Here is a 144,179-nt window from a genome sequence, read left to right on the forward strand (position 1 = left end):
GATCACGACGGGTTTCATCCAGATGGATTAATTCCAAGAAACACGCTTCTTCTTCAGAAGTGTCAGGTAACAGTTCAATCTCGAGTTTGAGCAATGATCTTTCACATTGCATTGGTAAGATTGCTTCCAAACCATACACCAACTGAAAGGGTGTAAATCCAGTTGCATTTCTCACTGAGGTTCGATATGCCCACAAGGTAGAGTACAGGATTAAGTGCTAGTTTCTTCTATGAACCCCTATCATTCTTTGCAACATCCGCTTGAGGACCTTGTTGATGGCCTCAACTTGTCCATTCGCTTGTGGGTAATATGGGGTAGAACTATCATGTGACAGTCCTAACTTACCAGTCAATTCAGCCATCATGTGATTGCGAAAATGCGACCGATGATCTGTAACTATGGCTTTTGGTACACCAAACTGGGCAACCACATGGTTAAAAAAGAAAACAACAGTCGTTTCGCCACTGTTGTTCAATGTTGGCATTGCCTTGGGGCCCATTTGGTAAAATAGTCAATGGCGACTATAATATACCCATGTCCCCCGGCTGAGGTGGGGTTACATGTCATAAAGTCAATGCCCAATTTGGCGAATGGGCCAACAACAACAACTGGATGCAATGGTGCAGGTGGTAATCTTATTTTTCGGTCATATATATGGCATGCATGACAACTTTTGACAACAAATACAATCTTTAAATAAAGTTGGCCAGAAGTAACCAACATGAAGAATCCATTGTGCGGTTGCATATCCAGATAAGTGTCCACCATAAGCACCTGAATGGAAATAATTCAATGCTTTCTCAACCTCCTTGTGTGTGAGGCACCTCCGTAAAACCGTATCAATACCACGATGGTAAAGTTTGTCGCCAATGATCAGATAATCTTTGGCTTGCTAACGAATACGTCACTATTGCGAGCAAGAGGTATTTTTTTCTGGAAAGTTAGGGTTTGGAGATAGATTAGTATATCTCCATACCAAGTGTTAGATGATGAAATTAGAAATAGAGACTCATCCAAAATTGATGGCTCAGATGTTGATTTGATGGAGGTCGAGGGAAGGTCACCTAGTAACTCAGCGAAAACTAGAGATTTCTTTGACTTAGACTTGATGAATTCTAAATCAAATTCCTGTAAAATAACTATCCATTTCGAATATTTGCCCCCCAGCAATTGACGTGACATAATGTATGTCAAAGGGTTGCAATCTGAAATGACAGTTGTTTTCCATAATAGGATATAGTGGCGAAATCTTTGAACATCTTGCACAGCTGCCAAAGCTAGTTTTTCGACGTATGAGTGCTTACTTTTTGTATCGTTGAGATTATGACTCAAGTAATAAATAGGATTCTCAATCCTGTTTTCTTCTTGGACTAAAACCATGCCAATGGTTGTATCTGCAGTGGCGAGATACAGGTAATAGTCATTTTGGTAATTTGGAGAATACATTAATGAAGCTCTAATCAGGTATCTTTAAGAGCGTCAAAGGAAGCTTGCGCAACCTGATCCCAATGAAAGGGTATCTCCTTTTTCAAAAGACGTGTAAAACCTTTAGCCATTTCAATGTAATTAGGAATGAACCTCCTCAGAAAGTTGGCTTTCCCTTGGAGTCTCTGTAACTGTAAAATATTTGAAGGTGGAGGCAAATCCAAAATTGCCTGAACCTTTAATGGATCCAGTTGAATCCCCTCTCGAGACACTACAAATCTAAGCAAGCGACCAGAACCAACACAAAACACACATTTGTGTGGATTGAGTCAAATCTTGTAGTGTCGGCACCATAAAAATATTGCTCTCAAATGTTGCGGGTGATCAGTCTGCTTTCGTGAATGAGTAGGTAAATCATCAAGGTAAGGTTGAACAATGTGATTGATGTCATGGAAGGCATAATTCACAGCCCTCTGAAATGTGGCCCTGATGTTCTTCAAACCAAATGGGAGTTTCCTATAGGCCAATGTGCCCCATGGACAAATAAAAGTTGTTTTCGATTGGTCCTGTGGGCGTATGTTGATTTGATTATAGGTGGAAAATACATCCATGAATGAGAATATTTCGCATCCATCACATTCATCAATAATCTAGTCGATAAAAGGTGTTGGATAATTGTCCTTTCGACATGCTTGATTTACATCCCTATAAGCAACACACACTCGTATTGTTCCTTGTTTCTTCATGACAGGAATAATGTTGGAAACCCAGTCAGTAAGAGGAGAAGGGTAAATGAAACCAGCCCGCAAAAGTTTCTCAACTTTTGCTTTAATTGCAATGGCTTTCTTTGGATGAACAGGTCGAAGTCACTGTCGAACTAGCTTGACATCAAGGTACATTTTAATTTCGTTTTCAACAATACTAGAGTTAATTCCTGGCATCTCCTCGTAAGACCATGCAAAAATATCTATAAATTCATGAAAAAGGGCACGACAATTATCAAGTTCCAATGGAGAACAAGATTTGCTGACATGAATGTTCTCTACAATATTATGCTTGGTCAAAATATTAATAGAAATCATTTCTTCAATATTTGATAGATTTCGCTCAGATTCGATTGTGTCTATGAAAACTGAATTCAATAGGAAATCAATGACTGATGGGTGGTGTAGTTCATTTGAATAATATTCGATGTAATTTGGAAGATGGGAAAGATGATGATAATCTTCCCATGGTTCCTCGCCTATCATCATTGATTGGATGATTCCATCATCCGTAGAATGTATACGTGAAAAAGGATCCGAAGAGGTACCATATTCTAACGACCTATCTACCCATACAATTGTTGAGTGTGGATTTGGGTTTGCCACACAAGCCTGAAAGATTGATTGCTATGATGATTCAATGGGGCTTAACGAAATCACCTCAATATTAATATCAACTTCAACTTTGTTGGTAATCCTCATTAAATCAGATGAGGTGGAGGAAATCATGTAGAAAGTACTACTCTTGCCACTTACGCCAAATCAGATGGTGACGAGAGGGTAAAAGTACCCATTAGGGAAGGATCTTTAAAGAGACCTACTCCAACACTTTGAAGTGACAACGAGGGTATGTGTACCAATGGAATGCTTCCCATAGCTTGTGAACTATTGGCAAAGAAGGCTAGCTGATCAATGACTGTGATTCCACCCTTAAAAAGGAATGAAATAGTACGAAATTATGTGGAAACCACAACAGCCATAGCTTATACCCAAGGTCCTCCCAGTAAAATGTTGTAATCGAGAGGTCCGTCAACTACCTCAACTTCAACAGTAACTGTTTTGCCCCCTAGTTCGATTTGCTGGTTACTCAAAATCCCACATGGAGTATTTGTTCTTCCATCAAAATCTTTCAACGTGGTTGGTGATCATGACAATGGCGGTGAACCAAGTGTTTTATAGCAGCTCATGGACATAATGCAAGTAGATACCCCTTCATTAATAATAGTTTGGTGAACATTTTTATTGAGAGCTTTTACTTGGATTAGGAAATCTAATTGCGCCGATAACTATGGTGCAAATCCCGCATGGTTAAAAACCACAAGATTTGAATCCGTAGGATCTATTCCGCCTATTGATGACAGTAAAGCTTGCCTCTGGGAGGGACAGTTTTGCAACACCTCGAGTGTCGACATAGCAGAAAGTGATTGAGCAAGATCTTCTACTATGTTATAATTTTGAGCTGCTTGAGCCCGAGGGTTGAATGTCAATATGTGCACAAATCCCTTTGGTGGTTTTATTGTCAATTCAGGTACAATGTGTGGAACAACATTAGATGAAGTCAAATTTGAAGGATTAGGTTGATTAGTGGCTTGACTATTTGACGATGATAACGGATTTCCATAATCTTAGTTTCTCGTTGACACTAAAACTTCGTTTTGTGGCTTTGTGATGGATAACATGAATACTTGGGATGTGGAAGCATGGTTTGTTGCAACCAAATATGTCTCTGGGGTTGGAAATGGATCTTTCAACACTACTGATGTGATTGAAGTCTTTATAAGTTTAGAGACCTCAGAGCGGTGTGGACAATCTCTTGTAAAATTCTCGTCATTACATATCAGACATGGATAATGAGGTTTCCTTGCTGAGGTAGAGAAATCAGATGATTTCTCTGGAGGGGAATTTTCTTGTTTCTTTTTGTTTTCCCCTTTTTCTTGCTCCCTGGTTGCTTTTGATTTTTTCGTTTATTAGATGACACGGCATTAATTTTGGAGGCAAGAGTATTTTTTGATGCATTGGTAGTTTGATTGAAAACAATAAGAGTTTGACCAGATGGTCTTCCTACTATTTGTGTGCTTGACGAATTGATCACACCATCGCCGACATGAGTGTCCTTACTCGATTGTGGAGGAGGGGGAACAATGAAAGCTATTCGAGGTGCATTGGGAATTTTATCATAAAGCATGCTAGATTGTGTGTAAATCAAATCCAAGTATTGGGCACGAGCAATAACTTGCTCTTTTGTGACAACTCCACCTTTTGCAACATCCTCGATGATTAATGGTGTTATAGACATTTTTGGGCACTACAACCCCAAGCATGAAATGTCCATAAACCAAGGGCTCCTAAGTCCCTAAAAGTGTTGTTCTAACCCCTAAAGGAACAAGGTCAACAGATTACAGCTTCTCCCAGAAGTTCTCCATGAAAAACTGCTCAGAATTGGTCAAAACATGATCATTTCAGCTGCTCTACGGGCTAGGTGCATTGCATCTCACCTAAATACACTGTATGGGTGCATTTCATTTCAAAAATCCATTCTATGGGGTGCGATGGGCGAGAAATGACAAATGGCAGTGTCATTCTGCGAGGTGGAGAGGCAATGGAAGCTTCCAGAAACTTCTCCTGTGACACTTGCCTCTCTGAATTCGACCAAGGATGAGTAAGAGATCATCAATCTCCAAGTGGAAGCAAGAACTATCAGAAGGAAGACACTAATCAAATCATAAGCTGACTCATCTCCATTACAGATATCTAGATATGGATCCCTCATCCCAGAGATCCAGAGGCTGGAATTTTGCATATTGTAAGGAATTGTTGTTGGTTTCTTGAGACAAACATCAAATTGTTGGGTGATCTAAGATTTGTATGAGGTGAAGAGGGGCTTCCTTGCTGAGAGGTTGATGCTGGGTCAGAACAATTGGTTGTAACTCCTCTTGGCTCTTTCTTGTTTATCAATAAAAGCTATTCAAGTTTTCCTCCATACTCTTGTGTCATTGATGTTTGCTGCATTTGTATGGTCAATTTACATCTGATCCTAGATTGTTTATGATTATAGATCCATGTCTTTTATAGTGCTATGCTACTGTAATCTTACAGGTACTTTATGAAGCTGGGTGTGCAAGGGAACAAGTAGCGAAAGACTATCAAGGAAGAGAGGAATCAAATCAGGAGATTAGCGCAAGACAGAGGTTGGTCTTTTTGTTCCTCTCTATCTATAATTCATAAAGGAAAAATGAAAGTAGCTTTACTCTGTTTGTTTCTAAGGCAGTTGTCACACCTTAGTGGGATAAGCAGCTCTGAGTAGACACTTTTCCTTGTAATAAAATGGCAACTCCGTTGGGGACGAATTAGTTTGTTTGTTTATCTTCCTTGTTGTCTATTTCATAAACTTACAAGTAGCATTCGAACTGCATTTGCCATAGCAAATGCAAAGTAGATAAATGCCACTTCAGTCCATCTATGGGATATGTTTATGATTTAAACGACTGATTCACAAACTCTCTGATTGCCCTTGTGATAGCTCTTAGATCCTCCTTAGATCTACCCCTGATTGTTGCATTACTGATTACCTTTTTCTCGGCCAAAACCCATGAACTGAATTGCAAACTGTGACCTGGAACCCAAGCAAAGTTTCGTTTCTGGCCTAGTGCAGGTACTGTTCTAGGAATCTGAAATTCAGCGCACTTCCCGAGTGTAGAAGGTGCGCTGCATTTCAAAATCCCTGTGTTGCAGGTGCACTGATCAGGCTAGGCTTTGTGCAGTTTTGGTTTCTCTGATTCATTCTTTCCAGTTCTATTCCTGAATTTTGCTGCCAGTGATCAGTATATGTCTGCTTGAAACCCCTTTTCCTTACTGTTATTCCGCCTCCTTTGTACAAAAGAACTGTAAATGTTTTTGTGTGTTTGTTGAGTCATTTTCAGTTCTCCTTTGCAAAAGTAGCATAATTGTACTATCGTCCTTTGATTTGAAACTGTCGCAAGTGTCGATTTCAATCGTAGGAAAGAGTTTGATTGCTATTGATAGTCGATTATCCTGTTACTATTGTTTTTGGTCTGAATTTGTAATTTTTCTAGTGTCAAAACAAGTACTCATTTCAAAATCGTAAGGTGGTGTGATCATCTCCATTTTTGATTTCGAAAAGAAACTTGTTGATATTTGTCGCTTGAAAAGAAATTCAGATTTGTGCATCAACTTTCTTTTTATCATCCATATACTAAGAAAGTCGAAAACAAATACATGCATGTGCATTTGCATCTAGACAGTCTGATTGGTTTGATTTAGGAAAGTGCATTTAGAGAGTGCTCTTTGCTCTTTGTGAAAGGATTCTGTCTTTCTTTCCTTAGTAGCTAGGATTTTCATTGCACAAAGAAGATAAAAAGATTGTTTATCATCTTAGATTGCATTTTAGGAATTACATCTACATCTCGCGGTGACCCTGAAAGGCAAACTTCATAAACAAGATCAACTATAAAATAAACTCAATGAATCTAACAACGCTTTGGAACTTAACGCACAACATTTAGAAGTCTAGGCTAGAGACGTATTCCGGCGTCGTAAAGCCTGGTAACTGTTGTTCTCACTGATGGTTGGGTGATTCCTCCACTTTGAGACGATAAGTGCCAGTACAGACTTGTGCTCCCACGTACCGTCGAGTATATTTTGGGAGACCCCAATAGGCTTAATCCTTTATCCATAGGAAGCCGTGTCTGCCGCCCTATCGATCGCAATGCACTGAACACAGCATTCGGGAAGATTGACTGCCGTACAGTAAAAAGTATTCTGCAGTTTTGCGATTGGTTTGGTAATCCCTCTACCAAGATTTCCAGAGCATTCCCTTTTGTTCCTTTTTAGACTCTTTAACAGAAAAGGTCCATCTGAGAACTTGTCACTTCAGGCTCATTAAAAATCGAAGGAGACTAGAGTCATCTTTTGTTTTTTCTCGACTCTTAAAAATTGAAAAAACAAGTTGTGTCAAAGCGTCTAAAATTTATTTTAAACGGAATATTCATTACCCTTTCTTACGTTGATCTTGGGTTGAGAAAATGGAATCCACCAACCAAGGAATTCCCCTTGGAGGAAATCCTAGTCCCTTCTCCTCTTGGGGAGATGTTGGTGCACCCCATATGGCCACATTGTCGCTTCCAGGACTGACAATCGGCTTGCCTGTATGGCTCTTCTCAACCTCTGTCGTTCAGAACACCGCAATTCTTGAACAATCGAATCAGCAACTAGACGAGTCCAGAATTACCCACCAACCTTCTACTTCCTCTAATTCTTCCTCTCCTCCTTCCTCTTCGCTTGATGGGGCTGGTAAAGCCAAAATTCAAGTACCTGAGAAGAAGAAGGAAAAGAAGAAGAAAGAGAAGAAGAAGAAGGAGCCAAAAGTGAATGGGGGCAAACGAGTGTTGTCTAGTGAAAATCCACACACTGCACCGACCATGCCTAAATCACCATGTGTCATTTGCAAAGGAGACCACTATCATAGAGATTGTCCTTGCATCCCTCAGATCTTAAGGGACTGGTCTCCTCATTTGCACAACCCAGTGTCGTCAACCTCTGGTGATCATGTTGAAAACACATCGTCGACTAGTGAAAGTGAAGCCCCAGGACAAAAAGGAAAATATAGATTTCCTTGTAAACTGCGCGAAGGCGATCATGCCATCCACCGTTGTCCCTTCTTAGACGAGGCTAAAAGAGTTTTGGACGATCGTCTGGTTTCACTGTTACGACTTCCTCTTGGATATAAAAAACTCTTGCCGAGTCCGTCACTAGTTGAAAATCCGGCCGGCCCACTCAGGTGGTCGGCTGAAGCATCTATCATTGAAGACAAACCATCTGAACCCGTACCAGATGAAAGTCAAAAGGTCAAGGCAGCAGTTGACCCGGTCTTGCCTTAAGAGGTTCCATCTTCAGATGATACAGTCACCGAAGAGAACAAGGATGACACCGTCCGAATTCTTTTCATAAGCACAGACTCCAATGAACATGGGGGCAATTTACCCATTCCTTTACTGTAGGAAGGAAGTTCGTCAGAGTCATACCCAGCCGTCTATTCGGTCCCACCTCCAAGCAACCTAGTTGTCTCCTTTAATTGGAATCAACTAGGCAGACCCCGTTTACCAGCTAGTATACCATTCCGAATCATTGTTCAAATATATAGAATGGTTATGGCTGGTACCATCATAGATGAAGGGGCTTCTGTGAGTATCCTTTCCTCGACTACTTGGAAAGCGCTTGGTTCGCCATCGCTTTTGCCTGAGATGAGAAATCTAACAGGCTTTGACAAAGGAACCAGTCGACCATTAGGGATCCTTCCCAATGTTCCCATAACATTGAAAGCGAAGACTGTTCAAATGAACATAATGTTAGTTCAAGGACCCCTGGATTATAATCTACTCCTTGGATGAGACTTTATTTATTGCATGGGAGCGATTGTCTCCTCACTCTTTAGAGTAATGTGTTTTCCGCACGAAGGAAGAGTGGTCAAGCTCGTAGACCAGCTTTCATTCCCCGGTTCACACATAGCAAATAGTCATATACCATCCCTAAATGGTCTTTTCACGCAAGAAAAGTCTCAATCTCCAATTCGTTCGCTTGATGAGCGTGAGTGATTCAGGGGACATGACTGAAACCCAGGGGGCATGCACCCTGGTCTGCTTTGGCAGGAAAACTTCGGGTATAGGGTAGGTTTCCACGAGAGAATATGACTAGTCTGTACTCCCGTCCGTGATTGGAAGAGGGGGTTATTCTGGAACAAGATTCTCTTGTCAAAGTTACGTGAGTGAAGTAGCCTCCTCCACTCACCTTTGTCTATTTCAGTAGACATCATCGAAGAAGTGTTTTGTTTGCGTTGTGAATAGAACAATATTTGGGTAACCTGAAAGAGGTATATCTTTCCTGATAAAACAAATGTTTTGTCAGTTTGAACAAAAGGTGGACTTGAAATTTTATTTTATACATGGGGGCATGCAAACCTTTTGGCATGCAAGTGAAGAGCGACTATTTATTTTTTAAATTTGTAGGTCCTCTAACCCTTTAAACTCGTAGGATTGGTCGTTTCCTAACTTTCATAAAGAAAGGATGTGGGGCAAAACTCCAAAAATTGTCGTTTTTATATATGAGACATTCTTATCACACAACTGGATTAATCGAGCAGTTTTAGCGCATAGTTCAAGCTCGTTAAAAAATAAACATAAGCCATGAGCAAATGTTTCCCCCCACGTTTAAGCTCATTAAAAAATGAACTATTCCCCGGTAAATAACCATCGTGAATGTAGTACTTCAACATTTAAAAGCCTTGGTCGTGTTTGCACCATCACCTCCACTTTTGCATTGGCCGATCATTCACCTCCATTTGATTGTTTACCCATTTGATTGTTTAGCCATCCTTGTAACACTGATGTGATTGGAAAATTCCAAACCTTACCTGGAATCAGTTTCTACCCATTTTATCACTCGTTCCTCAAAAGACGAGTCTCCTTTAAGCTCTTTTCAAATGAATCGTAAAATATGAAAAGATTGCCAAGCCATTGGCCTCTCTAGCTCGTTAAAGGGACCGGAAGTGCTATCCCTCCTCTAAATTTTAATCTTTTTGGACCTGAGGGATTATTACACAAAAAGATCGAGCGCTTGTTTTGTTCGGCTCGTTAAAATATCGAAAATTCATCCCTTCTGTATTGTTTTATACTTTTTCAGACTTAAGGGATTAGATGACGAAAAAGGAATTTTGGAGTCTCCTTTACGTTCCTTTTTAGACTCTATAAAATTGAAAAGGACCGAGTTATCTTTGTCGTTAAACTCGTTAAAATTTTAATAGCGAAAAACTTGTCTATAGACGAGAACGAGTTTCACTATCGCTAGGCTCGTTAAAACATAGCGATGGGTTTGCCCGAAGGGCAAATTACAGAACAAGCATATGTTATCCTCCTCAAGCTTGATAAAAATAAAGAGGTACTGGTCAGCAATGACTGGGTAAAAATTGGGAAGAAAAATTGAAGAAACTTTGTTGGTAGCAAGTCGCTCTTGAACATGACACTTTCACTCCGCATCCAAGTTGGGTTGGGTTGTTTCATTCATCGGTCACATCACCATGGTCCCATCATACCATCTGCATTTGGGGTTAATGCTACCAATCCATCACGTTAGTGTCACCGATATGTTCAAGAGAAGCCATTCAGAGAATTCACCTGTGTCCCACCCACTACAATACAGTTATACTCCATTCATTCATGACCGCCACCCTGAACCTTATATCACCAGATCATTTTCACCTCCATTACCGTTCCGTGTCATTGATGTGGGATTCATTAAGGCCCTCCTGTGACGGATCACTTCTTGTCGACATCAACTCATTATCCAAGAAGTTGATCTAGGGACACCCAATTCAGTACTTTGAAGCTTGCATGCCTCAATGGCAAGTTTCTCACTTCCGGCGACGGGTTTACATCAATGACCTTCGACCGAAAGATTTTGCGTGGTGTTCGATGCCAAGTCCTTTATTCACACCACGTGAATTGTACTGCAGTACCTTGAGGGTCATTATCATTATCGGTGATTCCTCTCGCGCTTGTTAACAACTTATATCATTCGCTGGTAATCAAGTGATGTCTTTCCATGTTCGACTTCAGAACATTTCTCACATGGATAGACTTGTACTTCGAGTGAAGATCGAACGAGATTGAAGACCCCGGATCTAGTTTCATCCATCCGAGCTGCGATATATATTCAGGAAAATAAAGATATCAAATGTACATAATTGCTGCAAAGATAATCATCCAATCAAAGGGATGATGGCTTTATCAGAATCATCAGTCTACACTCAGACGATTGTCTGTCCTATGTACATGAAAATGAATTTATGAAGCTGAGCATGGGAATGCCCGCCTCAGCTAGATCATGAAAATATTATGAAGATAATATATTGTATTGTATCTTATTACAGGTCTCCTCCCAGCTTGAAAGAACTTCGGATCCTCATAATAAAGCATTTCACCCGACATCAAAAGATTAATGACCTCATGCTTTAGGGGGCAACTGTTATAGACATTTTTGGGCACTACAACCCCAAGCATGAAATGTCCATAAACCAAGGGCTCCTAAGTCCCTAAAAGTGTTATTCTAACCCCTAAAGGAACAAGGTCAACAGATTACAGCTTCTCCCAAAATTTCTCCATGAAAAACTGCTCAGAATTGGTCAAAACAGGATCATTTCAGCTGCTCCACAGTCCAGGTGCATTGCATCTCACCTAAATACACTGTATGGGTGCGTTTCATTTCAAAAATCCCTTCTATGGGGTGCGATGGGCGAGAAATGACAAATGGCAGTGTCATTCCGCGAGGTGGAGAGGCAATGGAAGCTTCCAAAAACTTCTCCTGTGACACTTGCCTCTCTGAATTCGACCAAGGATGAGTAAGAGATCATCAATCTCCAAGTGGAAGCAAGAACTATCAGAAGGAAGACACTAATCAAATCATAAGCTGACTCATCTCCATTACAGATATCTATATATGGATCCCTCATCCCAGAGATCCAGAGGCTGGAATTTTGCATATTGTAAGGAATTGCTATTGGTTTCTTGAGACAAACATCAGATTGTTGGGTGATCTAAGATTTGTATGAGGTGAAGAGGGGCTTCCTTGCTGAGAGGTTGATGCTGGGTCAAAACAACTGGTTGTAACTCCTCTTGGCTCTTTCTTGTTTATCAATAAAATCTATTCAAGTTTTCCTCCATACTCTTGTGTCATTGATGTTTGCTACATTTGTATGGTCAGTTTACATCTGATCCTAGATTGTTTATGATTATAGATCCATGTCTTTGTATAGTGCTATGCTACTGTGATCTTACAGGTACTTTGTGAAGCTGGGCGTGCAAGGGAACAAGTAGCGAAAGACTATCAAGGAAGAGAGGAATCAAATCAAGAGATTAGCGCAAGATAGAGGTTGGTCTTTTTGTTCCTCTCTATCTATAATTCATAAAGGAAAAACGAAAGTAGCTTTACTCTGTTTGTTTCTAAGGCAGCTATCACACCTTAGTGGGATAAGCAGCTCTGAGTAGACACTTTTCCCTGTAACAAATGGCAACAAGGATTTTATGAACCACTCAGCTAAAAGATTATCGGGAACATATGTCTTAACCATTCGACGACGACGCCACCACTCATGAATATGATCTAATATTTGGGTAGCGGTATCTATTTAAATTTGGTTAAGATTTCCATTCCAGTATCGTATCTGATAGGTAATTGGAAGTGGGTCAAAAATGTAGTGGCTAAAATGGTGAAATTATCGAAAGAAGCTCTTGGTAATTCAATGTACCATTTAGCAGCTGGACTAGTAAGTATTCTTTGGAAAAGACGAAGTCTGACTGAATCATCATTTAAGGAGTTTTATGAACACCACAAATGAAAGGTCATGACATGATTTGATGGGTTTTCTCTATGATTTTTGTTAAATTTTAGAATGTCAGATGGCAACTTATGTGGAATTACCGGTCACCAAGGTGCATATAAGATTGGATCATTAGTGAGCTGATTTAAACCTGGTAATTCTAAAGTTGCTACAAATGGCAACTGTCGATTCAAGTCAGGTTGAGCATACCAAGGATATGATGGAATTGCATGAGAAATAGGTCTTTCCATACCGACATAGGGCATCTGCATTTGGTAACCTTGGTATGGTTGTTGAACAAAACTAGTATAACGTGGTTGTTGATAACTAGGTTGAATGTGTGGTTATCCATAACCTGCAAAGCCTTGTTGCCAGGACCTTGGTAAGCTTGAGATTGACCAAAACTAGGTTGAGCTTGTGTAACAAGTCCAAACTGGGGTTGGTTGCTATAATTGGGGTTGTTGAAATTGAGGCTGCCATGGTCGTTGAATCAACTGTTTTTGTTGTTGGTACAACTATTGTTGATTTAATGGTTGTTGATTTCCAGCAATGAAATATTGGCCAGGTTGTGAATAAACTATACGGTGTAAGCCTGGGTCAGTCCAAATGAGGGTATACTAACCTGAGGTTGTTGCTGAACTCAAGGAACAAGTGGTTGTACAAAAACTTGAGGAACTTGAACTTCTTGACTTGAAACTTGTGGTTGCAAGGTAGAAGGATCAATTTGTACCAGGTGAGATACAACAATTTGAACTTGTGATTGTGGTACAATAGTAACAACAAGTGTAGTAGGAATAGCTGACATAGTTTGCATTGGTTGTGTTGGATGCACAAGCCTCAGTTGAACTGGAATTGTTGTTTGCCATTGAAAAACTCTAATTCTAGATTGACCTAAATACTGCGGGATATTACCATATGGTAGTCCTCCAGAATAGGCAGGATACGACGAATAAGCATATTGCTCTCCATATGGTGGAAATCAAGTATTTAATGGATACATAGGTCTTTGTTGACCAGATTGCCCAACTTGATACTGATATGCAGGACCAAATTGTTGAGTTCCCATTAGAGAAGAACCAGGTAAAATTTTTGTTGAGGACATGGGTGATGACCATGGTGTAGAAGCAACCCTTGAGTGGGTTCTAGACAATGATTGGTAACCAAACGAGATGGACGATTCACCATATAGTTGTGACTCAGGTGTGGTAGAAAACATCGAAGAGGTTACAATAGAAGATTCTGCTATAGCTGCATCAGATGATACAGTCTAAGATGTTGACAGTTGTTCAGCCATAGTTATCTGACCCAAAAGTTGTCCTAAAGAATTGATGGGTACTTGAAAAGAAGCTGGATCCAATGAAGCGAAAAAATCAGGAGTATTAGGGTAAAGATAAAGCTCAGTTCCAAAGTGAAATGGGGTTCCAGGTGTGGAATATTCTTCCAATTCCTCCTCTATAGCAATTAAACCTAGTGGAAGAACTTCACCGTCAAGTCCATAAAAGATTTCTGGTGTTGATGAATTTGAAGTTTCAATAGTTATTGATGTCTGAGGGGTAATTGGTTGAGTTTTCCGATAAAGTAACAGCTTCTGAATGTTCAAATTTAAAGTGTAGATGTTAAGGTAAATGGAAAACAATTTCAGAAAGAGGTTCCTGAAAAACTTCAAGTTCATATGTAACTTCTGTTTGAACTGGGATAGATTCTAGATTAACTTTTGGTTGAACTGATTCAAGTTCAGAAGTACTTTCCTGTTGAGCAACTTCAAGTTGAGGATCAACTTGTTGTTGAACAACCTCGGTTACTGTTCCACTAGGATCAATGCTAATGCCCTCAGGTAATTGTGAAACTTCTTCTTTAGAAACAGATGGGCCAGAAATAGTTGGAGTAACTGGAGTCTCTATACTTACCAAAATAGATGGTTCAGGTAACTCAAATGAAGAACTAGGAGTTCTTGATGTACTAGACTCAGTTAAGCGAGACCGCTTTGCCCGAATTGGTGTCGCTTCGGGAGGAAAAGACGGTTTGATCACTGTTCTTCATGAACGACGGGGTACGGGTTGATGTTCCTCCATGATTTTTGATTAATTTTATTATAAAAAAATAAATAAACAAAAAACGGGTATACTAGGAAAAGGTTTACCAAGCAATTGTGAACTGTAGAATACCTCCTGGCGAACCAAGAAGTACGGGCAGGAAATCTCCCTGAATGTTGTGTTTGGTGTATCACAGTTTACAAGGTGGCCAAATCACTTACTTAAGGATGGATAGCAACCTAGGGTTGTCCTCCCATATATACTCAAAGGTACGTGGAGGTCCAGTCCATATAAGCACTGTCTAATGCAAAACCGCATAGTGAGAGCATTCCCATATACTTTACGTATTGTAAGATCGCCCTATATACTCAAAGGTATGTGGATGAGCTATGATATAATCACGTACGTGGAGGTCTAGTCCATATAAGCACTATGTAATGCAAAACCACATAGTGAGAGCATTCCCATATACTTTACGTACTGTAAGATCGCCCTATATACTCAAAGGTATGTGGATGAGCTATGATATACTCACGTACGTGGAATGAGGTATCACACTCGGGATGTATTGCAAACAAGTTAGCGACAACTGCTTTGTTTTATGAGGTCAGAACACGTCTCTAGCCTAGAACCACTAAATGTTCTCGTTAATGACAATGCTCCATTAGGTAAATTGATGTTTATTTTAAGTTGATATTTCTTAGGAATTTGCCTTTCAAGTTCACCACGTGATGTATTCTAAAATTCTTAGGAATGCAACTATCATGATAAGAATTCTTTCCATTCAATTTAATGATGAAAATCTTAGCTATTTAGGGATAGAGCAATCAGATTTCTTTTGATCAAATAGCAAAGAGCACAATCTAAATGCAATTTCCCTACACTATTTCTATCAGCACACACAAACTTTTTCAATGCAACACGCATGTATTTATTTTTGATTCCCTTAATGTGAATATGAACAAAAATGAAATATGCACATACAATCAATCAATCTTTCATATGAATGAAGACTTTTACGACAGTTCAGGTTCGAAGTAAGAGAAGACTTTACGACACTTTCTTTTGAATGAAGATTAATCAATTATACCCTAACTTTGACTATTGATCGATAATGACAAAGAAAACATGAAGAAACATTAATCAATCCAATCCAAGTCGGGCTAGACTAGGAGATAAACACTCATTTTCAGAGACATAACATTCATTGATCAATCAACAAATAATCAAACAGAGAAAACTTGGTAAAAACTCTTTCCAAAGGTGGGAAACTGATCCTAAGAGGATTAGCACAACCTAGAGTGGGAGACAGTGCGCTTCAGAGCATTGTCCCTAAGCCAGGTGTGCTCTGCAGCGCACTGTGTCCCTCACAAGCCTGCGATGGTGATAGTGAGCCATTTCAAAAGGCAATTTGACATAGTTTTGACCAATTTTTCAATGTAAATAGCTGAATTACAATCTACAAACACAAATAGAGTCTACAAGGATGTCTTAGGAGGTGGATAAGCTACTAGGAAAGAGGATTCTTCCCCAGTGGAGTCACCAATTTGTTTTGGAGAATTTAGCATCTATGGATAAATACTAATTCACTAGACAAGTAGCTATGCCTAGAACAACAGTTTAAAGTGTTTTAGACTTTCCGTATAAGCAATATATAAGAAGAGAGGATAAAAGGCCTACTTTTAGTTCCGCTTTCCTCTCGACTCCCTTGTATCGATTTCGTCGCTCCTTCCCGTACTTAAACTGTTTGAAAAGTACCCTATCAACACAACGGAAGATGAAAACTGATCAAAGCATATGATCCATTAAATATAAATGAAAGGAATCAAAAGCAATTCATACATAAAAGAATTATGAAAGAACACAAATATGGAAAAAGGTTCAAAAAATTTATTAGATAGAAGAAGGAATTACAACCATCAGTGTCTGATTCAAAGTCATTCCTCCAGCTTGGATCCCATCCACATCACATCAAAATCAAGACAAGCTTGTGGCATCACATCATTTGCTCCAAATTCAAGTCTCATAGCAGCATTATCTCCTTACAATTCAACATAGTCCAACCCCTGATCACTTAGATGAGTGGTCAATTTATAAGAATATGAAGGAGGTTTTGTCATTAATGGTGACATTGAATGGCTACTTAGAATTAGTTCCATGGAGGAAGGAATGAGAGGATAGGATGATCCTTAATTCATTCCTCATCCATTTACGAGCTCATAGGAGTTGATAAGACAACGAAACTTCTAGATGACTCCACAAGATAAGAATATTCCCAAACCCTATGTGAATTTTGCTCATTCTCGCCTAGCACAGGTGAAAGGAAGCCTAAGTGCTCTACAGTGCACCCTGACAGTGGACTTAGCTGCTCTGTAGTGCACCTTCATAAGGGCTTACTTGTGTTGGTCCTTCTAGAGGCAATTTATGGATGTCTCAAGTCATGAAACTGTCTGGGAAGGAGGCATTCAAAGGGTTGACTTGTTTAGGGGATGAAACAACTGATTTTAGGGTTTGATGAGTCCTAAATTACTGATCTGAATGTTGGGATTTGATGTGCCCAAAAGGATCTGTAACACCTAGTCTTCAAATGGGACTTATCATAGTGCACGACCTTCATATTTCACCTACAACAGGTAAACTCTCACTCTCTAGCTCTGATACCTATTTGCAAAGTTCATATATTAAGAACTGATATCTCCTTAACCTCTATCACATCTCGGGCCAAGTGATCTAAGTTTTGTGCAAGGAAAACAGACTGATAATTGACATAATTAACCATTCTTGTTTGCTCACTTGGTTTAGGCTCAACAATAGTATGGTAGTGTAGAAATTGTAGGTCACATTGAACAGTTCCATTTCGTAACTTGGGAGTATTATTACCAGGCTCTAGAGTTCTTTCTGGGAGTATAGGCTTACTGTTCGATTTTTCTCAGGACAAGCTATACATCTTAATATTTGGAGCAAGAATCATAATATAGTCTGGACATTTAGAGTGTTGACCATGGTGTGACCGAGAACTAGATGGAACACCATATAATGGTACTTCTTGTATTATCTTGACAATACATACAGGAATGTGAAGGAAAAAACTTTTGTGTCTATGCACAACTATGGAAACTCGTTGTAGGAATGGAGGAAATTGACAGCCTGGGTACAATAGGGATTTTATCAAGTTTGGTCAATAGGCTACGACTCAATGGATTCATATATTGAGATTTCATACTAGTTCTACCATCGTTTGTGGAAACAACTCTTAACTAATGGAAGGTGCCAGCCAATTAGGGATATTTTTGGGCCAAGGGATGATATGCACTTGATCATTCATCAAGAAGAGTTATTTCACTGAACCCTATCTGGAGTGGGGTTGTGTTACCGGGGCTGATTACAACACTTTCCTTGAGTGCACGTTTGTCCAATTTTGGGTTTTTGGGTGGCGTAATAGATGTAACAAAACGGATACACACAGTAGAGTGTAGTTGGGCTATCTGTGTTTAAGGGGTGAAATGGAAGCCATGGAATTGAATAAAGGCTTGTAAAAACTCATTCATGTAAGGGTCTGTCAGTGATAATTGATACCTAGGGATCACAGAGGACCAAACAAGACCATTATTCAGAGGGATTTGGAATCCACCAAGCAAAGAATCATTAAAATCATTAGCTCTGGAGTCGAGGATGCAAGTCAAATAGGAAGTATTTAATCTTGGTCGCACCAAGGGATTAATACCAAACTGTATAAGGCCAATATGGATATACTGGAATCCATTCTCAAGACCCCATTCTATATCTTCTCTATTGATTAAAGGAACTTGACACACTTGTTGCGGTAGAGATATTGGAATGCTAACATAAGTAAAACGAAAAAAACTGGCAGCTTTGAACTTAAACACATGCATATTATAAATATTATCTACATCAATATCTGGAAGTGTGTAGTTTGGTTGGGGATCAAACTCTTGAGTAATGACACGATTGTTATATAGAAGATCCTTAATATCTTTATTCAAAAGTTTGGACAACCATGACCATAATCTATCATGTGTGACTTTGCGTGATTCAGAAAAATCATAAGTTTTCCTAGAGTCCATACTGATATAAGTGAAAGAATAAGAGGAACCTGAAAAATTACAAAACTGGTTACAATCCTTGATCTACCTCCTTCACTCCCAAATAAGACCTTCCCTGGTCTTCAAATGGGACTTATCATAGTGCACGACCTTCAACTTTCGCCTACAACAGGTAAACTCTCGCTCTTTGGCTCTGATACCAATTTACAGAGTTCAAATATTAAGAACTGATATCTCCTTGACCTCTATCACATCTCGGGCCAAGTCATCTAAGTTTTGTGCAAGGAAAATAGACTGAAATTGACATAATTAAGAATTCTTGTTTACTCACTTGGTTCAGGCTCAATAGTAGTACAATAGTGTAGCAATTGTAGGTCATATTGCACAGTTCCATTTTAGAACTTGGGAGTATTGTTCCCAGGCTTTATATTTCTTTATGGGAGTATAGGCTTACTGTTCAATTTTTCTTAGGGTAGGCTATACATATTAATATCTATAGCAGGAATCATAATACAATGTAGATGATTAGAGTGTTGACAATGGTGTGACCGAGAAATGGATGGAACACCGATACACTAGTACTTCTTTTTTGGAATTTTTGTATTATCTTGACAATACATACAAGAGTGTGAAGGACAAAACTTATGCATCTATACATGACTGTGAAAACTCATGGTAGGAATGGAGGAAATTGACAACCTGGGTGAAATAGGGATTTTATCGAGTTTGGTCGATAAGCTATGACTCAATGGATTCATATATTGAAATTTCAGACTAGTTCTGCCATCGTTTGTGGAAACAACTCTTAACTGATGGGAGGTGCTGGCCAGTTGGGGATAATTCTGGGCTAAGGGTTGACATGTACTTGACCATTCATCAGGAAGAGTTATTTCATTGAAACCTATCTAGAGTGGGGTTGCATTACCAGGGCCGATTACAACACCTTCCTTGAGTGCACGTTTGTGCAATTTTGGGTTTATGGGTGGCATAATATATGTAACAAAACAGATACACACAATAGAGTGTATTTGGGCTATCTGTGTTTGAGGAGCTAAATTGAAGCCATGAAATTGAATAAAGGCTTGTAAAAACTCATTGATGTAAGGGTCTGTCAGTGATACTTGATACCTAAGGATCATAGAGGACCAAAAATTACCATTTTTCAAAGGGATTTGGAATCCACCAAGCAAAGCATTATTAAAATCATTAGCTCCAGAGTCAAGGATGCAAGTAAAACAATAAGTATTTAATCCTAGTCGCACCAAGGGATTAATACCAAACTGTATAAGGCCAATATGGATATACCATAAGCCGTTCTCAAGACCCAATTATATATATTCTCTATTTATTAAAAGAAATTGACACACTTGTTATGATAGAGAGATTGGAATGTTGAAAAAACTAAAACAAAAAAGGCTGGTAGCTCTGAACTTAAACACAGGCATATTATAAATCTTATTTGCATCAATATCTGGAAGTGTCCTATTTGGTTGGGGATCAAACTCCTGAGTAATGACATGAGTGTTATATAGAAGATCCTTACTATCTTTATTCAAAAGTTTGGACAACCATGACCATCATCTATCATGTGTGGCTTTTTGCGATTAAGAAAAATCATAAGTTTGCCTAGAGTCCATACCGATATAAGAGAAAGAATAAGAGGAACTTGAAAAACCGCAAAACTGGTTGCAATCCTTGGACTACCGCCTTCATGCCCAAACACGACCTTCCTTGGTATTCAAACAAGACTTATCACAACGTACGACCTTCAACTTTCACCTACAATAGGTAAAATCTCGCTCTCTAGCTCTGATAGCAATTTACAAAGTACGCAAGCTCGCAAAGATAGATATATGATGAACACTTAAAGACAATTCTCATAAAAACAAAGCACACAAACACGTGTTCTATTATAGAAATTCTCCCAAAAATTACAAATTCTTAGGGAAGAGTCCTCTTTCCCTTATATAGAGAGGTTACAAAAGTTTCGGGTCCATATCTGTTTATATGAGGAATCCTTTATAGATCTAAAAAGCTAGATATGGTATCCAACCTTTGTATGTGAATCTTATATAGATCTAAAAAGCTAGAGATGATTTCCAACCTTTGTACCCATAATAATTTGCATATATGAAAAGCTAGATCTGGTATCCTACATTTGTACTTGTAATATCTCAAAAGGTATATTTTATTTGTACTAGGAATATTTACACAGTGGATGTTTTCATGGAAAACCCACGAAACCTATTTTTTACATAGTGGATGTTTTCACCAAAAACCCATGAAACCATTATATTACACAACGGATGTTTTTAGGAAAACCCATGAAACGATGCATGATTTATACTTTTTTTTTTTAAACAAAGAGGATGTTCAATTATGGAGAACCCTCGAAAGTCTGAAAAAATAAAGATTATTATCCTGTGAAAATCTACCAACCCGATCCTTCAGGACTCCTATCAAAATATTAATCAGAATCATAGATTTCTTCATCATGGTCTTGATTGTGCAGTCCTAGATCAATACATGGGATGATGTAATGTAAAAAGGGTGGTTCATGTCCAAAGCAAGCATAGAAAGGCGAGAACGACATGTGAGGATCAAGCTTGTCTGGCGGAAGTCCCACTTCTCCAAAGTATTCTATGCTAAGAGTAAAACTGTGGCTGACTGGAGAGTTATTAATTTCAACCATTGTTCCTCTCTATAGTAGATCAAACTCAAAAATTTCATATCTGAGACCCCTTTCTTCCATTTCTTGGTGTAGAGTTGATAATGTTCCTAATGGGCTTCTGCAATCAAAATCATCATTTCTGAGGGTATATGAAACCATCAAAAGATTCATCCACTTGCTCCAATGTATGAAAGGAGACATGGTATCTTCACAATACATAATAATAGAAATTATTTCAAATGCTCTGGCATACTGGTGTATTCCATAATATTCCATCCAAGTGATGCTTGGATAAAAAATGTAGACAATTCTAGAATAAGAAGCTAGAGCTTGGCCGAAAAAAACATGATGGTTATTTATGAGATTCCAGTTAATGTTATAACTATATCTTCCTTCTAATGAATTAAACCATTTTTCTAATATTATCTTATGTATCTCAATTGGAAAGGATTTGATTCTTTGAGTGATACATTCCCAACAATATGTATAATGACATGAGGAGCATAAATTAACAACACTTTTTTCTCTGGATGAAGAGCTTTCACCAATCTCAAAATTTCTCAACTCAAGAGGATTATTAGAGATTTCTCCTTCTTTGGTGAGCAGGTCTACTAAATAATTCTCTTTTCCAGCCTTGTAGACAATGTCAAAGTCAAAACCTTCCACCATAATGCCCATCTGATAATTCTTGATTTTCCTTGTTCAAGTAATCTTTTATTTCTCAACATTCCTTTCATGTGTTTTAGATCAGTCTTAATAGTGAAATGAACACTTTTAACAAAGAGTCTAAGGCGTTTTATTCCCTTTTTGACTATAAGAATTTCTTTATGTGAGGAAGGGTATTTGAGCTAAGGATCTGAAAATGTACCTAATGCATAAGCACACAATTCCTCTTTCCTGGGATGTTTTTGTAGAAGTATTGCAACCCAACATGTGTCAGAAGCATCTGTCTCAAGAATAAATGGAAGATTTGGTTAGGGTAGTGATAGTGGCATCAACTGCTGTATTTTTTGCTTAATTATCTGGACAACTATAGTCATTGCAAAGTCCATGAAGCTCCTGATTTGAGACGTTGTTGTAGAATTCTAGTGTCGAAAGCTTGCTTGGCATAAAGATATTGGATGTAATTTAGTGCACCTAAGAATCTTTACACTGTTCGGATATCTGGAAGTTGGTCAGGAAAATTTAAGAGAGCAAGCAATATGTGAGGCTTGAGTTCAATCTTACCTTGTGCAATTATTAGACCAAGATAATCAAGCTTTGTTTGTCCGATAATGAACTTATGAGGAGAGTTGGACAAAACTAAACCATGCTAATATATAGATTGGTATAATATTTCTAAATGTTGTCTATGTTGCTGAATATCTCTACTAAAAATCAACAAATCATCTATGTACACAATGACAAATGGTAAATCCCGAAAAATATCTTCCATCCTTTTTTGGAATTCAGATGGGGCATTTTTCAACCCAAAAGGAATCACCGTCCACTGGTATTGTCCTCCTGGCACCACAAAGGTTGTTTTAAACCTATCTTCTGGAGCAATGAGAATCAGCCAAAATCCACTTTTCAAATCAAATGTGTTGAAGATATTGGCTTTATCAATCTTAGAGAGAGAAATCTCCTTATTTGGCAATGGATATATAATTGGGAGTAATGCATCATTTAGAACTTTATAATTGATTACCAACCTCTTCTTATCTATTTTTTGCTCTGAATGTTTATTCACATAGAATGCGGGACAAGCCCATGGGCTTTTGCAGGGTTCAATGAGCTTTCTCTCATGCAACTATTTTATTTCATTCTTGTAAATTTTATGTTCAGAGGGACTCATGTGATTAGTGGATGCTTTCTACGCTTGGTGGGTCTAAGCATCTTTGAAAGGAAAATTTACAAAATATTTTTCCCTAAACCAGAAGGCGTCAATATGTTCTGAAATGCAGTCCTTCTAGAGTTTGGAGACAATATCTTTTAACAATTCTTGGCCATGTAGGTTAGTATGCTTGATTATCTTTTGAAAATTTTCCAAGTCTTGAATAGATTCTTCAATGGTGTATGGAGTATCTGGCTTAATTCATGTTGCATATTTGCTTTTAACTAGGACTGCTATCTTGGCTTGATAACCAGTGAATGTAATTACATCTTTGTCAACTAGATAGACATATATTTTTTCACAAAATCCCGTCCCAATAGCATATCACAACAAATATAATAGTTATAAAGGGTGACATATACAATAGTAGATGAATTCAATATGGGAAAATCAGGGGAAAAATAAGAAATCTTCATGAGATGTTTATTAACAACTTTAAAATGTAACTGTGTGTGTTGCCAAAAATAGGATGGAATGACTTTATACTTGCAACAAATGCACATAGCTCCCGTGTCTATATGTGCATCCAATTCATAATTCCTATAGCCATTAGTTTTGATTCCAATGGGGATGACCATCCGATCTCCTATAGAACTGATATCAAGAATGGGTTTAGGAGATGTTTCTTCTGTTTTAACTGCTGGTATGTCTGCATGAGTTAGGACTAGAGTTGTAAACTTTGAATCCATTTCATCAAGTTTCTGAATTTTCTATTGAATTTGATTAATACCAAACTATATAAGGCCAATATGGATATACTAGAAGACGTTCTCAAGACCCCATTCTATATATTCTCTATTAAGTAAAGGAACTTGATACACTTGTTGCGATAGAGAGATTGGAATGTTAATAGAAGTAAAATGAAAAAGGCTCACAGCTCTGAACTTAAACACATGCATATTATAAATCTTATCTGCGTCAATACCTGAAAGTTTCTAGTTTGGTTGGGGATCAAACTCCTGAGTAATGACATGAGTGTTATATATAAGATCCTTACTATGTTCATTCAAAAGTTTGGAAAACCATGACCATCGTCTATCATGTGCGGCTTTGCGTGATTCAGAAAAATCAAAAGTTTTCCTAGAGTCCATACTGATATAAGAGAAAGAATAAAAGGAAACTGAAAAATCACAAAACTGGTTGCAATCCTTGGTCTACCACCTTCATGCCCAAACATGACCTTCCCTAGTCTTCAAACAAGACTTATCACAATGCACAACCTTTAGTTTTCACCTACAATAGGTAAACTCTCTCTCTCTCTCTCTGGCTCTGATACCAATTTACGGAGTACACAAGCTCGCAAAGATAGATAGATCACAAACACTTAAAGACAATTCTCACAAAAAAAGCACACAGACAAGTTTTCTATTATAGAAATTCTCCCAAAAATTACAAGTGCTTAGGGAAGAGTCCTCTTTCCCTTCTATAGAGAGGTTACAAAAGTTCTGGGTCCTTCTCCTTTTGTACTAGGAATCCTTTATAGATATAAAAAGCTAGATATGGTATCCAACCTTTGCACCATGAATCTTATACAGATCTAAAAAACTAGATATGATATCCAACCTTTGTACCCAGAATATTTTGCAGATCTGAAAAGCTAGATCTGGTATCCTACATTTGTACCTATAATATCTCAAAAGGTAGATTTGATTTGTAATAGGAATATTTACACAGTGGATGTTTTCATGGAAAACCTACGAAACCTATTTTTTACACAGTGGATGTTTTTGCGGAAAACCCACGAAACCATTATATTACACAACATATGTTTTTAGGAAGATGCATGAAACCATGCATAATTATACTTTTTTTTAAACAAAGATGATGTTAAATTATGGAGAACCCTCGAAAGTCTGAAAAAAAATATTATTATCCTATGAAAATCTACCAATCCGATCCTTTAGGACTCCTATAGGAACCGTAATCAAAATCATAGATTTCTTCATTACGGTCTTGATTGTGCAGTCCTAGATCAATACTCGGGATGATGTATTGTAACTAGGGTGGTTCATGTCCAAAGCAAGCATAGAAAGGAGAGAACAACATGTGAGGATCAAGCTTGTCTAGCAGAAGTCCCACTTCTTCAAATTATTCTATGCTAAGATTAATTTCAACTATTGTTCCTTTGTATAGTAGATCAAACTCAAAAATGTCATATCTGAGACCCCCTTCTTCCATTTCTTGGTGTAGAGCTGATAATGTTCCTAAGACCGCAGCTCCTGCCCAGGGGCCCGAGGAGTGCGACTGTGGACGGGCGAAGTTGCGTGTAGCTCCACCGTTCCACGACTGAACCCCCTAAGCGAGAACTGAGCTCCAATTTTTTATTTTTTAACGTATTGTTAATAATTTTTTTTATTTTTTTTAAAGATTTTAGTTTCGTTTTTAATTAATTATGTTTTTCTTTAATATGATTTTTGTTTTGTTTTATGTTTAATATAATTTTTTTTTATTTTTGTTTTTAATAGTTTTTAATTTTTTGTTTATTTGTTTTTAAATTATTTAAAATGGTTTTAAGTTTTTTGGTTAGATTTTTAGTTTTTTGTTTGTTTGCTTTTTGAATCAAGTTTGTTTTTATTTTTATTTTTAATTTTTTTAGATTTTTTTAATAATTTTTTAAAATTTGTGTATTTTTATTTATTTATTTTGATAGTTTTTAAAATTTTTTGTTTTATTTTTTCAATTTTTTATCGTTTACAATTTTTTTTTTTTTTTTTTTTTAAGTAATAAACATTTAGAAAAAGAGAAAAAAAAAAACTAGAAAATTTGTTAAGTAATCAACATTTAAAAAACAATTCGACATAAAAAAATTTAAAGTGTAAAAAAAATGTAACATTTAAAAAAAATATCCACACTTAATACATTAAAAAATTTAAAGTGTCAAAAATAAGCCCTCTAAAACAAGGGGTTGATGCTGCATCAACACCTTTGAAAATCAACATGAAAATCACTAACATTAAAAAAAAAATTATATTTGATACATAAGAAATTTAAAGTGTCAAAAATATGCTCTGAAAAAAAAGTGTACTCTGAATTAGGGTTTTTCAAAATCGGATGATTTTTTTGCTACCTCAACAAAACAGGTAATCATATCAATTCCTGTTTCAAAGTTTACATTGTTTTTGTCTTTGTGTATATGAGTTGTTATAACTATTTAAATATCTGTCACACCCATACACAAAGTCTTGAGCATTTTCGCACAAGTGTCATCACGTCGTCCCAAAGTCTATCTTAAGTGTCACACTTGTTGTATCTTGTCGTAAGGTAGTCACAATGAGGGAAATGTTCATGTGTTTGGATGATCTATATTGTCATGTTGTCAAATTATTCTAAGTGTGTGATCACAGTAAAGGTTCATCACAGTTCATCACCTATCTCACCAATCCCACACTTAGCCATTTTCAGAAAAACTTCCCGACTAAAAAACCTATCTTCTCCAGGCCTCTCTTAAGTTGCGCAGTATGCAATCTCATCTTGTTTATGGGAAAAATAGTGTCTTTTCGATTGAATAGCCATCTAGGTTTGGCAGCTATCCTAGAAACAACAGTTTAAAGCAATTCATGATTTCTTCTATGCATAATAGATAAGAGAAGGACAAAGGAACCAACCTAGATCTTTCGCTCAATTCCTTGCTTGATCTTTCTCCCCCTTGACAGAACTTGCAACTCCTATCCGTACTTATCCTGCTTGGAGAGTACCTGTAGAAACACAATAACAAAGAATCGTCAAAGCATCTTGATCTATTATATCATAATCATTACGGAATCAGAAATATGATGAACATACAATGGCATTCACAAATAATAACATTCACAATTGCATAGTTATATGGAAGAAAACTCGAAGAACTTTATTAAATAGAAGGGAGAACTATAACCCAGTTGTCTGATCCAGCATCATCCTCCCAGCATCAAAGCCCTCTTCACCTCATGAAATAGCAAGATCACCCAACAATACAATGCTATTTCTCAAATCCAAACTATCAGCACCTACTTGAAATTCACAAATATTCCAGCCTCTAGATCTCTTAGATGAGGGATCCATTTATAGATGTGTGCAAGGGTGTGAGTCATCTCTCGGATTTGATTAGTATCATTCCACTTGTTACATTTGGTTCCACAAGAGGGGAGCTAACTGAAGTTTAGATCTCTTACTCATCTTTCAGGTGAATTCAGAGAGGCAAGTGTCAGAGGGGAAGTTTCTAGAAGATTCTATGAGCATCCACTTAGCAAACTATCCTGGACATTTGTCCATCCTCGCTCATCACACCCTATAGAAGGCATCATCAGCATGCATCACACCTGACTAGTGTAAAAGTTAGTATGCATCACACCCTGACAGTGGAGTAGTGAGTATGGTCCAGTTTAGGCCAATTCTGGATGGTTTTTCAGGTGGAACTTTTGGGGAATGATGTAATCAGATGACCATGCTCTTTTGGGGTATGAAACAACTCTTTTAGGGGTTAAAGAGCCCTAGTTTATCGACATATAAGATTGGGGTTGAAGTGCCCAAATATGTCTATAATAGTTGCCCCCTAAAGCATGAAGTCATAAATCTTTGATGTCGAGTGAAATGATTTATCATGAGGAACCAAGGTTTCGAAACTGGAAGGTGACCTATATAAGATACAATACAATACAACATCATAATATAATTTTTCATGATCTAGTTGAGGCGGGCATTCCCATGCTCAGCTTTATAAATTCATTTCATGTACATAGAACAGATAATCGTATGCAGTTGTAGACTGGTGATTCTTCATAGGTAGAGTCATCCTCCTTGGCTTGGATGACCATCTGTGCAGCTTCTGTGTACATTTGATGTCTTTATATCCCTGAATATATCGTAGCTCGGATGGATGAAAATAGATCTGGGTCTTCAAACATGTTCAATCTTCGCCCGATGTACAAGTCAATCCATGTGAAAGGATGTTTTGAAGTCCAACATGGAAAGACATCGTCTGATTACGAGCCAATAATGTGAGCTGTTAACAGACGCAAGAGGAATCACCGATAATGACGATGACTCTCAAGGTACTATAGTGCAATTCACGTGGTGTGAATATATGATCCGATGTCGAACACCATGCAAAATATTTCGGTCGAAGGCCATTGATGTCAACCTGTCGCCGGAAGTGAGAAACTTTCCATTGAGGCATGCAAGCTTCAAAGTACTGAAAGGGTTGTTTCTAATTCAACTTCTTGGATAATGAGCTGATGTCGACAAGAAGTGACTCATCGTAGGAGGGACTTGATGTATCCCACATCTACGACACGAAATGAAGAAAATGATTTTTTGGAGGTGAAAACGATCTGACGACACAAGGTTCAGGAATGGCGGTCATGAAAAATGGAGGTTGAAGGTATTGCAGTGGATGAGTCATTAACTGGATGGTGAATTCTCAACTGAATGAATTTTCTTGAACATATCGGCAACACTGAGATGTATTGGTAGTGTTAACCCAAAAAATGGATGTTGTGAAAGACTAATGGTGAAGTGACTGGTGAACAGAATAACCCAACCCGACTCAATCATGGTGATGGAGTGAAAGTGTCATGTTCAAGAGCGACCTGCTACCTTAAAGTTTTCAAGTTTTCTTCCCTTTTTCCCCAGTAATTGCTGACCAGTACCTCTTTATTTTTGTCAAGCTTGAGGAGGATAACATATGCTTGTTCTATAATTTTCCCCTCGGGCAAACCCGTCGCTATGTTTTAACGAGTCTAGCGACAGTGAAACTCGTTCTTGTTTGGGTGGACAAGTTTGTCGCTATTGTTTTAATGAGTTTAATGACAAAGATAACTCAGTCCTTTTCATGTTTAGAGAGTTTGAAAAGGGACGAAAATGAAACTCTGTCTTGCCTGGATGAGTTTGTCGTTATTGTTTTAACTAGTTTAACGATAAGGATAACTTGGTCCTTTTCATGTTTAGAGAGTTTGAAAAGGGACGAAAAGGAAACTCCGAAAGTTCTTTTTTGTAGCATAATCCCTTAGGTCCAAAAAATAAAGGGATGAATTTTCGATCACTTTAACGAGCTGGAAAGGCCAATTGCTCAACAATATTTTCATATTTAATGAGTCTGAAAAGGGTTTAAAGAGGACTCGTTTTTTAGGAACGAGTGGTGTCTAGGGTAGCACCTAGTTCTAGGTAAGTTTTGGAACTTCTCAAAACATGGTGATGTGAAGAGGTTGAATAATAAAACCACTCATCGCAGATGTTCCTCAAAATGTTAAACAATCAGGTGGAAGTGCATGATTGGCCAAAAGGATGAAGGTGATGGGCGGTACACAACCAAGGCTCAAAAGGCTGATAACATGGCAATCATAGAGATTATTTACTGGAGGCGGGTTCATTTTTTAATGAGCTTGAACCTTGAAGAAACTATGCTCGGCATGGGTTTCATTGTTTTTACAAGCTTGAAACGAACCAACATATGCTTGGTTTTTCAGTTTTCTAACTATGCAAGCTAAAAACGACGACAACTAAAAGCTAGAAAAGACAAAACTAAAAGTCTTAAAGTCTTTTTGATAGTTAGGAGCATACATTAATGATGATTTTATCAAGGAACCTTTTAAAGCATCAAAGGAAGCTTGCGCAACCTAATCCCAGTGGAAGGGTACTCTTTTTTTCAAAGGACGCGTATAACCTTTAGGGTTTTACAAAACTAAAACTTCAAAAAATAAAAAGCTAAAAATCTAAAAAGTTAGAAAATGAAATTGAAAAAGGGTTGCATGCCCCTAGCATGATGAAAAGGAGAGTCTCTAGTAACCATATGGAAATTACTGTGGTTAAGCAGGATTGTTTCATCCGCAGAGCAGAGGAAACATTTCCTTGGATTTGTCCGCCAAATAGACAAAGGTGAATGGTGTGTCGTACCAATCACTTAACTTATAGGGAAATTCATATGGTAGGAAGGTTCCATCCACAGAGTAGACAAAAAACTTCCTTAGCTTTGTCTGCAGTGCAGACAAAGGTGAATGGTGTCTCAGACCAATCACATAACCTATAGGGAAACCTATCTTTTTAGTTGGGTTCGTCCACCAAATAGACACCAATTTGTTTCTGGGAAAACTAGTGTCTTTTCGATCAACTAGCCCTCTAGGTTTGGCAGCTATCCTAGAAACAACAGTTTAAAGAAATTCGTGATTTCTTCTATGCATAATAGATAAGAGAAGGACAAAGGAACCAACTTGGATCTTCCGCTCAACTCCTTGCTTGATCTTTCTCCCCCTTGAAAGAACTTGCAACTCCTCTCCATACTTATCCCTCTTGGACAGTACTTGTAGAAACACAATAACAAAGAACCGTCAAAGCATCTTGATCTATTATATCATAATCATTACGGAATCAGAAATATAATGAACATACAATGGCATTCACAAATAATAACATTCACAATTGCACAATTATATGGAAGAAAACTCAAAGAACTTTATTAAATATAAGGGAGAACTACAACCCAGTTGTCTGATCCAGCATCATCCTCCCAGCATCAAAGCCATCTTCACCTCATGAAATAGCAAGATCACCCAACAATACAATGCTCTTTCTCAAATACAAACTATCAGCACCTACTTGCAATTCACAAATATTCCAGCCTCTGGATCTCTTAGATGAGGGATCCATTTATAGATGTGTGCAAGGGTGTGAGTCATCATTGGGATTTGATTAGTATCATTCTGCTTGTTACATTTGGTTCCACAAGAAGGGAGATAACTGAAGTTTATATCTCTTACTCATCTTTGGGGTGAATTCAAAGAGGCAAGTGTCAGAGTGGAAGTTTCTAGAAGATTCTATGAGTATCCACTTAGCAAACTTTCCTGGTCATTTGTCCATCCTCGCTCATCACACCCTATAGAAAGCCTCATCAGTATGAATCACACCTCACTAGTGTAAAAGTCAGTATGCATTGCACCCTGACAGTGGAGCAGTCAGTATGGTTCAGTTTAGGCCAATGTTGGATGGTTTTTCAGGTGGAACTTTTGGGGAATGATGTAATCAGATGACCATGTTCTTTTAGGGTATGAAACAACTCTTTTAGGGGTTAAAGAGCCCTAGTTTATCGACATATAAGATTTGGGTTGAAGTGCCCAAATATGTCCATAACAGTTGCCCCCTAAAGCATGAAGTCATAAATCTTTGATGTCGGGTGAAATGCTTTATCATGAGGATCTGAGGTTTCGAAACTGGAAGGTGACCTATATAAGATACAATAAAATACATCATCATAATATAATTTTTCATGATCTAGCTGAGGCGGGCATTCCCATGCTCAACTTTATAAATTCATTTCATGTACATAGAACAGATAATTGTCTATAGTTGCAGACTAGTGATTCTTCATATGTAGAGTCATCCTCCCTGGCTTGGATGACCATTTGTGTAGCTTCTATGTACATTTGATGTCTTTATATCCCTGAATATATCACAAAACGGATGGATGAAACTAGATCCGGGGTCTTCAAACATGTTCAATCTTCGCTCGATGTACAAGTCGATCCATGTGAAAAGATGTTTTGAAGTCGAACATGGAAAGACATCATCTAATTACCAGCCAATAATGTGAGCTGTTAACAGACATGAGATGAATCACCGATAATGATGATGACTCTCAAGGTACTATAGTACAATTCACGTGGTGTGAATATATGATCCGATGTCGAACACCACGCAAAATCTTTCGGTCGAAGGCCATTGATGTCAACCTATTGCTAGAAGTGAGAAACTTGCCATTGAGGCATGCAAGCTTCAAAGTACTAAAATGGTTGTTTCTAAGTAAAATTCTTGGATAATGAGCTGATGTCGACAAGAAGTGACTCCTCGTAGGAGGGCCTTGATGTATCCCACATCTACGACACGAAACAAAGCAAATGATTTTCTGGAGGTGAAAACGATCTAACGACACAAGGTTCAGGAATGGAGGTCATGAAAAATGGAGGTTGAAGGTATTGCAGTGGATGAGTCATTAAATGGATGGTGAATTCTCAACTGAATGACTTCTCTTGAACATATCGGTGACACTGAGATGGATTGGTAGTGTTAACCCCAAAAATGGATGGTGTGAAAGACCAATGGTGAAGTGACCGGTGAACGGAATAACCCAACCCGACTCAATCATGGTGATGGAGTGAAAGTGTCATGTTCAAGAGCGACCTGCTACCATAAAGTTTTCAAGTTTTCTTCCCTTTTTCCCCAATCATTGCTGACTAGTACCTCTTTATTTTTGTCAAGATTGAGGAGGATAACATATTCTTGTTCTATAATTTTCCCCTCGGGCAAACTTGTCGCTATGTTTTAACGAGTCTAGCGACAGTGAAACTCATTCTTGTCTGGGTGGACAAGTTTGTCGCTATTATTTTAACGAGTTTAACGACAAAGATAACTCAGTCCTTTTCATGTTTAGAGAGTTTGAAAAGGGATGAAAATGAAACTCTGTCTCGCCTGGACAATTTTGTCGCTATTGTTTTAACGAGTTTAACGACAAGGATAACTCAGTCCTTTTCATGTTTAGAGAGTTTGAAAAGGGATGAAAAGGAAACTCCGAAAGTTCTTTTTCATAGCATAATCCTTGAGGTCCAAAAAATATTAAAATAATACAAAAGGGATTACTTTTCGATCACTTTAACGAGCTGGAAAGGCCAATTGCTCAACAATCTTTTCATATTTAACGAGTTTGAAAAGGGTTTAAAGAGGACTCGTTTTTGAGGAACGAGTGGTGTCTAGGGTAGAAACTAGTTCCAGGTAAGTTTTGGAACTTCTCAAAGCATGGTGATGTGAAGAGGTTTACTAATAAAACCACTCATCACAGATGTTCCTCAGAAGGGTAAACAACCAGGGGGAAGTGCATGATTGGCCAAAAGGATGGAGGTGATGGGTGGTACACAACCAAGGCTCAAAAGGCTGATAGCATGGCAATCACAAAGGTTATTTACTGGAGGTGGGTTCATTTTTTAATGAGCTTGAACCTTGTGGAAACTATGCTCGGTGTGGGTTTCATTATTTTTACAAGCTTGAAATGAACAAACATATGCTTGGTTTTTCAGTTTTCTAACTATGCAAGCTAAAAACGACAACAACTAAAAGCTAGAAAAGGCAAAACTAAAAGTCTTAAAGTCTTTTTGATAGTCAGGAGCATACATTGATGATGATTTTATCAGGGAAAATTTTAAAGAATCAAAGGAAGCTTGCGCAACTTGATCCTAGCGGAAGGGTACTCCTTTTTTCAAAGGACGCGTATAACCTTTAGGGTTTTACAAAATTAAAACTTAAAAAACTAAAAAGCTAAAAAGCTAAAAAGTTAGAAAAAGAAATTGAAAAAGGGTTGCATGCTCCCAGCATGATGAAAAGGAGAGTCTCCAGTAACCATATGGAAATTACTGTGGTTAAGCAGGATTTTTTCATCCGCAGAGTAGTCAAAACATTTCCTTGGCTTTGTCCGCCAAATAGACAAAGGTGAATGGTGTGTCAGACCAATCACTTAACTCACAGGGAAATTCATATGATAGGAAGGTTCCGTCCACAGAGTAGACAAAAATCTTCCTTGGCATCATCCGCAGTGCAGAAAAAGGTGAATGGTGTCTCAGACCAATCACATAACCTACAGGGAAACCTATCTTTTCAGCTAGGTTCGTCTGCCAAATAGACAAGGGTGCATGCCCCCTAAGCTTTGTTACATTCACCGGACTACTCCTGGCAATCAGGTGGATGGAATGAAGGTTCAAGAGACACTTTTGACATACAAGGACCATTTAGGGATGATGATGGACTTGGACCCATGCTTGAACCGAGAAATGAAAGCTAGTCAACAGTGACAATTTTCCCTTCATGTGGGAAACACATCACTCAGAAGAGTGTTGAAACGATAGACTCCATGTTATAAACATACTCTTGTCCAAGGAGTAGATTGTAATCTAACAGTCTTGGGACTACCATCACGTTTAGGTGAACGATTTTCCTTCCCAAAGTTATCGGTAACTTAGGAAGGATCCCTAACAGTCGGCTAGTTCCTTTGTAAAAGCCTGACAAATTCTATGTAACAGGCATAAGCAATGGCAAACCAAGCGCTTTCCAAGCTGTTACACAAAAATATCATCACCATGACTATTTACAGTTAGTGTGGGTCTATCATCACTTATACTGTCCTCCTAAGCAAGTCTCAGACCTCAGCTCTTCAAGTCAAGCTTTGAAAATGAGAGAAAGACATTAAAAATCAGCAAAACTCTGGTTCTGCACTTTCTCTCACTGTTGCATGTGGTCCCGCACCCCCTGTTCACAAAAACTATGGACCTGCCCACTATGTCCCTAAAGGAGTGGGTGCGGACCCCTGTGAAAGTCAAAAAAGTGCAAGTTTATTCTAAAAAACTCACTTTGGGTTAATTCTAGATGATTCTAGAAGGAATTTTGACGTGAATTGGTCGCTCTCAGGTGGTTCATGCATCCCAAAAGAGAAGGAGCTAATCCCTTGATGAGAGGAGCTATCCTTTTGAATGAGGGCTTTATCCCTTTGAAGGAGGACCTAGTAACTTCCCTCCATTACACTATAAATTAAGGCATTTTGCTAGTTGCTAGAGAGGTTAGAAGCTGAACATTTTTGAGCGTAAATGTTGGTGGAATTGAGACTTCCTAGTTAAGCTTGAGAGGAGAGATCACATACCCTTTTCGCTTCATTGGGAAGAGAGTGAAACTTGTCAAAGTAGAGGAGACTTCTTGTTGGACCCTGGGAGGAGCTTGTACAACATCAAGGCACAAGTTGTAAAGTTCTTCTTTGATTTGAATTAATACAATCAGATTCATTTTTCTCAACAAATTGTCTTATGTCATTTGTTTCATGAATTCCTTGATCATCATGTTAAGTATGCTTTATGATATTGGATTTTCAGGTGCTATTTAGTTTGTTTGCTTGTTTGTGTTTGTAGATTCGCAACAAGGGAGCTCATTTGGGTCAAAGGAGCGAGGCTTCCACAAAATTGCATTGGATCCAAGGTAGGCATAAAACACTTGTTTGCCTTTGTTTATAATTGCATATTTAGAGAAAGATAGTTTTTGATTGGCTTGCTTGTCACTAGATATCGTTAGATTCTAGGAAGGTCTATCTTATCTGCAAGATCGACTCATTCCGTGTGACAAAATGGCGACTCAGCTGGGGACTTGATTTTTTCCTTGTTGTTACTTTGACCTGAGAAATTGTGTTTTTGTTTCTGTTTTTGGCTTGTTGTGTGTGGAATTGGGTAGATTTAGTAGATCTAGGATTATTTTTTGTTTTTCATAACTTTGGGAGAGGATCGCACCCTCAGCTTGGGACACAGTGCGGACCTATCCGCACTTTTGCTTTTAGCACAGAGCGATACCGCACCTGTGTGAACTGTGGGCCTGCGGTCCCTGTCAAAATTTTGGAAAACCTAAGATTTTCTCTATTAGTCAGCTTAGTTTTTGTTTAGATGTTATTATCCCCTACCCAGACCTGCATATAACTTGTCAGAAGCTTTTCTTAGGTTAATTCCATTGGTGTTAGGGTTTTAGGTGAAATTCCTAGAAGTTTTGATTGTTGGGTTTGGCTTTCATTTTGGTCTTGTAGTAGCTCTGATCTTAGAAGCTGTAGAAGCCTCATATCACCTTGGTTTTTACTAGCCTTCTTATGAGTCTGACCATTTGCAAAATCTACCTTTGTTGAGGAATCCACCTTGTGTTTTCTCTTTACGAAACTTCGAAAAGGCTTGTGTTAAAAGTTTGGATTTCATTTTTAGAAAAGAAAACGAAAATTGGTTGCTTTTTGATTGATTTGTGATTCTGGACAAATTAGTCCTTAGTTTGCTTATAGCTAAGTAAAACATCCTTGAAAAAGACATCTTATAAGCTTTGACTTCAAATAGTTTTTTATAGTTTATAGATCTCAAGATTAGTTAGTTCCATAGTTTTGAGTGTTTTATAAAAAATAAAAAATCTCTTTTGGAAAATGTTTGTTTTTGTAGTATTTGAGTGTTTTGAAAGAAAAGGGAAATTTTTGTGAAAATAACTAGTTGTCTCATTTTGAGTGCATTGGAAAAGACAAAAATCTCTTCTTTTATTTTGTTTGTTAAGAAAGATTTGTGTTTACAAGTATTTGCATTCTCAAACTTTTTCCTAGCTAGAAGTTCATTGAAGGGAAAAGATTGCTTAATCATCTTAAGTGAATTTTTTAGTGATTTCGAGTCGAGTCTTCACACCACGAGTTTCATCTCCGCACCTCTTGACTTAAACAAAAACCAATAAAAATAACGCTTAAAGTAAAATCTATCTAGTAATCTTTTTGTTTCTAGGGCTCTGATACACCAACATAGCTTAGGCTAGTGTCTTGGAGTAGGGAGTAATTAACTCTCCAAGACAGTAAAACAAACAAGTAGTTGTATCTTGCGGTAGGAGAGAAATCCAATTGTTGCATTTATGCTATGGGAAAGCTCCTCTTAAAGGAGAAGAACGAGATCGTGTCCGAACCAGTGTGGGAATCAATCCTTCCTCATTGGGAACGACGCCAGATATTCACGTATTAAAAACGGTAAACCTCAGATTAACCATTGTCGAGGAGCCTGGGGTCACTTGTTGGTAAACCTTGGATTATGTCAAGGAGCCTTCAAGGGGATTGAGCTTGTTACTCTGCCCTTGCATGTGTATCGGATCGTAGGATGTTCCCCCAGGTATATTTGTTTTCGTTGGTAACCTTAGTGACCATATTCTATAGGATTCTTCCTAAGATGACAGTGGTGGGAAGATCCCACTGTACCTGGAACAGACGTCGGCTAGACTCACTTGGATTTTCTGGGGGGTTCTCTTCACTCGAGACAGTTTAGTGGAGGAACTTGTGTCAGTCTATTCATTAAGCAGGTTGTCGGGGTAACTGTTCCAACCGCCATTTCTATATTGAACTCTGCGACGTTCGGCTTCATCACCAACTAGTGTTTTCAGTATGGAAAGTTACTGTTTGTGTGTGGTTTGATCTCCTAGATTCTTTAGGCGTGTGATTCAAATCTTCTGGTTCTTTAGAGGCTTTAGGTGGTCTAATTGAGATTTTACTTTGTTTGCGTGTGAAGTAGTTAAAATTTTTAATTGTGGTTGAATTACCGAGGAAGTCCCGTAGACTTCGGGGCCAACCTCCTGAGTTTTCACCGAGCCAGCCTAAAGGGTTAAGAGCCCTCGTAACTCCTAGAGACAATAGAGTTGGGTCACCTGAAGAAGGAGAGTCTTCTTTGGTGGTACATCCTGATTTTCAAGCTTTAGTAGCAGATTATAATCCACAATCAGTGTCTGTTTCCGAAATTACTGGTAGCTTTTCATCTACTAGTGATATAGGTGAGGAACCTGAAATATCCGAACCTGAAAGTGAATTTGCTGCTACTCCAACATCGGGGTTTACCTCTCCAACTTCTAGTGGTCCTGGTTCACCCAGGGTAGAAAGAATAATTACCCAAAATCTTCCTTCTGGACTTATAGCTATCGAAGAACTTGCTACTCCGGAAGAAGAAGTAGGCATCCCTATCCCTAAAAATCAACCTGTTATTGAACTTAGGGAGCGTGAACCAACTTTTTACAGTCCACCTAGGAGCAGTGCTTGGTATCTTTCATTGACTAATTTTTTGGAAAACCCGGGGCTAAGTTTTTCACCACCTCGTATTCCTTATCACCCAACACCTAGAGGTTACTATCCTCCATTAAATATGTCAAGACAGTCGTCCATGTTTTCTCAATCGCCAGAATCCTTTTTGTACGGTGGTCCTTCTGTTCCCTCTGGGTATCAGTCACTTTTTGGTACTTTTGCGGGAGCATCTCCTCAACCCATTGAACAAGGGTTATTAACTGGAAACAATGGTACTAAGTCGTTGAGTGTAGAAGATATTCTCATGATGTCAGGTACTATTCCTAATCCTCAACCTCAAGGTGGCCAGTTATCACCTGGGGGGCAGCCTCAAAATCCTCAATTATCGCCTGGGGGGCAACCTCAAGGTACCCAATTTGCGCCTGGGGGGCAACCTCAAGGAAAGTACATACCTATGGGACAGTACGTTCCTCAAGGTCAACCCCAGACTCAATATGTACCTCAAGGTCAACCCCAGTATCAATATGTACCTCAAGGTCAACCCCCGTATCAGTACATGCCTCAAGGGTATCAACCCCAAGGTCAGTACTCGAACCAAGGTTTCCAACCACCCTCCGGTCAATCATATGTTCAAGGAACGAGAAATGTACCTTTGAATTATCAACCCTACCCTCAACCCGGTTATGGTCCTCAATATTATCAACCTGTTATGGGTCCGTACCCCGGAATGAACTTAGTGTGGGATCCATCGCAAACTCAACAGGTCTTGCAATTGAATGTACAGTTGTCATCTCAAACTGGACAACCCTTAGTTTCTGGTTCACCCCAGCAACCTGTCCAGTCTACTATTCAAATTTCTGTACCTTTGGTAGTTTCTCAGCCTGGGCCTAGTATACCTCGTACTCTGCCTCAAACGGCTGCTGCAACTGTTGCAACATCTGTTCAATCTACCCCACCTACTTCTGGAGTATCAATAGCTCTGGTTTCTACTGTTCCTGTATCAACTCCTCAGACATCTTTGTATGGCCTGGGAATGTGTTCGCCTTGTTCCGGTGCGGGTCCTGAATTCCTGCTGCCCTGTAAGATGTTTTTGTAGGATAGCCCTCCCTTGGGGTGGTGCTGGGCTGCAGCATTTTTCCCCTTATCGGCCCCTGAGGAGCTTGTCTGTCCCTGCGGCAGTGCCCCTCCTCTCAATCTGAAATTTAACGTAATGGTTGATCCTGGCCCAATCTCATAACTCTCCAACGATCTTTCGTCCTGGAGGGACCATCTACCATTGACCAGGTGTTGGATCTGGACTGGGAAACCCAGTTTAGCCCATATTTTTTGTTTCAACTGCAACAGGGAATCTCCTGCATGAACCCAAACTAGGCGTGTTTTCCCCTGAGGGAGATAAATCAGAATTTGAAAACAAGGATTTGTTACCTGCTCTGGCTGAAGGCTGGTTACCAGATGATCCGGGTATGAGCATTCTTCCAGATCTTGCCTCATATTGAGTCGATCTGCCTTTTGCATGTCAGATACTGCGCGCCCTCTGCTCCGTCGCTGCCTATTCCTTCCGATCTGTTGCCTGGATGCTGTATAATCCTGGGTCATGTTCCAAACGGTTAGATCTGGCCAAGATCTATATTGTTTGGGTCTCAGATCTGGTAGATCCGACCCAGATCTGCCGAGATTGGGCCTTACGGTTTTGAGGTGGGTCGGATCTGCAGCCCGCAGTCCCCCAACCTTGCATGCAGAAATCGTGAGGAGGTGGGCAGTATTGGAGGATCCAACCCCTGACATTTTTCCGCCTCCGTGGTGGGTTCTGAACCTAGAAACATTCTCTGCGTGCGGCTCATACCTCTTGACGAGCTTTCCTTCCAGATCTATCTTCATTATCTTTGGCCCATCACGCAGATAGTGTTTTGGGCGAGGGCTTTCTGCAACGCCAGGATCTTCAGATGTTTTCCAGGCTCTGGGCCTCGTAGCCATACCCGTGCCTGCAGTTTTGAAGTCACCATAATGCGCTTTCTTCTGGCCGGTCCAGTGGAGTGGAATGGCTGTGGCCAACCCAGCAAACCCTCCTCCAGCAGCCGCATAGCCTGTAGTTTCGATACCAGAACCGGGGAAAACCCTCGCACACGCCATCGCTCTAACCACTTCGTTAGGATCCGACTTCCTCAACCTTCAACGATGCATGTTTCTATTGTAGTAACTTTGAACCAACTCCTCAGACATCTTTACCTCAGTCTGGATCCACAATTCAAACTTCGGTTCAGATGCCTGTAGGAAAACCTGGTTCAAGTATGGTTGTCACAAGTCAACCACAATTTACTTATCAACCGTATCAGGGACAGTACCAATTTGATCTTGCTGTGCAGCAGCCAGTCTATCAGTATCAACCGTACCCTGGGTATACATATCAACAACCTCAACAACCCTAGTACGGTCCGGTTAATCTTGGTTTTCCGGGAGGATACAATATCCCAATTGCAATTCCAATTCCTAGTTATCCTGTATATCCTCCTCCTGGGGTTGGTCTCATGACCCAGAGTTTTAGGGACCCTAATCACCAGTTACCGTTTATCACAACTTTGGAATTGCCTGACTTGTCGTGCCTAACGAACGATCCCACTAACTATCTTCTGTTTTGGCCGCCAATGCCGAATAAGTTGCCTAGTGATATTCCTAAGTTTGAAGGCAAATCAAGAGAGGATCCGTCAAACCATGTGATGACTTATCACCTCTGGTGTGCGTCTAATTCCATTTCATATGATTAATTCCGTCTAAGGCTTTTCCAGTGCACTCTAATTGGTCTTGCGGCCAAGTGGTACATTGAGTTACCACGAGCCACTTTTTATAACTTTAGTTAGTTAGCTACCTCATTTTTAACTCATTTTCAGTTGCCAGTCAGATATGACAATGGCACGGAATTACTAACTTCATTAAAGCAGTCGACGTCCACTTACATTTTGGATCATATTCATGAATGGAGACGTCGACAGCGTTTAGTGAAGGTTTTTATTCTGGATCAGATCTTAGCTGAATGGTTTGTAAAATATTTATTGCCAAAGATCACTGAGGATGTAGCTAAGGCCGGAGTCATTACTGAGGATAAAATAATTGCTCAAGCACAATACCTTGACTTAGTTTATACTCAGTCAGGTACGTTACGCGAGAAAATCCTCGATCTTCCTAAGCAAAATCAAATCGTTGCAGCTCCTTCAGGGTCTCATGCCGCTGACGGTATGATTGGTACGGTTAATACTAAAAGTAAGAAGAAGTCTTCCAAGAATTCTTCTCCTATCATAACCTTGCCAGATTCCCCGACAGGAGATTCTTCCGCGAATATTTCTGCCGATATTCATGCTGTAGAGTCATCTACAGCCAAATCAAAATTTGGTGGTAAGAAGAAAGGGAAGAAGAAAAATAAAACAGATAAAAATTCAAAAGAGAAACTAGAAAAAGCGGAATCAAATGATGAGAAACGCAAACCTCGTTATCCTTGTCTCATTTGTGACGAAGAGAATTTTGCAAGAGACTGCCCTCATCGTGCAGAGGTTGCGAAGATTGTCAAAGGTTCCCAAACGCCTGCTATTTTGAAGGATCCTTTTCCAAGTCAAGACAGTAAGATGATAGGTTCTTCCTCAAATGTCAATGAAGAACCCATACTGATGATGTCCCATATTAGGATTGCGACTCGATCGCATGATTATGGTAGTAAAAGTCCTGTTGATGGTAAAGAAGTAGAATCTTCTCATTCTAACCCGTCAACCTCAGCTCCCGGTTCTGATCCACTACAGATCGAGAAACCTAATCTAGACTTAGTAATCAAACCACCCACCAAGGGTATACTTCGAAAGTCAGCTTTCAATCCACATGCGGGAGCAGCTCAGAACTATAACATTGTTGAAGATTTAGTTGTTTCACCTTCAGCAATGTCGGCTTTGGAAGTGCTGCAATCATGCCCAGCACAACATAAATTACTTTTGTCGACTATAGGAGCTGTTGACGTTCAAGACTCGAACCTAATAATTTTCGATCTAGAAAATAGTACACCGCGCTTACCTCATCAAATGGCTTTCCAGATCCCAGTAATAGTAAAAAACAGACCTATTCATAGGACTGTGATTGATGAGGGAGCCTCAACGTGTATTATGTCGATACAGTGTTGGAGATCGCTTGGTTCTCCTTCACTAAATCAATCCATGACGATTCTAAAGGCCTTTGATGGCCGTGGGTTTCATCCTTTTGGAATTCTACAGGATTTACCTATAGGGGTTGAAGGTAAAACTGTTAATCTAGATGTGGAGGTGGTTGATGCCCCTCTAGATTACAACCTTCTCTTGGGTCGTAGTTGGTCTTACACTATGACAGCTGTCGTTTCATTGGTCTTTCGGGTTATAAAGTTTCCTCATAATGGAAAGATCGTAACAATAGACCAGCTGGCTTACTTTTCATCCGACCCAGCCTCTTCTGAAAGCATTCAGCATGTCGGTAAAACGACTATCCCATATAAGGATGTTGGAGTAGGACTAGTTAAAGATGTCGGTTTACTGGGAACTTTTCCTTTTCCTTCGATCAACATATCGTCTTCTTTTGCAACCATTTATATGATTTCGTCAGACACCATTGTTTATGATGATCCTTGGATCGTACCTTCTGAATCTAAGATAGACTCATTTGGTGATGTTATGCCTTTGAGTCCATATGAAATTGCGTATTAGGCCGTGCAATCATTTTTCGACCCATCTTCAACCAAAATTGACTTAATGAATGTGGTCCATGAGGAATCACTTTTCACATCAAATTCGGATTCAACAACATTTTCTGAACTTTTTCACTTTGATGAGAAAATTCGTGAAATCCTATGTGTCGATGATTTACCATGGGAAGATCTCCATCACAGATCTTCGTTCTTACCCAAGAATGATCATTTTGAAAATGATTTTTCATCATTTTTTACATTTGAATATGTCAAGGAACCTCAGAATCCAATGAAAAATCCTGATTCAGAGTTAAATTTGGGAAACATTTCTCGAACTATTCCTATTGACATTTCGGTTAAGCCTGGAATTTTTGAGAACATTCATATAGGTGCCTCGTGTAAATGCTAGGAATATGAGGAAATGCTAGGAATTAACCCCGCAATTGTTGTTCATGAAATCAAAACTTACCCGGACGCTAAACCCGTCCGGCAATGTTTGCGTCAGATTCACCTAAGAAAAGCTTCTGCCATTAAAGCAGAAGTTGAAAAATTACTCAAAGCAGGTTTCATTTATCTGATTCTGTTAACGGATTGGGTATCGAATATTGTTCCTGTTAACAAAAAGCAAGGAACAATAAGAATATGTATCGATTATAGGGACATTAATTGAGCCTGTCCAAAGGACAATTACCCAACTCCCTACATCGATCAAATCATTGATGATTGTGCCGACAGCGAAATATTCTCCTTTATGGATGGTTTTTCCGGATACAATCAAATCAATATTCTACTTGCCGATTAACCAAAAACAACTTTCATTTGTCCATGGGGGACATTTTATTATTGCAAATTACCTTTTGGGCTCAAGAATGCCGGGGCAACTTTTCAAAGGGCCATGTCTTATGCGTTTCATGACATCAAGCACATTGTGCAACCCTATCTCGATGATTTTCCTGCTCATTCATTACATCGAGCTGATCATCTCATCCATTTACGAGCAATCTTTATGTGGTGTAGGCATTATCAGATTAGGTTGAATCCCCACAAGTGTGTTTTCTGTATAGAAACGGGTCGGTTGTTGGGGTTTGTTGTTTCGAAAGCCGGCATTCACGTCGATCCCTCGAAGGTTGAAGCTATTGTCAAATTGCCTCCTCCTTCGAGTCTTCGCTAAATCCAAAGTTTGCAAGGGAAAGTAAACTTTTTACGATGATTCATTTCTAACTACGCCGAGGTTACAAAGGGTTTTACCCGGTTGTTGAAACATAATACTCCGTTCTATTGGGATGAGATAGCTCAGAAATCTTTTGATGCACTAAAACATGCGTTGACCCATGCACCGTTATTGCATCCTCTCAACTACAACTAGGACTACTTCTTGTATCTCGCCGCCTCCCATTCCACCATTGGAATGGTCTTAGTTCAGGAAGATGAATTCAGTACTGAACATGTGATATATTACCTTAGTCGAACTTTAAATCCAACTGAGCTAAAATACTCACATGTGGAGAAATTGGCATTGGCAGCTGTTCAAGCTGTCCAACGTTTTCGTCACTACATTTTACTACGTAAAACTACAGTAATTTCTGATTGCAACCCTATGATCTACATTTTGACCAAGTAATTGCTAGGGGGCAAGTACTCCAAATGGATTGTAATCCTGCAGGAGTTCGACTTGGAATTTGAAAAGTCTAAGTCGAAGAAATATTTAGTTTTTGCGGGTTAATGTGCGACTTCCCGCGTGCTGACACGGAAACTGTGGCGGAGGATCCCATTGCAGACGAATCCTTGTTTCTAATCAGCACTTTAGATCCGTGGTATGGGGATATCATCGTTTATCTCTAGACCCAATCCTTTCGGCAAGAAATTTCAAGGTCAGAACGTCGAAAAATACGATTTCAGTCCCAACAATTCAGAATTATTGGAGATACTCTTTATCGTCGTGGGGCGGACTCTGTTTTTCGACGTTGTTTAACTCACGAGGAAGCTGAAAGGGTTCTAAATGGCTGTCACTCTGGAGCGTGTGGCGGTCATATGTCTAAGTATACCATAGCCCTAAAGATATTGCACGCTGGCTACTTTTGGCTGTCTTTATTTAAAGATTGTATTAACACGGTCCGAAAATGCCACAACTGCCAAATTTTTGATCGAAAGATGCGCGCTCCACCTGCTCCTCTCCACCCTATAATTGTTGTTGGTCCTTTTGCCAAATGGGGTATTGACTTTATTACATGTAACCCTCACTCGGCTGGGGGGCATGCCTATATCATCCTTGTGGTATATTATTTTACCAAGTGGGCCGAGGCGATGCCTAAATTTGAGGCAGATGGCAAAGCAGCTGCGATTTTCATGTTCAATCATATAATTTCTAGGTTTGGTGTTCCACAAGCGATTATCACTGATCATGGGCGTCATTTTCGAAATGTTATGATGACCGAACTTACAGGCCAGCTTAGCTTGCGTCATGATAGTTCAACTCCTTATTATCCACAAGCTAATGGTCTGGTTGAATCCATCAACAAAGTTTTAGTTATCATGATCCGATGAACCATTGGGATTCATCGGTCGAATTGGCATAACATGCTATTTTCAGCGCTTTGGGTGTATCGAACCTCAGTAAAAACGTCAACAGGGTTCACTCCTTTCCAACTAGTCTATGGTTTGGAAGCTGTGTTACCCATTGAATGCGAAATCCCGTCATTGCAAATGGCCATCGAGTTACTTCCAGCCACTTCCGAAGAGGAAAAACGTTTGTTATACTTGGATCAATTAGATGAGAATCGATGTGATGCTGCATTGGCGATTGTAACTCACGCAAAACGTATTAAAGCTCAGTATGATCGAAATGTGACCCCTGGAAATTTTTCGGAAGGAGACCTAGTCTTATTGTACGATCAAGCTAATGATAAATTGGGTGCTGGAAAATTCGTTCCTATGTGGCATGGTCCCTATGTTGTTAAGCGAAAGCTAGCAAAAGGGGCCTATGAATTGGTAGACTTTGACGGGGACTCTTTAGGTAAACCCAGAAATGGTCTTTACCTGAAGAGGTATTATGCTTAAAGCATGGGTGTGGAGATTTTTAGTTAGGATAGTTTTCTTTCTAGCTGGCGTGTTTTAGTTTAAAAAGTGTGCTTAGCTTAGAGAGTGTTTTTCATCATTATTCCTGCTTATCTTGGTTTTACTCTTGATATTGCAGATGTCGATGCCTCTCCAAAAGAACATTGGTTTTGCTGATGGTGCTTGTCATAATACACAGAACATTTCTTCCATAGCTTGGGTTATCTATTCGCCCTCTGACGAGTTGGTATCTATGCATGGGGTAAGCCTCGTTCAAACAACGAACAACATTGCAGAGTATAGTGCAGTGACTGAGTTATTATCTGAATCTATTTCATTTGGGATTCAGAGTTTGATAGTGAGGTTAGATTCTGAACTCATTGTATTGCAGCTTAATAGAGTGTATGCCATTAGAAATCCAGTGTTATTGAGATTATTTTTGAGAGTGCATCTCTTGGAACGTGAATTTGATTATATTGAATATCAACATATTCCAAGATCTTTAAATACATTAGCAGATGCAATTTCTTCTCGAATGTTAAGTATACATTTGCAATAATCATACATGTAAATTTAAAAGCATTCCATAACATGTTTTACAAGATGAGTCGGTAATAGTGATATAGTATAATATAGGAGTGTGTCAAAATATACATCGTCCTCAATCATAGGTTGTAAAACACCTTATGATCGGCAAAAATGATAAGTACAAAAAGCAAAAATGTCATATGTGTCTACAATAGGTGATCATCCTATCACTGGTGATGATCTCGATAAGAAACCACTGTACGGGCCACCTTACAAAGGAACCTCCTAAAAGGTCCTGGGACCCCAATCACATAGCGTTGTAGTCGACGAGGAATGTCATCTATGCCGATCTCTGGAATGTCCCCTGTCAAGCGCTCTAGATGACTCTCCAACTCGGCCAAGGTCTCTGTTGATTCGTCCTGTGGGGCTGGTGCCGCTGCAACTGGTTGTTTCCTCTCATAAGGCCGGAGAGCGGCTGGTCGATGTGGACCCACATCTGCATTTGAAACTTTTATTATCAGTTTTGGGATGACATAAAAACAAAAAAATTTTAAAATAGGAAAATGTTGAAAATGATTTTACTTGAGTCATCCCATTGCTCTCCTGGTGGAAGAGCCATGTCTGGGTCACCGCGAAAATCTACCCCAGCATAAGGGAAGTCCTAAATAGCAAAAACCTGGTTTTCCAACCAATGGAAATACTCAGGTTTGAATCGAATGACCTCTGTCCCCTCGTTAGGATGACGGGCCATAATTGCAACCCATCGCATCAGTTTGGGCTCTCGAGGAAGCCCAGCTCCAATAGTGAGGTGCTGCGGGACCAACATCGGGACCCTCTCCAGACCAAAGCTCACAACTAAAGCACCATAACCAAAGGTCTTCAGTTGTCCATTCTTGGCTCTGGTCAGTTGGCCTTTTACATTAGCCAACACAGCATCGCACCAGTTGAAGATGGTGCCTCGAAAGCAGTCAACTGCCATCCGCATCTGGGATCCAGTGGCAATATGTAGTGTGGTGCTCCCACAAAGCCTGGTAACAGTAAACGTGATCACCATGAGTTCAGGAGGGGATATGGTTTTAATTTCTATCCCTTTGTCTCTAGCTTGGTTGTTGCAGAACTCTAGCCGGAGGCTATCGACAGACTGGCCACCTGGTCTAGTCCCGAATAGAGTCAAGTCTTCGCCTCTCTTAGGAAAACCAGTCAAAAAGTATATGTCTGCCAACTCAATTTCGAGCTGGTGGCCACCAATGAAGAAGCACTGATCCTGTATGCTCCACCTGTCTACCGACCACTGCAAGAGTCCACCTGGGCCCTCATGCCAGGTATGGCCCAGAATTTGTACAAGCCGCATGCCTTCAATGCATCGATCGAATGTTGGTGATTTAACACGGCAAGATCTACGTCCTCATGCTCCCGTTCTTGCCAATCAAGCATGATGTACACTCTACATCCAACAAAAAAGGCGAATTAGGATGCAAGAAATTGATTTGTTTGGGTCAATTTTGAGAATTTTAGGGTTAAAAACCCTTGCTGCGGGGACCACACCCTCTCTATTAGAGACAGTGCGTCCTTGCCTTCACGGCAGGTGCAGACCCCTGACTTTTTCCCCATTGAGAAAAAGTCGGGGTCCGCGGGCTACCAGTGTTATGCCTGCGGGCCCCCACGCGCAGGTTTCTAGCCTAAAAGCCCTCTAAAAAATGAAATAAAACCCAAAAAAACAATTTGAAACAGATAAAATTGAAGAGTAGGATGATGTGGATTACCTGGAGGAGATGGTGCTTGATTCCGACGGATGGATTTTCCGCAATCTTCACGAGAATTTTCTGACCAAAAGCACTATTTTCTCACCCAAATCTCAAACCGTAAAAATGAATTGACGAAGACCCTTTTTATAAGTTTTTTGAATAAATGAATTGTAAATTTGTTTATGTTTCACTTTAGAAAGGTATCTTTCACAGCATTTTTATCCATCTCAAACAAGTCTGAGTAGTGTTTGCATTTTTGTTCAGGATAACGAATTTTTCAGGCGAAATCGGTCATTTTTGACGGAAAAACATTTAGAGTCACCTTTAAGCTCTTTTCTGACTCCTAAAACATGAAAAGATCGCTGGTTTTTTCTTTTTAAACTCATTAAAACGGAACTAAAAAGACGGTCCACTTACAACTCTTTTTCTGACCGTAAAAACATGAGAAGATTGCCATATTTTTGTCGTTTCAAATTCGATATTGGTTATAAAACGATGTGTCATTGATCGCTTTTTTATTTTTTCGGATCAGGGGCACTAATTACGAAAAGTACTCCTTGGTCGTAAAGATCAAGCGGTTCTCTCAAGTATTATTTTATACTTTTTCGGGCTTGGGAGACACAAATTTACAAAAAAGGTCAACCCTGGAGTCTTCTTAAGTTTTTTCAGACTCTCTAAAATTGAAAAATGCCAAGTTTCTCCTATACTGGACTCGTTAAAATTTAACAGTAAAGGACCTGTTCAATTACAAACATGAATGAACCACTCCTTCTTAGGGTTCGGATTTAAACTAAGTTGGACTCATTCGAAGGATGAGCTTATAATCAAGCAAATGTTATCCTCCTCAAGCTTGTCAAAAATAAAGAGGTACTTGCCAGAAATGGTGGGGGAAAAAAGAGAAAAATGAGCCTGTTTGTCATACTTTGTAACCACTCTTGAACACAAAACTTTTATTCACCTGGGTTGGGAAATCCTTTGCCTAACAGTTGATCAAACCACATTGAAAGTCTTCATCCGGTTTCTGGGTATTAACTTTGGGTCAATTGTCACCAAACCATCTGCTGTGTCGTTATGTGTTCAAGAGGTCACTGCCAATAAGCCATTCATCTGCAAAATATCTCTCATCCATCCTGACCATCCCTGAGTCAGTCCTTGCAACTAAATTTCTTCAACTTGATCTATGATTTTGTGTTGTGGGCTTGCCTACGACGGATCACTTTCTATTGACTTATCCTCACTATCTAGAAAGATGATCTAGAAATCGTCAGTACCTTGGGATCTGCATGCCTCAATGGCAGGTTTCTCGCCTTTGATGACAGGTTGCATCATTGACCTTCGATCAAAGGATTCCGTGACATGTTCGACATCAACACATCTATTCACATCTCATGGATTGTACTGGGTACTTTGAGAGCCATTGACATCACTGGTGGTTTCTCTCACACTTGTTAACAGTTTACATCATTGACTGGTAATCAAGTGGTTTCTACCATGTTCGATTTCAACACATTCATTCACATGGATAAAATCGTATTGTTTTGGGAAGTAGAAATGAAGACCCTGGATCTAGTTTCCGCAATCTAGGCTGCGAGGAATTTTGTATTCATTATATTGTGGACTATTCATAAACAGATGGCTGCATCCATACTGTGTCTACATGTGTCTATACTTGTGATGTATTACAAGATCATTCCTATATTAGAGCAGTAGTTAGTTTTCTAGTCAGTTTTGATCTGAGTATGGGAATGCCTACCTCAGCGATGATATGATCTCATATATAAATTTTGCATTGAATGTTTTTATAGGTTCCAACCATGCTCTCCACAAGATGATCCTCAAAATGATAAAGTACTTCACTCTTCCTAAATGATAAATGAAATCCTCATCTACTACAGACTTCACACTTTATGGGGCAATCTGTTACACAAAAATATCATCACCATGACTATTTACAGTCAATATGGGTCTATCATCACTTGTACTGTCCTCCTAAGCAAGTCTCAGATCTCAGCTCTTCAAGTCAAGCTTTGAAAATGAGAGAAAGACATTAAAAATCAACAAAGCTCTGGTTCTGCACTTTCTCTCACTATTACCTGTGGTCCCGCACCCCCTGTTCACAAAAACTGTGGACCTGCCCGCTCTGTCCCTAAAGGAGTGGGTGTGGACCCCTGTTAAAGTAAAAAAAGTGCAAGTTTATTCTAAAAAACTCACTTTGGGTTAATTCTAGATGATTCTAGAAGGAATTTTGACGTGGATTGGTCACTCTTAGGTGGTTCATGCATCCCAAAAGAGAAGGAGCTAATCCCTTGATGAGAGGAGCTATCCCTTTGAAGGAGGGCTTTATCCCTTTGAAGGAGGACCTAGTAACTTCCCTCCATTGCACTATAAATTAAGGCATTGGGCTGGTTGCTAGAGAGGTTAGAAGTTGAACATTTTTGAGGGTAAATGCTGGTGGAATTGAGACTTCCTAGTTAAGCTTGAGAGGAGAGATCACATACCTTTTTGGCTTCATTGGGAAGAGAGTGAAACTTGTCAAAGTAGAGGAGACTTCTTGTTGGACCCTGGGAGGAGCTTGTACAGCATCAAGGCACAGTTTTTAAAGTTCTTCTTTGATTTGAATTAATACAATCAGATTCATTTTTCTCAACAAATTGTCTTATGTCATTTGTTTCATGAATTCCTTGATCATCATGTTAAGTATGCTTTATGATATTGGCTTTTCAGGTGCTATTTAATTTGTTTGCTTGTTTGTGTTTGCAGATTCGCAACAAGGGAGCTCATTTGGGTCAAAGGAGAGAGGCTTCCACAAACATGCATTGGATCCAAGGTAGGCCTAAAACACTTGTTTGTCTTTGTTTATGATTGCATATTTAGAGAAAGATAGTTTTTGATTGGCTTGCTTGTCACTAGATATTGTTAGGTTCTAGGAAGGTCTATCTTGTCTACAAGATTGACTCATTCCGTGTGACACAAGCAGTTGAGGAAACGATACTCACTGATGCCCCTTCATCTATGATAGTGCAAGACACAATCATTTTGTAAACGTGTACTACGATCCAGAAAGGCATGTAAGATGGAAGACGGGATCTTGCTAGTCGATTCCAATCAAAGGAAATGACTAGACTGCTTTGGGGGGAGGGGGTATTGAATAAACGGTTGAATTAAACCTTTGAGTAGCGGGAATTGGGGGATTTTTCTCTTGTTGTGAAGGAATGGGCAGATTTCCCCCAAGTTCATCTGACTCTGAAGTAGCAAAAATAATTTGAACAGTATCGTTCTTACTCTCTTCGGGAAGGGTATGATCTTCTGAAGGTAAAACTGGGTCAATTGTCACCTCGATGTGTTGTCTCTGGTCTGGGTATAGATTCAGAAGATTCACTCTCAGTGAGAGGTGTTTCAACCGACGGTTGAGTTATGTTAGTCAGATTTTCAACTAGTAAAATACTTGAGGAGAGTTTCCTGTATCTAGATGGAAGTCGCTGCGGTGAAGTAGGACGGTTATGCAAGACTCTTTTGGCTTCATCCAAAGAGGACAATGGGGAAGGGTATGGTCTCCTTCACATAACCTACATGGAACTTTAACATTTCCTTTCTGTCCATGAACTTCACTATTACTAGTTGATGGTGTGTTGTCAACATGATTGCCAGAGGTTGATGACACTGGGTGGTGCGAACAGGGAGACCATTCTCTCAAGATACGAGGAAGGTGTTATGCCCCTATACCAATAGGTGTCATATATCATGATTGACTTGATGAGGTATGTAATATGTTCATACCTTTACTTGTTGCAAAGGTTTTTCATATTTTTAAAAAATCAAAAAAATTAAAAAATGTAAAGAGGGTATACCCTAAAAGAAAAATCAAAGGGTGAAAAGAATAAAAGATGGTCAAAAAATGAAAGAAAATGAACCCCAACAAAAAGAAAGACTAGGAAAGTGGGCAAGTCTAAATGCCACTACTTTTTCACTTTTGCATAATAAACAATTGTGTGCAGCTTGTCACTTATGCCACAATTCATGAATAGTCAAAATAGTTTAAACTTGACTAGTTCATATTTTCAATTTCATGTTGTAGAAATAGAGAATAAAGATCTGACCAAACAGTGCAATATTGGCAGATAAGTAGATAGGTAGAGTGAAAAAAGGAGCTCAACAGTTTAATCTAAGCCCTTAGATGTAATAAGTATAGACTTAGATAGGCATTACCATGTAAAAGAAAAGAAAGTTTGATAAGGATTTTCCTGTCTAAGTGCACCCTAATAAAGAAGTAAAAATGCTAGGTTAAGTAGGTAGGGTAGGTAGATGATGGTTGCAGAATAATATGTGGTGAATGAATAAGTTTAAATGTGTAAATATTTTATTTTCATCACAAGACAAAGGCATACATCACATGGAAGACAAATCAAGCAAGCAAAGTCAAAATAATTAACTTCCCTACTCATTTCCCCTAAAAATTCACTAATTTCCCCTAAGTGCCAAGGTATCTATCAAATTAGAGGGGCTCAGAGCATTTCTCTGACTTTTGGAGGGACCGGACCCTCGGCCCAATAATTTATAATGCCTAAGTACTTAAGCTCATTCATTAATCATCTCACCCCTCCATGAATCATTCATTCCCTTGATAAGTTTTTCCTAAGTAAAATCCTATTTTACTTAGGGAAATTAAAATATTTTACATAAAGACCCTCATTATTCACTAAGCCTAAGTTTTAATATACACATGGAAATGTTATACACTTAGTGCTTTTTCCATTCATTGTCATATTAACTACTAACTTAATAATATATATAAATCCCTTATAAAAAATCTACCCGTTCCCGTACTACTATAACTATATAAAAACCCTGAAATATTATATATCCTGCCCCTTTGGTTAAAATATAACCATAATACATTAAAAAGGAATTAATTAGCTAATTAGTAACTAATTAAGAACCCCGTCCCCCTGCTACATTAAAAATGGATTAATTAACCCTCATGGTTAATTAATAACCTTCCCGACGAACCCCGTTGCTCCCGATATGATTAAAAAGTTTTTAATTACATCGGGCCCACCCTCATTAAACCCCAGTCACCTTGCCTTCCTGATAGTTGTACGATCAAGCCTTCGAGATCCAATGACTGTTGTGCATATCGCACGACCCTCTGCGATCGAATGTTAGCATTCGATCATGGAGCGGTTTTGTGAATAGTACCTGTGCCACGCGTCGCCTATCCTATGGAATCACTCGCTCAAGCCCGAATACTGCCTCCCTCCATGAGCAGTGCGATAGAAACCGCTTACTGCCTTCGACAAATGAAAAAACATCATGTCATTTGCCCGCTATGGCCAACCGTCTAAATCCTGAAACCCGCAAAATTCTTGACTTTGTATAAAAAACAAAACAAATAATTTTGTCATTCTATTCTGCGAACTTGTACATCCATGAAAATATAAAGACGAGGTCAACTAGATCGTGCTCCTAGCCGCCAACCTGCTTCAAAATTTGCAGTCAACACTGCTCAGAGACCTCCATTCGCACCCACTATGCCTGCATACCATTTCCCATCCCTAAAACATGTATTTACCAATTCCCGTCAAGAAAACCCTGCAAATACTTGTTTTTCCCTATAAATAATTGAAAAGGTCCAAAATTCACCATAATTCTGCTACTGCATTTGTAATTCAAGTTCCTGGACTGCTGTTTCAAAATTTTCACCTAAAAAACCTCAGTTTCCCTCTTGAAATCCACAAGAACCAGTATGGAAACTCCGGTAGCCCTAAACATTGCACCCATTACCACCCCTCACCATGACTTAGACTATCTTCCTTTTGCAGATAAGGATTTTCAAATAAAAGACTTAATCACTGACAAGGAACATTTGAAGGTTTTTTTCCAATGGCGAGATAATCACCTGAATGGCTATGATGCCATAGGACTGTGGGAATCCAATCTCCCAATGTATTTTCTCCCCTCAGTGCACGTTTTCCCAGACATAATCCATCAATTCCATGCAAATTATGATCCCAACCGTAGAGCCGTGATGTCTCCCAACCAAACAGGCCTCTTTATAATAACTGCAGACTCAATCAATGAGATGCTGCAATTTCATCCTAGTCAAGCCCTCACCCCCATTTCCCTTGGAAATTTTCTTGAGAAATCAACTAAATCAAGGATTAGTGATGAAATCAAGAAGATCCTTCAGCTATCCAAACAGTACATATTAGGTGACTAGTACTTATACTAGAATCACACAGAGATCAGGGTATATGGGTTTGAGCTTCCTCCATTCAAGCTACCTAAATATGTTCTAATGAGACTGTTTGCACAAGACTATTATAGACAGATGATAAACTTAGATTTGATTCATTTGACTAAGGCTAAGAAGAAAGAAAAACTCAGAGTCAAAGATCATCTAGGCTCATTTATCTGCAACAATAGGGAAGCATGGAAAGTAGCAGAACAAATCCTAGAAGACCACATGAAATTAAAAAAAAGTTTTAGTTGGACTCCATATGATCCCCATAGTTTCATCTGTGATAGGAGAATGAAAAATATACTATCACCATATTTTCATCATAGAATTCCAGAGATTGAGCAATATGCTAACATGGATGAATGGAGGGAAGGGACTCTTGTAGAAATGGATAGTGATCAGGTCAATGTAGAGAATGTAATGAAAGATCTGGAAAAGACACTTGACCTAGATTCTTTTGGACAGGTGAAATTTGAGACTTCTCACAAGTCAGCATCAGGGACTAGTGCCTCAACAGCTGATACCCCTCAGAAGCATTCACAGGAGACTAGTACACCACTTGCAAAGACATCACAGGGAAGAGAAAAAGAGACCAACACTCAAGCAACAAAACAATCAACCATGTCAAAGCAGCCTGAAACTTCTCAGGAACAAGTTCAAACACAGGTCCCCCCAACTCAAGTCAACATGGGAGAGCCCCCAATTTTATAGACTCCTCTGAATGAGGAAAAGAACAAAAAGAGAGACAGGGAAGTAGCTACCCCTGCCAGTGGTCCTTCGGACCAGCCTAGTGCTAAGAGGCATAGGCTAAATCCTCACTCAGAAGAGGAATTTTTTGAAGAAACAACAGAGAGTCAGAGAAAAGAAGGTGCAGACAGTCAACACACTTTCCCAGCAGGTGGGACACCTTCTAGCTCACAGAGACAGGAGCTGGAGAGACAACAAAGTGTTGAAGTATCATCCTTTAGGCCTTCTGGAAATCAAAACCTAGACATTAAACATAAATTCAAAGAAATAAAAGCCAGAAATGAACCATTAAGGGCCCAAGTCTACAATCAATACATGAAGATGGCTCCCACCAATCAGACTAGGTTGATGTCAGCCTATGACATCAAGGAGGGAAAAATATAGATGAGCTTCTTTAAGCCCCAAGTGAAGCAGCCTCAATCAATAGTAGATTACCTCAAAACTGATTTTGAGGTCATGGCCAAAGACATTCACCCCTTAGATCAGATTGAACTACATAAGCAAACAGGGGAAATGGTGTATTCTACATTAACCAACAAAGCTATGATGGCCCAAAGATTGGAGAATTCATTAAATAACACAACTACTCAACTACAGCTGGAAAGAGCCTCCTCCCAGGCTAAGGACAATAGAATTAAATCTTTGGAGGAGTTGGTTATTGGATTGGGTCATAACCCAAAGGATGTAAAGGCTGCAGAGGCCTTGATAAAGAAGAAAGATGAAGACATAACTGCCTTAAGAAAGCAGTTAAAGTTGCCCCCATCAAGGCATCCACAAATTGCTGAAGTTATTCAAAAGAAATCTGAAGAAGAGCTTATGGACCTGGTCCTCAAGCTTAATGAACAATTGAAGGAGACTGAGCAAGAATTAGAAAAATCATTGAAAAGCAGTCAGGGAGAGTCGACCTCTTAGCCTAGAAATGTGATACCAGTGGTTTCCACGACAATCCCCTCAACACTAGCAACAACTCTGGCACACAATGTCTCCTTGGCCATAGCAAAAACAGTTACAGGTACAAGCACAGGCACAACACTAGCAGGAAATTCAAGTTTAAGTACAAAAGAGTTAATCAGGTCAATGGAGGAGATGAAACTTCAAGTTTCTGAACTCCAAAAGGTAAAGGAAAAATTTGTAACTTTAGAACAAAAATATGATGTTTCCAAGATTAATTTTGTTGAAGAAGTAAGGAAGAATGAAGGATTAGCACAGCAGGTAGAAACACTAGAAAAGGACCTCACCTTTGAAAAGCCCTTAACAGACATTAGGAAGATTTTATGGACCAACATCACTCAATCAATAAATGATGCTTGATCATCCATACAAATTATTTTTGAACAGATTGAACTGGTGAAAATTGCTCTTCAAGAGATTCAGAAAACTAAGGAAGATCTAGGGGAAAGCCTAAGGAAGCTATCAGGCTAATAAATTTTTGAACAACAAAAATAATTAACAGCTAGAAGAGCTGAAAATTGAGGATAGAACTGGGACTATCTTAGAAATCAAGAAGGTATTGACCAAAATATTTTTGATGTAGAATTTAGATAGAAAATTTCAAAACATGTAAGAAGACATTGATGATTTTATGGAGATGTTTGGCATTTTACAGAGCAAAGGACTTCCTAGTCCTTTAGTTATTAATGATAAATTGATGAGGCACGAGGATTATATTGACAAATTGGATAAATATGCAAATAACCCGGCTAGTTCATCAGCTAGTGCATCTGGACCCAAGGCACTACCTGCTGGCAGAGTTCCCTATCACAGTCTAGAGAACCTTTTTGATGTTGAACATGAATTGAAACATTTGTTTCCAGTTCAACCTAATTTTGTAAAATATATAGAGGCTAATGAAATCTTCAGAAAGCTACAAAGGACTAGGATACCAAGAGATGATTGGTGGACATATATGATAGACATTTTGTAATTTACCTTGATAAAAAGTAAAATCAAGTATTTACTATGGTCAATTTTGGTAAAAGAAGATGAATGAAAATAAAGCAGGTAAAGAGTATCAGAACAGGTTAAGGAGTATCAGTTAAAAGTCCAAAGCAAGCAACCAACACAAAATTATGAGAAGGATAGCAAGATTCTCAATCATAGGACCTGCCTCCAACTCATTCACAATAATAGGGACAACAAGCCATCAATTCATTCTTAGCTTCTATCTTCGAGACCATCTGTCTCTACTTTTATGTAACATATAGTTAGGCTTCCTACAGTATATATCGCTCTGTTATCAGATATTTTATTGTAAACTTTTGTATAAATACTCCCTCATTCGGAGTACTTAGGGTGGATTCTTAGACATTTCTGTATACTTATTATTTTGGAAAAGAAGTGGTATTGGAACAAATCTTGTATGGCTAGCTGGAAGCATTAAATAAACCAAAGGACTTTCACAGGATTCATGTGCAAAACACTGGTCAAATAAGTATTCTGTATCTCTTGTTTACTATTATTTTTACTCTGTTTATTAATACTCATATGTGTTTTCATGGAATCTGAATGATAAATGAAATAATGATATCTCGGAAAGTGATTTATTGCAATCTATTTTAAAAGGTTTATCTTTTTTAATGTTTTCTCCAAAACTATTATAGACAAGGAATTCTTAGTTGCTCCTTGTTTCTTAGTTTTTTCATCGTGATCAATTAGTAAGAAATTCCTAACTACTTTTTATTAGTGATCACCCACCTTCCCTCCCCTAGAAATTTGTTGAAGGATTCTTGAATGCCCTTCCTCCCTTTTGAGACCATTCCACCATTTCAAGTTACCATTTGCCTCTTGTTTTGCTATCTTGCCCTTTGAAGCCCCCTTTGTTGAATCAACCCAATCTAGTTAATCCATCTTAAGTTGACTCCATAGCCCAATGGCCTAAAATACTCTATTTTACCCATCTGCTTTTGAATTCCACCACCCAATCAAAATCAAAATCCTCAAGCTTCCATAAAGCCTAATACCTTAACAAACAAAGCTAAATCTTAAAGAGAGAGCCCTCTCTGAGTATAGATTGGCTAGATTCTGTACTTAAAAGTTGGTTTGTGGTTACCTCAGACCCCTTTCCTTCTTTTGAAAACTTCAAGGAAAATTTGAGTGATAACATAGTGGCGACTCCACTGGGGAACAATTACTCAGTTAAAAGAAATCTTTAAGAAAGCTTAAATCTCATATCTACAACCTCTTAAAGAAATCATAGAAGTTGTTTGTTGATATCAATTAAGAAAAACCAAAAACAAAACCTAAGAACCTGGCTTCAGAAAGGACTTGTTACAGTAGAGCTAATCTTGATCCCAATCCACCACAAGTGTTTGAGAACCCTAATCTAATCCCCATAATTCTTAGGAGACAAGAAAGTCAAGAAACTTTTGCCAGTTCTTGGCCCACCTTCAGATCAACATCCTACCATGTTAGGTGGATTTATCTTGAAGACCAACCCTTTAACGAATACTTTGAGACCTCTTTGTTTAGGACTTCATCTGATTCTGAATTAATTGACCTAGTCCCAGACCTAGTATTCATCGAAGAACTACAGCTTGAAGCTGTCAGTTTGTCAATTGATAGACATTTGCAAAACTCATTACAATCTTATCTTACCTCTGAAGGAACACGCAATCCCTCTGTAATCACTACTGCCTCTGCAAGCTCATCATCATTTCCTCATACATCTCAACCTCAAACCACTCCACATCAGACCACCCCTTTTACCCCTCCATCGACAACCCAAAAATCCATTGTTATCCCAACCCCAGTTGTTGTTCCATCATTACCTATAGTAATGGCAAACAGATATGCCCCCTTGGTACTACTAGCAAACCTGGGTACCATGCTGTTGTTGGGAAAAGTATCCAATACGGAATGACCCTATCCCACTCTAAGGGTGATAGTACCTCAGCAACAATCAAAGCAAAGCTATTCGAGATTACTTCTTTATGAGATGTAAGAGAGGGGAGAAAGAGATCCACTAACCGTTATCTTCCGCTAATGATTGATCCAATCTTCTCTCTTTGCTGCTTGCTCTCAGCTCCTTGCTTTCTCACTGGCCCAGCTACACCAAGATCCTGCAAAATAACAAGAAGAGGAAACTACAAGAAGCATACATTCATAATTGATTCAAGGATTAGAATAAATCAAATATACAAGTATCAATACGCCATTGAGACACATGCATATAGAAGAACCTCAAATGCTTTATTAATGGAAGAAGTAAAGTTCAGGAAGTAATACAAACATCAAAGGCCCAATCCAGCATCACCTCCCAGCAGAAAGAAATCTCCTCTTCACCTCCTTCAAGCAAATCACCCAATAGTTCTATACTCAAACCAACAGCACTTCCTTACATTCACAAGATTCCAGCCTCCCTAGACCTCATGAGAGAGCTCTATATATAGGAGTTTTGGAGAAAGGATGAGTCAGCTTGAGCTTGGCATGGAGCTGACTAGTGTCCTCTCCCACTTCAGTTATTCTTCAGTTCTTGAGTCCACTTGGAGGTTCTTGCTTCCACTTGGAGATCTAGATCCTCTTACTCATCACAAGGCGAATTCCTTGATCCAAGTGTCATTTTGGAAGCTTCCTGGGCATTGACACCTTGAGGAATGACTGTGCCACTTGGCCAAACTCGCCCAGCGTAAGTAGCCTTCATTACTGTTGACATTCAGCGCAGGTACAGAGTGGAGCAGTTGACATTCAGCGCAGATGCTCAGTGGAGCAGTTGACATGATCCAGAATTAGCTTGTTTTTGAGTGTTTTCAGGTGGAGAACTGATATTTAGTGCTGTGGTTTGCTGACCTTGTTCCTCTAGGGGTAGGAACAACATGTTTAGGGACTTTGGATCCCTTGGATTATTGACATTTCATGCTTCATACTGTAAGGCACAAAAATGTCTATAACAGTTGCCCCCTAAAGTATGAGTTCGTTTATCGGGTGAAATGCTTTATCAGGAGGATCCGAAGTTCATTCAATCTCTGAGAGGTGACCTGTAATAAAATACAATACAATACATTATTTTTCATTCTGCTTTCATGATCTAGCTGAGGCGGGCATTCCCATGCTCAGCTTTATAAATTCATTTTGGTACATAGAACAGACGATCGTCTGATGGTAGACTGATAATTCTCTGCTGAAATTATCATCCTTTAAGTAGGATGATCATCTGCTGCAATGATGTACATATCAAATGTCTTTATTTTTCTAAATATATATCGCAGCCCGGATGGATGAAACTAGATCCGGGGTCTTCAAAATCGTTCGATCTTCACTCTAAGTACAAGTCGATCCATGTGAGAATTGCGCTGAAGTCGAACATGGAAAGACATCGCTTGATTACCGGTCAATAATGTAAACCGTTAACAAGTGCGAGAGGAATCACCGATAATGATAATGACCCTCAAGGTACTGCAGTACAATTCACGTGGTGTGAATAAAGGACTTGGCGTCGAACACCACGCAAAATCTTCTGGTCGACGGTCATTGATGTATACCTGTCGCCGGAAGTGAGAAACTTGCCATTGAGGCATGCAAGCTTCAAAGTACTGAGGGGGGTGTTCCTAGATCAACTTCTTGGATAATGAGCTGAAGTCGACAAGAAGCGATCCGTCAAAGGAGGGCCTTAATGAATCCCACATCAGTGACACGTAACGGAGCTAATGATTTTAGTGGAGGTGAAAACAATCTGTGAAATATGATTCAGGGTGGCGATCATGGGTGGATGAAGGATAATGTATGGCAGTGGATGGGACACGGTTGACTCTTTCTGAACAACATCTCTTGAACATATAACGACACTGATGCGATGGATCGGTAGCATTACCCCAAATGTGGATGGTTTGGCGAGGACCATGGTGATGAGACCGGTGAATGAAACAACCCAACTCGACGTGATACGGAGGAAAAGTGTCATGTTCAAGAGCAACTTGCTACCATTAAAGCTTTGAGGTTCTCCCAAATTTTCCCCAGTCATTTCTGACCAGTACCTCTTTATTTTTGTCAAGCTTGAGGAGGATAACATATGCTTGTTCTATAACCTACCCTTCGGGCAAGCCTATCGCTATGTTTTAACGAGCCTAGCGATAGGGAAACTCGTTCTCGTCTAAAGACAAGTTTGTCGCTATTTAATCATTTTAACGAGTCTAACGACAAGGAAAACTCGGTCCTTTTCATTTTTAGAGAGTCTGAAAAGGTACAGAAAGTTAACTCCAAAATTCCTTTTTCGTCATCTAATCCCTTAAGTCTGAAAAAGTATAAAACAATACAGAAGGGATGAATTTTCGATAACTTTAACGAGCCGAATAAAACAAGCGCTCGACCTTTTTGTGCAATAATCCCTCGGGTCCAAAAAGATTAAAATCTACGGGAGGGATAGCTCTTCCGGTCCTTTTAACGATCTGGAAGGCCAAAACTCGGAAAACTTTTCATATTTTACGAGTCAGATGAAAAGAGCTCAAAGAAGACTCGTCTTTTGAGGAACGAGTGATAAACAGGGATAGCAGCAGATTCCAGGTACAGGTTGGAATTTTCCAATCACGGCAGTGTCACAAGGATGGCTAGGTAAAATCACTCTTCGCAGTTGTTCCTCAAAATAGGTAAATAATCATATGGAGGTGAACGATTGGCCAAATGAAATGGAGGTGGCAGGTGCAAACACGACCAAGGCTTTTTATGGCTAATAAATTTACGATCACAATGGTTATTTACCGGGGTATGTTCATTTTTTAATGAGCTTGACTGCTCAACCTTATGTTTATTTTTTAACGAGCATGAACTATGTACTAAAACTGCTCGGATCTCGCTTTTCTATTTTTTAACGAGCATAAATTCCGCGGTAAAACTGCTCGATTATATGGTCAAATTTTGATTTTCTACCATTACTAGCTTTTCTCTTTTCAAGTATAGTACTGCATTTTCAATTGCTGCAACAAACTTTGTTAGAAATGGATAATATTTGCATAAAAATGAGATTATAACCCTAATATTTCACTTTGAACTACGTAAAAAGCCATTAAAAGGTGTTTTTACCTCTCATTTACCATTTCATTTGCATTTGGTTTGTTGGAGCTCTGGAGGTGCCTCTTCCTCCTTGATTTTCACCAGCTGATTCCGGGAGATTCTGCGGACGATTTTCGGCGCCGTCTGGACCAGGTAGGAGCTAAACCCTAGCTCTTTCTTTTCATGGTTTCATTTTCCAATTTTAGGCCTGTTTTTCAGTGTTTCTGAGCCCCAGGGGTTTTGCAAAATCGCCCTAGCTTCAGCGCAGGTTCCCCTTTCGAAACCTGCGCTGAATGTCAAGCTGCCTTAAGGCAGCCTGACCTTCAGCGCAGGAGGGACACCTTCTGCCTGCGTTGGGCTCAGAAAACTGAGTTTTCAGGTCATTTTTTGATGATTTTTCGCCAGTTTTTCATCAAAATCAGGAACTTACTCCTTCTCTTTGTTTGCTTTGCAGGGAACTTTGAGCTGTCCCTTACATGGCGAGAACGAGAACATGAAGAGGAGGACATGATTGCCCTCCATGACTCTGTCACGGTGAACGCGTTGCGGAACTGTGGCCTGCTGAAGTTTTTCCGTATCTCTAGCATGAGAGCATAGATTACTTTGCTGCAGTATATGCTTGATGCTTGGGATCCTATTAACCAAGTATTCCAGATTAGGGGAAAGTCCATCCCCTTGACCATAGAGGACATGTACTTCTTGACTGGGTTGTCAAGGCGAGGTGCCCTCGTTTCCTTGTCAGGTACGGCTCGGGGGACCGATTCCACCAGAGATTATGTCCGTCAGTATTGTAGGGAAGGTTCTCAGCCGAGCAGAGACGGCAAGATTGTTATCCGTGAGATTACTAACAGGTCTCTCAGGTCCATTCTGTATACCATTGGTAGGATGGCCGGTAGCGCAGATTTACATGTTGCTAACAGATCTTATATGCAGCACGCCTTGGAGTGTCTCCAACCGAAAGTATTCAACTGGTGTGATGCAGTACTTGTTCAGATGAAAAGTCAATTGACCAAGGTAAAGGACGGGAAGCTGAAGAACTTTGGATTTGGTTCCATTCTGACTGCCTTCGCCTTGGAGAAAATCCCACTGATGCAGCCTCAGTACATCATACTAGACTTGCCTTCTCCGACCGAGCCACGCATGCAGAGGTGGGTTGATCACATGTCTAGACATGCTGGTCAACCTCAGATTACTTTTACTGAAGCCTTCTTCAGGTGGTTCAAGCGCCAGGAGATGGTCTTCTCCGAGTATCCATATGTGGGTATGGATTTCCGAGGTGATCCGGATTTGGTGTTACCGGATGGCGAACAGTGGGGCGCTATTGGTAAGCTCTTTGACCATATTACTGTTTATTGTTCTTATTTATAATGTTGCTGTGCTTTATTCTATCAAGACTTTTAATCATACTCTTGGGTGCATGCAGATGTTGGTACTGTTCGTCCAGCAGTTCGTCCGAGACCGCCAGTTGCTGCCCCGGCAGTGGAGCCTGCTGGGAGAGCTATTCTTCGTGATCTTGACGATACCGAGACCCTTACAGCTGTGCAAGAGCAGGTTGAGAGCCTTACTCGTGGTCTTCCGGATGTACATATTGACGAGTTACCTTTACAGTTGCAGCGGCATACTATCGGCATGCCTAGACGATGGACTCGTCTCTTGCGCATGATTGCACGGGCCGTGACGTACTATCATGAGCACCACTAGGCTAGGGTGCCCCCTAGCATCTTTTTGAGTTTTTAGGTCATATGACCAATTTTTTCTTGGTTACAGAACATTATGTATGAACTATATAAACAACTTATATATATTTTGATTTTCGAGTTTTATTCTGGTTGATTTATGTGATCCATATGTACAATCTTTGATGATGTGTCCTTTTTATAAATGTTGCAAATGTCTATCTAACACATAGTTTGCTAATGAGTCAGTTAATGTGTTTAAGTTTCTTGAAATATGTTGATATTGAATTGAATCAAATCGCCTTTCCAAGATCTTAACCCTTAGGAACATGTGATAAATAGCTGGATTGCGAACAGAATATATACCATTGAGTTGTAGTATTACGAGCTGTGAGTCTAGCCTGACAATTAGTCGGCGTATGCCACGTGTGATGGCATCAGAGAGTAGTTCTATCAACGCGCTATACTCAGCGATGTTATTCGTTGATTGCCCAATACATACACCTCTGAAACTTACTAACTCGCCGCTTGGATCAAAAATGGCCCAGGCTGCGGAGGATAGGTTCCGCGAACTACGACTCGCTCCGTCGGCATATCCAACACATGTGTCCAGAAGGTTCGACATCTGCAATAAATGAAAAGGTGGATCACTCGACCAGAACAAATACTTTAGCAAAAACAAAATACAACAAAAGCATGCAGGTTACTATTTAAGCATAGTAACGCTTGAGGCACAACCCGTTACGGGGCTGCGCCAGTGGAATTCCGTCGTAATCCATTAACTCGTAGGCTCCTTTTGCTAACACCTTTTTAACAATATAGGGGCCCATCCATAAGGACTTGAATTTCCCTGCTCCCAATTTATCGGATTCTTGGTCATAAAGCAAGACCAAATCACCTTCTGAGAAGACACGGGGTTCGACACTTTTGTCAAACTGAGCCTTGACTCGTTTCTTATGAGCTTCGTTAGCCAAAGCGGCATCACGACGGGTTTCATCCAATTGGATTAGTTCCAAGAAACGAGCCTCTTCTTCTGAAGTTCTGGGGAGAAGATCGATTGCGATTTTAAGCGACGAAATTTCGCACTGGATTGGTAAGACTGCTTCCAGGCCATACACCAGTTGAAAAGGTGTGAACCCGGTTGCGTTCTTTACCGACGTTCGGTAAGCCCACAAGGCTGAGTACAGGATTAGGTGCCACCTTCTTTTATGAACCCCGATCATCCTTTGCAACATACGCTTCAGGACCTTGTTGATTGCCTCAACTTGTCCGTTGGCTTGCGGATAATATGGGGTAGAGCTGTCGTGAGATAGCCCTAGCTTGGCAGCTAATTCGACGATCATGTGATTGCGAAAATGCGACCCATGATCTGTAACTATAGCCTGTGGTACGCCGAACCTGGCGACTACATGATTGAAAAAGAAAAGGGCAGCTGTTTCACCAGTGTTATCCAATGTAGGCATCGCCTCGGCCCATTTGGTAAAATAGTCAACAGCGACTATAATATACCCAAATATACCCATGCCCCCCGGTCGAGGTGGGGTTACATTGCATGAAATCGATGCCCCACTTGGCGAAGGGCCCAACAGCAACTATCGGCTGTAAAGGTGCAGGTGGTCGTCTGGTTTTGCTATCAAAAATTTGACAAGCATGGCAACTTCTGACTGCGGTTATGCAATCTTTGAACATGGTTGGCCAGAAGTATCCTGCTCGTAAGATTTTTTGTGATGTTGCATATCCAGACTGATGCCCCCCACACGCGCCTGAATGACACTCATTCAGGGCTTTTTCGGCCTCCTCATGGGTAAGGCACCTCCTCAGAACTGTATCGACACCACGACGGTAAAGTGTATCACCGACGATCATGTAGTCTTTTGCTTGGTATCGTATACGTTTTTTTTCGGAGTGAGAGGTGTTAGGCCTGAAATTTTGGGTTTGGAGATAAACTATGATATCTCCATACCAGTCATCGCTTACAGATATCAGAAACAAACTTTCGTCCACGATTGATTCTTCCGATGTTTCATCGTTGGACGACGATGGGAGATCGCACAATAATTCTGCGAAAACTAGAGCTTTCTTTGATTTGGATTTTACAAATTCCAGATCAAACTCTTGAAGGATGGCTATCCATTTTGAATATTTGCCCCCCAGCAACTGTCGCGACAGTATATAAGTCATGGGGTTGCAATCTGACAAGATGGTAGTTTTCCGAAAGAGGACATAATGTCGAAATCTTTGAATCGCTTGAACAGCTGCAAGCGCTAGTTTTTCATCATAAGAATATTTACTTTCTGTATCATTTAAGTTTTTACTTAAATAATAGATAGGATGTTCAATTCCATCGACTTCTTGAACTAAAACCATCGCAATGGTCGTATCCGCTGCAGCCAGATACAGGTTAAAATCTCTTTGATAGTCTGGGGCGTACATTAATGATGCTTTTACTAGACAATCTTTCAGAGCATCAAAGGAAGCTTGCGTGACCTGGTCCCAGACAAAAGGTACATCCTTTTTCAAAAGACGAGTATAACCCTTAGCAAGTTCTGCGTAATTTGGAATGAACCTCCTCAGAAAGTTCGCTTTCCCTTGGAGTTTCTGAATCTGAAGCAAATTTGAAGGTGGAGGCAAATTAATGATTGCCTGAACCTTACAGGGGTCGAGACGAATCCCATCCTTAGAGACTACAAAGCCAAGTAAACGACTAGAACCGACGCAAAACACACATTTGTGCGGATTGAGTCTTATCTTGTAGTGTCGGCAACGTAGAAATATTGCTCTTAAATGCTGCGGATGATCAGTCCGCTTTCGCGAATGAGCTGGAAGATCGTCGAGATAAGGTTGGACAATGTTCTTGATGTCATGGAAGGCATAATTCATTGCCCTCTGAAACGTCGCCCCTGCGTTCTTTAAACCAAAGGGTAATTTTCGATAAGCGAATGTGCCCCACGGACAAATAAATGCAGTCTTTGACTGGTCCTGTGGGTGGATATTTATTTGATTATACCCAGAAAATCCATCCATAAATGAAAAGATTTCACATCCGGCGCATTCATCAATTATCTGGTCGATGAAGGGTGTAGGGTAGTTGTCCTTCGGACAATCTTGGTTTACATCCCTATAATCGACACACACTCTAATCGTCCCTTGTTTCTTCATAACAGGGACAATATTCGATACCCAATCGGTTAGAGGAACCGGGTAGATGAATCCAGCATGGAGAAGTTTTTCAACTTCTGCCTTAATGGCAGCAGCTTTCTTGGGGTGTACCTGTCGAAGCCGTTGTCTTACTGGTTTGACATCAGGATACATTTTAATTTCATGTTCAACGATACTTGAGTCAATGCCTGGCATTTCATCATATGACCAAGCAAATACATCTCTAAATTCGCGAAAAAGAGCATTATATATTTCCAGTTCTGAAGGGGAACAACCTTTGCCGACATAAATATTCTCTACAACATCTGTTTTAGTCGAGATATTTATGGCTATAGTCTCTTCAATATTGGATAGGTTTCGCTCGGAATCCACCGTGTTTACAGTATTTGTTAGGAATTCAAAAACTGAAGGGTGATAAAGGTCACTTTGAGTATCTTCTTCATATTCCGGAAGAAGGGAACGATGGTGGTGATCATTCCATGGTGCCCCCTCAATCAACATTGATTGTAAGATTCCTTCGTCAGTCCCATGTACTTTCGACCAAGGATCTAATGAGGTACCATATTCTCTAGACCTATCTACCCAAACGCTTGACGAGCGTTGATTTGGGTTCGCCTCCCATGCTTGAAACATTGATTGCTACAATATTTCTAAAGGGCTTGGGGGCAAAACCATTGAACGATCCATGTCGACCTTCGTGGAAGATATCATGTTGCAGGTTGCTACAAACGGTACATTTCCTATGTAAATAGGAGGTGGTAGCGCGAAAGTTCCCATCAATGTGGGGTCTTTCAATAATCCTACTCCGATATCTTGAATTGAATGGTTGCTCTCATGGATCATGGGAATGCTTCCTGTAACTTGTGAACCATTAGGGAGGAAATTTTGTTGGTCGACAACCGTAATCCCTCCTTCAAACGGGAATGCGATCTTCCTAAAATAAGTCGACACAACAGCTGCCATGGCATAAATCCATGGTCTACCCAGTAAGATGTTATAGTCAAGATTTCCATCAATGACCTCAACATCAATTTCCACTGTTTTTCCTCCTAGTTCAACCTTCAAGTTATTAAGGATACCGTATGGGGTATAAGTCCTTCCGTCGAATGTTTTTAATGTCGTCGATGATCGCAACAAGGTTGGAGATCCTAAAGTTTTCCAGCAGCTCATCGACATAATACATGTTGATGCTCCCTCATCAATAATCGTTCTGTGAACAGTTTTGTTGAGGGCTTTCACTTGAATAAGGAAAGCTAGTTGAGCTGGTAACTGAGGATCGTATCCTTTGTGATCAAAGGATACAAGATTGGAATCCTTAGGATCAACCCCACCAATTGCTGATAACAATGCCTGCCTTTGGGATGGACAATTTTGTAATACTTCAAGAGTTGACATAGCGGATGGCGATTGGGCCAAATCTTCCACTATGTTATAATGCTGCGCCGCTCTGGCGCGAGGATTAAATGTCGACTTGTGTACTACTCCATTTGGCGGTTTTATTGTTAATTCAGGGATGGCGGGTGTTACAACTTCTGTCGAAGTTGTTTTCAAACTACTTGGTTGATCTTTACCTTTTTCGTTCGACAACTGAGGATTCCCATAATCTTTGTTCCTTGTTGAAATCAAAGCATCATTCTGCTGTTTTGAAACCGACAACATAAGTACTTGCGACGGGGAAGCATTTCCACTATCAACCAGATTTTGACCTGGGTTGGGAAATGGATCAGTTAACACATCTGAGGTTTGGGAACTTTTAAAGAACCTCTTTAGCTCAGCTTTGAATGGGCAATTCTTTGTGGTATGATCCTTATCATCACATATTAGACATGGATAATTTTGTTTCCCTTTCCCAGGAGGGTTTGAAGAATTCTTTCCAGGTGATGACTCACCTTGTTTCTTCTTCTTCCCTTTGTTTTGCTTCTTCTTGCTTCCTGGTTGATTGGTTTCTTTGCCTTTATCTTCCGATACGGCATTTACTTCCGAAGCAAGAATTTCTTCTTTTGCATTTTGATCCGAATTCTTACGGGCTTTCTTTGACGAAGCCTTTATCGATTTCGCGTTTGCCATGCCAATCACACCGTCACCGGCATGAGAGTCACTATTTGATTTAGGAGGGGGAGGAATTGAAAACTCTAGTCTAGGGGCGTCAGGTATTTTGTCATAGAGTGTGCCGGACTGAGTATACACTAAGTCCAAATACTGTGCACGAGCAATCACTTGCTCCTCTGTTACGACTCCCCCCTTGGCCACATCTTCCGTAATAGCCAGAAGTAACGACTTTATAAACCATTCAGCTAATAGCTGATCGGGAACGTACGTTTTCACCATCCTACGACGACGACGCCACTCATGTATATGATCAGATATATGGGTGGCAGTTGTCTGCTTGAAGTTGGTTAATATTTCTGTTCCCGTTTCATACCTTATCGGTAATTGAAAATGAGTTAAGAAAGTCGTGGCTAGGGAACTAAAATTGTCGAAAGAGGCTCTTGGAAATTCAATATACCATTTAGCCGCTGGACCTGTCAATGTCCTCTGAAAAAGGCGAAGCCTTATCGAATCATCGTTAAGGGTGTTCGACGAACACCACAGATGAAAAGTCATCACGTGATTCGATGGGTCTTCACCTGGATTTCCATTGAATTTAGGAATGTCAGATGGAAGTTTATGAGGAATCGCTGGCCACCAAGGGGCATAAGCAATCGGATCGTTGGTTAACCGATGTAAATCAGGTAACTCTAAAGTTGCCACGAATGGTAACTATTGATTCAGGTTAGGCGAAGCGTAACCAGGGTACGATGGAATTGCCTGAGCAGTGGGCCTTTGCATACCAGCATAATGTAATTGATGTTGGTATGATTGATACGGTTGGTGGACTTGACCACTATAAAGTGGTTGGTTTTGACCGTTTTGGATATACGGTTGTCCACTGTTCGCAAAGATCTGCTGCTCAGAACCTTGGTACACTTGCTGGAATTGCGGTTGTTGGTATTGCACAAGCCACGATTGTGACGCCATGTTCTGTTGTGCTATGCTAACCATTGGACCGAGGTGTGGGGTAATTGTACCCGTTTTGACCTGTGTCGCCCCACCAGTTGGCGATTGTGGTTGTGACCCATGGTCAAGTGGCTGTTGCATTACAACCTGAGAAATCTGAGGTTGATATGCAACAGGTATCGCTTGAACTTGTGACACTGTTACAATAGCCGGTGTGGTTGGGATGTTCGTCACAGGTACACATTGTTGCATAGAATATACAACCCTTGGTTGTTGAGGTAGCATAGGTATCCAATTACTTGACGCAATTCCAGTATAACCTGAACATTGTTGCGAACTCACGTATGGGTACCCTCCCGGAGGGGGTAATGAAAGGGCATACTGCCCCCCATACGGTATCAATCTGGAACTCAGAGGGATTGTTAGTCCTTGAGGACTGGATGGCCCAAATTGACCTCCATGAGGATCAATCTGTCGAGTTTCAACATAAGAGTTGCCGGATATTACTCCGGATGAACAAACTGGAACAGACCAAACTGTCGAAATAGTCCCTTGGTGGACTCCTTCTAGCTGTTGTGAGCTAGTTGGGACAGTTGGTATGCCGACAAACATTGTAGGAGTGACGGCAGGGGCTTCTGCTGTCGCTGTGTCATTTGACACAGTCCTAGATGATGACGGTTGTTCAGACATTTTAAGTCTATCCAATAGATTGCCTAGCGATTCTACAGGAACTTCCACTTGTGGTGGATTAACTTCTAATGAAGGAAATAGAGTGACCCCGACTCCAAAATGAGTTGGAGTACTTGCTTGTGGATCCTCTGCAATTTCCTCTATCGCAATCAAACCCGGTGGAAGAGGAAGACCGTCAGGTCCGTAAAATACTTCTGGAGCCGAAGAAGTGGTTGTTTCGACAGCGACAGTTGTTTGAGGAACAAAACTCTCTGGACCGGTTACAGATGGAACTGGTTCAGTTATACAAGTATTTAACCCCAGACTAGGATCAGTATTACTGTCCTTCTGTGGCTTTTGAACTTCTTCAATAGAGGCAGGGTTTCCAGAAATGTTTGGAGTAACCGGAACCTCAGATGCAGTTGGAACACTTGTTCTAACTTTTATAGGAGATTTTGAACCGGTTAAACGAGTTCGCTTTGTCTGTACTGTTTTCGATTCCAGAGACAAAGACGGTTGACTCGTAAGCCTCTGCAAACGACGGGGTTTCAATTGACTTTCTTCCACGATTGCGGATTACTCGATCAACTAAAATATTAAAAGGGGAAATTTGTGTTTCCGAATTGAATGAATTTTATTAGACGCTTTTAGACACAACTTGCTTTTTCACTTTTTAAGAGTCGAGAAAAAGCTAAAGATGACTCTAGTCTCCTTCGATGTTTTAACGAGCCTGAAGTGACAAATGCTCGGATGGACTTTTTCAGTTATAGAGTTTGAAAAAGGCCAAAAGAAACTACTCTGGAGATCTAGGCAGAGGGTGTGCCAAACCTTTCGCAAAACCACAGAATACGTTTTACGGTACGGGTGGTCGATCTTCGTGAATGCTGTGTTCACTGCATTGCGATCAGTAGGGCGGTCGACACGGCTTCCTATGGATAAAAGATATATGCCTATAGGGGTCTCCCAATATATACGCGACGGTACGTGGGAGCACAAGTCCGTATTAGTGCCACCGACTCTCAGGAGGAATCACCCACCTTCGTCGAGATCGACAGTCACTATGTTTAACGACACCGGAACACGTCTCTAGCTTAGACCTCTATGTGTTTGCGTTATGTTTCAAAGCGTTGTTAGGTTCATTCAATATATTTTAAGTTGATCTTTTTAAAGTTTGCGTTTCAAGGTTCACCACGAGATGTATTGATACAAATTCCTAAATGCAGTCTAAGATGAGAAGCAAGCTTTTCCAATCTTTTCGACTTATGAAAATCTTAACTACTGAGGGAAAAGAGAGACAAAATCCTTTCACACAGATCAAAGAGCATACACTAATGCACTTTCCCTAAATCAACATGCAAACTTATCAAATGCAAAATGCAAAATGCAGGTATTTCTTTTCTCTTTCTTAATGTTGATGTAATACAAAAAGAAAGCTGTTGTATAATTTCGAATTCAATTTCAAGTGAAAGCAAACAAGCTTGTCCAAAATCAAAAGACACCTTAAGATTTACTTGTTTCGACACTTGAAATATATAAATTCAAACCATATGACGAAAGCAAAAGCTCAATCAGCTATGAACAGCAAACAAACTAACTCCTAAGATCAAAACGACACTTTATCACAGGTCTAGATCTAAGAGGCCACAGCAAGACTAGTTCACTTTTCGTTATGGGAAACTACAAATGATATAAGAAATACACAAATAACAAATACAATTTCTTTATACAACCGAGGCGGAATAGTGGCAAGGAAAGTTGGTTTCAGATAGGTACATTGACTGGTAACAGGCTGCAAAAACAAGGGTGAAAACAGGGCAAGAAACAACAGGAAACCCCAGTAGCACAAGGCAAGACTGGTTCAACGTAGGTAGTACACTGTCACTTTGACATTCAGCGCAGGTAGCCCCTTCGGGAACTGCGCTGAAATGCAGACAGCCTTCACACAGCCTGCACTGAAGAACGAAACTTTCGTTTCTCTTGGTTTCTGGGTCACAGATTGCTCAAAAATTCACAGTTTTCAGCCAAATCAGAAGCTATCAGTCAAGTACACACTAAGGGATGAAAAGGAGGATGAAAAGCTATCACTAAGAGCTTATTTAGATTCCTTGTGGATCAGCTCTTCAAATCATAAACTTGCCCAGAAACTGAGCTAGATTAACTGCCCTCTACTTTGCATTTGAAAGATCCAAATGCAGTTCGATTCGGTACTCCCTGTGTTTATGAAATGAATAGCAAAAACACAAACAACCAACAAGATACGATTCCCCAGTGGAGTCGCCAATTTGTTGTTGGGAAAAGTATCCAATACAGAATGACCCTATCCCACTCTAAGGGTGATAGTACCTCAGCAACAATCAAAGCAAAGCTATTCGAGATTACTTCTTTATGAGATGTAAGAGAGGGGAGAAAGAGATCCACTAACCATTATCTTCCGCTAATGATTGATCCAATCTTCTCTCTTTGCTGCTTGCTCTCAGCTCCTTGCTCTCTCACTGGCCCAGCTACACCAAGATCCTGCAAAATAACAAGAAGAGGAAACTACAAGAAGCATACATTCATAATTGATTCAAGGATTAGAATAAATCAAATATACAAGTATCAATACGCCATTGAGACACATGCATATAGAAGAACCTCAAATGCTTTATTAATGGAAGAAGTAAAGTTCAGGAAGTAATACAACCATCAAAGGCCCAATCCAGCATCACCTCCCAGCAGAAAGAAATCTCCTCTTCACCTCCTTCAAGCAAATCATCCAATAGTTCTATACTCAAACCAACAACACTTCCTTACATTCACAAGATTCCAGCCTCCCTAGACCTCATGAGAGAGCTCTATATATAGGAGTTTTGGAGAAAGGATGAGTCAGCTTGAGCTTGGCATGGAGCTGACTAGTGTCCTCTCCCACTTCAGTTATTCTTCAGTTCTTGAGTCCACTTGGAGGTTCTTTCTTCCACTTGGAGATCTAGATCCTCTTACTCATCACAAGGCGAATTCCTTGATCCAAGTGTCATTTTGGAAGTTTCCTGGGCATTGACACCTTGAGGAATGACTGTGCCACTTGGCCAAACTCGCCCAGCGCAGGTAGCCTTCATTACTGTTGACATTCAGTGCAGGTACAGAGTGGAGCAGTTGACATTCAGCGCAGATGCTCAGTGGAGCAGTTGACATGATCCAGAATTAGCTTGTTTTTGAGTGTTTTCAGGTGGAGAACTGATATTTAGTGCTGTGGTTTGCTGACCTTGTTCCTCTAGGGGTAGGAAAAACATGTTTAGGGACTTTGGATCCCTTGGATTATTGACATTTCATGCTTCATGCTGTAAGGCACAAAAATTTCTATAACACATGCCCCAGGATTACCAAAGTAAGATCACTCAATTTGATAGTACTGGTACCTATACAACCCAAAAACATACCAAAAGGATGACTGATTATTTTTAAATGTATGAAATAGATGTTGATGATGTGTGAATGAGAATATGTGTTCAGAGTTTAACTGGGAAAGTCAGAACCTGGTTTAGAGCTCTAGTAGTAAACAATATAGACATCCTAGAAACTCTCTATAGACAATTCCTGAATCGATGGGAGAAAAAGAAAGATCCTCTTCAGATTTTATTTTAGTATGAAAACCTAAAGAGAGGAACACAAGAAACTATGTAGGATTACTGCACTAGATTCAACAGTTTCTATAATGCTATCCCTCAAAACCTTAGACCCCCACCTGATTTAGCCTTAATCAAATTCCCTGATGGATTTGATTCCGACATGGCTTTTCATCTGAGGGACAAGCCCCTCGTACTTTGGAAGATATGAAAAGCATAGCTGTAAGTGTTGAAGCCAACCTGATGTCTAAAAGAGCCAAGGTTAGGAGTGAAAGGAGAATACCATTGAAGGAAGAATCCTCACCCTTTGAACAGAAACTAGATGCCATAATTAAAGGGTTGGATAGGCTAGGAGATAGAGTGGGAACAATTGAAAGGAAAGCTAACTAGGATAGTCAGCTAACCAACACAGGGAGAAATCCTAATTCCAGAAAAAATCAAAACCAGAACACTGGGAAGATTGGTCCAGACCAACACATTAGACCCCCTTTCTAGGAAAATTATGCAGAAGGCTCAAACTATAAAGAACTTGAAGAGGACACTCAAATAAATCTGATGGGACTCAGTAATGAAAGAGAAGTTTTCTTGACACAAGAGGATCAAGAAACCCACATTCTTAAACAATTTCAAACTCAGTCAGGTGAATCATTCAACTTTAGGGAAGGATATGACACAACCATCTATGAGGTGCATAAGAAATACAACCTAAGGAGTAGGAGAATTGATGTTCCTGAAGAAAACAAGCAAAAGGCTCTGAAACAACCTATAAAAGGTAAGATAGTCACTACATCTGTACATATTCTTTCTAGATCAGACCCTAATCCTTCTAACCTAATAATTGAAGATGTCTCTAATAATCAACCAAATAATAAACAACCCTCCACTTCTCTTCCTTCCAAAGGAAATGTGGAAGAACCTCCAGAAGTTGATTTAGGAGAACCAGTAAACCATAACCCCACTCCTGAAAAAGAGAAAAACATAGAAAATAGAGAGAATACTACTGTTCGAAACCCAAAATCCCAAACTGAAAAATCCTTTAATCTAGAGACTGAGGTAGGTAAGCTGAAAATTGTTGTTCCATTGTCTGAATTAGCTAAACATGACACCTATTGAAGTCAAATCAACAGATCACTGAAAATTGCTGGAACTGAAGATTCAGTTAATGTTTTTGATGACTAGCCTGAATTAATCTTTGGCCCAGAAGTGAATGGAAAACCATTAGAAGGAGGAATTCCTCCCTTCTATGTGAGCTTAAACATACATGATAAGATTCTTCACAATGCCATGTTTGATTCTAGGGCATCTCACAACCTCATGCCCAAGTCTGTAATGGAAAAATTAGACCTAGACATCACTAGACCATACAAAGATCTCTTTTCTTTTGATTCTAGTCAGGTGAGATGTTTAGGATTGATAAAAGACTTGTGTGTCTCATTAGTTCAATACCCTGCAAAAACAATTTTAATGGATATAGTGGTAGCAGATATACCACCAAAATATGGTATGTTATTGTCTAGATCCTGGGGTGCTAAGCTTCAGGGATCTCTTCAATTGGACATGTCCTATGCTACTATCTCGATTTTTGGCCAACCTAAGAAGCTATACAGAGAAACATTGATGAAATATGTAGTAAGTAGCCATGAAAAACCACAAAATTTCCCCATCTACTCAATACAATCTAATATGGACTTATTCATTCTTTACAATGCAAAAACTGATCCTTCCAATGCTTTAGAAGTTTTAGCAGCAGAACCAAAAGAAATTAAAAAAGAAAAATCAAATGTTCAGCTCCAAGAAATATCAAATACCAAAGAAAAACCAGATGAAAATGAAAAACCAAATCCCACTATTAAAAAAATTCCCACTACCCCTGACACCAATTATAAATTTGATGGCTCAGTTAATAAACTAGGGGCAGGAGCAGGAGTTTGGGTGTATAATTTAGAAAATGATCATGCTGAATGCCATGCCTACAGATTAAATTTTAAGTGCACCAATAATATGGCAGAGTATGAAGATCTCTTGCTGGTTCTCAAACTTGTTAAAAGATTAGGAGCAATTAGAGTATCTGTCATCGGAGATTCTGAATTAATTATTAAATAGATCAAAAGGAAATATTTAACTAGAGATCCTAGATTAGGATATTACAGAGGAACAGTCATAGAGATTCTCAATACTTTTCTGGAAACTCAACTTGCTACAATCCCAAGAAAACACAACTTGCAAGCCCACATCTTGGCCATGTTTTCCAGCACTTGCAAATTACCTTTCGAACCTAATCATTAGTTTACTGCTAAAATTAGGCACAGACCAGCCATCCCTGATAATCTGAAGAACTGGCAGGTTTTTGATAGTGATGAGCATGTTATCACCAGAAACTATAGTCCATGTATATGATAATTGTCCATAAATTTTGAAGAGTCTTGTGGTCTTGTAAATAGCTTTGTTAACTTGTGTCAATTTCAAATTTTGAAAATGCAAGAGTTATGAATGAAATTCGTGTAAAGGCAAGGGCATTGGTCATCTTTCATCATAGTTAGTTATGTCATGTCTTGTCAAAAGTACTTGCGCAGTTTCGCAGCGCGGGTATGATTGGTCAAGTCTGTTGCTCAAATCTGTTTGCGCGTTTTCGTAGCGGCTTGTTTGTCAGCGATTTCGTAGCGCATTCCCTTAAATTTGAACTGCCCGCGCTACGAAATCGGGGTTTCGGGTTTTTATGCAGCGTTTTTCCTTAACTGTCTAATCCGAGAGGTGATGAGTCACGTGTCCGGTCATGATTGTTTCCTCACACCATTTGTCTGTCATGATTAGCCATTACTTTGCCATCAGGTTTGATCTCATTGAGTTAGGTGTCAGTTTGGGGGACGTTATAGAAAGTGGTCGTGTCATAATATGTTTTTCATAACAAATGAATGTCCTCTGCTTGATGAAAGCTTGAGCTTTATCCTAAATAGACTTCTGCAAGCGAGCCTGATTTCTACAGCGTAAAATCTGTTATTGTGCTGCAAACCATTGTCATTCCCTCATGAAGAATTGTGCTAAGAAATATGGAGAAAAAAGAGCATCGTTCAGGGAGATGTGTGAGAACAGAACCGGAGGGATTAGATGTAACCCTCAGGGATGAGGAAATAGCAAAGGCATTCAGAGCTACTGGTTGTTGGCGGTTTTGTGAAAAGCTCAAAGGTGGACATGCAGAAGTTACCAAGGCATTTGCAGTGAATTTTACGGGATTAAATTCAAAAGTGGCCATGCTGGAGTTCCCGGTTTCACCTGAAGTTATTTCTAAAGTCACAGAAATCCCAAGAGGTGGTCAAGAGTGGTTCAAGAATTTCAAGTTTGATATGGGTCCGTGTAAGGAGTTCTTAAAGGCACCATATGTGAATGAAGATCTCTCCAAAGCTGTCCCAAGGAGTTATCTTAAGGAGAATTATGCTACATTATTGTCATGCATTCAGAAGTATTTGACGTGTGAAGGCCGATACAACAAAGTTTACTCATATCATTTCAAGCTGTTGCTACACTTTACTGGTAAGAGCTCCATAGACATACCCTTTTACTTATTCAGGAGTATTTCTAAGATGTGTGATAAAATTCAGTTGAAAAAGGAAGCCTATGAAACTTCTCTTTTCCATCATGGTCTGGTTAAATTACTGGTGTTGGATAGCCTACATAAAATTGGTAAGGACTGGGACTCGTTTGTATTCATGGCCGGTTTCCCTAGTAAAACGGGCCTAACTCCTTTACCTGTAAGAGAAAAAGAAGATAGGAGTGAGGGTACTACTTTGGCTGAGTTAAGAAAAGAAATAACAGACCATAGCAAGTCCAAAGCTAAAACAAAGAAGCCAGAGAGGTCTGCAACAGTCAAAGACACACCTGAAGCTAAAACAAAGAAGACTCCTAAGTTAGCAGTTGAAAAAGCTCCTGAAGCATCAATAATCAAAACTTCAAAGTCATCCAAAGTATCTGAAAAGGAAGCTTCTAAGTTATCTCTTAAAGAAACACCAGAATCATCTAAACAGAAGACTCACAAAGGAAAAGATGAATTTGAGTCTAGTAAAGTGGAAAGGGTTTCAAGAATAAGAACTAGAGGACAGCTAAATAAAGAAAAGGGAAAGTTAGCTCCTGTGGAAGAAAGTCCTGTGTCTAGGGGTAGTTTAAATGATTTGTTGGAAGCTATTGAATTAGAACAAGAGCACCCAATTCAAGTTGAACCCCTTGAAATTGAACAAGATCAATTGGTATCGCCAATGCATATTGATTTAACACTGTCTTCTCCTGAAAGTTCAAAGAAGTCAAAGGCTTCTAAAAAATTAAAGTTTGAAGAACCAGGGGTAGAGTATGCTTTTAAACCCCGTAGACCAATGACTAGGAGGCAAATGAAGGAAGCAGAAAAGGTTCAAAAAGAGAAAGTCTCTTCAGACTTGCCTAGGACAGAGGCACTTGAAATTTTCTCTGAAATGGTCCAAGCAGCTAAAAACAAGAGTAAGGACAAAAAGGTGGTTATAAGTCAAAGTGGCAATGTGATTGCCATCAAAAAACAAGCTGGAGTAAGTAAGGAGATACCTCAGGTCTCAAATGTTTTTAAAGAGAAGGCAGTAAGGTATACCAATTATAGGAAAGCTGTGATGAAAGGTAAAGCAAGAATGATCAGTCAAGCTAGTTCGGTGTCTGATGCCTATGTATGGACAGTACCAGCTTTAAAACAAGCAAAAACTATGAAACAAGTGAATATAAGTCTGAAAGCAGAGAATAAGAAGTTGAAGAAGGAGGTCATCAGTCTGAGAGAAAAGCTAGACAGGCTAGCTAAATGATTCAAGAAGGATTGTGTATTCTCAAATTTTGATATATTTTGGGTCATTATCTTGTCAAAAGTTTTTGAGACTTTTTGTGTCTTTTTGCTTGTATGGAATGACTGAAGAATTATAAATTTGAAGTGATACTGTTTTGAGGTTCATAAAATTGATTTTAATGACCTACAGCAGTTTCGTAGCGCGCTACGAAACTGCTGTAGATGACTGGTTATGATTAAAGCTTGAAATGGAATGCTGAGGTCAGCATATATTTTAACAAATGGTCAAATACTAAGCCTGGGGAGTATAGAAGATCAGTCAGATATTTTGTTAAAGAGGCCAAGGGTAAATATTTAAAAAAAAAGGGGCGAAGTTTTGTTTTTTGCTAAAAAGTCACTTTATCTCCGAGAATTTAGGGTTTGGATAGAGCTGCTGAGGTGTAAGATAATACACTTGTCTAGCTCTGGGATGGCTGGTTCATGAATTCTTTTCAATCAGACGAGGTTATCCAAGGTGTAAGAGGCTCAAATATGGATCATTAATATGTGGACACCGAGGGGGGCAACAACCAAGAATATAGGCTTCATTTTCTTTTCGGTTGTTTGAATCATCTCTGCATCAAGAATCCGAAGCTGTATATACATTGAACATGCTTCTAGTTTGGATATGGTTGTTATGGCAATGATACAGGTGGTGAGCTTTGAAGAACATAGCAGGGTATACAAGGAAGGAGACTTAAAGGGCCAGTATGATGGAATCCCCTGTTTTCGTACCATCATAACTTTTGTAATTAATCAGTTGGTTTATGTCATAGTTAAGGTCATTTATGTAAAAAACACGAGCTCCCTTCATGCTCATTGAGGAGCCTCGTACAGTAGTTTTTGATAGGCTATATATAGGAAGAATTGATATGTAAAAAAGGTTGGATACTTAATAGAAAAAGTGTGTTGTTTTGGGCCACTGTAAGACCTTTTTTGACAGTAATAGTAAAAACAGAGTTATACTCTTCTCAAGATTCTCGAAGTGTTATCATGGTCAAATGAAGTAATGATGGTTTATGTTTTATGTTATTTTATGGTTTTGTTGTATGCAATCACTCAGAACTCATGATTATATGCTCTGATTTCCTGTGTATACAGCCGACTATATGTGGTGGAATTTGTTTGACTTGTGATGTTTAGAGCCTTGATTTCTATGAGATCACTGTGTTTTTTCTTGTTCACTGGATATTGTAGACTCCATAGCCCAATGGGATTCATTTTGGTGTGTTTCCAACCATTTATGTTTTCATAAAAAGACAAAGAGTTAACCCTCTAGTGTGTGAAGAATTTCATTAAGAGTTTTGAGAGAGCCCTCTCTGATCAAAGAGGCTGATCTTTGGTCTAAAGATAGGTTGAAATAGTTACATGAGATCATGCTTAGTTGCAACCCTCTGTGATGGTTTTGTGATAACATTTTGGTGCGTCTGCCGGGAGCTAAAGATTGAATTTCTGAAGGTAGCAGGAGTTCAAATGTTTTTCGAGGTTGCACTCTACCTTGGTGACTCCATTTGTTTTTGAAAAGTTTAAAGGTGGCTTCGAAAGGAAGGTACACAAGGAGTAACCCTGATCCAAATCCGCATAGGCCTGTGGAAAATCCTAACATCATTTCAAGAAGAAAGCAGAAGCTCTCTGATATACCAGGTACTTCAAAATCATTATTTTCTGAGTTTTCTAGAAGTCTTGAAAACAAACTTGTGGATGATAAGGTTCAAGAGGTCATATTAAGGTCTGAAGATGAAGAAGAAGTAATAGGTATTATCTTGGATTTACAAAAGAGAGGTATTGATACCTCTTCTTTAATTTCACAAGAAGATAAAGAGGAGTTTTGGGAAATTGTGTCCTCTGAGCTTTTATTAGAAAGAGAAGATTTAAAGAAGCTTAAGGAGCTTGACCCTTTTGAAATTCTGCTTAATTCAAATATTGGGTTACCACTCCCAAATTGGAGCTCATTTGTTGGTGGGTTACAAAGTCCTAATAGTCCCTTTCGTACTCATATTTTGTCCTCTGCTTCTGTAAGTCCAAACAGTCCTAAACTGTCATCTCACATTAGCCCTGGTCATAACATACCTATTGCTGTTGTTCCTCCTTTCATCATGGCTGTACCTGCAAGGTATGCCCCTTTGGCCCTTCCTGCTGTTTTGCATGACTTACCAAATAAATATGCTTCTAAGATTCCAACCTGGGGAGGGGATGAAGACATCACAGCTGAAGAGCATGTAGATAGATTCAATGACTTTATTGATAGGTATGAAGTAGATGATGAAGATGTCAAATTGAGATTATTTGCTCAGTCCTTTATTGGGGAGGTTAGGAAATGGTTCAAAGCCTTGGGAGCTGGTAGCATTCACAGTTGGATTGAGTTCGAAGATAATTTTTTGAGAAAGTGGGGTAATAGAACTAATCCAGTACAAGCTCTCACTGAATATAATAATTTAAGAAGAGCTCCAGATGAGACTATTCAAAGCTTTTCTAAGAGATTCAATAAGACTTATAATTCTATTCCAGATCACTTAAAACCTCCTGGGGCTTTGGCTCAATTAAGATATGCTGAGTCTTTTGAATCTGATTTTTCCCTCTTACTTAGAGAAAGAGAATCTGCTACATTGGCTGATATGCAAAATGATGCTATCAAAGTTGAAGTAAATATACTTGCTGCTAAAAAGTCTAAGATGGCTAAGACTAAATTTAAGGAAGAGGAGAGGCATTCCACTTCAGCTCAAGATGAAAAATTTGAAACCATGATGAAGACTATGGAAAAGTTAATGGATCAACTAGCACTTGGGAATACTGCTGCTCCTCAAGCACAACAAGAGTCTCGGTTTAGAAATTCTCAGTTTAGGAGACCTCAAAATCAACAACGTCCAAGGGAAAACAGAAATCAGCCAGCTGATCCTCCTGTAAGACCTCCATTTCAGCAAAATATGGTAGATGGTGAGGAAGAGACTGAGGAACCAGAAGAAGCCATTCATTGCCTTGGTGAGGAAGATTCAGAAATCTTTTTAACAAAAGAAGAACATGATGAATCTAGCCAACAGAAAGTTGAGGAAGAACCTTCAGATTTTCTAAAAGGGTATCAGCATGCCATTTTTGAAATTCAAAAGCAATATAATCTCAGAAATAGAGAGGTGCCTGTTTTAGCTAATAAAGCTCAGCCCAAAAAGAATGTTTCAAAAGCAGCGGAGGACAAACAAGAAAAGCCTAAGCAAGCTGATAAAAACAATGATTCTCCTGTTGAGAAGAAGGTTAGTCAAGTTGTTGCTCTTCCTAAGGAAATGGAAAGATCTAATTCTGTGTTTAGCATAGAAAATGAGATGGCTAAAATCAAAATTTCAGTCCCATTTAATGAGATTTTGAAAGTAAACAAATATAGGAGTAAGATTGTGGAAATGCTTAACTCTCCTCCAGGAGGAGCTGATATCTTAAATTTGCAAGAAGACAATCCTATCATTTGTTTAGGCCCAAGGTTAGAAGATGAGCAGAATGATGAATTTCCTCCTTTTTATATTAGTATCAATATACACGAGATGACTCTTCATAATGCCATGCTAGACTCAGGAGCATCTCATAACCTTATGCCCAAAGTCATTATGGAAAGGCTAGGATTGGAAGTGACTAGACCTTATAAAGATCTATTTTCTTTTGACTCTAAGAGGGTTCATTGTATTGGGTTAATTAAAGATGTGGTTGTATCACTAACACAAATCCCAGCCAAGACCACTGTCATGGATATTGTTGTGGCGGATGTCCCACCTAAATTTGGGATTTTACTCTCAAGATCATGGGCAGCTAAGATTAAAGGTACTATGCAGATGGATTTGACTTTTGCTACTATTCCGGTTTTTGGAGAACAGAGAAGATTATACCGTGAAACAAGAATGGCATATATGGTGAGTAGTAAAGACAAACCACAAAATTTTCCAATTTATTCTTGTGACACAGGTTTGGGGTCAGCAATTTTATTTAATGAATCAGTGGGAGAAGAGTCACAGAAAGGAAAGGCAGAAAATCAGTGTGTAGAGCAGCAGCAAAATGATAAAGAAGACATCTCTGGTTGCTGGTCTTTGTATTTTGATGGAGCAGCTGGTAAAGAAGGCGCTGGTGCTGGAATTTGGATTATGTCTCCAACTAATGAAAGTAAGTTTTTATCCTATAAGCTCAATTTTGATTGCACTAATAATATGGCCGAGTATGAGTCCTTGGTTTTGGGCTTGGAAAATTTGATTGAGTTAAAGGCAAAGAGCATTGCTGTGTATGGAGACTCTGAACTAGTTATAAAGCAAGTTCAAGGGGCTTATCAAACAAAAGATGTAAGAATGAGAGCTTATAGGAATTTGGTGTTAGAATTACTGGAGAAATTTCAGTCATATACTTTCAATATTAAGACTAGAGATCAGAATTCCATGGCAGATTCCCTTGCTGTAGCAGCTAGTCTTTTTGTCATTCCTAAGATTTCTTCTGATCATTATGAAGTGAAATTCCGCCATAGACCAGTGATCCCTGACAATATACTGAATTGGCAAGTATTTGAAGATGACCAGCAGGTGAAAAGTTTCCTAGAATTGAAAGGAGAATTTGAGAATTGTCAGATTGATCAACAAAACATGTTAGTGGAAACAAAAGAAAAGTCTGAGGTGTTGCAGCTACAAAATAATCTTATTCCTAAAGGTCTGATTCCACTTGAGAAGCTTTTTGATCAGAATGATGTTTTTAAGGCGCCACGGTTGCAGGCAAATGAAGAAGAAATAGAGAATTGCAATCTAGGTGATTTAGTAGCGCCTAGATGGGTCAAAATTTCCAAATTTTTATCAGCTGATCTTAAAGTGAAGTACATTGAATTAATGAAGAAGTTTATTGATGTATTTGCATGGAATTATACTGATCTCAAACAGTATGATGCCTCAGTTATACAACATACAATTCCCATCAAACCAAATGAGAAACCATTCAAGCAAAAATTGAGAAGAATAAATCCTTTGCTGATGCCATTAATTGAGAAAGAGGTTAAGAAGTTGTATGATGCAAAGATTATTGTTCCTATCAGATTTTCTAATTGGTTAGCCAACTTGGTACCAGTTAGGAAGAAGAATGGAGAAATAAGGATTTGCATAGATTTTAGAAATTTAAACAAGGCTTCACTTAAAGACAATTACCCTCTTCCTAAGATGGATCTCATGTTGCAAAATATTGTAGGGTCTCAGAGAATGTCAATGTTAGATGGTTTTTCAGGTTATAATCAGATCCTTGTTCATCCAGAGGATCAGGAGAAGACAGCTTTTACCACACCATGGGGCACATTTATGTATGCCAAGATGCCTTTTGGCCTCATGAACGCAGGGGCGACTTTCCAAAGGGCTATGGACATTGCTTTTGCAGAGGAGAAAGATAAATCAGTTGTGGTGTACCTTGATGATATTACAGTCTTTTCAAAGAAAGAGGAAGATCATTTAAAGCATCTGGAGAAGATATTATTGAAGTGTAGAAGGTTCGGCATTTCTTTGAACCCAACTAAAAGCATCTTTGCATTGACTTCTGGTAAGTTGCTTGGGCATATTATTTCTCAAGAAGGCATTAAAATAGATCCAAATAGAGTTAGTGCTATTTCAAGATTGGATTTGCCAAGGAGTAAGAAAGAAGTGCAGTCTTTTCTTGGTAAAGTCAATTTTGTTAGGAGGTTCATTCCTAACTTTGCAGAGGTGGTTAAGTATATCACAAAAATGCTAAAGAAAGGAGCAGACTTTAGATGGACAGCTGAGGCAAGAAAGTCATTTGAAGAAATTAAAAAAGCACTCACTCAAGCGCCGGTTCTTATTAGTCCTGATTTCTCCAAGGAATTCTTAATATTCACTTATGCCTCTGAAGATACAATCGCTGGAGTTCTTTTGCAGAAAGGGAGTCAAGGTATGGAGCAGCCTATTTCATTCTTTAGTAAAACATTGGCAAATGCTGAACTAAAGTATAACATTTTAGAAAAACAGGCATATGCTTTGGTGAAGGCAATCAAAGATTTCAGAATCTATGTGCTTCATTCTCATATTATTGCATTTGTGCCAAGTGCTGTTATTAAAGAAATTCTCACACAAGCAGACCCGGATGGTAAAAGAGGGAAATGGATAGCCAAATTGTTGGAATATGATATTGAAATTAGGCCAACTAAATTGGTGAAAGGTCAAGGGTTAGCAGAGCTACTAACTCACTCAAATTTAGACTGCAGTGATATTAACTTTAATGCAAAAATATCAGAAATTTTTGAAGAAGAGGAAGAGTTGGTTCAAATTAATGAAAAATTTCTGATATCTGGATGGTATAAGGATGTCTCATTTGTACTACAACACAACAGAGCCCCTGATAATCTTCCTAAGTCTAAAGCTCGTTTTATCAAGCTGAAATCTCTTAAATATTTTGTTAATGAGCAGAATTTATTCTGGAAGGATGCTGGAGGGATTCTACTAAGTTGTTTGATTGAAGAAGAAGCTGATAAGGTAATTGAAGAATTTCATAGAGGAGACTGTGGAGGTCACCATTATTGGAAGGCTACGGCTAACAAAATATTGAGAGCTGGATATTTTTGGCCCACCATGTTCAAAGACATCTATAAAAAGGTTGCAGCCTGTCATGAATGTCAGTTGTTTGAAGGTAAAAGAAAACTCATGCCTATGCCTCTAGTTCCTATTTATGTAGAAGCGCCTTTTCAGCAGTGGGGGCTAGATTTTATAGGTGAGATACATCCCTCTTCATCAGGCCAACATCGGTGGATACTTACAGCCACAGATTATTTCACAAAGTGGATAGAGGCAGTGCCAACTAGACAAGCTAATGATGCAGTCATTATTTCTTTCTTAGAGAACAATATTTTGTCAAGGTTTGGATGTCCACTCAAGCTTATCACAGACAATGCCCAAGCATTCAAGTCTAAAAGAATGATAAACTTTTGCCATCAATATCATATTACTCTTGGTCACTCAACAGCTTATTATCCACAAGGCAATGGTTTAGCTGAAAGTTCTAATAAGAGTCTTGTGAGGATTATTAAGAAATTGTTGGAAGAAAACAAGAAAACTTGGCATTTGAAACTGAAGTATGCATTATGGGCTGATCGCATATGCACTAAAAGATCTATTGGAACCTCTCCTTATGAACTTGTGTATGGAGCAGAAGCCATTTTTCCAACCTCTCTTGGTGTCCCAGTTATGAAATTAATTCAAGGACTGGAGGAAGAGCCAAATGCCATTCAAAGGAGAATCAATCAATTGATTGCATTACAGGAAAAAAGAAGTGAAGTGGTCGAAGATTAATAGCAAAATCAGAATAGAGTCAAGAGGGCTTTTGATAAGAAGGTTAAAGATGTGATTTTTCAAATTAATGACAAGGTTTTGAAATGGGAAGCCAGGATTGAAGAAAAGGGCAAACATGGTAAATTTGAGAGTTTATGGAAGGGACCATATGTAATCTCTGCTTTCCATGGAAACAATACTTATATTTTGCAAGAAGTTGATGGATCACAGTATGCTGGTGGGCCTGTCAATGGCAGGTTCTTAAAGCATTATTATCAGTGAAAAGTTTGCCAAGAAATTCATGATCATTGTAAATAATCATGGTTTTTGAAGTGTTTTGTGCTAGTAATAAATGACAAGTTGAACTAGCAGATTTTAGCCCGAGGAGAAGGCCCACAAAGTTTGAGAGGAATGCTTGTCAGCCAGATGTGAGTGTAATAAATGGATAAAGCACTGGTACTACGTGTTCTTAGTGTACCACAGGGGCACACTATCCCTAGTGGAGCCGCTGTTATCACCAGAAACTATAGTCCATGTATATGATAATTGTCCATAAATTTTGAAGAGTCTTGTGGTCTTGTAAATAGCTTTGTTAACTTGTGTCAATTTCAAATTTTGAAAATGCAAGAGTTATGAATGAAATTCGTGTAAAGGCAAGGGCATTGGTCATCTTTCATCATAGTTAGTTATGTCATGTCTTGTCAAAAGTACTTGCGCAGTTTCGCAGCGCGGGTATGATTGGTCAAGTCTGTTGCTCAAATCTGTTTGCGCATTTTCGTAGCGGCTTGTTTGTCAGCGATTTCGTAGCGCATTCCCTTAAATTTGAACTGCCCGCGCTACGAAATCGGGGTTTCGGGTTTTTATGCAGCGTTTTTCTTTAACTGTCTAATCCGAGAGGTGATGAGTCACGTGTCCGGTCATGATTGTTTCCTCACACCATTTGTCTGTCATGATTAGCCATTACTTTGCCATCAGGTTTGATCTCATTGAGTTAGGTGTCAGTTTGGGGGACGTTATAGAAAGTGGTCGTGTCATAATATGTTTTTCATAACAAATGAATGTCCTCTGCTTGATGAAAGCTTGAGCTTTATCCTAAATAGACTTCTGCAAGCGAGCCTGATTTCTACAGCGTAAAATCTGTTATTGTGCTGCAAACCATTGTCATTCCCTCGTGAAGAATTGTGCTAAGAAATATGGAGAAAAAAGAGCATCGTTCAGGGAGATGTGTGAGAACAGAACCGGAGGGATTAGATGTAACCCTCAGGGATGAGGAAATAGCAAAGGCATTCAGAGCTACTGGTTGTTGGCGGTTTTGTGAAAAGCTCAAAGGTGGACATGCAGAAGTTACCAAGGCATTTGCAGTGAATGTTACGGGATTAAATTCAAAAGTGGCCATGCTGGAGTTCCCGGTTTCACCTGAAGTTATTTCTAAAGTCACAGAAATCCCAAGAGGTGGTCAAGAGTGGTTCAAGAATTTCAAGTTTGATATGGGTCCGTGTAAGGAGTTCTTAAAGGCACCATATGTGAATGAAGATCTCTCCAGAGCTGTCCCAAGGAGTTATCTTAAGGAGAATTATGCTACATTATTGTCATGCATTCAGAAGTATTTGACGTGTGAAGGCCGATACAACAAAGTTTACTCATATCATTTCAAGCTGTTGCTACACTTTACTGGTAAGAGCTCCATAGACATACCCTTTTACTTATTCAGGAGTATTTCTAAGATGTGTGATAAAATTCAGTTGAAAAAGGAAGCCTATGAAACTTCTCTTTTCCATCATGGTCTGGTTAAATTACTGGTGTTGGATAGCCTACATAAAATTGGTAAGGACTGGGACTCGTTTGTATTCATGGCCGGTTTCCCTAGTAAAACGGGCCTAACTCCTTTACCTGTAAGAGAAAAAGAAGATAGGAGTGAGGGTACTACTTTGGCTGAGTTAAGAAAAGAAATAACAGACCATAGCAAGTCCAAAGCTAAAACAAAGAAGCCAGAGAGGTCTGCAACAGTCAAAGACACACCTGAAGCTAAAACAAAGAAGACTCCTAAGTTAGCAGTTGAAAAAGCTCCTGAAGCATCAATAATCAAAACTTCAAAGTCATCCAAAGTATCTGAAAAGGAAGCTTCTAAGTTATCTCTTAAAGAAACACCAGAATCATCTAAACAGAAGACTCACAAAGGAAAAGATGAATTTGAGTCTAGTAAAGTGGAAAGGGTTTCAAGAGTAAGAACTAGAGGACAGCTAAATAAAGAAAAGGGAAAGTTAGCTCCTGTGGAAGAAAGTCCTGTGTCTAGGGGTAGTTTAAATGATTTGTTGGAAGCTATTGAATTAGAACAAGAGCACCCAATTCAAGTTGAACCCCTTGAAATTGAACAAGATCAATTGGTATCGCCAATGCATATTGATTTAACACTGTCTTCTCCTGAAAGTTCAAAGAAGTCAAAGGCTTCTAAAAAATTAAAGTTTGAAGAACCAGGGGTAGAGTATGCTTTTAAACCCCGTAGACCAATGACTAGGAGGCAAATGAAGGAAGCAGAAAAGGTTCAAAAAGAGAAAGTCTCTTCAGACTTGCCTAGGACAGAGGCACTTGAAATTTTCTCTGAAATGGTCCAAGCAGCTAAAAACAAGAGTAAGGACAAAAAGGTGGTTATAAGTCAAAGTGGCAATGTGATTGCCATCAAAAAACAAGCTGGAGTAAGTAAGGAGATACCTCAGGTCTCAAATGTTTTTAAAGAGAAGGCAGTAAGGTATACCAATTATAGGAAAGCTGTGATGAAAGGTAAAGCAAGAATGATCAGTCAAGCTAGTTCGGTGTCTGATGCCTATGTATGGACAGTACCAGCTTTAAAACAAGCAAAAACTATGAAACAAGTGAATATAAGTCTGAAAGCAGAGAATAAGAAGTTGAAGAAGGAGGTCATCAGTCTGAGAGAAAAGCTAGACAGGCTAGCTAAATGATTCAAGAAGGATTGTGTATTCTCAAATTTTGATATATTTTGGGTCATTATCTTGTCAAAAGTTTTTGAGACTTTTTGTGTCTTTTTGCTTGTATGGAATGACTGAAGAATTATAAATTTGAAGTGATACTGTTTTGAGGTTCATAAAATTGATTTTAATGACCTACAGCAGTTTCGTAGCGCGCTACGAAACTGCTGTAGATGACTGGTTATGATTAAAGCTTGAAATGGAATGCTGAGGTCAGCATATATTTTAACAAATGGTCAAATACTAAGCCTGGGGAGTATAGAAGATCAGTCAGATATTTTGTTAAAGAGGCCAAGGGTAAATATTTAAAAAAAAAAGGGGCGAAGTTTTGTTTTTTGCTAAAAAGTCACTTTATCTCCGAGAATTTAGGGTTTGGATAGAGCTGCTGAGGTGTAAGATAATACACTTGTCTAGCTCTGGGATGGCTGGTTCATGAATTCTTTTCAATCAGACGAGGTTATCCAAGGTGTAAGAGGCTCAAATATGGATCATTAATATGTGGACACCGAGGGGGGCAACAACCAAGAATATAGGCTTCATTTTCTTTTCGGTTGTTTGAATCATCTCTGCATCAAGAATCCGAAGCTGTATATACATTGAACATGCTTCTAGTTTGGATATGGTTGTTATGGCAATGATACAGGTGGTGAGCTTTGAAGAACATAGCAGGGTATACAAGGAAGGAGACTTAAAGGGCCAGTATGATGGAATCCCCTGTTTTCGTACCATCATAACTTTTGTAATTAATCAGTTGGTTTATGTCATAGTTAAGGTCATTTATGTAAAAAACACGAGCTCCCTTCATGCTCGTTGAGGAGCCTCGTACAGTAGTTTTTGATAGGCTATATATAGGAAGAATTGATATGTAAAAAAGGTTGGATACTTAATAGAAAAAGTGTGTTGTTTTGGGCCACTGTAAGACCTTTTTTGACAGTAATAGTAAAAACAGAGTTATACTCTTCTCAAGATTCTCGAAGTGTTATCATGGTCAAATGAAGTAATGATGGTTTATGTTTTATGTTATTTTATGGTTTTGTTGTATGCAATCACTCAGAACTCATGATTATATGCTCTGATTTCCTGTGTATACAGCCGACTATATGTGGTGGAATTTGTTTGACTTGTGATGTTTAGAGCCTTGATTTCTATGAGATCACTGTGTTTTTTCTTGTTCACTGGATATTGTAGACTCCATAGCCCAATGGGATTCATTTTGGTGTGTTTCCAACCATTTATGTTTTCATAAAAAGACAAAGAGTTAACCCTCTAGTGTGTGAAGAATTTCATTAAGAGTTTTGAGAGAGCCCTCTCTGATCAAAGAGGCTGATCTTTGGTCTAAAGATAGGTTGAAATAGTTACATGAGATCATGCTTAGTTGCAACCCTCTGTGATGGTTTTGTGATAACAGAGCAGATCAATAACTTTTTGACTTTAGATGAAGAGTTTTCTAGCAGTTACATAGATGTTGATACAATAGCTAATTCAAATCAGATAGATGAGATAGAAACAAACATTTTGGAAAAAAGTTCAGTAAATATGCTTCATCCCACAAAATTCACACAAAAAGAAGTTCAAGACCTTCAACAAATGGACCTTGATGAGATAATTGAAGAAGAGACAGAGGTTATCAACTTGAGAGACAATCATCTGCCTAAAGGATTGACTCCTTTAGAAGGTCTGTTTGATTCCAATGACATTCCCAGGAAACCAAAAATGGAACCATTAAAAGCAGATATTGAGGAATACAACTTAGGTACAGAGGACAATCCAAAAATGATAAAACTATCAAAATCTTTACCTCCCGGTCAGAAGTTAAAATATGTTGAACTTATGAGGGAATTCCAGGATGTCTTTGCCTGGAGTTATGAGGATTTGAAATCATATGACACCTCCATAATACAACATACAATACCTTTGAAAGAAAATCAAAAGCCATTTAAGCAAAAACTCAGAAGAATCAACCCTGTATTATTACCACTGATTGAAAAAGAAATTAAACACATGTATAAAGCAAGGATTATCGTCCCTATCAGATTTTCAGAGTGGGTGTCTAACTTGGTACCTACTAGGAAGAAAACTAGGGAAACAAGGTTGTGTGTTGATCTAAGAAATTTGAATAAGGTTTCTCTTAAAGATAACTACCCTTTATCCAAAATGGATCATATTTTGCAAGGGTAGTGGGATCTTTTATAATTTCACTTTTAGATGGGTTTTCAGGATATAAATATGTCTTGGTTCATCCTGATGACCAAGAGAAAATGGCTTTTAAAACACCATGGGGCACTTTCATGTACATTAAAATGCCATTTGGACTAAAAAACACAGGAGCAACTTTCCAAAAGGCGGTGGACATTGAATTTTCCAAAGAAATTCATGATTTTCTTATTATATATTTGGATGATCTAACTGTTTTTTCTAAATCAAATCAATAGCACTTGGACCATCTTAGACAAGTCTTTCTAAAATGCAGAAAATATGGTATTTCTTTGAATCCAAAGAAATCCTTGTTCGGTTTGGAGGAAGGTAAGCTCTTAGGTCACATCATATCCAAGGATGGCATTCAAATTGACCCTTCTAGAATAGAAGCTATTCTACAGATACCTCATCCAAGAAGTATCAAAGAACTTCAAGTTTTCCTAGGGAAGATAAATTTTTTGAGAAGATTCATTTCTAAGTTAGCAGAACTTTTAGATTACTAAATAACATGCTTAAAAGGGATTCAAGTATAAAATGGACAGTAGAGGCCAAGCAATTATTTGAAGAAATCAAAATGGCCTTAACCAGAACATCGGTCCTCACCAGTCCACAATTTGATAGGGACTTCATCATTTTTCTTTTGCATTAGAACACACCATAGCAGCAGTTTTATTACAAAAGGATGATCAGGGATGTGAGAAACCTATAGATTTTTTTAGTAAAGCACTTAGAGATGCATCACTAAAATACAAAATAATGGAAAAATAAGCTTTTGCATTAGTGAAAGCCATTAAGGACTTCAGAGTCTACATATTATACACTCATGTGATAGCATATGTGCCTAATGCAGTTGTCAAAGACATCTTGACTCAGGACGGAATTGAGGGCAAAAGAGGTAAATGGATTGGTACCATCTTAGAATATGATATAGAGATAAAACCTACCAAACTGATAAAAGGATAGGGATTGGCCAAACTTATGGCAAAAATTAATTGTCAAGCCCTGGATATAAATGAACTGGATGACGAACAGGAGATGGCAACTCCACAAATCAGCCAGGCCTTTTCAGATTCACCTTGGTATGCTGATGTAATTTATGTTTGACAAAACCTGTAGGCTCCTCCAGGGTTATCCAGAACAAAGAATAGGTTTTAAAAAAATGAAAGCTTCAAAGTTTTATATCTTAGATAATACTCTATTTTGGAAAAATCATGAAGGAATTTTATTAAATTGTTTATTAAAAAATGAAGTTGACAAGGCTCTCCAGGAATTTCATGCAGGAGACTGTGGTGGACATCTCTATTGGAAGTGAACTACAGATAAGATCCTGAGGGCTAGATTCTATTGGCCAACCTTGTTTGCAGATGTGAAAAAAATTGTAACTTCTTTCCATAAATGTCAAATCTTTGAGGGCAAGAGAAAGTTGTTACCATTACCCCTGAAACCCATTTCCACCGAGAAACCTTTTCAACAATGGGGTCTTGACTTCATTGGAGAAATCCATCCACTCTCTTCAAGCCAACACAAATGGATACTCACTGCCACTAATTATTTTACTAAATGGATAGAGGCCATCTCCTCTAGACAGGCCAATGACATAGTGATCATAGGTTTCCTAGAAACCAACATATTGTCCAAGTTTGGTTGTCCCACTAAAATCATTACTGATAATGCTGCAACTTTCAAATCAAAGAAAATGATCAGTTTCTGTAGCAAGTATCATATTACACTGGGCCATTCCACAGCCTATTACCCTGAAAGGAATGGGCTGGATGAATCTTCCAACAAGAGTCTCATTAATATCATCAAAAAACTGTTGGAAGAAAACAAGAAGACTTGGAACAAGAAACTAATAAATGCCTTGTGGGAAGACATGCTTACAACCAAAAAATCCATTGGTACCAGTCCTTATGAGTTAGTATATGGTATGGAGGTTTTTTTTCCCTCATCACTAGGAGTTCTTGTTATGAAAATACTCCAAGAAGCTCAAGTGGAACCTAATGATATTCAAATAAGGTTAAACTAAACCATCAATCTATAGCAGACCAAAGAGGAGGTGTGCCAAAGATCCCAAGTGTTGCAGGAGAAGCTTAACAAGATATTTGACAAAAGAACCAAGGTAGAAGATTTCTACCTTGGAGATAAAGTGTTAATATGGGATTCTAGGAGAGAGGATAAGGGTAAGCATGGGAAGTTTGACTTCCTATGGAAAGGACCATACATAATCTATGCTTTCAAGGGAAACAATGCATATTTTCTCAAAAACTTAGATGGTACAGAAGTTGAAGAAGGACCAGTCAATGGTTGGATGTTAAAGCATTACTTTGATCCTACTTACTAATGCTATAATTTTCTTAACATGTACATACTATATCCTTTGTACTGTCATAGTGTTGATTGGACAATAAGTTTTTGAAGTTGAAGCCTGAAGAGAAGGCCCTAAGCTTCAGAAGATTCACTGTCATACATACAATAAAGCAGCAAGCAAAGAACATTGCAGAGCATAGTCACAGTCATTTAGAAGGCCTCTGATCTACTGCTCTTGAATTTCCACCAGGAAAAGCCATCCCCAAGTGGAGCCACTGTTATACCCCTATATCAATAGGTGTCATATATCATGATTGACTTGATGAGCTGTGTAATATGTTCATACCTTTACTTGTTGCAAAGGTTTTTCATATTTGTAAAAAATCAAAAAATTTAAAAAATGTAAAGAGGGTATACCCAAAAAGAAAAATCAAAGGGTGAAAAGAATAAAAGATGGTCAAAAAATGAAATAAAATGAACCCCAACAAAAAGAAAGACCAGGAAAGTGGGCAAGTCTAAATGCCACTACTTTTTCACTTTTGTATAATAAATAATTGTGTGTAGCTGGTCACTTATGCCACAATTCATGAATAGTCAAAACAATTTAAACTTGACTAGTTCATATTTTCAATTTCATGTTGTAGAAATAGAGAATAAAGATCTGACCAAACAGTCCAATCTTGGCAGATAAGTAGATAGGTAGAGTGAATAAAATGAACTCAACAGTTTAATCTAAGGCCTTGGATGTAATAAGTATAGACTTAGATAGGCATTACCATGTAAAAGAAAAGAAAGTTTGATAAGGGTTTGCCAGTCTAAGTGCACCCTAATAAAGAAGTAAAAATGCCAGGTTAAGTAGGTAGGGTAGGTAGATTATGGTTGCAAAATAATATGTGGTGAATGAATAAGTTTAAATGTGTAAATATTTTATTTTCATCATAAGACAAAGGCATACATCACATGGAAGACAAATCAAGCAAGCAAAGTCAAAATAATTAACTTCCCTACTCATTTCCCCTAAAAATTCACTAATTTCCCCTAAGTGACAAGGTATCTATCAAATTAGAGGGGCTCAGAGCATTTCTCTAACTTCTGGAGGGATCAGACTCTCGGCCCAATAATTTATAATGCCTAAGTACTTAAGCTCATTCATTAATCATCTCACCCCTCCATGAATCATTCATTCCCTTGATAAGTTTTTTCTAAGTAAAATCCTATTTTACTTAGGGAAATTAAAATATTTTACATAAAGACCCTCATTATTCACTAAGCCTAAGTTTTAATGTACACATGGAAATGTTATACACTTAGCACTTTTTCCATTCATTTTCATATTAACTACTAACTTAATAATATATATAAATCCCCTATAAAAAATCTACCCATTCCCGTACTACTATAACTATATAAAAACCCGGAAATATTATATATCCTGCCCCTTTGGTTAAAATATAACCATAATACATTAAGAAGGGACTAATTAGCTAATCAGTAACTAATTAAGAACCCCGTCCCCCTACCACATTAAAAAGGGATTAATTAACCCTCACGGTTAATTAATAACCTTCCCGACGAACCCCGTTGCTCCCGATATGATTAAAAGGTCTTTAATTACATTGGGCCCACCCTCATCAAACCCCCATCACCTTGCCTTCCCAATAGCCGTCCAATCAAGCCTCTGAGATCCGACGACTGTTGTGCATATCGCATGACCCTCCGCGACCGAATGTTAGCGTGCGATTGTGGAGCGGTTTTGTGAACAATACTCGTGCCACGCGTCGCCTATCCTATGGAATCACTCGCTCAAGCCCGAATACTGCCACCCCTCCATGATCAGTGCGATAGAAACCGCTTACCGCCTCCCACAAATGAAAAAACATCACGTCATTTTCCCGCTGTCACCACCCGTCTAAATCCCAAAACCCACCAAATTCTTGACTTTGTATAAAAAAAAAAACAAATCATTTTGTCGTTCTATTCTGCAAACCTGTACATCCATGCAAATATAACGACAAGGTCAACCAGCTCGTGCTCCCAACCGCCAACCTGCTTCAAAATTTGTAGTCAACACTGCTCAGAGACCTCCATTCGCACCCACTGTGCCTGCATACCGTTGCCCATCCCTAAAACAGGTATTTACCAATTCCCGTCAAGAAAACCCTGCAAATACTTGTTTTTCCCTATAAATAATTGAAAAGGTCCAAAATTCACCATAATTCTACTACTGCATTTGTAATTCAAGTTCCCAGACCTGCTATTTCATCATTTTCACCTAAAAAACCTCAGTTTCCCTCCTGAAATCCACAAGAACCAGTATGGAAACTTCGGTAGCCCTAAACATTGCACCCATTACCACCCCTCACCATGATTTAGACTATCTGCCTTTGGTAGATAAGGATTTCCAAATAAAAGACCTAATCACTGACAAGGACCATTTGAAGGTGTTTTGCCAATGCCGAGATAATCACCTGAATGGCTATGATGCCATAGGACTGTGGGAATCCAATCTCCCAATGTATTTTCTCCCCTCAGTGCATGTTTTCCCTGACATAATGCATCAATGCCATGCAAATTATGACCCCAACCGCAGAGCCGTGATGTATCCCAAGAAAACAATCCTCTTTACAATAATTGTAGACTCAATAAATGAGATGCTACAATTTCATCCTAGTCAAGCCCTCACACCCATTTCCCTTGGAAATTTGCTTGAGAAATCAACTAAATTATCCCAAGCTGAGCTCAGTTGCCTCTACCAGACTTTCATATTAAAACAACATCAACCTAAAGACCCCCCTCCTTACCTGTCAGTTTTCTTCACCGAGATAGGTAAAACTGTAGTTGAGATGATAGCTGCAGTCATGGGATTCAACACTAGTGAATATGTAGATGAATTGACCCTATTGTTGATGTCTATATTTACCGCTAGTCAGGCCCCTACTGTCAAGTATGATTATGCTTCATTTATTGCTGAGAAAATCCATGACCAGTTCATGAGACTAGAGAATGAAAAGGTTTTCAAGTATTCCACCTTCATATATCACCTCATCCTCTACCATCAGTCTGATAAGTTCCCATTTTCTATTAAGAAACTTGATACAAAGGGTAATCCAAAGTCTGTCATCTTTTGGTATTTATCTTCCATGAATCTTTTGCTTTCCCTTATTCATATAATGAGTTCATTGACCGATTTGTCCACCCAGCAACTACCTTGCTGACAAGAAGTCCTCCCCCAAGGATTAGTGATGAAATCAAGAGGATCCTTCAACTATCCAAATAGTACTGAGTAGGTGACTGGTACTTATACTAGAATCACACAGAGATCAGGGTATATGGGTGTGAGCTTCCTCCATTCAAGCTACCTAAATATGTTCCAATGAGACTGTTTGAACTAGAGTATTATAGATAGATGATAAACTTAGATTTGATTCATTTTACTAAGGCCAAGAAGAAAGCACAACTCAGAATCAAAGATCATCTAGGCCCATTTATCTACAACAATAGGGAAGCATGGAAAGTAGCAGAAAAAATCTTAGAGGACCACATGAAATTAAACAAAATTTTTAGTTGGACTCCATATGATCCCCACAGTTTCATCTGTGATAGGAGAATGAAAAATAGAATATCACCATATTTTCATCACAAAATTCTAGAGATTGAGCAATATGCTAACATGGATGAATGGAGGGAAGGGACTCTTGTAGAAATTGATAGTGATCAGGTCAATGTAGAGAATGTAATGAAAGATCTGGAAAAGACACTTGACCTGGATTCTTTTGGACAGGTGAAATTTGAGACTTCTCACAAGTCAGCATCAGGGACTAGTGCCTCAACAACTGATACCCCTCAGAAGTATTTACAAGATACTAGTACACCACTTGTAGAGACATCATAGGGAAGAGAAAAGGAGACCAGCACTCAAGAAATAGAATAATAAACCATTTTAAAGCAGCCTGAAAATTCTCAGGAACAAGTACAAACACAGGTCCCCCCAACTCAAGTCAACATGGGAGAGCCCCCAATTTTACAGACTCCTCTGAATGAGGAAAATAACAAAAAGAGAGATAGGAAAGTAGCTACCCCTGCCAGTGGTCATTTGGACCACCCTGGTGCTAATAGGCATAGGCTAAATCCTCACTCAGAAGAGGAAATTTTTGAAGAAACAACAGAGTCAGAGAAAAGAAGGTGCAGATAGCCAGCACACTTTCCCAGCAAGTTGAACACCTTCTAGCTCATAGAGATAGGAGCTGGAGAGACAACAAAGTGCTGAAGTATCATTCTTCAGGCCTTCTGGAAATCAAAACCTAGAAATTAAACATAAATTCAAAGAAATGAAAGCCAGAAATGAACCATTAAGGGCCCAAGTCTATAATCAATACATGAAGATGGCTCCCACCAATCAGACTAGGTTGATGTCAGCCTATGACATCAAGGAGGGAAAAATGTAGATGAGCTTCTTTAAGCCCAAAGTACAACAGCCTCAGTCAATAGAAGATTACCTCAAGACTGATTTTGAGGTCATGGCCAGAGACATTCACCCCTTATATCAGATTTAACTACATAAGAAAATAGGGGAAATGGTGTATTCTACATTAACCAGCAAAGCTATGATGGCCTAAAGATTGGAGAAGTTGTTAAATAACACAATAGCTCAACTATAGCTGGAAAGGGCCTCCTCCTAGGCTAAGGACAATAGAATTAAATATTTGGAGGAATTGGTTATTGGATTGGGTCATAACCCAAAGGATGTAAAGGTAGCAGAGGCCTTGATAAAGAAGAAAGATGAAGACATAGCTGCCTTGAGAAAGTAGTTAAAGTTGCCCCCATCAAGGCATCCACAAACTGCTAAAGTTATTCAAAAGAAATTTGAAGAAGAGCTTATGGACTTGGTCCTCAAGCTTAATGAACAATTGAAGGAGACTGAGCAAGAATTAGAAAAATCATTGAAAAGCAGGCAGGGAGAGTCGATCTCTCAACCTCAAAATGTGATACCAGTGGTTTCCACAGTAGTCCCCTCAACACTAGCAACAACTCTGGCACCCAATGTCCCCTTGGCCACAACAGAAACAGTTACAGGTACAAGCACAGGCACAGCACTAGCAGGAACTTTAGGTTTAAGTACAAAAGAGTTAATCAGGTCAATGGAGGAGATGAAACTTCAATTTTCTGAACTCCAAAAGGTAAAGGAAAAATTTGTAACTTTAAAACAAAAATATGATGTTTCCAAGATTAATTTTGCTAAAGAAGTAAGGAAGAATAAAGGCTTAGATCAGTGGGTAAAAACACTAGAAAAGGACCTCACCTTTGGAAAGTCCTTAACGGACATTAGGAATATTTTATGGACCAACATCACTCAATCAATAAATGATGCTTGGTAATCCATACAAATTATTTTTGAACAGATTGAACTGGTGAAAGTTTCTCTTCAAGAGATTCAGAAAATTAAGGAAGAGCTAGGGGGAAGCCAGAGGAAGATATCAGGCTAATAAATTTTTTGAACAACAAAAATAAGTACCAAATAGAAGAGATGAAAATTGAGGATAGAACTGGGACTATCTTAGAAATCAAAAAGGTATTGACCAAAAGATCTTTGATGCAGAATTTAGAAAGAAAATGTTAAAACATGCAAGAAGACATTGATGATTTTATGGAGAAGTTTGGCAATTTACAAAGCAAAGGAATTCCTAGTCCTTTAGTTATTAATGATAAATTGATGAGGCATGAGGATTATATTGACAAATTGGATAAATATGCAAATAACCAGGCTAGTTCATCAGCTAGTGCATCTGGACCCAAGGCACTACCTACTGGCAAAGTTCTCTATGACAGTCTAGAGAACCTTGTTTATGTTGAACATGAATTGAAACATTTGTTTCCGATTCACCTTAATTTTGTAAAATATACAGAGGTTGATGAAATCTTCATAAAGCTACAAAGGACCAGGATACCAAGGGATGATTGGTGGACAGATATGATAGACATTTTGTAATTTACCTTGATAAGAAGTAAAATCAAGTATTTACTATGGTCAATTTTGGTAAAAGAAGATGAATGAAGATAAATCAGGTAAAGAGTATCAGAACATGTTAAAGAGTATCAATTAAAAGTCTAAAGCAAGCAGCCAACACAGAATTATGAGCAGGACAACAAGATGCTCAATCATAGGACTTGCCTCCAACTCATTCACAAAAACAGGGTCAACAAGCCATCAATTCATTCTTAGCTTCTATCTTTGAGACCATCTGTCTCTACTTTTATGTAACATATAGTTGGTCTTCCTAGATTATAACTCTCTCTATTATGAGATATTTTATTGTAAACTTTTGTATAAATACTCCCTCATTCAGAGTACTTATGGTGCATTCTTATACATTTCTGTATACTTATTATTTTGAAAAGAAGTGCTATTGGAACAACTCTTGTATGGCTAGCTGGAAGCATTGAATAAAGCAAAGGATTTTCATAGGATTGATGTGCAAAACACTGGTCAAATAAGTATTACGTATCTCTTGTTTACTATTGATTTTACTCTGTTTATTAATAATCATATGTGTTTTCATGAAATCCGAATGATAAACAAAATAATGATATATCAGAAAGTTATTTATTGCAATCTGTTTTAAAAGGTTTATCTTTCTTAATGTTTTCTTCAAAACTATTATAGACAAGGAATTCTTAGTTGCTCCTTGTTTCTTAGTTTTTTCATCGTGATCAATTAGTAAGAAATTCTTAACTGCTTTTTATTAGTGATCACCCACCTTCCCTCCCCTCGAAATTTGTTGAAGGATTCTTCACTGCCCTTCCTCCCTTTTGAGACCATTCCACCCTTTCAAGTTACCATTTGCCTCTTGTTTTGCTATCTTGCCCTTTGAAGCCCTCCTTTGCTAAATCTACCCAATCCAGTTAAGCCATCTTAAGTTGACTCCATAGCCCAATGGCCTGAAATACTCTGTTTTACCCATCTGCTTCTGGATTCCACCACCCAATCAAAATCAAAATCCTCAAGCTTCCATAACTAGCCTAATACCTTAACAAACAAAGCTAAATCTTAAAGAGAGAGTCCTCTCTGAGTACAGATTAGCTATATTCTGTACTTAAAAGTTGGTTTGTGGTTACCTCGGACCCCTTTCCTTCTTTTGACAACTTCAAGGAAAATCTGAGTGATAACAAAAGGTAGGGACAATCTCAATGAAAATGGTCTCCTCTACAAATTATGCAAGGAAATCTGGGTTTAGGATTTTCACCAGATGATTCATGGTTGCTCCCTTGCTGAACTGAATTCTTCTTCTTCTTCTCCTTCCCTTTCTTCTTCTTCTTAGTCACCTGGATACTAGCATCACTACTTTCACCAAACGAAGAGGAAGGAGGGGATGGAGAAACAAATGAAGAAGAAGCTGAAGGGTCAACTTCAGTATTAACTAGATGTTGATTCGATTGCTGAGGAATCATGGTATTTTGAACCATAGAGGTTGAGAACAACCATACTGGTAGGGCAATGGTAAGTCCCGGAAGAGACAATGTGGGCATATGAGGAGCACCAATATTTCCCCAAGAAGTAAAAGGACTAGGATTCCCCTCCAAAGGGATTCCTTGATTGGTGGACTCCATTAGCTCAACTTAAGATCAATGAAGGAACATGGATGTTATTCCGAATTTAATAAATTTTAATGATGCTTTGACACAACTTTTCTTTTTCAATTTTTAAGAGTCGAGAAAAAGCTAAAGATGACTCTAGTCCCCTTCGATTTTTAATGAGCCTGAAGTGACAAGTGCTCAGATGGACCTTTTCTTTTAAAGAGTCAAAAAGGAACGGAAGTGACTACTCTGGAAAATATAGATAGAGGGATTACCAAACTAATCACAAAACTGCAAAATACACCTTGGTGATAAATTAAAGAGAAATTACCAAGGACTTATGTACGACAGTCAATCTTCCCGAATGCTGTGTTCAATGCATTGCAATCGATAGGGTGGCAGACTCGGCTTCCTATGGATAAAGGATATAAGCCTATTATGGTCTCTCAATATATACTCGATGGTATAGGGAGCATAAGTATGTGCTAGCATTTGTTGTATCAAGGAGGAGGAATCACCAAACCTTTAATGAAAACGATAGTTACTAGATTTTACGACGTCGGAACACGTCTCTAGCCTAGACTTCTAGATGTGTTGCGTTAAGTTCCAAAGCATTTCTAAGTTCATTGAAATTTATTTTAGAGTTGATCTTGTTTAAAGTTTTCCTTTCAATGGTTCACCGTGTGATGTTGATTTTAAATTCCTAAAAATGTAATCTACAATGATAAATAATCATTGTTTATTTTGATCGATGAAAATCCTAACTACTAGGAAAAGAAGATTACAATTCTTTGAAACAAAGAGCAAAGAGCACACACTAGTGCATTTTACTAAATCATTTTTCGCACACAAACTAAATTCAAATGCAAATGCATGTATTTGTTTTTCATTCCCCTTAATGTGAAAAAATGCCAAGAAAGGAAAACTAAGTATAGCAAAGATCTGAAATATTTCTTTCAAAGCGACATTTTTGACAATTTCTTTTTCAAAATAGAAAGGAAGACTAAACGAAACTTTTCAATTTTGAATAGAAAATGATTTTGACACTTCAAATATCAACAAATCAAATCAAATACTTGAAAAAAACGCTCAATTGACTATCCAAGGAAAGAAGACTCAACCACACTTCTCTTTTTGACACAAAACGACAGTTACAACACTTTTTGTACCAAAACAATAGATCGATTTAAGAAACTTTTTGACAAAGGATTGTAAATGATGGAAAAATACATAAAAACATTTACTAATCCTAATCAATGGAGGCTGATCTATGTGATGCAAGGAGGCTTCAGTAAGGAGGCACTGTTCATAAGCAGCAAATCAACTAAACAGAACTAAAAACAAGGACAAAACCCCCAAATTTCAAGAATGGAAATAGGTTCAGTCAGTCATCGCACCTAGGCTTCACAGAAATAGGGATGCATCACACTTTGCAGGCTCGGGAGGTGCGATTCATACTGGTTCACAGTGACAGACAGTGTGATGGGCTAGGGAGCGCAACTAAAATGGGTTTTGGCTCAAATTTGCAGCTGATTTCAGTGAGTTAAGCTAAGGAATGATGTATAGTAAAGAGAAAAGTACAGAGGAATGATCTTGAGAGGTTACTGAGCTACCAAAATGGCATATAGAGTGCTTGTAAGTCAAATGTTTAATTCATAAACTAAAATAGAGATTGACTAAAGCAACATTCATCTACTATATAATTGCAAAGCAAGAGAAGTTTGAAGGCTATCTGGCTGACTTCAGGCTCCGTCTATAGTTTATAAAACAAAAAATAACAACAAACAAACATCTATTTGATTCCCCAGTGGAGTCGCCAATTTGTTTTTGGGAAAACTAGTGTCTTTTCAACTGACTAGCCCTCTAGGTTTGGCAGCTATCCTAGAAACAACAGTTTAAACCAATTCATGATTTCTTTTATTCATAATAGATAAGATAAGGACAAAGGAACCAATCTGGATCTTCTACTCAACTCCTTGCTTGATCTTCCCCCCCTTGACAGAACTTGCAACTCCTCTCCATACTTATCCCGCTTGGAGAGTACTTGTAGAAAAACGGTGACAAAGAACCGTCAAAGCATCTTGATATATAATATCATAATAATTACTGAATTAGAAATATAATGAACATACAATGGCATTCACAAATAATAGCATTCCCAATTGCACAGTTATATGGAAGAAAACTTGAAGAAATTTATTAAATAGAAGGGAGAACTACAACCTAGTTGTCTGATCAAGCATCATCCTCCTAGCATGAAAGCTCTCTTCACCTCATGAAATAGCAAGATCACCCAAAAATACAATTCTCTTTCTAAAATACAAACTATCAGCACATACTTGCAATTCACAAATATTCCAGCCTCTAGATCTCTTAGATGAGGGATCCATTTATAGATGTGTGCAAGGGTGTGAGTCATCTCTGGGATTTGATTAGTATCATTCTACTTGTTACATTTGGTTCCACAAGAGGGGAGATAACTGAAGTTTATATCTCTTACTCATATTTGGGGTGAATTCAGAGAGGCAAGTGTCAGAGGGGAAGTTTCTAGATGATTCTATGAGCATCCACTTAACAAACTATCCCGTACATTTGTCCATACTCTCTCATCGCACCCTATAGAAGGCCTCATCAGTATGCATCACATCTGGCTAGTGTAAAAGTCAGTATGCATCACACCATGAGAGTGGAGCAGTCAATATGGTCCAGTTTAGGCCAATTCTGGATGGTTTTTTAGGTGGAACTTTTGGGGAATGATGTAATCAGATGACCATGTTCTTTTAGGGTATGAAACAACTCTTTTAGGAGTTAAAGAGCCCTAGTTTACCGACATATGAGATTGGGGTTGAAGTGCCCAAATATGTCTATAACACATCTCTCTAGCTGTGACCTTGCTACTTAACACTATGCAATGTGTAGTTCTTATCTCCCAGGATTGCTACATTGCACAATTTTTGTGTCCAAGTCCTGACCTTGATCTCTAGAATTAGGCAATCTTTTCCTCCAACCTAGCTTTAACTGCACACTTCGCATCCTCAAGCCTTAAGCTCATCCCCTGAGTACTTTAACTGTGCATCTGCATATAATCCCAACCTTGCTTGACTCCCAAAACTTGAAATTGGCTCTCCCAGTGTCCATTCCCTTAACCTGACCCCACTGGCTCTGGAAACTACGCAATCTCGTCCTTCAAGCCTCCCTCAACTATGAACTGCATAGTCTCAAATATCAATATTTTCCTTTGGATGCTAAAACTATTCGTTGTGCATTCAATGAGTCCCTATTCCCAGCCTATCACATGTTTAGGGCTCAATTGGTGGATCAAAATGCATCATCTTAGATTAGGGGGTTTTTGGATTGATGTCATCTCGTCATGATTGAATTTCAAGAATAGGTACCATATTTTGTCATGGTAAAATGATGGAGAAGGAGACGAAGGAGGGAATCATGCCTAAAAAATCTTTTGCAGCTGAACTAACAAGTTGATCAATCAAGAGAAAGTGAAGGGACACAAGTTTCTGACCACTATCTAAGACTGAAGATCATTGAATATTTTTCATCTCCAAGCCATGTGGAAGTGAAGAGAAAGCATCGACAAGAAGACATCCAACACTTAGTAGCAATAGTGTCTCTCCAAGCCATGTGGAGGTGAAGAGAAAGCATCGACAAGAAGACATCCAACACTTAGTAGCAATAGTGACTTGACATTTCCACATCATCAAGTAGTCCATGTCAGTAGTGTCATGTCATGTCATGCCATGAGTCGTCATATGCCATGTCACTATTGTGGATCATGTATATTGTATACAAATGTATTATAAAGTGGAAGTCTAAAGGACACACATGTAATGTAAAGAGTCATGTAAGTTGAAAATTCATAGCAAGTGAAATAGTCATGAGGATAGTCAAAGAGTCACCCTTGGTTATATATACTCCCTTATTGTATGAGCAATTGACTTTTCACCTTGGCTCCTCTTGCAAGGCATTAGAGAGAACAACTAGTTCTTTGAGGAGTAAGAAGTGGCTCAAATGCTCCACTACAGGTGCTAGTGATGTACATTGTAAATGTTTTTGGTCCATGGTATTGGATGCTTCAGCATGTATAAATATGTATTGCAACATTGAAAGGAATATAATGAAAAATCAAGCTGGTAGTCCCAGTTTTAGGATCCAGGGGAAAATATCTGTGTATATGTGTTTTATGTGTTATGCTCTCGCATTATTTATTTTCTGTTCTTAGAATTCGTATGTAGGTAATTTTTTTATGGGGTTAAAACCTACATTTGATATAAGAGTTGTTTTGGCTTCAAGGGGATGCCTTTGTTGTTGAGGGGTTTTGCTCGAGCCTATGGTAAACCTTGTTTAGTGGGAGAACTACCGGACCGATTCTGGTGGTGAAAGAAGATGGCGAGCAGTGGAAAGATAGAGATCGAGAAATTTAATGGTCAGAGTTTTGAGTTATGGAAACTCACGATGGAGGATCTGTTGGTGGATAAAATTCAGTGGATCACAATAGATCCAGGTACTAAACCAATGGGAGTGTCCGATGAAGAATGGAAGAAGTTGGATAGGAAGACTAAGAGCACAATACGATTGTGTGTCTCAAATTCAATATTGCTGAATGTATCAGGGGAAGCTACGACGAAGGCTTTATGGGACAAGTTAGGGACTTTGTACCAATCTAAGTCTTTGGTGAATAAACTGTTCCTATAGAAAAAGTTGTATAACTTGAGGATGAAAGATGGAGACTCAGTGACAGAGCATCTGAACACATTTAATATTGTGGTAAGTTAGTTATTAGCTGTTGATATTAAAATTTTAGATGAAGATAAGTGCATCAGTTTATTGTGTTCTCCACCAGATTCGTGGGATATTCTGGTTATTGCAATAAGTAGCAATGCAAATACCTTGCAGTTTGATGAAATAGTCTCATCCTTGCTGACAGAGGAGATGAGACAGAAAAATATGGAGAGCTAGAATGGTGATGCCTTTTTTGTACGAGGACGGTCCCAAAACAGAAACAAAAAAATGTCATCATGAAAGTACACCTCCAAATTTGTTACCCTTTAGTGTTCCAATTGGAACAGCACCCCCCCCCTCCCCAAAAGGATCAAGGGACAACCCACTCAAAAAAGTATGGGCTGGGACAACCCAAAATAACTAGCAGAGAGATCATAGCCAACTTTAAGAGGACAAATATGAAACCTCATAGGGGATACTAGTTAAGCTATCTCATGAAGCAGGGTTTGAAATCTCATAAGCCGACTCGACGATTCCAAAACTTGAAGGGTGAAACTTTGGGTTTCCCTTTGGGGGGTCCCTTGTCCCTTGATCCTTTTGGGGAGGGTGGATCCTAGCCCATAATTTTTGGGGTGGGTTGTCCCTTGATCCTTTTGGGGTGGGGGGTGTTGTTCCGTTTGGAACACTAAAGGGTAACAAATTTGGGGGCGTACGTTTTTCTAAATCTAGAGGGTGATCTCCAGGAAGACTTGTAAAGGTGGTTTGCTGGAAATGTGGAAAGGAAGGGCACTACAAAAGGGATTGTAAATCTAAAGCTCCTGACAAAGGAAAGGGATCTGATGATGCTCCTTCTGCAGAGGCGAAAACTACCTGAGATGAAGGTGGAGATGTGTACTTGGCTTCTTCAAGTACACATATAGAAAATGAGGCATGGTTGATTGACTCAGGTGCATCCTTTCACTTCACTCCCCATAGAGAGTGGTTCTGCGAGTATGAGAAATATGATGGTGGTGATGTCTTCTTAGGGGATGATACGAAGGCTAGAATCGTTGGTCGTGGAAAAGTAAAGTTGAAGTTGCAAGGTGGAAGGATTAGAACACTTCTGGGTGTTTTGCGTATTCCTGCATTAGCCAGAAATCTGATTTCTGTAAGTGAGCTAGATGATGCAGGTGTAAAAACAGTGTTCGAGAAGGATACCTACAAGATGGTTCGAGGTGAACTGGTATTGATGTGGGGATTTCGAATTGGAACTTTGTACAAGTTGCAAGATAGCACTATTGTTGATGGGTGCAACAGTTTTGTGGTTCCTGAAAGTGGAGAAGAAAATCTAGTGCTCTCTGGAGAGAAGACCATGCTGTGGCATCAAAGGCTTGGACATATTGGAGAGAAGGGCCTTCGAATACTTCATGGTAAAGGTATGGTAGAAGGTATGAGTAATTACTCTCTGGCTTTTGATTTCTATGAAATGTGTATATGGGAAGCAGAATTGGGTGAGTTTCCCCTCTGGTGGTAAGGAGGTGAAACATATATTAGAGCTTGTGCATAGTGATGTGTTTGGACCTATGAAGGTTCCATCACTGGGTAAATCTGTGTACTATGTACCATTTATAGATGAATTCTCAAGGAATACATGGATATATTTCTTTAAGAAGAAATCTAAAGTCTTTGACATGTTTAAAGAATTTAAGGCTTTGGTGGAAAACCAGATAGAGTAGAAGATAAATGTGTTGAGGTCAGATAACGGTGGAGAGTTTTGCAGCAAGGAATTTGAAGAATTCTGTAAGAAATGTGGCATAGCATAGTGTTAAGGTCCTATAATAATAGGATTCATAATTTTGAATTGACTATGGTTAGTATTGTAATATTGTACATACTTTTTCTTTTTGCAAAATGTTTTACATATTAAAAATTAAAAAATGTGAAGAGGGTATGTCCTAAAAAAATAATCAAAGGACAAAAAGAAAGAAAAAAGATAAAAAAAGTGAAAAATATGAACCCAAAAAAGAGATAAAAATAGATCATGAAAGTGTGCAAATTCAAATGCCACTACCTTTTTACTTTACTTTGCAAAATAAGATTGTGTGCAGCTTGTCCAAAATGCCACAATCCATGGTGGTCAATTAAATCTTGACTCATTCATGCTTTAAATTTCATGTTGATAGATAGAAAATAAAGATCTAGCCAAATTGTTTAATCATGGCAGATCAGTAGTTAGGTAGAGAATAATAATAAGCTCATCAGTTTAATCTGAGCCATTGGAAGTTATAAGGTTAGAATTAGATAGTTTGCTTATAAAAAAAAGGAAATAAAGGGTTAGCAAGCTCAAATGCACCCATTGAATGAAGAGAAAATGCTAAGGTAAATAAAGGGTAGGTAGAAGAAATGTTGCAAATGCACAAGGTTTCTAAGGAAAAAGCACATTCATCATGCTTAATCATATGTTCATGTGCAAGAGGAATTGAGAAAAAGAAAGGATATTCACCAAAGCTTGTTTACTAATTTCTCATCATTTCACTACACCCCCACATACTTATTTGCTAATTTCCCCCGTTATTCCTTCATTTCTGATAAATACCCTTTCCCCTCATTTTGACCTTTACTCCTTGATTTCACACATACCCCTAGATATTACCCGTCAAAAATCGTCCCCCCTTCCTAAAACCCTTTTCCCTAGTGTGAAACCCATTCCCCATTACAAATATCACTTCCCCCCTTATTAATTTCCATTTTCCCCTTTAAAACCCACAAAAACCATTTATCCTAAGTTTTTTCCTAAAGCACCGCTTTATAACTCCCCCATGTTAATATTCCTCGACACCCTTTTTAATCCACCAACCCTTCGTGCAGTTAAAAAAAAACCCACCATATAACCTATGGTCCCACCTTTATTAACCATTTGTTTATATTAAAAATCCCAACATTATTCATTAATTAATTACAATTCATTGTGATTAAACCCTGGGCCCCGCCAACCACTTTCCCGACTCCATCCGTGCAATTCAACTGCGCAATATCCCTCCAATATGCCATCCCTAGATCCAATGGTGGACAACCATATCGCGTGGATTCACTGTCTGATAGTTAACGACCCGAGAACACGTGAAATTCGTGGTTTTGGTCGAGCACTGTTCTGCTACGTGGCGACACCAGGTTATATTGCGTGCTCGCAAAAAATACCGCCCACCATCCAAAAGTAGTGCGATATCGCACAAAACCACCTCCCCGCCTAAAGGCAAAACTGCTCACTATTCATTCAATAAATTCAGCGCCAAAATGTAACCATTATCAGTTAAAAGGCCAAAAAGCCCGAATTCACTTTTTTCGTTCATTTTCACTGTAAACTTCTGCTAAGCCATTTCTGACACCCTGAACCACTGAGTGACCAATTTTACCACCTTTTTCCACCTGAAGACACTGCAGACACCAAATTGAAGCAACAAATAGCCAGTTCAAGCCTCAGTACCCTCTACAGCTACCACATAACCCCATATGTGCACCAAATCGCCAATTTCCAGGTATTCTTGGAAAAACTAGAACGACCCTGTGAATTTGAAAAATGCACAATAATTGTTGAATGGTTAATTAATTAAATTAATTAAGAAACCTTCATAAACTGAAGAAAGACTTGTTGTGCATCCAAACCCTTTTTTACAGATTGAAATTACCCTCCCACTGTCCAGAGCTAATAAATCTTACTCCCAAAGCCATAGAAAGAGTAATTCAATTCAACACACCAAATTATGGCTTCCCAAACCTCTTTGGATGTAAGACCTCTGCAAACCCCTCACCTGGATATTGACCACCTTGCATTAGCCAACATAGAATTTCAAATCAAGGACACTGCTTCCCCTGCCTACCTACTAAAACTCCACTGCTGGAGTAAAGACAAGTTTTTGAACCAGAATGATGGCATTCACCTATGGGAGTCCAATTTTCCCAAGTACTTTTTCCCAGAAGTACACCCATTCCCAGAAATCATCCAATTCTGCTAAGCTTGCTATATTCCTAGTCAAAGAGCCATAGTCACCCCTAACCAACAAGCTTTATTCACCATTATTGCAATATCAATTAATTAAATGCTGCAGATTCAACCAGGCCCCAATCAGACCCAAATTGCAAGGTTTACTAGAACTCTACATAAACCTAGACCTTCCCAAGAAGGCTCATATTTTTCAAACCTTCATCATAGAGGAGTCTCATACTCCAACAGATAGTCTTCCATATGTTGCCACCATTTTTTCTGAGAGAGGCAGACAAATTATAACCCTGCTCTCCTCCATTTTAGGGTACACCACAGATGAAGATGTGGATGAGGTTGTCCTTGCTTTCCTTTCTATCTTTTTCCCAGGCAAGCCTCCTGGTACCATTTACAACTATGCTCAGTTTATAGCAGACATAATCCATGAGCATTTTATCAGACTACCAAATGAGAGAGTCTTCAAATACTCTTCACTTTTGTTTCACATGTTCCTATATTATCAATCAGACAAATTTCCAGTCAACATTCAGAAGTTAGACGCCAAAGGAAATCCAAGATCAGTCATCTATTGGACACCATTGATCCAAAAATACTCCACTATTTTTTCTTATAAAGACTTAATTGATTCATTTGTGCATCCTATTATAAACATGTTAACCAATAGCTGTTAGCCCAGGATCAGTCAAGAAATTAAAAGGGTTTTACAGTTGGCAAAGAACAGTAGAGTGGGAGACTGGTATCTATACCAAGACCACATAGAGAAAAGGATATATGGATGCCAACTAGCTCCCTACAAACTACCCAAATACCTCCCCATGAGGATATTTGCATTAGAGTACTTAAGGTAGATTATAAACTCTGATGAAGTCAGTTTCTTATTAGCTAGGAAGAAGACCCAGTTCAAAATGAAAAATCAATTGGGCCCCTTTATTTGTAATACTAGGGAAACTGGACTAGAGGCAGATAAGATTTTACAATAGGTAAATTTCAAGAATAGTTTTGTGTGGCAATATGACCCTCATGGAGTCATAAATAAACTAAGGCTCAAAGTAAAATTGGGTCCTTTCATACATCATACCAGGCCACACATTGAGAGATTTACCAATCAGTCAGAATGGTTGGAAAACACTTTGATAGATATGGACAAAACTATCTAAATTTGGATACTACATTATTAGATGTGGAGAAGAAGATGGATACTAGTTCCTTTCTGCAGGTTCCATAACTACAGGAACAAATGACTATTACTCCCCTCCTACAGACTCCAGTAAATGAAGATAGAAGTGTCAAGAGAACCAGGGAAGAAGGTTGTAGTTCAACCATGGACACTACAGATGACCGTTTTTGAGATCAGTTATATGAAGAGGCCCAAGCATAATCCTGTAACTGAACAAGAAGAGACCATTGACACAATGGAAATCATTGACATTGAAATAATGGTTGGAAGGAATAAAGGCCCAACAACTTCAGAAGAAACACACCAACCTTCTACCTCAAACACCCAACTTATTGAGAAACAGCTCAACATTCAAGTCTCTTCATTTAGCAAGCCTGTGGATAAAGAGAAAGATATTAAGGAAAAGTACAAAGAAATTAAGTTGAGGAATGAGGCATTGAAGGATGAAACTTATGCCCAGTACTTTAAGCAAACACCTGCAAATCAAAGTAGATTAATATCAGCCTTTGACATTAAGACTGGGAATATACACATGACATTCATGTAGCCTACAATCCAACAACCCAAATCATTAGCTGACTATAAGAAAGCATATTTTGAAGTTTTGGCTAGGGATGTTCACCCCATTGACCAAATTGAGTTCCATAAGCAAGCAGGTGAGATGATCTATTCCACCATGACAAATAAAGCTATGAATGTGCACAAACTCCAAGGCTCACTAGATAATATCACAACATAGTACAAGGTGGAAAAGGCCTCCTCACAGGCTAAGGACAACATAATCAAGTCACCAGAAGACTTGGTGATTGAGCTTGGGTATAATCCCAGTGATGTCAAAGTTGCAGAGAAGATGATAAAGAAAAAGAATGAGGATATTGCTGCTTTGAAGAAGAAACTGAAACTACCTCATTCAGAGCATCCATAGACAAAGGAGGTCCTTGAAATCCATACACAGCAAGAGGAGATGATGGAACCTCATCCTCCAATTAAATGACCAGTTAAAGGAAATGGAGAAGGAATTGGATAGTTTGATACAGTTAAAATAGGCTAGCCTTGAGATAGCCACTGCCACTGCCATTCCAACAGTCACTACAACAGTTCCATCAACCTTGGTAGCTTCATTGGCTCCCATAGCTCCACTGGCTACAACACTTCCAACTACAACATCATCTACATCAACAAGAAGTTTGACAACAACAACAACTCAACCAAGTGATGAGGCAAGAAAATTGTTCAAAGCAATGGAGGACATGTCCATTCAGACCTCTGAGATAAATAGACTCAAAGAACAGTTAAGGAGTCTGGAGGATGAGAAGAAAATTGCCCAAATTATACAAAAGGATGAAGTCCAGAAGTCAATCAGGTTGACTGAAAGAATGAAGAGCTTGTAAAAAGAATTGACATTAAAGGAGCCACTTGGCCATGCTAAAGAACAACTATGGGCCAATATCATTGACTCTGTCAATGATATTTGGCCATCTATACAAGTCATATTTGAACAAAATGACATAGTCAAAGAGGTTACAAAAGCAATTCAAAGAGTTAAGGCTGAACTTAGAGGCATGCCTGAAGAATCCACCAGATTAATCCACTTCCTTAACTCTAAAAAAAAAATATGAATTGCAGGAGTTGGACATAGCTGACAAGACTGGAACCATACTAGAGGTGAAAAAGGTACTCACCAAGAGGAATATGATGATGAACCTTGAGGATAAATTCCAAACCATGCAGTTGGCTATAGACAAGTTCATTGTAAAATTTGATGTTTTAAGGCAGAAAGGTCTGCCAAATCCTTTGGTGATAAATGAAAAATTGATGCCACAAGAAGACTACAACAGGAGAATCAGAGAGGTTGCAAGAGATCAAGCCAATAATTCCTCTATGAAGGGAATGCCTACAGGAAAGGTTCTGTACCAAACATTTGAGAACCTATTGTAGGTTTTAACCCTGTACAGAAATTACCTGCATACGAATTCTTAAACAAAGAAAATAAACAATGCGAGAGCATAACTCATAAAACACATATGCACAGAGATTTTTCCCTGGATCCCAAAACCGGGACTACCAGCTTGATTTTTCATTATGTTCCTTTCAATGTTACAATACATATTTATACATGCCGAAGCATCCAATACCATGGACCGAAAAACCATCGCGTCCAATACCATGTGCGAAAAACATGCACAAAACCATAGGTAGGTTCGCCCAACCTAATATAGGGTCCAAAAAAAATTTTCCCGGGGCACTGCTCCGGACCCCGTAGAGGGGGGCTACCCGCCCCCCTCAAACCCCCCAGACAGGGGGGGTGGCAGCTGCGCAATCGGCGCAACGAAGGGGGGCTACTGCCCCCCTCTAACCCCCCGTTTAACTACGTCGGTTAGTCGTGGAAAGAATATAACACAACCCAACAATCTCCCACTTGTTGTTTTCTTTCCACAGGGGGCCACAGGAGAGCTTAGTCATTTTTCCAGCCCTGAAACACCCATTTTTTCTCTACACCAAGAGAACTTCTCAGAGCTCACAGATTTTGTCAATGCATCTGTAGTATTCTTCAAAGTGTCCACCTTTACCAGCAACACCTTTTTGTCTTCTATCATATCCCTCACAAAGTGATACTGAACATCAATGTGCTTTGTCTTTGAATGATAAGCAGGGTTCTTTGCCAAGAAAATTGCACTTTGGCTGTCACAGTCTATTCTTATAGCTCCCTGTACTAACCCCATACTTGAACACAATCTTTGCAACCAAACTGCTTCCTTGCTTGCATGAGTGGCTGCCATGTATTCTGCCTCTGTAGTTGATAGTGCCACTACAGATTGTTTCTTACTCATCCAACTGACTGCACCTCCAAATAGGTTAAACACATACCCACTTGTAGATCTTCTCTGATCCAGATCTCAAGCCCAGTCTGCATCAACAAAACGATGAATATCCAACACTCTGTCCAATCCTGGTCTTCCTTGGTAGCACAAACCATAATCACTAGTGCCACACAAATACCTGAAAACCCGCTTCACTGCTGTCCAGTGCTCCTTCCCAGGTTTTGACATAAACCTGCTCAATACTCCCACTGCATGTGTAATGTCTGGTCTAGTACAGACCATTGCATACATCAGGCTACCAACTGCACTTGCATATGGAACACGGGACATGTCCTCTTCCTCTTCTTGTGTCTTCGGACACTGTTCAGCAGATAACCTCACACCTACAGGAATAGGAACCTTCACCGGTTTACTATCCTGCATATTAAACCTCTGCAGTATTGTCTCGACATACTTCCTCTGGTTTAACCAGAGCTTCCTCTTTGCCCGATCTCTTTTAATTTCCATGCCCAAAATATAGTTTGCAGCACCAAGATCTTTCATGTCAAATTTGGAGGACAATTGGGTCTTCAAATCCTGGATAATTTCTTTGTCATTTCCAACCAGAAACATATCATCCACATACAAGACCAGATAAATAACACGGTCACCAATTAATTTAAAATACACACAATGATCTACTTTGCTTTTGGTGAAGCCAAGTCCCCGTATAAATGTATCAAATTTCTGATACCACATCCTTGGTGACTATTTTAACCCATACAGAGACTTCTTTAACTTGCATACCAGTTCTTTCTTACCCTTCACCGCAAAGCCTTCAGGTTGCCTCATGTAGATTTCCTCTTCCAAATCCCCGTGAAGAAATGTTGTCTTCACATCCATCTGTTCTACCTCAAAATCAAAAGCAGCAGCAACAGATAAAAGTAATCTAATAGAAGCTACCTTGGCAACAGGAGAAAAAATATCACCAAAATCAATTCCCGGCACCTGGGAATAACCTTTTTCTACCAACCGAGCTTTGTATTTCTCCACCTTTCCTTCTGCATTAGTCTTCTTCTTGAACACCCATTTGCTGCCAATGGGTTTCCTTCCAGCCGGAAACTCTACCAGATCCCAAGCCTCATTTTTGTGCAAAGATGCCATTTCATCAACCATGGCCTCTTTCCAGAGTTTTCCATCCTCTGAATCCACTGCTTCCTTCACAGTTCTGGGATCATCATCAGTAACATACAAAGCAAAATTTGAATTGAAAGCAGATGGACTATACCTTTCTGGTTGCCTTCTTTCTCGACCTGATCTTCTCACAGCCGGAGTTTGTGGCTCTTCATCTTCTGATTCCTCCTCTGCTGCAGAGTCTGATTCTTCCTCCTTTGGCTCAAACTCTATCTTCTCAGGTTCCTTTGGTTGGACTTCAGATTGAATAACATCTTTTACCTCTCTGAACACCACATCTCGGTTGTACACAACCTTCCGTGTGACTGGGTTCCAAAGCTTATAACCCTTTAAACCATCCTTATACCCAATAAAGATGCACTTTTCAGATTTACTATCCAACTTGGTTCGTTTCTCCTTTGGAACATGTACATATGCATCACATCCAAATACCCTCAGATGTGAAAGAGAGGGTTTCTTACTAGTCCATACTTCTTGTGGAGTCTTATCCTCCAACGCTGATGAGGGTGATCTGTTGATCAGGTAACGTGCAGTATCCACCGCCTCTGCCTAGAATTCCTGTCCTAACCCGGCACCACTGAGCATGCTTCTTGCCCTTTCCATCAACGTCTTGTTCATTCTTTCTGCGACTCCATTTTGCTGAGGTGTATATGGAGTAGTCTTCTGCCGTGCTATACCACACTTCTTACAAAATTCTTCAAATTCCTTGCTGCAAAATTCTCCACCATTATCTGTCCTCAGCACCTTTATCTTCTTCTCTGTCTGATTTTCCACCAGAGCCTTAAATTCTTTAAATCTATCAAAGACTTCAGATTTCTTCTTAAGGAAATATATCCATGTATTCCTTGAGAAGTCATCTATGAATGATACATAGTACACAGACTTACCCAGTGATGGAACCTTCACAGGTCCAAACACATCACTGTGCACAAGCTCTAATATCTGTTTCGTCCTCTTACCACCAGAGGGGAAACTCACTCGATTCTGCTTCCCATACACACAATTTTCACAGAAATCAAAATCCAGAGAGCTATCATTCATACCTTCTACCATACCTTTACCATGAAGTATTCGAAGGCCCTTCTCTCCAATATGTCCAAGCCTTTGATGCCACAACATGGTCTTCTCTCCAGAGACCACTAGATTTTCTACTTCATTTTCAAGAACCATAGAACTATTGCACCCATCAACAACAGTGCTACCTTGCAGCTTGTACAGAGTTCCAATCCGAACTCCCCGCATCAATATTAGTGCTCCTCGAACCATCTTGCAGGTATCTTTCTCGAACACCGTCTTTACACCTGCATCATCCAACTTGCTTATAGAAATAAGATTTCTGGCCAATGCAGGAATATGTTGAACACCCGGAAGTGTTCTAACCCTTCCACCTTGAAACTTCAACTTTACTTTTCCCCGACCAATGATTCTAGCCTTCCTATCATCTCCTAAGAAGACATCACCACCATCGTATTTCTCATACTCGCAGAACCACTCTCTATGGGGAGTGAAGTGAAAGGATGCACCTGAGTCAATCAACCATGCCTCATGATCTACATGTGTACTTGAAGAAGCCAAGTACACATCCCCACCTTCATCTGAGGTGGTTTTCGCCTCTACAGAAGGAGCATCATCAGATCCCTTTCCTTTATCAGGAGATTTAGATTTACAATCCCTTCTGAAGTGCCCTTCCTTTCCGCATTTCCAGCACACCACCTTTGTAGGTTTTCCTGGAGATTTAGATCTCCCTCTAGATTTAGATCTCCCACTCGATGACTTATTTTTGTTTCTGTTCTGGGACCGTCCTCGTACAGACAAGGCATCACCATTCTGTTTGTCCATATTCTTCCGTCTCATCTCCTCCGTCAGCAAGGCTGAGACTATTTCATCAAACTGTAAAGCAGTTGCATTGCTACCTATTGCAATAACCAGGCTATCCCACGAATCTGGTAGAGAACACAATAGACTGATGCACTTATCTTCATCTGAAATTTTAATATCAACAGATAATAATTGACTTACCACAGTATTAAACGCATTCAGATGCTCTGTCACCGAGTCTCCATCTTTCATCCTCAGGTTATACAGCTTTTTCCGCAGGAACAGTTTATTCACCAGAGACTTAGATTGGTACAAAGTCCCTAACTTGACCCACAAAGCCTTTTCCGTAGCTTCCCCTGATACATTCAGCAATACTGAATCTGAGACACACAATCGTATTGTGCTCTTTGCCTTCCGATCCAATTTCTTCCATTCTTCATCGGTCACTCCCGATGGTTTAGTACCCGGATCTACCGCGATCCACTGATCTTTATCGACAAACAGATCCTCCATCTTGAGTTTCCACAACTCAAAACTCTGACCATTGAACTTCTCAATCTCGATCTTTCCACTGCTCGCCATCTTCTTTCACCACCAGAATCGATCTCGCAGATCTCCCACTGAACAGGGTCTACCACAGGCCCGAGCGAAACCCCTCAGCAACAAAGGCGTCCCCTTGAAGCCAAAACAGCTCTGATACCAAATGTAGGTTTTAACCCTGTACAGAAATTACCTGCATACGAATTCTTAAACAAAGAAAATAAACAATGCGAGAGCATAACTCATAAAACACATATGCACAGAGATTTTTCCCTGGATCCCAAAACCGGGACTACCAGCTTGATTTTTCATTATGTTCCTTTCAATGTTACAATACATATTTATACATGCCGAAGCATCCAATACCATGGACCGAAAAACCATCGCGTCCAATACCATGTGCGAAAAACATGCACAAAACCATAGGTAGGTTCGCCCAACCTAATGTAGGGTCCAAAAAAATATAGTCGTGGAAAGAATATAACACAACCCAACACCTATTTTACCTCCAGCGAGAGGTAAAACACCTTTTTGTGAACAGATCCACCTTTGCTAAGTACACAGAAGCAGATGAAATTAACATAAAAATGGTAAATATCAAATTACCAGATGCAGACACGTGGGAAACGTTAAATGACTTACTGTAAAAATGCACAGTAAAAGTGAAAGTAGTATATCAACCAGGTGAAAGAGTATCAGGTGAAAATGTATCAGTTGAAAGGGAAAAATAAAAAGAACAACCAGCGTAGAAGACCAACAGCAAAGGAGAGTAAAAAAAAAAATATCAAAGAATAAAGATAGCACAACCAAATAAACAGGGACAACTTACATCAGTTGAATATCTATCTCTATCTTCTTGCATGAAGATATTTATTTTCCCTAGATTAATTCCCAAGATAGTTTGGGATATTTTGTAAACTATTTTTGTATAAATACTTCATAAATCGAAGTATAGAGGGTGGATTGCTAGACATTTCTATAGTTGTATTGATATGTAACCTGAGGGTTCACTGTACCAATTTTTCAAGTCAGCAGACTGGACTGAGTAACAAAGAGATTGCATTACAAGATTCATGTGTTGAGCTACTTCAGTGAAGTATTTTCTTTGTCAAATTGTTGTTTTCTTATGTATTTCACAAACTTGCATGTTATCTAAATTGCATAAATTAACTAGAATTTATTTCAGAATTTGTTTAAGTACACTCTCTCTTGAACAGTTTATCATTTTAATGTTTTCTTTTGATATTCGGATCTGAGAATCCTTAATTTCTCTCCCATCCCGGTTGACCTCTTTCACTTCCTTCATTATCCGGTTTAAGGAACCCTTAATTGCTCCTTGGATCCGATTGAAAACCACTTCACCATCCAGCCTTAAGATATGAATTTACTCAGCTACCTTGCCTTGTAAACACTATCTTTAGAACTTAATCCAATCCTGTTTGCTTGACATTTGACCCCATAGCCCAATGGTAAAAAACATCCCTCTAGCCATCTAAGTAAGTGACCCCACCACCAAATCAAAATCAAAACCCAAGTACAATCATAACTAGCCTAAAATAAATTAACTAAACAAAGTTAAATCATAAAGAGATAACCCTCTCTCAGCATTAGGAAGGCTAGATCCTAATCTCCAAAGTAAGTTTGTGGTTACCTCTATCATTTCTTTCACAACAACTCTAGAGAAATTTTGGAGTGGTAACACATGGCAGAAGACTACTCCATACACACCTGAGCAAAATGGAGTTGCAAAATGAATGAACAAGACGTCGATGGAAAGGGCAAGAAGCATGATCAGTGGTACTGGGTTAGGACAGGAATTCTGAGTAGAGGCGCTAGAGACAACATGTTACCTGGTTAACAAATCACCTTTATCAGCATTGGAGGATAAGACTCCACAAGAGGTATGGACTGGTAAGAAACCCTCTCTTTCACATCTGAGGGTATTTGTAAGTGATGCATATGTACATGTTCCAAAGGAGAAAAGAACCAAGTGGGATAGTAAATCTAAAAAATGCATCTTCATTGGGTATAAGGATGGTTTAAAGGGTTATAAGCTTTGGAACCCAGTAACAAGGAAGGTTGTGTACAACCGAGATGTGGTGTTCAGAGAGGTGAAAAATGTTATTAAATATGAAGTCCAACCAAAGAAACCTGAGAAGATAGAGTTTGAGCTTAAGGAAGAAGAATCAGACTCTACAGCAGAAGAGGAATCAGAAGATGAAGAGCCACCAACTCTAGGTGTGAGAAGATCAGTTCGACAAAGAAGGCAGCCACAAAGGTATATTCCATCTGCTTTCTGTTCAAATTTTGCTTTATCTATTACTGATGATGATCCCAGAATTGTGAAGGAAGCAGTGGATTAAGAGGATGAAAAACTCTAGAAAGAGGCCATGGTTGATGAAATGGCATCTTTGCACAAAAATGAGGTTTGGAATCTAGTGGAATTACTCGCTAGAAGGAAACTCATTGGCAGCAAATGGGTGTTCAAGAAGAAGACAAATGCAAAAGGAAAGGTGGAGAAATACAAATGTTATATACCTAGGGGGGATAATATGGGGTAATAATGTAATAATGGGATGGGCCATAGTAATAAATAAGGTGGTTAACCCGTATCATGTAAGGGACCACAAGTAGTTAGTAATAATGTAATGAGCCCATGGTATTAGATAGATGGTATTAAGGGAACCATGGTAATGACCCATGGTATTGTATGTATGAGGCCTATATAGAGGCTAGAGACTCCACATTGAGAGGTGTGAAGGAATATTGTATGAATATGCATATGGCTTGTGGAGTGTTCTCCTTCCTTAAGGAGTGAATGTATGGTGTTTCCCTATCTTATGGGTTTGATATCAATAAAGAATAATTTTTCTATCTATTTCTCTCTTATTATTTCTAGGTTTATTTGCATTGTCTTATATTTTCAGATCAGATCTATAACAAGTGGTATCAAAGCACTTTCTTGGGCAAAAGTGGAGAATTATTTTAATTTTTGCAGGAACTTTCTGGGGTGGTGAGTTTGCAGATCATATCTGTATGTTTTGGGGCAAAATATGAAAAATCTAATTGTAGATCAAGATTCTTTATGAAAAAATACATGATTTCAAAAAAAAAATCGGCTGAACCGAAGTTCGAATGAAGGAGATATCGTTGATCTAAAAATCAGTGGTGTTGTAGACAATTTTTTGGGGCAACGAGTTTGCAGTGCAGATATGGACGTCCTAGTGCAAGATTTGCAGAATCTAATTGTAGATCTGGATTCTTTGTGAAAAAATACCTGATTTAAAAAAAAAAAATCAGTCGAATTGGAGTTCGGATGAGGGAGATATCGCTGATTTAAAATCAGCTCTTTTTTCAGAATTTTTGGTGACGGCGAGAGAGTTGCAGCGTAGATCTGAAATTCCAGTGCCTTGATTTGGATTTCTATCACATGGGCAGATGCAGAATAGTTGTTCCATTTCTGAAAATAGGTTATAATAGGGATTCTAAGCAATATTTACTAAACTGTGACAATTGCAAATTTTCGCCAAGTAAGTGATTTTTTTTCAAAACACCCTTCATGGCGATTCTATATTACACAGGAAAAGATGATGGTCCTACTATTGAAGAATTCATACAGAGACAAAAGTCCACACGTGGGACAATTCAGAAGTTGTCAGTGGTGCTTAATATGAAAGATGAGGCTGACAAATGGTGGTTATCACTTGACCACAAGCAGTTGCCCAAACTTTCAGATGCAGAATTTGAAAAACTCCTTTTGAACAAATGGTCTCGGGCTAGAAAAAAGGAGAATGAGACAAGTAATGGGTTATTTGCTATGAGTGTCTCCTTATTGCAAGTTCATGGATTTATTTAGAAGGAGAAGATCATTGTTTCTATACATCCTAGTTGCAAGCATAATTTTATCAATGTTAATTTGGAAAAAAAATTGCAAGTTCCAGCAAAACACATTGATAACACACAAGTTGATGATGAGGAAGTTCAAGTGTATAAGGATTTGAAGATTTCTATGGACAAGTATGTATTTCATTTTGATTTTTATGCTTCAGATATGGCTAATGAGGATGTTGTTTTGGGATACCATCGATGGAATCAGTGGGTACTATAAATATTAATGTGCAGAAGAAATTCTTGAAGCTCTGGTACAAAAAGAACAAAATTACATTACATGATATTTCCATCAATAAACAGGTACAGTCCACGGAGGCTGATGCAGAAGATGTTCCAGGGACTGACATATCAGATGATGAGCCATTGATGATCGACACTCAAACACAAACAGAGGCTGAAGCAGAAAATGATACAGTTGTTGATACATTAGATGAGGGCTCAGTGGTTGAAGTAATATTGGAAGATAAGACACCACAGTAGGCACCACAACATGCACCAAATAACAGTCAGGCTCCAATAAGGGGTGAATTAAAGAAAAAGACATCGTGGGTTAAAACTTCAACATATCATCACCCACATCACCCCGTGTTGTGGGGAAAAATGCCTATGCAGGACGATCCTATCCACCTAAGGTGTGACAGTGCCTTAGTAACAAACAGAGACAGCTATTCTAGTATTCTTCCTTTATGAATTAAGAATGAAGAGAGATGGATGGACTAACCGGTGTCTTCTATTTGTCCCTCGATCCTTTTTCTCTTCTCTTTGAGAGTTCCCAGCTACTTGCCTTCTCGCTCGCCCAGCTTCAACAGGTTCCTGCAAGATCACAAGAAGAGAACACTACACAAAGACATAGATTCATATTCATAACTAGTTCAGGATTAGAAATAAACTAAACATACTAATGCAATCATACATCAAAGACACATCAGCATATAGGAGAAACCAAGATAGCTTTATTGATGAATAACAAGGTTCAGGAAGAGATACAACCTAGAGGGCTCCAATCCAGCATCTCCTTCCCAGCAAATGAAATTCCTATCTTCACCTTCCTTCAAAGCACTAAGCACCCAATGATTCCAACCTCAAACCAACAGCAATTCTTTGCAATAAAAAAATTCCAGCCTCTAGATCTCATGGAGGAGAGATCCATATATAGATGTTTGGAGAGAGGATGAGTAAGCTTGAGATATGACTAGTGTCCTCTCCCTCTGTCAGTTCTTGCTTCCACTTGGAGACTAAGAGCCTCTTACTCATCACTAGTCGAATTCCTTGAGGCAAGTGTTATTGAGGAAGGTTCTGGAAGCTTCCAGGGTATTGACACCTCGTTGAATGAACTTTCCATTTGTCAATTCCTGCTCAGCGCACCCTGGTAGTGCTTCTACCTGCGTTGCAGTGCAGGTAGCCAGTGCAGACTTTGCATTTCAGCGCAGACAGCTAGTGGAGCCTCTGAATTGATCCTGAATTGACTTGTTTTTGAGCAGTTTCTGGTGGAGAACTTCTGTGAATTGCTGTGGTTTGTTAGCCTTGTTCCTCTAGGGGTAGGAACAACATGCTTAGGGACTTTGGATCCCTTAGATTATGGACTTGTCATGCTTATAGCTGTAAGGCACAAAAATGTCTATAACAGTTGCCCCCTAAAGTATGAGGCCGTTTATCGGGTGAAATGCTTTATCAGGAGGATCCGAAGTTCATTCATTGCTGGGAGGAGACCTGTAACACAATACAATACAATACATTATTTTTCATACTGCTTTCATGATCTAGCTGAGGCGGGCATTCCCATGCTCAGCTTTATAAATTCATTTTTCTGTACATAGAACAGACAATCGTCTGATGGTAGACTGATAATTTTGATGAAATTATCATCCTTTGGGTAGGATGATTATCTGCTGCAATGATGTACATGTCAATGTCTTTATATTTCCTGAATATATATCGCAGCCCGGATGGATGAAACTAGATCCGGGGTCTTCAAACTCGTTCGATCTTCACTCTAAGTACAAGTCGATCCATGTGAGAAATGTTCTGAAGTCGAACATGGAACGACATCGCTTGATTACGGGTCAATGAGGTAAACCGTTAACAAGCGCGAGAGGAATCACCGATAATGATAATGACCCTCAAGGTACTGCAGTACAATTCACGTGGTGTGAATAAAGGACTTGGCGTCGAACACCACGCAAAATCTTTTGGTCGAAGATCATTGATGTATACCTGTCGCCGGAAGTGAGAAACTTGCCATTGAGGCATGCAAGCTTCAAAGTACTGAAGGGGTTGTTCCTAGATCAACTTCTTGGATAATGAGCTGATGTCAACAAGAAGTGATCCGTCAAAGGAGGGCCTTAATGAATCCCACATCAGTGACACGGAACGGAGCAAATGATTTTGATGGAGGTGAAAACGATATGATGATATATGATTCAGGGTGGCGGTCATGAAAGGATGAAGGATAATGTATGGCAGTGGATGGGACACGGTTGACTTCTCTGAACGACTTCTCTTGAACATATGGTGACACTTATGCGATGGATCGGTAGCATTACCCCAAGTATGGATGGTATGGTGAGACCATGGTGATGTGACCGGTGAATGAAACAACCCAACCCGACTGTGGTACGGAGGAAAAGTGTCATGTTCAAGAGCGACTTGCTACCATCAAAGTTTTCTTGAGTTTCTCCTAATTTTTCCCCAGTCATTGCTGACTAGTACCTCTTTATTTTTGTCAAGCTTGAGGAGGATAACATATGCTTGTTCTATAACTTGCCCTTCGGGCAAGCCCATCGCTATGTTTTAACGAGCCTAGCGATAGTGAAACTCGTTCTCGTCTAAAGACAAGTTTGTCGCTATTTAATGCATTTAACGAGTCTAACGACAAGGATAACTTGGTCCTTTTCATTTTTAGAGAGTCTGAAAAGGTACGTAAAGTCAACTTCAGAAGTCCTTTTTCGTCATCTAATCCCTTGAGTCCGAAAAAGTATAAAACAATACAGAAGGGATGAGTTTTCGATAGTTTTAACGAGCCGAACAAAACAAGCGCTCGATCTTTTTGTGCAATAATCCCTCAGGTCCAAAAAGATTAAAATCTAGAGGAGGGATAGCTCTTCCAGTCGCTTTAACAAGCTGGAAGGCCAAAACTCGGCAATCTTTTCATATTTTACGAGTCAGATGAAAAGAGCTTAAAGAAGACTCGTCTTTTGAGGAACGAGTGATGAAACGGGTTAGCAGCTGATTCCAGGTACGGGTTGGAATTTTCCAATCACGGCAGTGTCACAAGGATGGCTAGGTGAAATCACTCTTCGCAGCTGTTCCTCAAAATGGGTAAACAATCAAATGGAGGTGAATGATCGGCCAATGGAAAAGTGGAGGTGACGGTGCAAACACGACCAAGGCTTTAATGGCTGATAATTTACGTTCGCAGTGGTTATTTACTGGGTAGTTCATTTTTTAACGCGCTTAAACGCGGATTGAAACACTTGCTCGATCTTATGTTTATTTTTTAACGAGCATGAACTATGTACTAAAACTGCTTGGATCTTGCGTTTATTTTTTAACGAGCATGAACTGTGTGCTAAAACTGCTCGAATTTTGCGTTTATTTTTTAATGAGCATGAACTGTGTGCTAAAACTACTCGAATATATGGTCAAATTTTGATGTTTTACCATGACTAGCTTTGCCCTTTTCAAAGATAGTACTATATCCTCAATTGCTGCATCAAACTAGTTAGAAATGAATAACATTTGCTTGAAAATGAGATTAAAACCCTAATATTTCGCTTTGAACTACGTAAAAAGCAATTAAAAAGTGTTTTTACCTCTCATTTTACCATTTCATTTGAACTTGGTTTGTTGGAGCTTTGGAGGTGCCTCTTTCCCCTTGATTTTCATCAGCTGATTTCGGGAGATTCTGCAGACGATTTTTGGCGCCGTCTGGACCAGGTAGGAGCTAAACTTGAGCTCTTTCATTTCATGGTTTCTTTTCTGCATTCTGTGCTTATTTTCCTATTTTCTTGAGCTCTTGGGGTTTTATTGGGTCGCTCTGCCATCAGCGCACCTGGTTCTCTCGAAACCTGCGCTGAATGTCAAGCTGCATGAAGGCAGTTTGACCTTCAACGCAGGTGGAACACTGGCTAGTTGCGCTGGGCACAGAAAAATAGTTTTGTTGCACAGTTTTTGATGAAAACTTTGCCAGTTTCCCATCAAATCCAGGATCTAACTCCTCTCATGTTTGTTTTTTAGATATTATTGGAGCAAAATGACCCTTACATGGCGAGAACGAGAACATGAAGAAGAGGACATGATTGCCTTACATGACCCTGTCACGGTGAACGCGCTGCGGAACTGTGGTCTGCTGAAGTTCTTCCGTATCTCTAGTATGAGACAACAGATCTCCTTATTGCAGTATATGCTTGATGCTTGGGATCCTATCAACCAAGTATTTCAGATTAGGAGCAAATCTATCCCTTTGACCGTGGTAGACATTTACTTCTTGACTGGCTTGTCGAGGCGGGGTGCCCCCATTTCTTTGTCACGTTCGGCCCGAGGGAGTGACTCTGTGAGAGATTATGTCCGCCAGTATTGCAGGGAAGGATCTCAGCCGAGCAGAGACGGCAAGATAGTTATCCGTGAGATTGCTGACATGTCTCTCAGGTCCATTCTGTATACTATTGGTAGGATGGCCGGTAGTGCATCTCTTCATGTTGCCAACAGATCCTATGTGCAGCACGCCTTGGAGTGCCTCCAACCGAAAATATTCAACTGGTGTGATGCAGTACTTCTTCAGATGAAAAGTCAGTTGACCAAGGTAAAGGACAGGAAGTTGAAGAACTTTGGATTTGGTTCTATTTTGACTGCCTTTGCCTTGGAGAAGATACCACTGATGCAGGCTCAGTACATTGCACTCGACTTTCCTTCTCCTACCGAGCCACGCATGCAGAGATGGGTTGATCACATGTCTAGGCATGCTGGTCATTCTCAGATTTCTTTCACTGATACCTTCTTTAGGTGGTTCGAGCGTCAGGAGATGGTCTATTCCGAGTATCCATATGTTGGCATGGATTTCCGAGGTGATCCGGATTTGGTACTGCCGGATGCCGAACAGTGGGGCGCTATTGGTAAAATCTTCGACCATATCACTGTTTACTGTTTTTATTTGTAATTTCCTTGTGCTTTATTCTATCAAGACTTTAATCAAACTCATGTGTGCATGCAGATGTTGGTCCTGTTCGTCCAGCAGTTCGCCCGAGAGCGCCAGTCGCTGCCCCAGCAGGGGAGACTGCTGGGAGGGTTATTCTTCGCGACCTTGATGTGGCCGAGACCCTTACAGCTGTGCAGGAGCAGGTTGAGAGCCTTACTCTTGGCATTCTGGATGTGAGGATCGACGAGTTACCTCTATAGTTGCAGCAGCATACTCCTGGTGTGCCTAGACGATGGACTCGTCTCTTACGCATGATTGCACAGGCCGTGGCGTGCTATCATGAGCATCACTAGGCTAGGGTGCCCCCTAGGATTTTGAGTTTTTGGGTCATGCGACCGATTTTTGTCTTGGTTACAGAACATTATGTGTAAACGATAAACAGCTTATATATATATATATTTTGATTTTCGGGGTTTTATTCTGGTTGAGTTATGTGATCCATATGTACAACATTGATGATGTGTCTCTTTTTATAAATGTCGCAAATGTCTATCTAACACATAGTTTGCTAATGAGTCAGTTAATGTGTTTAAGTTTCTGGAAATATGCTGGTATTGAATTAAATCAAACTGTCTTTCCAAAATCTTAACCCTTAGAAACATGCGATAAATAGCTGGATTGCGGATGGAGTATATACCATTGAGTTGTAGTATTACGAGTTGTGAGTCTAGCTTGACGATTAGTCGGCGTATACCATGGGTGATGGCATCAGAGAGTAGTTCTATCAACGCGCTATACTCAGCGATGTTATTCGTTGATTGCCTGATACATACACCTCTGAAACTTACTAACTCGTCCCTTGGATCAAAAATGGCCCAGGCTGCAGAGGACAAGTTCCGCGAACTATGACTCGCTCCGTCTGCGTATCCCACACATGTCTCCAGAAGGTTTGACATCTGTAATAAATGTAAAAAGGTGGATTACTCGACCAAAACAAACACTTTAGCGAAAAAAAAATACAACAAAAGCATAGAGGTTACTATTTAAGCATAGTAACGCTTGAGGTACAACCCATTACGGGGTTGCGCCAGTGGAATTCCGTCATAATCCATTAACTCGTAGGCTCCTTTTGCTAACACTCGTTTAACAATATAGGGGCCCATCCATAAAGAATTAAATTTACCTGCTCCCAATTTATCAGATTCTTGGTCATAAAGCAAGACCAAGTCACCTTCTGAGAAGACACGGGGTTTGACATTTTTGTCGAACTGCGCCTTGACTCGTTTCTTATGGGCTTCGTTAGCCAAAGCGGCGTCACGACAGGTTTCATCCAATTGGATTAATTCCAAGAAACGGGCCTCTTCATCTGAAGTTCCGGGGAGGAGATCAATTACGAGTTTAAGAGACGAGATTTCACACTGGATTGGTAGGACTGCTTCCAGGCCATACACCAGTTGGAAAGGTGTGAACCCGGTCGCATTTCTTACTGATGTTCGGTAGGCCCACAAAGTTGAGTACAGGATTAGGTGCCATCTTCTTTTGTGAACCCCAATCATCCTTTGCAGCATGCACTTCAGGACTTTGTTGATCGCTTCAACTTGTCCGTTAGCTTGCGGATAATATGGGGTAGAGCTGTCATGAGACAACCCTAGTTTGGCAGCTAATTCGACCATCATGTGATTGCGAAAATGCGATCCATGATCCGTAACTATAGCCTGTGGTACGCCGAATCTGGTGACTACATGATTGAAAAAGAAAAGGGCAGCTGTTTCACCAGTATTATCTAATGTAGGCATCGCCTCGGCCCATTTGGTAAAATAGTCAACGACGACTATAATATACCCATGCCCCCCGGTCGAGGTGGGGTTACATGTCATGAAATCGATGCCCCATTTGGCGAAAGGCCCAACAACAACTATTGGCTGTAAAGGTGCGGGTGGTCTTCTGGTTTTGCTATCAAAAATTTGACAAGCATGGCAACTTCTGACTGCGGTTATGCAATCTTTGAACATGGTTGGCCAAAAGTATCCTGCTCGTAATATTTTCTGTGCTGTAGCATATCCAGATTGATGCCCCCCACACACGCCTGAATGACACTCATTCAGGGCTTTTTCGGCCTCCTCATGGGTGAGGCACCTTCTCAGAACTGTATCGATACCACGATGATAAAGCGTATCACCGACGATCATGTAGTCTTTTGCTTGGTATCGTATACGTTTTTGTTCTGAGTGAGAGGTGTCAGGCCTGAACTTTTGGGTTTGGAGATAAATTATTATATCTCCATACCACTCATCGCTTGTAGATATTAGAAACAAACTTTCGTCCACGATTGATTCTTGGGATGTTTCATCGTTGGACGACGATGGGAGATCGCACAATAATTCTGCGAAAACTAGAGCTTTCTTTGATTTGGATTTTACGAATTCCAGATCAAACTCTTGAAGGATTGCTATCCATTTTGAATATTTTCCCCCCAGCAACTGTCGCGACAATATATAAGTCATGGGGTTGCAATCAGACAAAATGGTAGTTTTCCGAAAGAGGACATAGTGTCGAAACCTTTGTATCGCTTGAACAGCTGCAAGCGCTAGTTTTTCAACATAAGAATATTTACTTTCTGTATCATTCAAGTTTTTACTTAAATAATATATAGGATTTTCAATTCCATTGACTTCTTGAACTAAAACCATTGCAATGGTTGTATCCGCTGCAGCCAGATACAGGTTAAAATCTCTTTGATAGTCCGGGGCATACATTAATGATGCTTTTACTAGAGAATCTTTTAGAGCGTCAAAGGAAGCTTGTGCCACCTGATCCCAGACAAAAGGTACATCCTTTTTGAAAAGATGAGTATAACCTTTAGCAAATTTTGCGTAATTTGGAATGAACCTCCTCAGAAAGTTTGCTTTCCCTTGGAGTTTCTGAATTTGAAGCAAATTTGAAGGTGGAGGCAAATTGATGATTGCCTGAACCTTGCAAGGGTCGAGACGAATCCCGTCCTTGGAGACTACAAAGCCAAGTAAACGATCAGAGCTGACGCAAAATACACATTTGTGTGGATTGAGTCGTATCTTGTAGTGTCGGCAATGTAGAAATATCACTCTTAAATGCTGCGGGTGATCAGTCCGCTTTCGCGAATGAGCCGGAAGGTCGTCGAGGTATGGTTGAACGATGTTCTTGATGTCATGGAAGGCATAATTCATTGTCCTCTGAAACGTCGCCCCAACGTTCTTTAAACCAAAGGGTAATTTTCGATATGCGAATGTGCCCCACGGACAAATGAATGCAGTCTTTGACTGGTCCCGTGGGCGAATATTTATTTGATTATACCCGGAGAATCAATCCATAAATGAAAAGATTTCACATCCGGCGCATTCATCAATTATTTGGTCGATGAAGGGTGTAGGGTAGTTGTCTTTTGGACAAGCTTGATTTACATCTCTATAATCGACGCACACTCTAATTGTTCCTTGTTTTTTCATAACAGGGACAATATTCGATACCTAATCGGTTAGAGGAACCGGGTAGATGAAACCAGCATGGAGAAGTTTTTCAACTTCTGCCTTGATGGCAGCGGCTTTCTTGGGGTGCACCTACCGAAGCCGTTGTCTTACTGGTTTGACATCAGGATACATCTTAATTTCATGTTCAACGATACTCGAGTCGATGCCTGGCATTTCATCATATGACCAAGCAAAGACATCTCTGAATTCGCGAAAAAGAGCGTTATATATTTCCAACTCTGAAGGAGAACAACATTTGCCAACATAAATATTCTCTACAACATCTGCTTTGGTTGAGATATTTATGGCTATAGTCTCTTCAATATTGGATAGGTTCCGCTCGGAATCTACATTATTTGATAGGAATTCAAAGACTGAAGGGTGATAAAGGTCATCTTGAGTATCTTCTTCATAATTTGGAAGAAAGGAACGATGGTGGTTATCATTCCATGGTGCCCCCTCAATCAACATTGATTGTAGAATTCCTTCGTCGGTTCCATGCACTCGCGACCAAGGATCTAATGGGGTACCATATTCTCTAGACCTGTCTACCCAAACGCTTGATGAGCGTTGATTTGGGTTCGCCTCCCATGCCAGAAACATTGATTGCTACAATATTTCCATTGGGCTTGGGGGCAAAACCATTGCATGATCCATGTCGATATCGTCTTCTGAGATCTTCGTGGAAGATATCATGTTGCAGGATCCTACCAACGCTACTTCTCCTATATAGATTGGAGGTGGAAGTGCGAAAGTTCCCATTAATGTGGGGTCTTTCAGTAGGCCTACTCCAATATCTTGAAGCGAATGGTTGCTACCATGGATCATAGGAATGCTTCCTGTAACTTCTAAACCATTAGGGAGGAAGTTTTGTTGGTCGACGATCGTAATCCCTCCTTGAAAGGGGAATGCGATCTTTCTAAAATAGGTCGACACAACAGCTGCCATGGCATAGATCCACGGTCTTCCTAGTAGGATGTTGTAATCAAGATTCCCATCGATGACTTCAACATCTATTTCTACCGGTTTTCCCCCTAGTTCAACCTTCAAGTTATTTAGGATACCATACGGGGTATATGTCCTTCCGTCGAATGCTTTTAATGTTGTCGAAGATGGCGACAAGGTTGGAGATCCTAAAGTTTTCCAGCAACTCATCGACATAATACATGTAGATGCCCCCTCATCAATAATTGTTTGGTGAACAATTTTGTTGAGGGCTTTCACTTGGATAAGGAAAGCTAGTTGAGCTGATAACTGAGGATCGTATCCTTTGTGGTCAAAGGATACAAGATTGGAATCCTTAGGATCAACCCCACCAATGGCTGAGAACAAAGCCTGCCTTTGGGATGGGCAATTTTGTAGTACTTCAAGAGTCGACATAGCGGATGGCGATTGGGCCAAATCTTCCACTATGTTATAATGCTGCGCCGCTCTGGCGCGAGGATTAAATGTCGACTTGTGTACTACTCCCTTTGGCGGTTTTATTGTTAATTCAGGAATGATGGGTGGTACAAGTTCTGTTGAAGTTGTTGTCGAACTTCTTGGTTGATCTTTTTCCTTGCCGTTCGACAACTGCGGATTCCCGTAATCTTTGTTCCTTGTCGAAATCAAAGCATCATTTTGTTGCTTGGAAATTGACAACATAAGCACTTGCGACAGGGAAGCATTTCCACTATCAACCAGATTTTGTCCTGGATTTGGAAACGGATCAGTTAACACAGCTGAGGTTTGCGAACTTTTGAAGAACCTTTTAAGCTCAGCTTTGTATGGACATTCGTTTGTCCAATGACGCTCGTCACATATCTGACACCCTGTGTTAGGGGGTTTCCTATTTCCAGGAGGGTTTGAAGAAGTTTTTTCAGGGGATGACTCACCTTGTTTCTTCTTCTTCCCTTTGTTTTGCTTTTTCTTGCTCCCTGGTTGTTTGGTTTCTTTGCCTTTATCTGCCGATACAACATTTACTTCCGAAGCAAGAATTTCTTCTTTTGCATTTTGATCTGAAATCTTACAGGCCTTCTTGGAGTTGGCCTTTGTCAATTTCGCGTTTGTCGTGCCAATCACGCCATCGCCGGCATGAGAGTCATTGTTTGATTTAGGAGGAGGAGGAATTGAAAATTCCGGTCTAGGGGCGTCAGGTATTTTGTCATAGAGCGTGCCAGACTGAGTATAGACTAAGTCTAGATACTGCGCACGAGCGATAACTTCCTCTTCTGTTACGACTCCCCCCTTTGCCACATCTTCCGTTATAGCAGGAAGTAACGACTTGATAAACCATTCAGCTAATAACTGATCGGGAACATACGTTTTTACCATCCTACGACGACATCGCCACTCATGTATATGATCAGATATGTGAGTGGCCGTTGTCTGTTTGAAGTTGGTTAAGATTTCCGTTCCCGTTTCATACCTTATCGGTAATTGAAAATGGGTTAAGAATGTTGTGGCTAAGGTGTTGAAATTGTCGAACGAAGCTCTAGGTAATTCAATATACCATTTAGCCGCTGGACCCGTTAACGTCCTCTGAAAGAGGCGAAGCCTTATCGAATCATCGTTTAAGGTGTTTGATGAACACCATAGATGAAAGGTCATCACGTGATTCGATGGATCTTCACCTAGATTTCCATTAAATTTAGGAATGTCTGAAGGAAGTTTGTGAGGAATCGCTGGCCACCAAGGGGCGTAAGCAATTGGATCGTTTGTTAACCGGTGTAAATCGGGTAACTCTAAAGTTGCCACGAATGGTAACTGTTGATTCAGGTTAGGTGAAGCATACCCAGGATACGATGGAATAGCCTGAGTGGTTGGCCTTTGCATACCAGCATAATGTAATTGATGTTGGTATGACTGATACGGTTGGTTGACATGACCACCATAAAGTGGTTGATTTTGACCATTTTGAATGTATGGTTGTCCACTGTTCGCAAAGATCTGTTGCTCAGAACCTTGGTATACTTGTTGGAATTGTGGTTGTTGATATTGCACCAGCCATGGTTGCGAAGCCATGTTCTGTTGCGCTATACTAACCGTTGGACCAAGGTGTGGGGTAATTGTACCCGTTTGGACCTGTGTCGCCCCACCAGTAGGCTATTGTGGTTGAGTCATAGGGTCAAGGGGCTGTTGCATTACAACCTGAGAAATCTGAGGTTGACATACAACAGGCAACGTTTGAACTTGCGACACTGTCACAATAGCCGGTGTGGTTGGGATGTTCGACATAGGTACACATTGTTGCATAGAATACACAACCCTTGGTTGTTGAGGTAGCATAGGTACCCAACCACTTGATGTAACTCCAGTATAACCTGAATACTGTTGTGAACTCCCGTATGGATATCCTCCCGGAGGGGGTAATGAAAGGGCATACTGCCCCCCATACGGTGGCAATCCGGAACTCAAGGGGATTGTTTGTCCTTGGGGACCGGATTGCCCAAATTGTCCTCCAAACGGATCAATCTGGTGAGTTTCAACATAAGATTTGCCGGATATTATTCCGGAGGAACAAACTGGAACGAACCACACTGTCGAAATAGTCCCTGGGTGGACTCCTTCTAGCGGTTGTGAGCTAGTCGGGACAGATGGTATGCCGGCAAACATTGTCGGAGTGACGGCAGGGAGTTTTGTTGTCGCAGTGTCATTCGACACAGTCCTAGATGTTGACGGTTGCTCAGACATTTTGAGTCTATCCAAGAGATTACCTAGCGATTCTACAGGAACTTCCACTTGTGGTAGACTAACTTCTGATGAAGGAAATAGAGTGACCCCGACTCCAAAATGTGTTGGAGTACTTGCTTGCGGATCTTCTACAATTTCCTCTATCGCAATCAAACCAGGTGGAAGGGGAAGACCGTCAGGTCCGTAAAATATTTCTGGTGCCGAAGAAGGGGTTGAATCAACAGCGACAGATGTTTGTAGAACAAGACTCTCTGAACCGGTTACAGATGGAACTGGTTCAGTAACACAAGTGTTTGTTCTCAGACTAGGATCAGTATCACTGTCCCTCTGTGGCTGTTGAACTTCTTCTGTAGAGGCAGGGTTCCCAAAAATGTTTGGAGTAACCAGAATCTCAGATGTCGTTGGAACACTTGTTCTAACTTTGATAGGAGATTTCGAACTGGTTAAACGAGTTCGCTTTGTCCGTACTGTTTTCGATTCCGGAGACAAAGATGGTTGACTCGTAAGCCTCCGCGAACGACGGGGTTTCAATTGAATTTCTTCCACGATTGTGGATTACTCGATCAACCAAAATACAAAAAGGGGAAAGTGTGTTTCCGAATTAAATGAATTTTTAGACGCTTTAGACACAACTTGCTTTTTCACTTTTAAAGAGTCGAGAAAAAGCTAAAGATGACTCTAGTCTCCTTCGATGTTTTAACGAGCCCGAAGTGACAAATGCTCGGATGGACTTTTTCCGTTATAGAGTCTGAAAAAGGCCAAAAGGAACTACTCTGGAGTTCTAGGCAAAGGGTGTGCCAAACTTTTCTCAAAACCGCAGAATACTTTTTAAGGTACGGGCGGTCGATCTTCCTGAATGCTGTGTTCAGTGCATTGCGATCATTAGGGCGGCCGACACGGCTTCCTAATGATAAAGGTTTTATGCCTATAGGGGTATCCCAATATATAATCGACGGTACGTGGGAGCACAATCCGTACTGGCACTATCGTCCCTCAGGAGGAATCACCCACCATCAGCGAGATCGACAGTCACCAGGCTTTATGACGCCGGAACACGTCTCTAGCCTAGACCTCTATGTTGTGCGTTAAGTTACAAAGCGTTGTTAAGTTCATTCAATTTATTTTAGGTTGATCTTTTTAGAAGTTTTCCTTTTGAGGTCCACAATGAGATGTATGATACAATTCCTAAATGCAGTCTAAAGATGATAAGCAAGCTTTTTATATCTTTTCAACCATGAAAATCCTAGCTACAAAGGGAAAAGAAAGAGACCATCTTTTCTCAAAGAGCAATCAGCACACTCTAATGCACTTTCCCTAAATCAAGCATGCAAACTATCAAGATGCAAATGCATAATGCAGGTGTTTGTTTTCCGCTTTCTTAGTATTGATGCCTACAAAGAAAACTTTTTGCACAACTTTGAATTTGCTTTTAAATGAAAAATACAAACAAGTTTACTTTTTCGAAATCAGAGAGGGTAGAAGAGATTACAACACTTAACGATTTCCGAAATGAATACTTGTTTCGACACTTAAAAGAGACAAACTCAAACCAAAAGCCAAAGTAAATGTATAATCAACTGCAAACAGCCAATGAACTCTCTCCTAAGATCACAATCAACAGATCTTAATCAAGGGCTACAGGATGATTATTTCACTATTGCAAAGGAAAACTGTAAATGACGCCACAAACACATAAAAACACTCACAGTCTTTTTGTACAAAAGGAGGCAGAATTTAAGCAGAGAAAAGGAGTTATCAGACAGGTACCTATGCTGGTTACAGGCTGCAAAAATCAGAGATCAAAACAAGGCAAAACAGAGCAGAGAACCCCAGCTGCACAAGGCCTAACTGGATCAACGCACCCTCAACACAGAGGTTTTGACATTCAGTGCAGGTAGCCTTCACGGGACCTGCGTTGAAATGCAGAACCTCTTCACAGGGTCTGCGCTGAAGGAGAAACGAGAGTTTCTCACTGGGTTCTGGGTCATAGTTTGCTATTTAATCTACAGTTTCAGGCCAAATCAAAGCAACAAGCAAGGTACAATCAAAGGGATGCTTTGAGGAAGGGCTAAGATCTATCACAAAGGATCATCAAATTATTTGTGAGTCCATTGTTCAGATCATAAACAAATCCAGTGATTGGATCAAAGCAGTAACTCTCTACTTTGCATCTGAGAATAGCAGATGCAGTTCGATGGTTGTTGTTGAGTCTATGAAACAAACAATGATAGAGACACAAATAAAATGACTAAACAGATGTCCCCAGTGGAGTCGCCAATTTGTTGTGGGGAAAAATGCCTATGCAGGACGATCCTATCCACCTAAGGTGTGACAGTGCCTTAGCAACAAACAGAGACAGTTATTCTAGTATTCTTCCTTTATGAATTAAGAATGAAGAGAGATGGATGGACTAACTGGTGTCTTCCGTTTGTCCCTCGATCTGGTTTCTCTTCTCTTTGAGAGTTCCCAACTACTTGCCTTCTCGCTCGCCCAGCTTCAACAGGTTCCTACAAGATCACAAGAAGAGAACACTACACAAAGACATAGATTCATATTCATAACTAGTTCAGGATTAGAAATAAACTAAACATACTAATGCAATCATACATCAAAGACACATCAGCATATAGGAGAAACCAAGATAGCTTTATTGATGAATAACAAGGTTCAAGAAGAGATACAACCCAGAGGGCTCCAATCCAGCATCTCCTTCCCAGCAAATGAAATTCCTATCTTCACCTTCCTTCAAAGCATTAAGCACCCAATGATTTCAACCTCAAACCAACAGCAATTCTTTGCAATAACAAAATTCCAGCCTCTAGATCTCATGGAGGAGAGATCCATATACAGATGTTTGGAGAGAGGATGAGTCAGCTTGAGATCTGACTAGTGTCCTCTCCCTCTGTCAGTTCTTGCTTCCACTTGGAGACTAAGAGCCTCTTACTCATCACTAGTCGAATTCCTTGAGGCAAGTGTTATTGAGGAAGGTTCTGGAAGCTTCCAGGGTCTTGACACCTCGTTGAATGAACTTGCCATTTGTCAATTCCCGCTCAGCATACCCTGGTAGTGCTTCTACTTGCGTTGCAGTGCAGGTAGCCAGTGCAGACTTTGCATTTCAGCGCAGACAGCTAGTGGAGCCTCTGAATTGATCCTGAATTGACTTGTTTTTGAGCAGTTTCTGGTGGAGAACTTCTGTGAATTGTTGTGGTTTTTTAGCCTTGTTCCTCTAGGGGTAGGAACAACATGCTTAGGGACTTTGGATCCCTTAGATTATGGAATTTTCATGCTTATAGCTATAAGGCACAAAAATGTCTATAACACCCCGCAAGACACCAACCAACAAGATGGCAACCAATTAGCCACAAGGACAACAACCCCCGCATGATAGATAGAGAGGAGTGAAGATCGACCTACTACACATCAACACAGAAGAGCAGCCATGGTCAACTTCCATCTCAAGTGAGCCAGGCACCAGCGAGATCGAGGGTTCACCTTTCTCTTGGATGGCTAGATGCACATGCATGGTACTAGTGGACAACTCTTTTGAGTACATCTTATTATTTGTGTTCTCCCATGTTTCGGGGACGAAACATGTTAAGGGGGGTGGAATGTTATATACCTAGGGGGGATAATATGGGGTAATAATGTAATAATGGGATGGGCCATAGTAATAAATAAGGTGGTTAACTCGTATCATGTAAGGGACCACAAGTAGTTAGTAATAATGTAACGAGCCCATGGTATTAGATAGATGGTATTGAGGGAACCATGGTAATGACCCATGGTATTGTATGTATGAGGCCTATATAGAGGCTAGAGACTCCACATTGAGAGGTGTGAAGGAATATTGTATGAATAGGCATATGGCTTGTGGAGTGTTCTCCTTCCTTAAGGAGTGAATGTATGGTGTTTCCCTACCTTAAGGGTTTGATATCAATAAAGAAGCATTTTTCTATCTATTTCTCTCTTATTGTTTCTGGGTTTATTTGCATTGTCTTATATTTTCAGATTAGATCTATAACAACAAAGCTTGGTTGGTAGAAAAAGGTTATTCCTAGGTGTCGGGAATTGATTTTGGTGATATTTTTTCTCCTGTTGCCAAGGTAGCTTCTATTAGATTACTTTTATCTATTGTGTTTTATTTTGATTTTGAGGTAGAACAGATGGATGTGAAGACAAAATTTCTTCACGGGGATCTGGAAGAGGAGATCTGCATGAAGCAACCTGAAGGCTTTGCGGTTAAGGGTAAGAAAGAACTGGTATGCAAGTTAAATAAGTCTCTGTATGGGTTAAAACAGTCACTAAAGATGTGGTATCAGAAATTTGATACATTTATACGAGGACTTGGCTTCACCAGAAGCAAAGCAGATCACTATGTGTATTTTAAATTAATTGGTAACTATGTTATCTCTCTAGTCTTGTATGTGGATGATATGTTGCTGGTTGGAAATAACAAAGAAATTATCCAGGATTTGAAGACCCAATTGTCCTCCAAATTCAACATGAAAGATATTGGTGCTGCAAACTATATTTTGGGCATGGAAATTAAAAGAGATCGAGCAAAGAGGAAGCTCTAGTTAAAGCAGAGGAAGTATTTCGAGACAATACTACAGAGGTTTAATATGTAGGATAGTAAACCAATGAAGGTTCCTATTCTTGTAAGTGTAAATTTATTTGCCGAATAATGTCCCAAGACACAAGAAGAGGAAGATACATGTCCCGTGTTCCATATGCAAGTGTAGTCGATAGCCTGATGTATGCAATGGTCTGTACTAGACCAGGCATTGCACATGCAGTGGGAGTATTGAGCATGTTTATCTCAAAACCAGGGAAGGAGCACTGGACAACAGTGAAGCGAGTTTTCAGGTATTTGCGTGCCACTAGTGATTATGGTTTGTGCTACCAAGGAAGACCAAGATTGGATAGAGTGTTGGATATTCATGGCTTTGTTGATGCAGATTGGGCTAGAGATCTAGATCAAAGAAGATCTACAAGTGGTTATGTGTTTAACCTATTTGGAGGTGCAGTCAGTTGGATGAGTAAGAAACAATCTGTAGTGGCACTATTAACTATAGAGGCAGAATAGATGATAGCAACTCATGTAAGAAAGGAAGCAGTTTGGTTGCAGAGATTTTGTTCAAGTATGAGGTTAGTACAGGGAGCTATAAGGATAGACTGTGACAGACAAAGTGCAATTTTCTTGTCAAAGAACCCTGCTTACCATTCAAAGACAAAGCACATTGATGTTCAATATCACTTTGTGAGGGATATGATAGAAGACAAAAAGGTCGTGCTGGTAAAGGTGGATACTTTGAAGGATACTGCAGATGCATTGACAAAATCTGTGAGCTCTAAGAAGTTCTCTTGGTGTAGAGAAACAATGGGCATTTCAAGGTTGGATAAATGACTAAGCTCTCTTATGGCCTCCTGTGGAAAGAAAACAACAAGTGGGATAATGTTGGGTTGTGTTATATTCTTTCCATGACTAGCCCACCTAATTAATCGGGGGGTTAGAGGGGGATGGGCGGGGGGGGGGCGCAGGCAGAGCCCCCCCTTCGTTGTGCCAATTGTGCAGTAGGGGGGTCACAGGGGGTTTGAGGGGGGCAGTTAGGCCCCCTCTACGGGGTCTGGGGTAGTGCCTCGAGGAATTTTTTTTGGACCCTATATTAGGTTGGGCAAACCTACCTATGGTTTTATGCATGGTTTTCGCACATGGTTTTGGATGTGATGGTTTTCGGTCCATGGTATTGGATGCTTCGGCATGTATAAATATGTATTGTAACATTGAAAGGAGTATAATGAAAAATCAATTTGGTAGTCCCAATTTTGGGATCCAGGGGAAAATATTCGTGTATATGTGTTTTATGTGTTATGCTATCACATTGTTTATTTTCTGTTCTTAGAATTCGTATGCAAGTAATTTCTGTATGGGGTTAAAACCTATAGTAAACATGTGTCTTGCAACTTTTACTTAATAATAGAAGCCTTCAAGGTCAGCACATTCTTCATTCATGGACTATGAATGTTTGTAACACTATTCTGCGGATGTTTGTATTTCATGTTTGCTTTCGCCTGTGCTATGATAGTTGAACTATTTTGGTTATTTTAGTACTTATCTAATTGAGAATGTGTTGTAATGGTTGTTATTATTGTCCCGTCCTTGTGGACTATTCTGCGGGATATTAGACAAAACTTTCTTTATTTATTGGTTGTAACGACCGTCACATATGTTGTGGACTATTCGATTGGATGTTAGACCAACCCTTCTGGTTCATGTGTGTCCCTTCTTAGGTGGTACTACTACCTCTCACTTAGAGGCTCACTTTTATCCCCCCTCTGCATTAGCAGAACCTTGACATAGTTGCAACTGAAAACTCACCAGGCACACCTTCATGCTTTTCGAAGATACCATTGCATCCCTCTCTCTTATTGACAGTTAAATCTGAGGAAGATATTCAAGAATTTGGCAACTGGGCCTTTATACCAAATGGGATTCCTACACAAAATGGTGTGAGGTCTAATTGGGACTTTAAATTGAGGATATCCCTTGAATGTTGGCGGGTCTAGCACCATCAATAGGATCAATTTGTAGCTCTTGTCAATTCAGTTTTTGAGCTCTCATTTTCTACTCTCTCTCTCTCTCATACCCTTCAACACTTGTAAAATTCTTGGAGCACTCTTGGAGGAGTGTGGAATAATTGGGATTTGGAGAAAGAAGGGAAAATAAGAGAAGTAAAGTGAAAGAGGACATCAGGGTCAATAACTACAATGGATTTTTCTTGCAGGTCCCGAGTTGCATGTATTATTTCCTTGCTAGTTTTGGCATGCATGTCACATGCATGTGGTTTCTTGGTTATGATATATGATCAACATGAAGGATTGCTTGGATTGATAGTGGTTTTTCCTAGCCTTTCCATTCCTTGGAGATCCATGGTGTTGTGGGTTTATTTACTCTTGTTTTTTAGTTGGTTCTCATGTTCCTTATGGTTGTGTGTTGAGTTACTAGTTCCTGTAGCCTTGGTTGGACAAATTCTTTGGAAGCCTTGTAATAGCTTGGGTCAAGTTACTAGTCCCGGAAGCCTTGGTTGGAAAAACGCTATGGATGCCCTGGTGGGTTGAGTTACTAGTCCTGGAAGCCCTGGTTGGAAAAACTCTTTGGAGCCTGGAAACAACTATTAGTTGAGTTACTAGTACTGAAAGCCTTGGTTGGAACAACTACTCTAGAGCCCTGGATAGCTTGGGTAGATACCAATCTAGTGATGGTTAGTGATGTTCAACCATGAGGTGGAATCACTGGCTGAGGGTTGACATGGTTTTTCCTCTCGAGCCTTGGCTTGGTTTTGTTTTTTTTTGTTTCATGAGAGCCCACAATCATGTTTGGAATATGGTGCAGGGGTGATTGTTTGAAAGAGATATTTGGTTCATCCCAATCTATGGTCGGGTGGTACGTGGAATTCCTTGACTTGGTTGGATTTGCATATGTTAATAAGAGATCATTTCTTTTAGTATTTTATGAGTATATTTTCTTTTTATTATGTGGCTTTAATGGTTGTTTCCCCATTGATATATCTCTAGTTGTTTGCTGGTTGTAAGGATATTTTGTGATAGTTATGATGTATGGCTCTCAGCATGTTTCGATTAGCATATGAAATGTTAGTGAATTATTGACCAAACATATAACAATGCAACTATTGTGAGGGGACATCAATCATCTTTGACTATTCTTAGATAATTATGGGACCCTTATGTTCAGATATGTTGTTGTGACATATAAATTACATGTTCTTGATGTGTTTGACGAAATTCTTGTCATGGCTAGTAGGGGTCAGATTAATTCCTTGTTCAATTTTTTTCATTAGTAACCTTATTTCTTTGTTATTTATCATTTCTGGAAGCTTTGTCAAGTTTTGGGCAATGGCCTGAGTCTTGGCCCTAAAAAAGTGACACATAATACGGGGTCGTGGGCATTGAACTAGTTGAAAAAGGCCATAGTCACATGGATGCATTACTCTAGAAGTGAATGGAGGGTCCTAGTCGTATGAATGCCTTGTCATGTGAGAAAATGAGACTCTAGGGCAAGGAAAAAATAATTTCTCACAAGGGTTGAGCACCTAAAGGGGTTATTGGCTTCTGAAGGTTTCGTAGCTTTTGAGGAAGGTCATATTGGTCATGTCATTTTGATTCCACTTCCTTAACTATACATGGGGAATTGAATCATATAATAGTAACTCTTTGTTACATGTTTACCCAGTTATCTTGGGTAAATGTGGGAGGAGGGTGTTACAAAGGGCCAATATACTACAAAGGTCAAAGAAGGACTCCCTTGTGATGTGTAGGTCTGCATGGTATTTTTATGAATTTTTATGTACCTAGTATTGTTGCTGCAACAAAAACCCTCCAAAATTTTGCAAATACTTGAATTTTTTAGCCTATTGTGGATCTTGCGATTGATCGTTCCATAGTAATTTCTTGATCGGTCGAAGTCACATGATCACACATGCTCAATTTGATACAATTTCATGAGCACATTCTTTTATGCAAGCTTGAACAAGAACATAAATTCCATCAAGATAGTGTCTATAGAATGTTCAACCCATGTCGACAGTCAGTGCGCACTATTATTGACAACCCCTCACTTTGGCTGCGTTTGTACTTCTGTTTTGGGGAGCTTTTCAAATTGTCGTTTTTGCGCACCTTCGCTTTCGTGAGTGTCATTTTCATGCCTTTAACTGTCACTATTACTTTATTTAACTTTAATTAGTGTCCTTTTCATGTTATCTTCACTGTGGCATGTCCCGCTGTCACTGTCATTCACATATCGCAAGTGTGATTCACACTTTTCTCTTCATATCGTAAACGTCGTCTTTTTTCATGTGGAGTGTCGCACAATGCACAAAATCTAGTTTTGATGTGTTTTAATGGGTAATATTTTCGTTAATGAGTTGTACTAACCATTTAAACATGCATCACACTCATTTCCAAAGTTTTAAGAATTGTTGCACAAGTGTCGACATAATCATCGCAAAGTGTATCTTTGATGTCGTACTTGTCGTTGAAAAGTTGTTGCACTAAGGGAATTTTTTTGTGCATGTGTTATGGATGATATATGTTGTGTCATCAAGTGTTCGAAGTGTGTGATCACAATCAAGTTCTATCACTACTCACGTCAGCTTCATCGATCCCACACTTAGACAAACTTGAAAAAACTTTTAACCAAGCAACTTAGCCTCATACGACCCTATAAAACTGCGCATTACACATTCTCATCCCTCAATATGAAACCCTTCTTCTTGACGCTTCATAATGCATAGTTCCTACCTCCTAGGACTATGCAGTCTAAGTGCTAAATCCTCGACCTTGACCCCAAAAATGTACAATCATGCCCTCCACCCAGGTCTGAACTATGCATTACACAGTCTCAGTCCTCAAGCCTCGGCTTTGAGCTCTTGAACTGCACAATTACACAATCACCTGGCCTCCCTTCCTCTCAGAACTACACAATGGTAAAACTCAAATATCAAGCCTCTTGCTTGAGTCCTTGAGTCCTTCGACTACACAGTTCCTTTTCCTAGGTCTCCAAAACTATGCATTGCGCAGTCTCAAGGCTCAAGCCTCTAGATTGAGTCCTTGAGTCCCTCAACTATGCAATTCCTTGAACTCCCTCCCTCCTAGAATTATGCAGTGGGCATATTCAAGCCTTAAGCCCTATCATTAAACTCTTAAGCCCCTAAACTATGTAATATCCTGAACCTGTCCATCCTGAATTGCGCATTGCGTAGTCTCAAGCCTCAATCATGTACCTTGGCATTTGGAATTGTGCAATCCCTTAGCTAGTCACTAGTTCCAACCCTAACAGGTGCATTCATGAAAACTGTTAGGTTGGGGGTTGTTTGGACTGATGTTGGATTGTCATGATTTTTTTTTCAATTGTAGGTACTCTATCTTATCATGATAGGATGAGAGAGGAAAAGGAGAAGGGTACCTGCTAGAATACACATATGGAACTAAAGAGATAAGATGATCATCAGGGGACAAGACAAAGGAACACTAGATTACAACAAAATATCAAATATCATGACCGCATGAAGACTCAATATAAGTCACAAACCTTTGGCTGGTGGATATGAAGAATAAATCATATCTATCATGAAGATGAAGCATTGCACATCTCTTATTGAAGACAGAGGATCAACAAGAATGGCTTGGCATTGCCATGTCATCAAGAAGTCCTTGTTAGCAGTGTCATTCCATGTCATGGCATGAGTCATCATATGCCACATCAATTCTTTTGGATTATGTAATTTCTTATTCGAAAATGTATTATAAAGTGGAAGCCGAAAGGACATGTATAGAAAATGAAGAGTCATGTAAAGTTGAAAAGTCATAAGTCAAACTGTCATGAGGGTAGTCAAAGAGTCACAAGGGAGGTGAAGCATCACTCCATTGGTTATATATACACCCTCATTGTATGAGAAAATTAATTTTCACTATGGATTCTCCCATAAGGCATTAGAGAGAAAAGGATTTTACTTTTGGGGAGCAAGTCATGGTTATAATGCTCCACAACTGGAGCTAGTGATGCTCGTTGTATTAGTGTATCTTGGGATTTTTACTTAATACTTGAAACTTGATGGCTAGAATATTTTCATGCATGGATTGTGAATATTTGTAAGATTGTTCTATGAATATTTATGATTCATGTTTTCTTT

The sequence above is a fragment of the Pinus tabuliformis genome, chromosome 2_2, assembly GCF_031772625.1.
Source record: "Pinus tabuliformis cultivar Carrire ecotype Pingquan chromosome 2_2, CPIR1, whole genome shotgun sequence".
Taxonomy (NCBI): Eukaryota; Viridiplantae; Streptophyta; class Pinopsida; order Pinales; family Pinaceae; genus Pinus; species Pinus tabuliformis.